We start from the raw sequence: 127,917 nt of genomic DNA, 5'->3' as shown, positions 1-127,917 counted from the left end.
ATCAGTTTCCTGTGATTGCCCTGGACTGGCGATTCCAGAAGGTTTTCTCTGGGGAGTGTCCTGTGGAGCGCTCTACTGAACCACTATGTCTGTAAGGCAAAGAAGAGATGAGGGGGACCACCCAGACCATGGAGTTTTGCCCTCCAGTTTCTTCATCCAGTTCATTGCCAAACTACCTCGTTCGAACACAGCTACCTGGTACCACAAGAGGAAAGGGGTCTATTTCCCTTTCTCTGAGCCCTCTCCCTTGAGAGGGGGAAAAAAGAAATCTTCCTGATTGATCATGTCTGAAGGTTAATAACATGCACGAGTGCCGCTCCACACGCCCGGGGAACCAGAGCGTGGAGGTGGCTCCGGGAAGCCAGGACTGCACCCTTTGCCTTGGCCCACTCTCCACGCTTCTTTTCAGTTTCACGGTGTTTAGTGATTCTCTCTTGGCAGTATTTAAGCACCTTACTGAGAGGGGTGAAGTCCCCCACCATAAAAAAGAGGCATCGGAAACATTTCCACCAGAGGGCGCCAAACACACACAGAGACCCTGTGCTGGCTGCCTTTTCCCTGGTGCGCCCCAGACAACACCTGGAGATGCCCACAAGGTTCTGTAACTGTCAGCCTCTTCAAGCCTCCCCGCAGCTACCTCCTGACTTTCCTTTTCTCTCCCTCCGTTTCTTATTCATTGGGGCCAAAACAAACTGGATTTTTGGGTCTGTCTGAGTGATGTGGAGTACTCTCTGATTGCTTTTCTCGTTTTCATAGTGATTCCCCTCATATTGCAGTGCAGCAGACGGATTTATTTATGTGCACCTCTGGGTCTTCGATGGTTTATCCCAGGCCTGTCTCTTTTCTGTGACTATCTTATCGACTTTCATCACCATACAACGGAAACATCAAAAATAAATCGTATAAATCGCCGAAATTTCTGTAAGGGAGCTCAAAGACTCAGGGCTGGGAAGATAAGGTCTGATCAACAAAAGGGATTGAAGTAACCGCGTTGCTCCTTGCTACCAAAGAAAATATTGCTGCTTCTCTCCGGCTCACAAAAAGCCCCCGCACTTTTTAAAAACAAAAGCACCAGAAGAACTCGGAGTTTCTTCCACGCCCCTTTTCCGGCCTTCATTAAAAGATGTAGTGACATCAATCAGGAGTCTGGGTGTCCCTGACTAATCTTAATCACTCAATACTCGCTGGTCAGAAGGGAGGAAGCATAAATCCTCCCGACCCTAAGTACCCACAATTCTGCCTAGGTGCCAGCCTTCCTCTGTCTCCTTAACCTTCCTCCAAGACTCTGTAGAGGGAGGTACCTTCTCTTCACCTGTGGCGCTAGATGAAGAAATTTTCAGCCACGTCTTGCTTTATCAAAAACCACGTGGGAAAGAAAAGAATATTTTACAATAGTAGATATCGCAAATTAAACCAGGATGGATCCATCTTTGAGGTGATCTCTACCCTCCCTCCTTCCTTTCTTCCTTCCCTCCCTCCTTCCTTTCCTCCCACCCTCCCTTCTTCCTCTCCTCTCTCCTTTATGATGAGGAAGAAAAGAATGAGGACTTCTATTTGTCCTTAATTTGGAAGCGTATAAATAGTAGTAACCAATTGAACGGTGTTAGTGACCATTTGCTTTATATTATCTTCGTATTCATGAAGATGACATTCTGGTGAGCCAGGAGAAAAGTAGACTGAGGGACTCATGACTGAATTAATCTCTGATTATCTGCTGTTCCAACTCAAGACTCTTGGACTCAGCGGGATATTAAAAACCGAGGGCCTAGAAATCTACTCAGTTCCGGTACATCGAGTTTTGCGGCAAGGAGAAGATATCAGCACCGAGGACAGCGTCCGTCGTTAGGGGCTTTCCAAGGTTTTCACGGTTGGTGCCGGGCCAATCACCTGCCCCGCCCCGGGCTGGGCCTCACCTTCCTTTCCTTTTGCGTTATGTGCTGTTTATATTGCCTGATGTCCCCATCATTGTGGGGTGGAGCGTCCGTCTCGCCCACTTCTTTCTTCCCCTCCTAACTGTCTTTGTAATTCGGATCGTTGGCTTTTGGCTCTTCAGAAACAGTATTTGGAACCTATATTTTTATTTGGGGTTTTCTTTTTATCTTTATGCTCCCGGCGGGGTCGTGCTTAGGAGAATGGGGGTGGAAAAAAAAGACATCCTCTCCAGGGACTCGAACCGGTGGTGAGGGGTGGCCCGGAAAGGTGTGGTGTCCGGCCAGCTGTTTCGTTCGTATTTTGATCTAAGAATTAACGCTTTGAAGACATGGGAAAACAACGCTCTAAGGCACAAAAGGGCGGAGAAATACCCACGGCTGCGTTCTTTCTCTCTCTTCCGGGTGTTGGGGGTGGCCGGCAGCCTGCTCACTTATTCTGTCTACCAAGGACAAAGTTACCTAGGTCAAAAGTGGCAGACACGGACAAACATACTCAGTCCACTGTGCCCTTTCCCTGGGACATTTCAAGATACTCAGAACGTGTGTGTGTGTGTGTGGGGGGGGGGGGGCTGGCTTTTTAGAAAAAGAAAAAAAAAATCGGGTAGGAGGAGCGTTAGGAGTGGAAGAGATGCCCCAAACCGCTTCTGGGATTTCCCCCCCACCCTTTTTGCGTAAAATATTGTCGGACAAGGTGAATAGATAAGAACGTCAACTGATTTTTGGACGCACTTCGCCTAATTAGCTTCCAGGAACAGTAATTTAGGGCGGTGAATTTTAGTTCATTTTAGCTGGGTCATAAAGGTCTATTTAAAGTATTTACATTTTGATTTTTTCTAAAGACTAAGAAAGGACAAGGAAAAATGGCAGTGCTTGCCTTTAAGTGGTTCTTTCAGAAAGAGGACTAGGGAAGCATTTCTTAAGTTAGACTGCAGGTACCTTCGCTGTGTATTCATACTTTAAAGATAGATCTCCGGCTTTTTTTTTTTTTTTTTTTTTTTTTTTTAGGGCCCTAATACACACCCCCATCCTAACAGAGAGCAGGATGGAAAGGGTTAAAAGGGTGTCGGGTAAGCAGAGCTCTAGAGAGGATTCTGAAAATTGCAATAATTTCTTGTGCAGATCTGTTCTCTTCAAATCAGTGTCATTGGCCGTTTCATTTTGATATTCCGAAGCTGAAATCAAACATAAATCGAGCAAGCAAGCAGTACTGGAGGATTTTTATTATTTGTGTAAATCTAGAAACGCCCAGTTCTCGCCACCTCAAGCAGGCAAACAGTGACCAGCAGGGGGCGATAGATTACAATTCCCGAGAACAACAGCTCCAAACAGCTGGTCTTCAAGGAAGGCTGCTAGGTTGTTTCCCATGCATCCATGCCATAAAAAAAAAAAAAAGCAGAACCTCTTTAAAAGCTGGGAAATGCCCCAGATGAGACCTAAAACACCCAGAGTCGTGTGCCCCTTTGATGACAAAGGGCAGGCAGCATGACACCCATTTCTTTTCCTTGCCATTGTATTCTACGGAATCCTTTGGTTGTGAGCTAGAAACAGCTTCACTGTAAAGCAGATAGTGCAGAAATCACAGACCTGAATACTGATGTGAAAGAGGATTTCATTGTAACCTGCGTTAGTGAAAGAGTAAAAGACGGAAGAATAAATAATATTTCATCCATGCCTTTTCCTGATTAAAATACTAGACATAATCCCTATTTTCAGACTCACTGTGTCTGGGACCGTTTGTGAGAAGGTTCTGGAATGTTGTGACTTGGTCATGGAGAATCTTGTTATTTAAACTTGTGGGGTCGGGTGTGGCTCCTTTCTGGGCATTGCCCAGTACTTAGGGGGAGACAGAACCTTAATGGGAGGGTTTGTTCTAACTCCTGAAGTTGTCAGTTCATTTCATGTAAAGGACTTACATTTAACAGCTCACTGGACTTGCGACGATCATACTGTAGGTTTTCCTAACATAGTAAGGGGGATCCACCATAGTTCCAGTCGGAAGACCAAAGTCCTGTTTTCTTTGACCAGGTTAGCCAGATCCATTTAAACTGAAATTTTTAGGAGCTCACAAATATGAGGATTAAATACAAATCATCATCATCCTACTGGGGTTATAGGCTTGTTTTGACTCTACAGCTAGGAACCAAGCCCTGGAGTGGGAGGAACCTTTAAAGTTCTTCACCTCGCTACTCTTCCCTTGGTGTTGGGTTCAGCCATGTGATTTGCTTTGGACATTGGTATGGAACTGACCTTCAAACTCACGAGTATTGGGGTGCTGTGCCCATCAGTATTATGGTTACAGCTGACAGCTATAGTCTTTTACATCAAGAAGGTTAAGGAGAGGCCAAGGTGGAATTTAGAAAATTTGGCCTGGGTTGAGACAGAAAGAGGATTGAATCTTCCCTGGGGGTGTTTGGCTAGAGGTTAATCATTATTGATGTTTCTTGAAGAAAATGTTAATAACTTCATGGCAAAATCTTTGTTAACACATCTTAATGTTTTTACATTTTAAAATGACTAAAGCTAAGTTGCCCATGTTCCAGTTGTTGGTATTAGGCTCGAACCCAGTGTCCTCTTGGACACTGGGGCCACTTACTTGGTCCTGACAGAGTTTTGGGGACTCACCTCACCTTTGTGTTTTCCTATTGTTGGGGTAGGAGGACAAACTTACCTTCTTCACCAGAGCCCTCCACCCCACTTAGTTGCACTTTTAGGTGTGTACCTCTCACCCATTCCATTTTGGTAGTGCCTATATGTCCTGTCCCCTTTTTGGGAGGGATATTTTAGCTAAGTTGGGAGCCTATATTTCCTTTGCTCCCCCAATTCGCCTAAACCCAAGCTCGCCAGCAGTTCCTCTGCTCCTCCTTCTAGCCAGTCAACCTACTGACACTAACATGTTATTTCCCTTACCAGCTTCTCAAGTGGATCCCCATATTTGGGATGTCCAGAACCCCTCTGTTGCTAACACATCATTCTCCTGTTGTCTCCAGTTACTGGACTCTACCAGGTACATCACCCAAGCTCAATACCCTCTCTCTCTCCAGAGCCTCAGAGGACTTAACTTTATCATTTCTGACCTCTTAAGGAAAAAACTGCTTCACCCTACCTCTTCCCCCTTTAACACCCCTATACTAGCAGTTAAGAAACCTAATGGTACCTATCGACGAAGACCTCAGACGCATTAATTCTGCAGTGGTTCCCCTCCATCCTGTTGTGGCTAACCCCTACACACTTCTTTCTACTATCCCCTCAGGGACTTCTCATTGTTCAGTCCTGGATCTCAAGGATGCATTTTTCTCTATCCTTTTAGATCTCCACTCACAGGACATATTTGCCTTTAACTGGACAGATCCTGACACCCACTTTTCTACCCAACTTACCTGGACTGTTCTACCTCAGGGATTCCGGGACAGCCCACACCTATTTGGCCAGGCCCTGGTTTCTGACTTGCTCTCTTTATCTCTCCCCAGATCTAAGATTGTACTTTATGTAGATGATGTCCTCCTCTGTAGCCTCTCTCTAGAGATTAGCCAAGCTCACACCTCTGCTCTTCTAAATTTCCTTTCCAGTCGAGGGTACAGGGTCTCACTTTCTAAAGTCCAACTGTCCACTCCTCAGGTCACCTATTTGGGACTAACAATTACCTCAACCCACAAGGCTATTACCTTAGAAAGAATCTGATTCAGTCTCTAACTGTTCCTTCTACAAAGGAAGAGATTTTATCATTCCTAGGAATGGCTAGCTTTTTGCGTTCCTGGGTTCCTTCCTTTTCCCTACTTTCATGCCCCTTATATGAAGCAGTATTAGGCCCCACCCACAAACTTCTTCTCAAACCTGTTATTAAGCCCTTTCAAAGGCTCCAACAGGCTCTCCTTAAGGCCCCAGCCTTGCAGCTCCCTAACCTGACTCGTCCTTTTTCACCTCTACAAAACTGAAAAGGAGGGATTTGCCCTTGGAGTCTTAGATCACCAACTGGGACCATCTTTTGCACCTGTATCATACTTGTCAAAAAGACTAGATCTAACCATCCAGAGATGGGCACCTGGTATTCCTACCTTAGCAGCTGCTGAACTCCTTATTCGAGAGTCAAAGAAACTAACCTTGGGATCGCCCATAACTGTTCTCTCTTCTCACAACCTGTCATAGCTCCTAACTTATAAAGGCTTACAGACTCTACCTCCCTCCAGGGTTCTTTCTCTTCAGGTAGCTCTAATAGAAGACTCCACACTCACCATCCAACCATGTTCACCTCTCAATATTTCCAATCTTTTTCCTCAACCTAATACTAACCACTCCCTATCTCACTCCTGCACTGGAACCTTAGAGGAACTATTACCTCATCCTTCACACATACAGGAGGACACATTGCCTCAAGCCATCTATGCCTGGTATACAGATGGAAACTCCTTTCTACATAAAAGGAGCCAGGAAAGCTGGCTATGCTATAGTGTCAGACACCAAGGTGGTGGAGGCACAGGCCCTTCCTGCTCATACCACCAACCAACAGGCTTAACTAATAGCCCTTACCCATGCCTTCCAGCTGGCACAGGGACAATCCTTCAACATCTACACAGATTCCAAATATGCTTTCCATATCCTCCTGTCCCACGCTGTTATCTGAAAAGAGCATGGGTTACTTACCACAAAAGGAGGATCGGTAACTAATGCAAACCAAATTATGGCCATGCTAATGGCCTCCCATCTCCCCACAGCTATTGGGATTGTCCACTCTAGATCCCACCGGACAGATGACTCTATTGTCTCCAAGGGAAACAACCCAGCTGATGAGGCAGCTAGAGCTGTGGCCCTTAGGGGTCTAGACTCACCTCACCCTCCCCAGGGCATTTTTACACTGTAACCCACATCCCACCTATACTCCCTGACACTCGTCAAACTCTGTCCTATCTTCACCAACTCTTTCATCCTAACAGCCAAGCGTTGTCTTATTTTGTTAAGACCCACCTACAGCCTACTCCTGAGGAGTTAAGTTTCTTAAAATCTATCACTGCTTCTTGCAAAATCTGTCAGATGTCAGATCCCAACTCAAGGTATCGCAGCACCCCTTTTCCTACCCATCAGGCTAGAGGCTACCTTCCTGGAACTGACTGGCAACTTGACTCTACCCACATGCCAGCTGTCAAACGTGCCAAGTACCTCCTGGTCTTGGTGGACACCTTCTCAGGCTGGGTAGAGGCTTTTCCCACAACTAACAAAGGGGCTCAGACAGTCTCTGATCTCCTCTGAGAGATCATCTCCTGATTTGGTGTCCCAGCCTCCCTCCAGTCAGACAATGGTCCTGAATTTACTTCCCAGATTTCTCAAATTCTATCTAAGGCCCTAGACATCCCCTGGCATTTTCACATTCCCTACCACTCTCAATCTTCAGGGAAGGTACAAAGAACTAACTGCTCCTTAAAAACCACTCTTGTCAAGCTGTCACAGGAACTTCATCTTGACTGGGTAAAACCTCTGGCTCTTTTCAGGCTACAAGCTCTCCCCAAGCAGCCTCTCCTCATCTCACCCTTTGAACTCATGTATGAATGTCCAGTCCCAACTCCTGGTCTCTCACCTAAATGCTCTCCCCTCCCAGACCATATGCTCACCCCATTACTTTGCCACCTCCGTTCTCTCTTGTGGAACTTTGCTGACCGCCATCTACCTCGACCACACACTGTCTCCTGTCCACTGCCTGTCAACATTGGAGACCAAGTCCTTCTCTCCCCTCCAGATCATCAGCCCTCACCCCTCTTTGCCAAATGGAAGGAGCCTTTTAAGGTAATTCTTGTGACCCCTACAACTGCTAAACTTGAGGGACTCCCTCATGGGTCCACTTGTCTCACCTCAAGCCTTTCCTCCCTCCATTGAAAATCGACCCTTCTTCATACACATCAACCCTAACAGGACCGTGCTCTATTAAGCTCACCCACCTTGTCCTCAATCCTAGAAAATGAGACCCCACTCCGGCAGCTGAGCTCAACCTCACTGGACTAGACATGGGTTTCTCGTCCTCCCCCTGCTGCTTGTTTCCATCCAGGTCAGCCCTTACATCTGGAGGTTCAAGGTTCAAGAGACCCCCACAGATAACAAACAGTCTTCCCAACAGGGTCAGGAAACTGCTCCATAGCCGGATGCCAAGAACCAATCCAAATTGCTATTATCCCTGTATCTGTTATTCCATCTAAATATTATGTTCTCTATACTTGCTTCCTCTTTGACCAGATAGAAGATTATTGTAGAAACTGGCCAGATGATTAGGGGGGCTGCCCATATTGGTCTTGTCAGATACATATGCTAGGATCATGGACCAACCATTTCTTCTACCAACACCACAAGACACTGTTTTCTACATACAAGATTCCGGCTGTGGTGCTTCAGAATTGATGGGGCCAGATGTCCTGACAGCTAAAGAAGATGGTCTTTGCCAGTTCCTCCAAGAAGAATGCCATTTTTAGGGAACGTGAGACCTCCAGTTCTGAGATTTTTAAAAAACCCATATAAAAGCAGATACTCTCTTTTGTAACACCCTTTTCAGTCATCCTCCTGATGTTATTATTTCTAACCAAACTATTAATCAGTTCCTGTTACAGGATTATCAGCCACTGTCCACAGAGGAACCTGATACATGTATTTACTAAGTGGACCCCGATGGTGAAAGCCAGCTACTCCCTACACAGCAGTAAGTAGTTTAAGAGACACTGCGCCCCAACTTCCCTTTCACCATCGGCTTTCCCTCCCATTTTTTCTTCTCTGTATAATAAGAAAAAGGGAGGTATGTTGGTATCAGGCTTGAACCCAGTGACATCACATCTAGGCGACCCCCACATCGTTGCTAAGGCAACCTCCATACATTCACAGGATCCACCTGGCTGCCTCACCTTTACCTGGGAGAGGCTACATCACCCCCCATATAAAACAGGCAGAACCCCCTGACCTCACTCTCTTATTTCATCTTCTTCTTCTACTTCTCTTCCCCCCATCTTTGCCCTATCTCCTGAATAAACTCCCCCGCCCCCGTTGGAACCCTTTGGTTTGGTGTGGTCTGTTCGCAGACATCTAATACCAGTGGCCCCACCCCCAAGAGCATATGGGCAGTACTAAGTGGTTTCAGTGGATTTAAAAGAGTACAGGAAGTTAGGAAGGAAAAGTGGTCCTGGGGGTATTGGAGGAGTTGGAGGGAAGAGAATGGGGAGGGGGACTTAAAATGTATTATATTCATGTATGAAATTCTTAAACTAGAAATTAAAAACTAAACACAGTGGCCGAAGCTGCCAGGCAGGAGTTGTGGGTCTTCCATCTGTCCATCAGAGGGCAGCTGGAACAGAAGCTGTGTCTGGAGAGGTTAGATGGAACTCTCTGTTGACTCCACAGTTCCCAAGCCCAGCAGGGCTGTGAAGGATTTGTCTGCTCTTGGAGAACAGGCCACCAGCAACCCCAGCTTCAGTCTTCTTCACTGTAAGGGGAGGAGCCCCTTGGGAGAGCCTCCAAACTATCAATGGCAGCCCCCATGGATTCACACCTCTGGAGACTGAGCTGAGAAACTGCTGCCCATCCCCCACCCCCATCCCCACATTGGATTTCCAAGAGACTCCCTTTCAGTGGGAAGGCCCAAAGATGTCATGGAAGCTGCTGACCTCTAGGGGCCTTTACTTCACTCACAGCAGATTCAGGTATCCTGAAAGGCTGCCAAGGGGCCTCACTTTCACCACAACAATTTCTGGTGATCCTCCGGCCACTCTACCCACAGTTACAATGGGAGGTCTGTGCAGCTCCTCCATCTAGTCAGGGGGGAGCACCTCGTTCACCCATGACGCCTGCAGTGGGTGGGTCTAGAATTTCTCAGCTCCAGACTATATAGCTAAGCAGAAAGACTGGTTTCTACAAGTTTTATCAGCAGTCCTCTTCTCATTCTTCTCTGAGTAGGTGAAGGGTATGATGCCGTCATCTGGCGCACGGTTCACCTCGTATAGCCTGGGTCCCAATAAACCCGCTTTGGTGTCTACTGTCTATAGTCTTTATATGGGGAGGGGGGTCAGGTTTGAGCTGGTTATTTGGGGACAACATCTTAGACCCCCCCTCCCCCCCAGCACAGCTCCAGGCACCGTAGACTAGACAGGAGCTAAAGCTCTGGGGAGTAAGCTACTGCAGAGACTGTGGAGGGCTGATGCTGGGGAAAGTCAGGACAGCAGATGCTAGAAGGACTACACACGTGTTGAAAAGATGAGAGGGGTGGAGAGCTGCAACTGCAGATGGTACAAGGCTGGCGAACACCAAGGCTACAGACACTACAGTTGAGTTCCAAAAGGCTGGCTGTAAGGAGCTATAGCACTGGGGCAGAGGGTCCCAACACCCTAAGTATAGAGATAGTGTCACACCAGTTGCTGGGTGCTGGGCCATTGCTATTTAAAGCCTAGAGCTGAAGGGTTCTAGATCCCAACAGCGGACACTGAGGAGAGTTGTTCTTTGTTTGTAGCTTCTGTTGAAACAGAGCAAAAGATCCCCCAGCTGATTGGTAATAGAGTCCCAGGATTGTTTTCTGTTAGCCTGATGGTGGTGTGTGTTTAGAGACCTATGTTTCTGTCTCGCTGTCCCTCAGTCTTTTTATCAGTATGACTAAGAAAATTGCAAGAGCCGAGTGGTGGTGGCGCACACCTTTAATCCCAGCACTTGGGAGGCAGAGGCAGGCAGATTTCTGAGTTCAAGGCCAGCCTGGTCTACAGAGTGAGTTCCAGGACAGCCAGGGCTACACAGAGAAACCCTGTCTTGAAAAACAAAACAAAACAAAACAAACAAACAAAAAATTGCAGTCCTCATATTATAGATGATAAGTCTCATGGAGATTGTGTATTAATTTCTTTCAGATTTATTTTTATGAAGTTTTGCCTACATGTATGTATGTGTACTACATGCATGCCTGGGGACCACAGGATTATCTCATTAAACTGGAGTTGCAGGCAGTTGCAAGCCACAGTGTGGGTGCTGGGGACTGAACCTGGGCTTCTGAAGCCACCAGTGATCCTGATTGTGGAGCTAACTCTCTAGCCCCATTTGTATGTTTGTATGTGTGTGATGTGTGTGTGTGTCTGTGTGTTGTGGATTCTCATTTAAATACAATATATTCTCTGCTTTATACATGAGGCAATTTAAAGCCAGAGGGGTTCTAAGTCTTAGCAGCAAACATGCTGGAGAAGTGGGAAGGCAGTTCTCTCCTTTCCTGCACCCCAATGTCCTGTGCTCTGCTCTGTGACACATTCCAGTTCTTTCATGCATAACAATTTGGCCTGGAAAGACCATTCTGTCAAGGGCTCTGTAAGAAGAGGGTTAGGGTATCAGAAGAATACAGACAAGGTTTCATTCATCTGAAATAATGTTATGGTTTTGTATATCTTCTCCCTGGGGAATATTCTCATGTTGTAAATGTTATGGTCTCCAAAACCTGTTGTTGAGGGTCTTAAGGAAACTTCATCTGGAGAGAAAAAAAAAAAAAAGTTTAAATCAACCAGACTTGAATTTAACACTTAGAAAAAAAAAAAAAAACAACTTTTTTGTAGCCTGACTTTTAGCTACTTTGTGGGTTCCTTTTTTTCTCCACCATTTTCTACCTCTCTTCCACCGTTTCAGTCCAACACTCAGAGGGGAAAGAAAGGATAGAAAGGAAGGGGAAGATGACATCTTTAGACTACTTCCTGCTGATTAGGGGCCTCTCGAGTTCCTTGGGGCAAGTTGGATCTTAGTCAGGATTTCTAATTTCTTCTAATCTCTTTGCACTTGTGCATGACTACTTGACAAACTACAGCAAACCATATCCAACCACCATATCCAGCCAAACAGCCCCTTCTATGGGGCTCTAGCATTTATGTATCTGAAAAGTTCAGAATTCCAAATGTCACTCACTAGCCAAAGCTATCTGCAACTGGCAAAATCACTCCCATGCCAGAGCACAAGGCAAATCATAGTCACCTGCTGTGAAGCAGCTCCATATCCCACATCTGGGATTAAAACAAAAACATATTCCCCTAACATTTCTATCTTTTTAGAAAACCAAAACTCTTGATATATTTACTTATATTGTGTTTGTGTGTGTGTGTACCTGTGGATGCACACACATTCAGTACACACATAAAGGTCAGATGACAGAGAACAACTTTTTCTTCCCTTTGAGACAGGGTCTTTCTATACTTGAACTCTCCATGTAAACCAGGCTGACCTTAAACGCAGATATCCTCCTCCCTCTCCCTCCTGAGTTCTAGGATTAAAGGCTAAGAGACCAAGTTTTGATAGTTGGTTCCCTTCTTCATCCATTGTGGGTCCTGTAGATTGAACTCAGGTGTTCAGTCTTGTGGCAAGTATCTTTACCTCTTGAGCAATGGCTCAGAACTAAAAGTTAACTGTAAGCCCCACCCACCAGAGGATCAGATAACTTCTTGGGATGCTGGGAGTTGTAGTTCTTGGACAATAATAAAGCCACATGGGAAAATATGGTGGTCCTATGTGGTTGTCCTTAAAAGTCTCAGCAACACCACTTCTCAGGGCCACTTAGCTGGGAATTCCAGAGAATGGTCCTGACCAAAGCCCATCTTAGTCAGAATTTAATTAAAGCTTGCTCCAAAGTTGGCTCAAAATGGTGGATCTGTTTTTTTTCTCTGGCAAATTTTACACTTAACCCCTCCTCACTGGCCTTTGCCTTTGAATCTTGATTTATGTCAGCTGCCACTTACTTGCTGTACGTTACCTCATCAGTAAACGGGAGGCTAACACCAGCTGTGTGGGCTTCACTCAGCTGGAGTTGGTACCTCCCTTTTGTCAGTTCAGCAAGGCCTGGTTGGTAGCATTCCTTTGGGCTGATTACTGCTCGTCCATCTTTGGTATGGACCATGTGGCGACCGCTGCTGATGCTTGACAAAGTTCCAGATTACAATTTTCCAGCATCCCTTTGTTCTCTATCTTTGATGGTTTTTCACCATGTTTCCTTATGTCTTTTTCCTTTGGGAAACTTCGTATGGGCATTGGTAGATGATGTGAATGTGTGGAATGGCAGTTTCTTTAAACAAAATAATTCCTTGAAAAAAGTCTCCGCCACCATGGAACCCTATAGCATGATAACTCTGCCTATACAAGAATCCCCCCATTGTGCCTCCACTGTTTGCACCAAGAATAGAGAAGTTAAAGATTTATTAATTGAAAGAGGGTGCCAGCATCCCTTGGGCACTTCACACCCAGCCCAAGGATGAAAGAACACAACTGAGACAAACAACGGGCCCGGGGCCCAGATTCTGAGGTCTTGGCAGGTGAGGGAAAGAGTTCAGTTCGTAAATATAGAACAGTGCCCACAATGGATTCCCTGGGTATGAGACTCACAGGATGAATGGCAAGAGCTAATATGCTCCACAAGGAGCAGATTCTGTGAAGAGGTTAGACTGGCTTCATCGCCCTCTGCCATGAACAGAAGCATACACTGACGGAATTAGGATGGTATGGCATATTGGAAAAGAAGCAAGATATGGGCTGGAGAGATGGCTCAGTGGTTAAGAGCACTGGCTGCTCTTCCAGAGGTCCTGAGTTCAATTCCCAGAAACCACATGGTGGCTCACAACCATCTGTAGTGGGATCTGATGCCCTCTTCTGGTGTATCTGACAGCGACAGTATATATATATATATATATATATATATATATATATATATATATATATATATATATATATAATCTTAAAAAATTAAAAGCATTTTAAACATTTAAAAAAAGAAGAAGAAGAAACAAGATGTTAGGACCTTCCCTTTGGGGAGTGTATGAGAACAGACCCATATGGAAAGGCTGAGGTACATCAGAATGCAATTAGCAAACAGTGCAAAGGCCGCATTGTGCTCCTTGAGAAATTGCTCTCACAGTTTTTTTTCCTCAGGACTTGATGTGTGACACCTCCCAAGAGGGAATGTAAACAGGCACTTGGTGGGCTGCTGAGCTCAGAAGACAAGGAGGACTTAGCTGCTTGTTAAGGCCACTGCTTCGGCTTCAAAGAAAATACCGTAGTGAAGCAAATGACCTCTAACATTCTGGAGGTTGAAAACTAGGGCTAAAATGGGTTAAAAACAATCTCAGGGAAGATCACACGTCTCTTGGAATCACCAGGTCTGCTTTCAACATCACCTGTGATTAAGCCACTATGTAAATATAGAGAGTATAAAGGTGGAGCCTTTTTTCAGTAAACGCACAAGCTATCCTGATTCACCCTCCCATCTGTATCCTTCTCTCAATAATTTCAAACCTCCCCGTTGGGACCTGAACCCTGCTGGAGCTGAACTCCACATCTTGGCCAACAGGCACCTCCATCCCCCCCCTGGGTACCCAATCCCAGCCCATTAGCCCACTAAATTTGCTGGCTAAGCTTGTTAGCTTACCCTCTTTTTCAGCAGAGTTGCTGATCATCCAGGGATGGGTCTGGCCTCCTCCTCTTAGTGATGTAAACGTTGTGTGACTCACAGAGATGTAATTCCTGGAGATGACAATGTTCTGATGGGGAATTCAGACTCACGTGGGAGGAGAAGGGAGCTCCTAGGATGAACCAACACTGTGCAGTTCCTACTCTCCTCCTCTCTGTGAGTTCATCTAGTCACGTGACTTTGAATGTCATTCCTATCTATGAGTATTCATATCTTCCCCCAACATTACAGGTCTATATGTTGAGTGGAGCTTTTCCACTTAGATCTTTTAATAACAGGAGCTTGAAAGTATCTCAAATTAAACTCTCAATTCTTCCTCCAAATGTATTTTGATCTTTTCCACCTCAGTAAATGAGAGATACCTCCGTCTTTGTAGCTGGTGCAAGCAAACATCTTGGAGTTGTCCTTTCATTTGTGGTAAATCATTGGATCAACTTTCAAACTGCATCCACATCTCAGGTTCTGCCCCTACTGCCCTCAGTCTCTTCCCCATGGTAACACCAGGATCCAAGATGAATGTCTTCTGTGTGAAGCTCTCTGAGGTCCGTGGCTACAGTTAGGCCCAAGTCTAACCTGCCACCTTACACTCAAAGCACTTCTAGGGTCCCAGTCTTAGAGAAGCCCATGTCTTTGCAGTGCTCCTGTTGTGATGTATCCACCAGAGAAGACCACTTGGACATGGGTTCAAGCCAACAGAAGGTCTTATTAGCTGGCTAGGGACTGCACTGGGTGTTAGGGCCCAAAGTGCAGTCCCAAGCCTTTCTCAGGGTGAGCTTTTAAGCACAAAAACCACATCCTGGGTTGACTTAGCTCAGCTAACAAGAACAGTTAGCCAGAAGTAGAACTACACACAAGTAAAAATGCAAGTAGTACATTTAGGGACTTTTCTAGAACTATGGACTTTGATGGATTAGGTTTTCATTTTCATTTTTGGCAGGTGGTGTTGCCTGTAGGCTAGGTTCCTATGCATGGGTGGTAGGGCGGTTATGGCGTCAGTCTTGCTAAGTCTGGGGCCCTGTTACATTACCACTGCTCAGGCCCCCAGGATCCTGGACTTCAATATGGAAATGGCGTTTCATGCTGCTCTTTTTGCTGTTTTCCTGACTATTCTAGGCATTCTGTCTCGGGGCTTTGCAATTATTACCTGATAGCAGAGTCCACCCTGTTATGCACAAAGTTTGTTCCTTCACTGTATTTAATATTAACGAGGGTTTCTACTCTGCCTTGGATCATTTACTTCCCAGATAAAAGACACAAAACTTTCATATTTATAATAAGCCTTTAAAGCACTAGAGCTGGGAAGATATCAGCCCTCTGTGCTATTTTGTCTACTTCCTTACCAATAACCCCGAGATATAATTTGCCATGTTCCTTCTGGGTCATTCCTACTCCAACTGGCCAGCCCTCATGGCCATGTTTTCATGATTTACTTACCCCATGGCATCTTCTTCTCTTTCTCCTGTCTCTCCTCTCCCTCATAGTTCTGCCTCAGATCCTAAGCCCAGGAGTTGAAACCCCACCTACGTCTCTTTTGCCCAGCAACAAGCCGTAGGCATTTTTATTGACTAATTGGGGATAACTTGGAGGGCAAGGTTACATAGCATCACCTGGTGTACAGTGAGGATCTCTTTGTCTCTGGGGAAACCAGGGCCAATGTTTACATTACAGTACACAGCAACAGACCAAGCCTCAAGCCTTCTAGTCTTTGCTCTCATGTTCATTTCTCAGTGAGAGTTTCTTCCACCTTCTATTTAAATACCATGATTCTCTAAGACACCACGTTCCCCAACACCTTTAACCTCTTAAAAATGTGTTTATTTGTGCTATTTAGTTTTCGTTCTTCTCACGAAGATAAGCTCTGGGGCTGGAGAGTTCGTAAAGTGTCGGCCATGAAATCATAAAGTCATGAATTCAGATCCCTAAACTCCATGTAGAAAGCTGTGGCAGTGTGCACCTGTAATCCTACTACTGACATCTGGATCTCGATGGCCAGACAGTCTAATCAGTTGGCATGCAAGCGCGCGCACGCGCGCGCACACACACACACGCACACACACACGCACACACACACGCACACGCACACGCACACGCACACACACACAGGGTTCTGAGAAACTGAGTATTATTGCCTTGCCATTCTGCCCCAGAACAGAACATTAATCATTGTAACTACTCGATTCATGTTTTGTTTTCTTTTGTACAGTTGAATAGACACATTCCTAAAATCTCCAAGCAGACATTTGTGATTTTGATCAGGGAGGGAAGGCACCTGGTGACTGTAGCATTAAGTGTGGCTGGCTCCTGTTGGGCCATTTATTTATTTATTTCTTCTGGGTTCTGAGGAAAAGGTAGAGGAAGGTGGGGGGCCTGGCAGGAGGGTCAAGGAGTTGCATTCTCCAAAAGAAGAGAGGGGAGTCCTGGGTAGTCGGTGTGAAGCAGTGAGATGCTGCACAGAGTGGGTTGGGAGGAGCAGCAAGTGCTGTGGCTAGGTTGGGGCCACGGGGGGGGGGGGGGGAGGGGGAAAGTGACCAGTGGGCCCAGGCATCTTCCAGTGTTGAAAGCTTTGGGAGGGAGCCCTCTTCCCCGGGAAGGGTTGCAGCTCTTATGTGACAGAAGCTCTCAGATGATCAGTGATGGAGTAATTCTCATGGCTTTTATTCCTTCTGGATAGGATCTTATAAATATTTTGGGGTTGGTTGGGGTCTGACAGCAGATGCTGTCTATTGGCCTGTTCTGAAATGTTACAGATGGCACATCTGCATGTGGAGGGGCTTGGGGTACTGTCCTATGTGACTGATTGTCATGATCCTGTCCATGGGTGCTGTGGTCACATGACAGCCTGGTCGGGAAGCAGGTGAAGCTCCTACTGTCCTCTGGTATGAGGTGCCTGGGCTACCGAACACACTCATCCTTATCAAGTTTCCTGGCACAGTCTACAGTCCCACATATGACCAAAAACAACTTGGGGAGGAAAGGGGTTATTTTGCTTATAAGTCCATACCATCGTTCTTAAGGAAGAAAGTCAGCTGATGCAGAGGCCAAGGAGGAGTGCTGTGTATGTCTTTCTGCTCAGCCTGTAGTACCCAGGAACACTAGCCCAGAGGTGTCTCCACCCACCCACGTCATCTGCCAACAGCCCATATTATGGAGGCAATTTTTCTTTTTTTCTATTTTTTTTAAATGTAGGTTTTTTTTTTTGTTTTGTTTTGTTTTGTTTTTTAAAGAGATTTATTGCCGGGCGGTGGTGGCGCACACCTTGGGAGGCAGAGGCAGGCGGATTTCTGAGTTCAAAGCCAGCCTGATCTACAGAGTGAGTTCCAGGACAGCCAGGACTACACAGAGAAACCCTGTCTTGAAAAACAAACAAACAAAAAAAAAACAAAAAAACAAAAAAACAAAACAAAAAAAAAAAAAAAAGAGAGAGAGAGATTTATTTATTTTATGTATGTGAGTACTCTGTCACTTTCTTCAGACACACCAGAAGAGGGCATCAGATCCCATTACAGATGGTTGTGAGCCACCATGTGGTTGCTGGGAATTGAACTCAGAAGCAATTAGTGCCCTTAACCACTGAGCCATCTCTCTAGCCCAGAGGCTATTTTTCAACTGAGGTTTCATTCCCTTAGATGGCTATAGCTTGTGTCAACTTGACAGAAAATTAGCCAGCATAGATCCCTGGAAACTGGAGCTTACCATGTGGGTGCTTGGTACTGAACCTGTGTCCTCTGGAAGGGCAGTCATTGCTCTTAACTGCAGAGCTATCACTCCAGCCTCCATTTTAAAAATTTAAAATAAAAATATAACTACTAATTACTTCACTTTCTCCCTTTCCAGTTATCCTTACAATCCCTCCCATGTACCGTCTGCTTTTCTCTCTCAAAATCATGAACTATTGTCACACACACACACACACACACACACACACACACACACACACACACAAATGCCTAAATATATAAATACAATCTGCTCAGTCTTTTTAGAGTTACTTGTATGTAGAATTTCAGTACTGACCAGTTAGGGAGATTATCCTAAGGGAAAATCAACCTTCTAATGCTACAGCCCTTTAATACAGTTCCTTATGTTGTGGTGACCCCCAATCATAAAACTTTTTATTGCTACTTCATAATTTTGTTAGTTATGAATCATAAATATCTGATATGCAGGATATCTAATATGTGACTCCTCTGAAAAGGCTGTCCTATTCCTCCAAGTGGTTGTGACCCACAGGTTGAGAACCACTGCATAAGTTGCTTGTACATCTCTATAGGTGACAGGCTGTAAGATCTTCTTCGTCCACCTTAGCGAGCCTTACTGGTGATGGCCTTCTTCAATTCTTGTTTAGGCAGTCTATATTGCTGAGGCATCATGGGAGTTTTCCTTTCATTTCTAGAAGACACAATCTCACAGCTGATTTCTGGGTCTCCTGGGTCTTACAATCTGTCCCCTTTTCCTTAGGTACAAACCATTTAAAATAAAAGTTATTGTGAATAAATTTTCCTAATTTCTGTAACAGCATATTATTAGTATATAAAAAGCTACTTATTTTTGTACATAGATTTTTAATCCTGCTACTTTGCTGAGAGTGCTCATCAGATCTGCTTTCTTGTGGAGTCTAATTTAGAGTTTTTTTTTTAAGTGGGATCATGTCATCTGTAAATTCTGATTTTCTTTTCCATTTACTGCCATGACTAAGAATTTTAAAAATTCTAATCAAATGAGAGTGGGGAGAGTATGAACCCTTGTCTTTTCCTTGATTTAATACCTTCAGTTTCTTCCACATTTGCAAGAGATTTGCACTTACAACTTTATTATGTGGAGGCATGCTCCTTCCAGGGATAGTTAGTATCTTCAGGCACTGGAGATGACGACAAATCTTGTTGAAGTTTTTATCTCTAGCTCTTGGTACAACCATGTGATCATTTTTTTTTGTTCCTGATTCTATTTAAATGCATACTAAATTTATTGATTTGCCTATATTGACTTTTTCTTCCATCATTGGAATGAAATCACAAATGATCTGGCCGTCCTGGAACTTGTTCTGTAGACCAGAGTGACCTTGAACTCAGATCTGCCTGCCTGGGAGATCTGAATGTTCAGATTATGGAAATGTTCTACTATGCTCTGTCTTTGCTGATTTTCAAAAACTGACTTTGAGTTTAGTTTAGTTTAGTTTAGTTTAGTTTAGTTTAGTGTGTGTGTGTGTGTGTGTGTGTAACATGGCATATATGGCATATATGTGTGTATGGGGAGGGGTCATACAGTGACTTTTGGAAGTAGGTTCTTCTACTATATGGATTCTAGGAATCAAACGTAGGTCAGGTTTGCGAGAAAAGTGCCTTTTACAGGGTTCTCCTGTAGGCGTATGCTTTTCAAAGCCTACTTTAATAAGGATTCCTAAATGCTTTAAGCTCCCTTTTAACCCAGCAGCTGAAGGTGGGGGAGGAAACTGGCCTCTAGGACAAAGGGACATGGGCCTGTTTAGAAATAGTTCCTTGGGGCAATTTCAATCTTTATTTTCTGAAGTCCAGTCCGCTAACAAAATACCAAACATGAATCAGCAGTAGTGGCTCCATCCAGAAGAAACCTCGAGGTTCTGCTTATTGGCTCGAGTCCATCAAAGTGGCAAGAAGCAGCTGGAACACCATCAGAAGTTCTTTGGTGTGTTTCTCTCTATGAAGTTATGACAAGCAAAGATCAGAAAAGAAAGCAAGGCAAAGCAATGCAAAAGTGTTGTCAAAGAAGACCAGCAAGACAAAGCAATGCCAGAGTGGCATCCACTGTCTGTTGGGTTATACTTATACTCTTTCCAAAAATCACATATCCTTTCAAGCGTCTGCTCCAGCAAAACATCGTATGTCCTTTCACTTTCACCAGGCAGCTTCCAGAAAACACGACATATCTGTGCTCAGCAAAACATCCTCTCATAAGACAGTTTCCAGGAAAACATCACATGACACAATTAGGTCTCCAACAAACCCAGAAATTTCCACTTCACCCTCCTAACCCCTTGTTGGTATTTTTTGGGCGTTGTCTAGATGAAACTTGAGTATTGAAGTCACCACTATAATTATATTTGAATTAATCTGTCCTCTCAGAGTCTAGCAGTGTTTGCTTTATAAAACTAAGTATATCACTATTTAATGCAGAAGTACTTAAAATGGTGGGGTTTTTTTGGTCTGTTTGTTTTGTTTTTGTTTTTCAAGACAGGGTTTCTGTGTAGCCCTGGCTGTCCTGGAACTCACTCTGTAGACCAGGCTGGCCTCAAACTCAGAAATCCTCCTGCCTCTGCCTCCCAAATGCTGGGATTAAAGGCGTGTGCCACCACTGCCTGGCGAAATGGTGGTATCTTAATAGATTGTTTCCCTTTATTTATAGTAGCCTTAAAAATCTCTTTTGACTCATTTTGGCTTAAAGACTGCTGAGTATAGCTGCTCCTCTTTGACTTTGGTTTCTGTTGCTTGAAATACTCTCCATCCTTTCATTTCTATTGTGTCTTTATTAAGTAAATTTCTCACAGACAGCCGATAGATTTTGTTTTTTAAACCAATCAACCAGTCTGCATCATTTAATTGAAGAATTAAGACCATTTATTTTTAGGGATATTGGGCTAGGGATGTAGCTCAGTTGGTAGAATGCTTGCCTAGCATGTACAAAGCCCTGGGGTTGACAACCAGAACTACATAAAACTGGACATGGTGCTGCATGCCTGTAATTTCAACACTCGAGAAGATCAGAAATTTGAGACAATATTCTGCTATATAGTGTGTGCACTTTGAGGCTAGCCTGGGCAAGAAATATTGTCTTGAAAATATATTTCATAGGTAATACATGTGTGTGTGTGTGTGTGTGTGTGTGTGTGTGTATATATATATATATATATATATATATATATGGTTATAATTTAAAGGTGTGTGTCTTTTCCTATTATTCATTTTATAGGCTTGTTGGTTTATTTAGCTAATAATATTTGGATCTCTAGTTTTCATAATTTATCTACTCTTCCAGTGAGATTCTTTCCTGAGCACTATCTTTTTCTGTGTTGTATTCCCTTGAGTCCCTTTTGGTAAAGCTGCTTTAGTGTGAAGTGTGCATTTCTGTGGGCTGGTGAGTGGCCTAGTGGGTAAAGGCACTGTCAAGCCTGACACTGTAAGTTCCATGTAAAGTTGGAAGGATTGATTTCTGTAAGTTGTCCCCTGACCTCCAAACGTATGTACACTGTGGCAAAATGTGTGTCAGGTGTACACATGCGCACACACACAATCAAGCTTAGTCTTCAGTAGCAATGCTGGAGTATTTTGTGAACCATGCTGTATTTTTGCATATACTGTGACACTGTGATATCTGAAATGAATTTAGGAATGATTTTAAAATTTTTCTTAATTATCTCACAGTCAATTTAAAAGTGGCAGAAATTTCTCAAACAATACTAAATCCCGGGGCTGGAGAGGCGGCTCAGTGGTTAAGAGCTCTGACTGCCCTTCCAGAAGTTCTGAGTTCAATTCCCAGCAACCACATGGTGGCTTAGAACCATCTGTAGTGGGATCTGATGCCCTCTTCTGGTGTGTCTTAAGAGAGTAACAGTGTACTCATATAAACAAAATAACAGAGAGAGAGAGAGAGAGAGAGAGAGAGAGAGAGAGAGAGAGAGAGAGAGAGCGCGCTAGGTGCTGACTCCATGACAAGCTTCAAATTGGTAGTTCAGGGCTGGACAAGTCCAGGCAAGTCCAGGCTTCAGAACCTGCTCTGCTACCTGGCCTGAGGCAAGGACAATGGGTCAGCAGCAGTTCCAGACTTCCTCTGCAACAGTTTCCAGCCCCCAAGCCCCAGTAATGGAATGTCCCTAGAGATGGAGTGTGATAAAGGCCACCTACCCTGGAATCCCCTAATGTGCTTTAAATCAGACCTGTGAGCTCACTTGGTTGTCTATTTTGGCAATGGGACATTCTTAGATTTTTTTTTTTTTTTGACTGAGTCACAAATCCTGTTAGAGACATTCTAAAACTAATTCTCTGATTTTCTGATCATAATCAGAAAGCCAGAAAAAGAATCTAGAAAAGTTGTGTTTGCTCTCCAGACAGCCTTCTCTGGATACCTGCTAGAAAACATTCTAAAAGACCTGTGCCAGCTTCAAAGTAATTCTTGGGAGGTCAGAATTCTTAAAAAAGAAAAACAACAACAACAACAACAACAAAAACCAATTCTACAAGAGCTGTGCTCTCTCTACATTGATTTTTTTTTTTTTTAACTAAAATCAGAAATCCTGATAGAAAAAAATTCTTGAAGAGCTAATTTCAGTCTCCAGAAATTTTCAGATAGCTCAGCTCTCCCCAGAGAGAACTTGTAAAGAACTTCTATCCCTTTCTGCTGGCTCATCTCATGAAGACCAAAAGCCCAGGTTTTTATTTATGTATCAATTCAGTTATTTATTCCAGATTCCCCTTTGATTATCCTATGAATCAGCATCCTGTGACCTTTGATTCTTAGGAGACAGCAAGCTTTCTTTCTTTCTTTTATTCTTTCTTTCTTTTTTATTGCAAAAGAATTCAGAAATCTACCTGCTTCTGTTAAACATGGACAACAAACAAGCTGCATGGGACCCCACCCTAGAATTACCATTCCGACTTTGCCAAGACCTAAATTCACTCTGTCCAGGGCTGACCTTGAACTCAGGAATCTGCTTGCATTTGTATCTGCCTGTCTCTGTATCTTTCTGACAAGCTGACTCATGGTGCAGCTGCCTCTGTTCCTTTAGATCTGTGAAGCTCCTTATACAATTTATATTGCATCCTTATATTTTTGCCTAGTCGAGAAATTATATATTTTTGAACTCATGTTCTTAGAGTTCTTTTTCACATCCTTAAGTGCTGTCCTAAAGATCCCAGTTTTTACCATTTTGTGGAGACATTAGCCACACCTTTGCCTCCAGGACTCATGTTGTCTCTGATTATCATGGACTCATTAACAGGGAGGACACTCCTTGGAGGAATGTGAAAATATGTACATTATTATACAAACAAACCTCAGGTCCACAGTAGTCATCGACACTTGTGGAGGCCCATACCTGCTGGCCCTGTCCTAGGGCAGGAATAGGAACCATGTCATTCTGTCCCTACCAAGCCACCAAGCCAGTTTGCACACGCACACAGACACACAGACACACACACACACACACACACACACGCACGCATGCATGCACAAATACACACACACACACATACACACACACCTTTATTTTCCAGTTACTTCCCAGTTGCTAAGGATATAATCATGAAAGACACCAAAGTCCTGTTTCATGAACTTGGAGGTTATACTCTCTGCCAGGGAGCAGAAGCTGTGTGCTGCAGATATTGACACAAGCTACATGAATAGTGGTTTCCATTTTTTTAAGGTTTGATGTGGTGGTCATTGAAAGAGGATTGAAAGCACAGCTGTGGAGCCATGATATCACAGAGGCAAATCCAGACAGTACAATTAGGGGACACCTGCTGGAGAAAACTATATACCCTCACCACCCCTCTTTGATCACCTGTAAAACAGGGATAGTAACATACTTACTACGTAGGGTTGTAAGGTTATATAAAGTATATGCTCTCCCTACTCTCTCTGTGTTCCTGGCACGTTCTATCTATTCCATGCTTCCCTCTCTTAAGTGGTCAGCCTCAGGCATGGGCAAGGAGCTCAAACTAAGAACTCGGAACACTTAGACTCTGCACCGAAGAAGCCACGGTTAGGCTACACGGTAGCTCTCTACTTTATATTTAGATTTGCATGGTATACACTCTTGAAAATAACTCTCATGGTGGCAGCATCCGCTAGGACCCATCCTCACACTCGTCCGAGCTGTCCTCGCTGCCATCTTCACTGCTGTCCACCTCACTCTCGCTGCTCGAGTCCTCCTCACTGTCCTCTTCATCCTCCTCGTCCTGAGCTTTCTCTGCCACAGAGAGGAGAGAGATGCTAACCATGTACCCCAGGGTCCCTCTTTTCCAGAACTCTTAGAATTGTGACACATAATACTGTAACACATGGGCATGGTGACACTTGGTTCCCTCTACCACTAAATGTGCATTTTGAGGACCGTGAAAACTGAGCTAAACTTGGTGTAAATTAAAATAAAATGAGGAAGTCAGTGTAGTTATGTTGACTAGCAGGTAGATGTTTGTGGACTTGAAATTGTCTTAAAGCACAGGTCTATAAAAATAACCCTTAGCCGGGTGGTGGTGGCACACGCCTTTAATCCCAGCACTTGGGAGGCAGAGGCAGAGGCAGGCAGATTTCTGAGTTTGAGGCCAGCCTGGTCTACAGAGTGAGTTCCAGGACAGCCAGGGCTACACAGAGAAACCCTGTCTCGAAAAACAAAAAAACAAAAACAAAAACAAAAACAAAAAAATAACCCTTACTATTGGCAATGAAATCCTTAAGAAGCCTGGCATGTTGGTACATGTATAATCCTAGAACTCAAGAAACTGAGGCAGGAGGATCATGACTTCAGGGCTAGCTTTGATACTCTGCCTCAACAATAAATTAACCAAACTTTGTAAAAAGGAAAGGAAATTCTGAAATAGAATAAGGGGAATTGGCTTAGGGTGATTTAGAGGGTTCTGGTGTCACTGAAAATTGTGACACATAATACTGTAACACATGGGCATGGTGACACATTCTGCATTTCCATGTTCAAGGGAGCTGGCTTGTATGGGCAGTTCCATCCCATGGAGAGAATGGAGCAGTCACCTTCATAGGAGACAAGCTTATTTTACTTCATCATTTCAAACATGCATTTAGACCAGTGGTTCTTAACTGTGGGTCTTAACGCACCTTTGGGAGTCAAAATGTTCACAGAGATCATCTAAGCCCATCAGAAAATACAGATATTTATATTATGATTCATAATAGTAGCAAAATTAGTCATAAAATAGCATCAAAATAATTTTATGTTTGGGGTCACTGTATTAAGGGGTCGCAACGTCAGGAAGTTTGAGAACCGCTGAGTTAGACATTCCTTAACAGTCCCTGAAGATGTTTTTTCATAATCTCTCATAACATTTTTTAAACACTACTTACAGTTCTATGTGAAAAAAAATCAAAATTTAAAATTACCCTTCAGCAATATCTCCTCAATAAGTGAGAAAAATTCCTTGGCCACAGGATTTTCTGGTTCATAGATTAGGACTGAAAATGGACAACAGAATCCATGTTATTCATACCCAAAGTGTTTCAGCAAACAACTCCTTACAGTGATACTGCCTGAAGCTGTCAATCAGAGCAGGGGAAAGCACAAAGCAAGAACGTCCACAACTGTATCACATGTACGTCTGAGAACAAAGAAAATTCTCCACCTCCTTTTGGAGTTTTACAGGGGAGATGATGCTTTCCTTACCTCCTGCCCCGCTCATGGAACACAGCCTGTCCAATACAGCACCCTTCCCAGGCAGGCCAGGGAAGAAAGCTCTTTGAGAAGCAAATTCTCCAAAGGGCGACAGTGTAGCAAATGTGGGACTTGGGTCTGCTAACCCAGCTCCTGCTCCGGTCTTACCTACCCAGTGCCTACATAAAGGTCCTGTCCATTCCAAAAGAGCAGAGATTTCTCCCACGTACCAACCCTTCCATGACAGAAGTGCCAATGTTTCAAATAGGGACATGATAATTTTTCTCTCTCTTTATTCTGTCGGCTTTTACCCCTAGTCTGTACCCGGCCTATGACTGCTTCCATGTCCTCCCCTCTCCGTGCCCTGCTCCCACTTTTTAAAGTAAACGTCGCTTTTGCTGATTCTTGCTGTAACTGTATTACTTCTGTTGGGCTGCTTTCTGGAGGGCTTGTTGATATGCTACCAATATCCTAGAGGCCACAGTTCCATTTCAGAGTTACCCTATTTTTTCAAAACTCTATAGATCACCCTCTACTTCTTTTCCACAGGCCTTGAGGAATGTGATTGCTAATTCTTTTGACTCACTTCATGCTCATGCAGTGTCTTAGTGGCCCCCCAGGGGGCGCCGAAACACCAAGCGTGCTATTCTTGTGTGTCTGTGTGTATGTGTGTCTGTCTCTGTGTGTGTGTTCGTGTGTGTCTGTGTGTGTTCTGTGTGCCTGTGTGTGTCTGTGTGTGTCTGTGTGTGTTCATGTGTGTGTGTCTGTCTGCGTGTGTTCATGTGTGTCTGTGTTCTGTGTGTCCATATGTGTCGGTGTGTGTGTTCTGTGTGTCTGTCCATGTGTGTTCATGTGTGTCCATGTGAGTTCATGTGTGTGTGTGGTGTAATTGTGGATGGTTCAAGATTTACATGTAGGAGGAACCACGGGAGTTCCTGAACCATTTGAAGATTCAGATCATGGTTTTCCAGATTTAGATGATGACGGACCCTTTTTGGTGGAACATGCTAACAATTCTTTCCTGCCAGAATTAGGATTATCTTCATGGACTCAAATATGAGATCAACTATTCTTGTGCTTCAAAAAATAAGAAAAGGGAAGGTGGACAGAGTAGTTGGAAATACAGCAAATGCCAGCCGAGAGCTGGGAACTTTCCAAATCATTAAACATTGTAAAGTCAGAAAGTAGAATCTCTGAACTTCACTCCCTGGAGTTTTGGCAGCAGACTAGACACAATAATGGAGGTACATAAACCCTAAAACAGGTCAACAGAAAATGCTCAAAATACAACTAAAATGTCAAAATTTACTTATTTTTATTTTATGTGTACCAGTGTTTGGTCTGCATGTATGTCTGTGTGAGGGTGTCTGATCACCTGGACCTGCAGTCACAGACAGTTATGAGCTGCTATGTGGGTGCTGGGAATTGACCCTAGGTCCTCTGGAAGAGCAGCCAGTGCTTTTGACCGCTGAGCCATCTCTCCAGCCCACAGATCTAAAATTTAAAACTCAGGGATGAGTGAAAGGTACATGTTAGGCACCACCACCACCACCACCACCACCATCATCATCATCATCATCATCATCATCACCACCACCACCACCACCACCATCATCACCACCACCACCACCATCATCACCACCACCACCACCACCACCACCATCATCATCATCATCATCATCATCATCATCATCATCATTTTGTCTGTTTACTAGAGCCCCAGGAAAGGGAGAGTGACCAGCTAGGGCAGAAGCGGTATGTGAAAATGTAATGACCAAGAAAAATTTGAACTTGATGAAACTATCAAGTACAGATTTAAGAAAGTCAACAAAGCACTCATATGCTTAAACAACCAAGAAAACCACAACAATTCTGAGTAATTCTAACCACCAAACACCAGCTAGAAAGATAAGGTAGATCCCATCTCTCCTTTGATCAGAAGCTTCCAGTGTTTTCCACCTACCACAGGGCAAACGGTCCTTCAGATGGAGAAAGGTCTGTGATGCCCACTCAGCCTGTGCCCATGCCATGTCTCTGGCTTGCATGCTAGCACCCGCCTCTTGCCCAGTTTGATCTACACTGGTTTGTGGAGCTGCCTCAGGCCCCTCCCCTCTCGGCACAGCCGTGGGTCATCCTGCTCTATGCCTTCTTCCCCCATATAGCCACAGCCTGACTCCCTACATTTCAGTTCTGTGCTCAAGCTCTGACTGAAGCCTTCTAGACCAACCTGTGGAAACTGTTTGGCCTTCTAGTACCTGCTCCTCCTCTTCCTTACTGTGGCTTTCTCCATGGCGCCTACCAGACATGACACACTATTTACTTGTTACTTTATTGTTTGTCAACACTAGACCTGACTGTGGGACTGGTTTCCGCAGACTGCTGATTTTCTAAGGTCTCCCACAATGCCTTCCACACAAGCAGGGCTGAGCGTTTGTGGAATAAGCATGTGTTCAGTTAGTGTAGACTCCCAGGCCACCTGAGTCTTCCCTGAAACTAGCAGCATAAAGCGATTTTATACCTCCTATGTCATGAAGATTCTGTTTTCCAGGACAGCAATCAGTCTGTCTACATCAATTTAATACACACAGAGGTGCTCCAGGAGTCCCAGTGAGTTAGTTCATAGATGAACTGAACTCATTTATTCTAAAGGATCTCTGAGACACTGGTGGAGAATTCACTAGACTGGGATAGTCAAGCCATCTTCACATTATGGGATCTGTTCTAGAAGCAAAGGAATAGCTGGACAAGGTAAGAGTGTTTTGTACTTACTCATCTGACATAATTTTTTTGCCAGCTGGTAGTCTCGTCCCATTTCTGCTCTCAGGAACTGGAAAGCAAATTCTTCAGATAAGTGGTTTCAAAACAAGATTGAAACAAACTCCCTAAAAAAATACTGATTAATGACTAGTTATTCTGCTTTTGTTTTGTTTTGAGGCAGGGTTTCTCTGTGTGGCCCTGGCTGTCCTATAACCCACTCTGTAGATCAGGCTGGCCTCAAACTCTTGGAGATCTGCCTGCCTCTGCCTCCTGAGTGATGGGGATCGCCTTGCCTGGCAGCTACTCTGCTTTGAACATTTACACATTTCTCTATGCGTGAGTCTATAGTCAGTCAACTAACCACAGTTACATATTTTTATATTTATTCGCGTCTGTGTGTGTGTGTATGAATATATGCCATGTGTGTGCAGGTGCCTGCAGAGGTCAGAAGAGAGTGTCAGATTCCCTGGAGCTAGATTTACAGGCAGTTATGAGCTGGAAGAGCAGGAAAAGGTCTTAACCGCTGAGCCATCTCTCCAGCCCAAGTTCGTGTCTGAAGACGTATGATGGAGCTTGGTCTGAGAGCCCAGTCCTGTTGCCTGGTCATAAGGCCTGTGTGTTTCCCTGCAGCCTGGGGCTGAGGAGGCTGACTCAGTCGACACAGCCCTGGTCTCATCCTTCATCTATTTCTTTGGTGCCGGGTCAGTTTTTCTCTAGCAATGTAGACCACAGTTACTAGTTTAAAACAGACTGTGGGCGCTGGAGAGATGATTCAAGCAATGAAGAACACATGTTGCTTTTGAGAAGACCCAGGTTCTGTTCCTACCTCCCAAATGGTGGCCATCCTTTTCTGACCTGAGGACATACACATGTGTGTGGTTCACATGAATACATTAAAGTACTCACAAACAATAAACAAATCTTAAAAAAAAATAAAAAACAGGCAGAACAACTGTGGACTAAAGCTACGCCCACAACTCAGTATGTACTGGTTCTGCTGATGTACCATCATTTTGCTTGAACATCTTATTGCTTTTGCTGGTTAAGAAGTAGTACATGCTTGCAGTATAGGAATTTATAAGCTAAATAAATAATCTTGTCCCTAATTGAAAATGTCTAATTCTATCAACTAGAGATCTAAATTTATATATATCCTTGTATTTTATGTGCATGAGTGTTTTGCCTACATTATTTATGTGTATATATATGTATATATATATATATTATATGCATATAATACACACACACACACTCATGTGTATGCATGTGTGTGTATACCATGTGCATGCCTGGTGCCCACAGAGGTCAGAAGAAGGCATCACCCTAGAACTGGGGTTACAGATGGATTTGAGCAGCCTTGTAGGTGCAGGAAACTAAACCCAGGTCCTCTGCAAGAACAGCCAATGCTTTTAGCCAATCAGCCAACAACTCCTTTCAGGTACTTTTAAAACAAATGAGCACATATACACATATATAACAGTTATGTGCATATGTATTAAGATCATTCAGAAGCTTAAAAAAAATTCTGTGACCACTCTCTGGCACTAAATAGTCTACCTGCTGGGAGTTGGGAGCAGAGGTTGATCCAGGGCCTTGTGTGGACTGAGCATGTGTTCTACCATTCAGCTGGCATCCTGAACAGTCTCTCTTCAAAGTCTTATTTACCTAGGATATAATTTTACTACAACAATATCGTATTGCTAGCTCATTATATTGCTTCTAATAAAACACCCTACTATCTGATGGCAGTCCTTGTTTGTGTGAGGCAGCTTTTGAGGCGTATACAAGCACAGAGATCTAGCTACAAGAGCAAAGTCGCCTGCAGAATGAGGAGACACCTCTCTCTCACTCCCAGACTTGCGAAAAAGAACCATTTGCCAATTTAAGAGGTAGTTCTTTAACATTTTTCTCAGTTTCCACCCTAAGGTTTTTAAACATTTTTTTCCCCCTGGGGCTGGTGATATGGCTACTCAGTTGGTAAAGGAGCCTGTTGCCAAGCGTGATGGTCTGAGTTCAATCCCCAGGACCCACATGTGCACTGTGAAACACACATGCCCACATTCCACTAAGCAAATAAAATAAAAATGTAATTAAATGTTTTTCTTAATGTAAATAAAACTCTCTAAGAAACGTCTCTGTTGATTGTGAATTAGATTCAAGTCCTTCCTTCCTTACATATTAACAAATGCCATCACTGCTTTTAAAAAATCTCTATTCTTGTCCAAGGTTTAGATTTTAATTTAATGTTGCATTTATGTTATGCATGTGTAAGTGCCTGCATGTATGGATAAATATCATGTGTGCATCAGATGTGCACAGAGGCCAGAACTGGGTATCAGAGACTCCAGAAGTTCCAGGCAGTTGTGAGTTTTCAGGTAGGTGTATACATGCAGGAACCAAACTCAGGTCTTCATCAAAAGTAGTAAGTGCTTTTAACTGCACAGCCATCCCTCCAGCCCAATATTTTTATTTTCATTCCTCCTTGTAGCTATACTTTATTTTATAATTTTCTTTCTTTCTTCCTTCCTTCCTTCCTTTTATTTATTTATTTATTTATTTATTTATTTATTTATTTGAGACAAGGTCTCAAGTAGCCCAGGCTGGCCTGGGATAATAGGTGTGTGTTCTACCAGGCTTACAAATTTTCTGCTTTCTTTTTAATTATGATATGCATTGGTTTATCTGTCCATTTTCCAAATATCTACCACTTGGTCTAGTAACTTGTAATTTGAATTTTTAGCTAGCTTCTTCAGTTCTTGTTCATAATTTTTCCAGTTTCTGATGTTAATATTTAATGAAAACTTTTAATTGCCACTGAACCATTTAGAACTAAGTTCTGAGGGTTGGACAGAGGGCTCAGTGGTTCTGAGTGCTAGCTTTACAGTCATATGGACCAGAGTTCTGATCTAAGCACTTGTGAAACAAGCCACAGAATTCTGTCCTGGGACCCTGGCTCTGGGCGTGGGTGAGGCAAGATGGAGACAGAGGGTGTCTGGGGCTTGCTGGCTTCCAGCTAAGCCAAGGAAATGCAAGTAAGCCCCAGGTTTAGAGAAAGATTGTGCCTCAAAACAATAAGACTAATTTTAAAATAAATATGTACTGTTTCATTAACTCTAGCTGATAAGATTGTGTCCTGTTTAACTATTGCCGTATCTGTACTCCTCTTCAGTTAAAACACACGTGCACAGACTTACTTCTGCCATTAGCTCCAGTGGGGCTCGAGTCTCCTTCTTAGAGGGGCCTTCGTCATCTTCGTTGTTGCTGTCCTCTTCGCCGTCACCATCTGTCGAGTCTGACAAGTTCTCTTCAATATCCTCAAGGCAAGAGTCACTATTTTTCTCTTGCTTTGCAAGGACCAAATCCTTGTCTGCTTCACCTTAAACAGAACACACATAACCAACAGATGATGGAAAGTTTAGGTGTTAAATTGAACCAGGTCCTATGAGCATCCATGAGACCAACATATTAATAAAAACAGCACACAAAAACTCATCCCTCCTCCCATCTGTAGGCATATTAGGTCATTTACCTCTATCAACATCCCAAGGAGATGGTTAGTGTTTCTTTTATTTATTTACTTAAAATTTTCAGAGGGAGTTCTTTAAGACAGGGCTCTTTTAAATTTTTTTAAATTTAATTTAATCTTTTGTGCATTGGTGTTTTGTCTGCACCCATATCCATGTAAGGATGTTGGATCCCCTGGAACTGTAGTTACAGTTGTGAGCTGCTATGTGGGTACCAGAAATTGAACCCGGGTCCTCTGCAGGAACAGTGGGAACCAGTGCTCTTCACTGCTGAGCATCTCTCCAGCTGGGTAGTGTTTCTAGTCCCACCCACTGAAGAAGAAACTGGGGCAGAGAAATGAAACCACCCCATATTCAAGACCATAAGGCAACCCCATCAGTCTGGGAGTAAGTTTGGCTGCAGTTGATACTTGTGAAGACATTCTATATTATGCTTTTCTAAAATACACTAAAATGTACAATTAGGGTAATTTCAAAGAATACTTCCTTTGTTTCTTCTAATGTGGGCCTTGGGAAGCAATATGAGACAGTGCCTTTGGCTTTGTGTAGTCTTTCATACTTTCAGACTGAACTCATTAGATCCAGACCCTTCTCAGAAGATTGTCTATAAAGTCTCTTCTTCGATGGGATCATGGCCATGAGGTACTATAAACAAAGTATAAACACTTATATGGAAAAAAAAAAAGAAGACATTCAGGGGAGAGCACCAGAGAAAACAGGCTGGGAAACCAAAAACAAGAAAGAAGGAAGGAAGGAGGGAAGGAAGGAAGGAAGGAAGGATGACAGCAATTCTAAACCAAATACCCAACCTGAACGCTGACGGTGGATCGTTCTTAAGGGTCTGTCTACCTGCTTTTGTCTCGTCCACAGTCTCCATGTAACCACGCCCTCCTGAACCTCCAAAGTACATCCAGTCTGCACACTACCTCACCATATTGATGTCATCAGGGGAAGGGTCATAATAGATGATTAAGAACATCCTGCGACATCACAAGGATGGTCATTCAATGCAGACACTCAGCATTGTGAAGACGTTTCCCGATCTCTGCATCCAAAGTACTCTCTCCTGGGAGCTGTTAACGTCACTATAGTGGCCCTTACAGCATCAGATCATCTTTCACGGGGGTGTTTTGTGTCACTGTTTGAGATTTTTGTTTTTAAAGTGATTGATAACAATTATATGTGTTCTGCAGGGCGGTGGTGGCACAGCGATTTTGAACCCAGCACTTGAGAGGCAGAGGCAGGGAGATCTCTGACTTCAAGGTCAGCCTGGTCTCTAGAGTAGGTTCCTGGACAACCAGAGCTCCACAGAAAGACCCTGTCTTGGAAAAAAGTTGCATGCACTTAAGGACTACCATGTAATGTTTTGATGCATGCATAAACTTTGTAATGTTTAAGGCAGGTTAAATATACCTCATCAAATGTATCACTTCCTCATGGTGAAAACAAACTCCATCAGTCTAATTTTTTCAAACAGTCTATTTTCCTTGTCTCCAGTCATCCTACTGATGTGATAGAACACACCAGACTTCTAGCTGCTATCTCTAACCTGCACTGACCAGTTCTCTTCAGCTTTCCTTTCTCCCTCCTGCCCAGTCTCTGGTTACCACTTCTCCAGTCTTAACTTTTGGTCCCACCACGAGAGCCCTTTGGCATGGTCTTTTTCTGCCTGTCTTGTTTCATGTAATGTAAAGATCTCCAGCTCCGTCTCCAGCTCCGTCCAAGGTTGTAAATGACAGGATTTCATTTATCTTTAACATCCCAACAGTATTTCTTCTTCTTTTTTTAAAATCTATTCTTCAATACTTACTTTGTAAGAACTGGCCAACTATCTCTGTCTAGAAAATGAACTTCCTAAGAGAAAGGTCAGTGTCTGGTTTGACAACTGGATCCAGTTTTTAAGCTGGTACTTAGCATGCTAGCTTGTTAAGTTTTTAGAGTATTTTAATCCATTTTAGTATTTAATACCCTGTAATGTTTATCTTATATAATATATAGCCGCAGACATCCTATCTGGCTGTATATCAAATAATCCAGAATATGAGTTTGAACATGTACTGCTTCCTTTGACCTACCTTAGAGCGACAGCTTTGTCAACTCATGTTCAAAGGTCACGAACAGTGGGCTGGAACCGAAGCCACAATTACTGAGTTCAGTAAGACAAAAGCTATTTGTTACCTTCGCTTTCTTTTAGGAAGGACGATGACCACAGGTCGGACTGGCGGTTTGTTAAGACATCTTTATTTTCAATAGTCCTTGAAGAGGGTCTGTTCTCACTACCTTTAAAAGGGACTTTATCTTCAGTCTTCTTTGAAGAGGCTTCTTTTCTAACAGTTAAAGTAGACAGTGAAACATCTCAGTCACAGGGATCTTCATGTTTTATAAAGGGTCACAAAACACACATTTGCATACTACGTCTCCAAGAAAATCAGAATATGATATACCAAACAAACACAGACTTAAAGAGCATGTTGGCTCTTTGGAAAAGCATAATTTGTATTATTTACTAAAAAAACCATTTCTGCTTGGTACTTATTGTCATGTAACCATTCATAGACTCTTTTTAGAGTTCCAACACACAGCACATAAGAGAATCATTTAGGAAAATATTTATGGTACATCGTGATGTGGTGACAGAAAACCATAAAATTGGCCTTGAATGGCTTTTGAAGTTTGTAAGTAGATGCCTGCTCTTGTCAAGTGCTATATTCATAGTAAGGTTCCAACACTAATATTAACCCCACGCTCATAAAAGCTTAGCTTTTACATTAGAAACTTCATCCCAATAAACAGCACATAGAGAAAAGGCATCCTGGGGACAGCACTCCATCCAGAGAAACCCAGCTACAGCTATGCAATGTCCCAAGCCCCTCTGCAGAGTGGTAAGGATCTTACAGTGTCAACCAGGTGCATATCACACACCTTTAGCCCCTACACTTGGGAGGCAGAGGCAGATGGGTCTCTGTGAGTTCAAGGCCAGCTTGGTCTACAGAGTGAGGTCCAGGGCAGCCAGGGCTATACAGAGAAACCCTGTCTTAACCAACCAACCAACCAACCAGCCAACCAAAATAACAACAACAAAGACAATGTTTTATCATGTCTCTTTCGAAAAAAAAATTCAGTTTCTAGTTTCATGGAAAGATACAAAATGATAAAATTATGGTGGTTTTGTCCTTTCAAAAAAGACTGAAGTCTAAACAATCAGTATCATCAGCTAGCTATCTTGGGTTTTGCTTCTTTTTATATTCCTTTCTTTTGAATGTGTTAGGTGTGTGGTCATGTGTCATGTCATGGACCATGTGACATGGTCAGAGGACAGTAGTTGTAGGAACTGGCTCGCTCCACCAGGTAAGTCTTGGAAATAAAACTCAAGAAATCAGACTGGGTGTCAAGGTTTTTTTTTTTTTTTTTTTTGTTTTGCCTTCTGCTCCTTCTGGCTAGCCGTTGGGTTTTGACTTTACAATGGGTTGACCGGCCTGTTATATTCCTTTGTACTTTGTAGAGCTAATAATAGAGCTTTTATTTCCCTAGGATATTTGACTAAGCTATCCCATTCTTGGTGGTTTACCCAGAAAAGTTTAAGCCAACATATCCCAATAAACAAACCTGACATCCATGTTTGTTTACTACTGGACTATTCTCCATAGCCAGGAAGTAGAACCAGTTCATGGATATGTGATGGTTTGAATAATAGACTCCAAGGTTTGAATGTTTGGCTCCCATTTAGTGAAATTGTTTAAGAAGGATTAGGAGGCGTGGCTTATGAGAGTAGGTATGGCCTTGAAGAGCTGTGTCACTGGAGGTGGGTTTTGAAGTTTTGTTTGTTTGTTTGTTTGTTTTTGTTTCTCGAGACAGGGTTTCTCTGTGTAGCCCTGGCTGTCCTGGAACTCACTCTGTAGACCGGGCTGGCCTTGAACTCACAGAGACCCACCTGCCTCTTCCTCCCAAGTGCTGGGATTAAAGGTGTAAGCTACCACTAGACTGGGTTTTGAAGTTTCAAAAACCTTGTTCTCTCTCTGCCTGAAACTCATAGATCAGATGTGAGCTCTCAGCTCCAGAGCCACGTGGCCTTCCTGCTACCATGCTCCCCACCGTGATGATCATGGACTCACTCTCTGAAACTGTAAGCCAGCCCTTAGTTAAATACTTCTTTCCTAAGTTGCCTTCATCATGATGTCTCTTCACAGCAATAGTGAACCTAAGATGGAAATGTAAAGAAAATACATGGTGCATATACACAATGAGATGTTATACACCATCAAGCTGAATGCAATGTGCACAGCTTTAATCCCAGTGCTCAGGAGGCAGAGGCAGGTGATTCTTTGAGTTGGAGGTCAGCCTGTATAAACCAAGACAGCGCAGTCTACCCAGGAAACCGTCTCAAAGCAAAAAGAAAAAAAAGTTATGCACCATTAAAGAAAAAGGAAATCACATTTTCAAAAAAAAAAAAAAAATGGATGCACTGAAAATCATTGTGTAGGGCTGGAGAGATGGCTCAGTGGCTAAGAGCACTGACTGCTCTTCCAGAGGTCCTGAGTTCGATTCCCAGCAACCACATTGTGGCTCACAACCATCTATAATAGGATCTGATGCCCTCTTATGGTGTGTCTGAATATATATATATTGTGTATGAATATATATATATATATATATATGTGTGTATGAATATATATATATATATTCTTTAAAAGAAAAAAGAAAAGAAAACCATTGTGTGAAGAGAAATAAGTCCAAGACAGTACATGTTTTCTCAGATACTGTTGGGTTTTGAATATGCTTGACCCATGGGAAATGGCACTATTAGGAAGTGTGGCCATGTTGGAGGAAGTGTGTCACTGCAGGGGTGAGCTTTGATGTCTCTAATCAGAATAAAGCCTCCTCCTGGCTGCTTTGGATCAATACAGAACTCTTGGTTCCTCCAGTGACATGTCTGCCTTCATACTGCCATGCTTCCCATCATGACAATAATAGACTAAATCTCTGAAACAGTATGTAAGCCAGCCCCAATTAAATGTTGTTCTTTATAAGAGTTGCATTGGTCATGGTGTGTCTTCAGAGCAATGAAACCCTAACTAAGACAGACACAGAACACAAGTTTAAAATTGTATGTATGTATGCATATGTGTGTGTGCTTATACGTGTGTGTTTATAGATTATGAAACGAGAAGGGGAAGAAAGTATTTCAAGAGTAGTATGAAACAGGGAAATAGAATACATGGAAAAGAAAAGTGGAAAGGGAGGCTGACTGGGGAAAGGGAGGAAGCAAGTTGCAAGGGGTGAGAGGTGGCAGCAGGGGAGGGGACTAAGAACAAAGTATGACATGCGTTTGAAGATGCCATGATGAAACCTCATACTTTGTACACCCACCCCCCTTTTTTAAAGATATAAAAATGACAGCAGGAACCAACCCACATACCCCCTTCTCTGAACATAAAGAAGGCACAGGAAGATGATTTATGTGCTGACCCTTTGGTCTTCTAATTGTATCAGAGAAAGTTGACATTGAGAGTTTGAGTCCTCAATTGCTTGGGATGGCAGAACTATTACTAGGCTGCCACAGAATCACTTTCCAGAACTTACGTATGGTCATATCAACTCTAGCAAAAGGGTTTTCATGCCTTTCTCTTTGCTAAATGACAGTATTCTGTTGACTTTTAGATGTCATTATTATAAGACATTATTGTTTTGTGGACCATATTGCTAAAACTGGCATAACTGAAGTCAATAGGAGACAGCATATACACCTAAGACTCTGTGAACTAGGATGTCTGCAGATCCATTAACTTATATCCCTGAGTTTCAGAGTTAGCCTGCACACTTCTGAGGATTGGAGTAGTTGAAAATGCTCTAATTAATCTTAAACACATGGAGGCAGGTGGTAAGTTCACTGTCCTGTGGTTGCATGGAATGCTAGCTAGATACTGTTGCAAGCTGCAACCAAGAACACCCATGACCAAAACCTACCTGAGGACTGACACAGTCAGTTAACAGTGAAGCACAAAGTTTCTTCTCACTTTCTGTAAAGTCTACAATGTAGGCACTTAAAGAATCACAAGCCATAAATTCAACCTTGTCTCCAACTGAAAACTACGGACTTTAGCAGGATGTGGTGGTGGCTTATGCCTTTAACCCCAGCACTTGGGATGCGGAAGCAGATGGATCTCTATGAGTTAGGGGCCAGCCTGGTTTACAGAGTGAGTTCCTGGACAACCCAAGCTACCTAGTGAGACTCTGTCTCCAGCCCTTCTCCTTTGAAAGCTACGAAGTTGCTCAGATTAGACAGTCTGGCAGAATGTGGCTATGCTGGAGAGTAAATATCCTAAAATTCAGTATTTTCTTTACTTTTAAAGGACTATATCTGGCATATTTAGAAAATGTCCCTCAATTGCTATTCGAATTAGTATTTTCAGAAAACTCAGTTTAAATTTCATCTTAAATGATTTATATTACTCAACTATAGGTCAAAAACCAAAACGATTTAAATCTTACTTTGCTGAGAATGCATTAGCTCCTCCCGGGATCTGTGCTGGAGAAGTACAAAGCCTGTTTGACAATCTTGCTCTGCGTCCAAAGGGGGATTTGCTTAAAAGTGAAGTAGAAACAAGAGAGCAGCTTAGCACTCATTTTAGAAAAGGTTGTATAGGCACACACACCATCATATAACAAAGCCCCAGGATACAGTTTCTTCAACTTTGGTCACAGAATTGTGGATTTGCTTCAGCCGTTTTCCCTGTAGGTGAAACAGGAGTGAAGACTCAAAACAAGGAGAGAGGGGAGGGGGGAGATGAGGGGGAGAGTGAGAAAGAGAGAGACAGAGAGAGGAGGGAGGGAGGCAGGGAGAGACAGAGAGAGGAGCAAGGGAAGGAGGGAGGGAGGGAGGGAGGGAGGGAGGGAGGGAGGGAGAGAGAGAGAGAGAGAGAGAGAGAGAGAGAGAGAGAGAGAGAGAGAGAACATACTACACACTAGTGTTCTTTAACCTAGCACAGGTAGTGTCTTAACCTAACCAAACCTCCAAACCTCCAAACCTCCCAGTCAGTGGGTGGAGCCAACAGTGAGATGAGCTTGTATGCAAAGTTCCACTGAGAAATTCTCTGAGTTCATTCTTCTCTGAAACGGTCCCTACAGTTTTCCATTTTTACTGCAATGACCTATCTTCAAAAACTAACCTCATTTACTTTTGATTTTGGGTCAGGGACCTGGGGTGGTCACGCCACACATCTGCGAGGCTCACTGGCTACATTTACCAGCCTTGCTCTTGTCCTTTTGTGAACACAGGGAAACCTGACCATAGTGTTCTTGCAAAAGGTAGTTTCATAGTCCAGTGCAATCAGTACTGAGCTGAGGAATGACCTGTCCCTCTGCTCCTCCATCCAGGTCCAGGCTGCACTGACCCCCTGGGCTGTGTCTCCCTCGGGATGTGGATCACCTCTGCTTCAAGCCGCACTCCACCCTCCTTGCTTAGTATTGTCTATGAACACTGGCTATGAGAAGTCCCATTACTGTCTACAACCATAGCAGCCCTAAAGTACACAATGTCCTCTGACTGTCAATTTGACAGTGTCTAGATCATCTGGGAGACAGTGCTCTGGGCTCACTTAGGAAGGGGTTTCTAGACTGAGATACCTAAGGAGAAAGAATCTACTAAACATGAGCAACGCCTTTCCATGAGATGGATCTTGTCTTAATGATGAGCAGCTCCCTGCTGCCTGCAGTGTGACTCGCCACCCCTCACTGCTGCCATCATGCCTCCTTCCCGGTGGGGTATTCTAACTATGACCCAGAATAAACCTCCTCACTGAAGTTGCTTCCATCAGGCATTTAGTCACAGCATCGAGAGAAGCAAACAATACAGCTGGGCATACTGACACAACAGTCATTTATTTCCGCCAATGGCCTGTTCATTTCCATTAGTACTGGAAGAGTTACAAGCCATAAATTCAACCTTTTCTCCAACTAAAAACTACTCACTTTAGCAGGATGTGGTAGCTCATGCCTTTAATCCCAGCACTTGGGAGGGTGAAGCCTGAACATTATTAGTACTGGACAGTGTATCTCTTTCTGAGTGTGCTTTCAACTCTGTGTAACAGGATATATAGAAGTATATGTAGATAGATATACTTATATAAGATGGTTTTTTCTGGTGGACTATAACTTGAAACAAATGTAAATCCTCTGACATTGATCTGTTACATATTACTTTCTCTTTGATGCAAAATGCACAGGAGTAGAGGGGCTGGGTGTGTGTGTGTGTGTTGGTAGAGCTGGTAAAGGCAGTTGCTGCTAAGCCTGATGAATTCAGTTTGAGCCCCAAGGCCTCCATGACAGAAGGAAAAAAATCAACAACTAGAAGCTGTCTCCTGACCTTCACATATGTGGCTCATGCCACTCCCCACCTAAATACAAGTTATTTTTGTTGTTGTTGCTTTTTGGTTTTGTTTTTTGTTTTGTTTTGGTTTGGTTTGGTTTTTTGAGACAGGATTTCTCTGTGTAGCTCTGGCTGTCCTGGAACTAGCTCTGTAGACCAGGCTGGCCTTGAATTCAGAGATTTGCCTATCTCTACCTCCCAAGTGCTAGCTAGGATTAAAGGTGTGTGCTCCACTACAAGTTTTTTTAAAAGTATTATATTTATATGATGTATAAAATTTGCAGCAAAAGTGAAGATGAGAAGGGAATCCTCTAAAGTGTACCAGAGACCTGGAAGGTGAGAAACTCTCAGGACTCAAAGGGAGTCCTGATGAAATGCCCTACAGTGGGAGAGGGAACTTGTAGAATACACCTCCAGCAGAAAGACAGGACATCAAGTGGAGGGATGGGGTTGCCATCCTATAGTCAAAAACTCTGAGCCAGAATTGTCCCTGTCTAAAAGAACTGCAGGAAGAAAAATGGAGAAGATATTGAGGGAAAGGAGGTCCAGTGACCAGCCCAACTTGGGATCTATCTCAAGGGAAGGTGCCAAGGCCTGATACTATTACTGATGCTATGGTGTGCTTATAGACAGGAGCCTAGCATGACTGCCCTCTGAAAGAGTCAGATGCAGATACTTACACCCAACCAATGGTCAGAAGCTGCAGACCCCTGTGGTTGAATTAGGGAAAAGCTGGAAGAAGTTGAGGAGGAGGGCAAACCTGTAGGAAGACCAACAGTCTCAACTAACATGGACCCCTGAGGTCTCTCAGATATTGAGCAACCAACCAGGCAGCATATACCAGCTGACACATATACGAGCCCCTGACACATATATCGCAGAAGACTGCCTGGTCTGGCCTTAGTGCAAGAAGAGGTACCTAACCCTGGAGACTTAAGGCCCCAGGGAATGGAGAGGCTTGGTGGGGTGGGACAGGGTGGGTGGTTGGGGACATCCTCTTGGAGACAGGGGAGGAGGAATGGGATGAGGAACTGTCAGAGGCAGATCGGGAGGCGAATAATGACTTGACTGTAAAAAAGATTAAAGATAATTTTTTTAAAAAGTAAATATGTACATTTTAAACTATTACAGTCTGGAGATTTTTATATATGTGTTTCATAGAATAGAATTTTTCTCAGCCAATAGTATTCAAAATGATCCAGGACTTCAGGCATGACAATGTATCTGGAACTCCCAAGAGCTACTCTCTCTATATACATATATTCCTGGAAGTTTTTCTCTCCTTTGACCATGTTGAGTCCTGGGAACTGAACTGAGGTGGCCAGGCCTGTCACAGACACCTTTCCTTTTTTATTTGATGTGCATGTGTGCTTTGCCTGCATGTGTCTGTGCACAATATGTGTGCAATGACCAAAAAAGGCCAGAAGAGGGCATTGCATTTCCTAAAACTGGTGTTAGAGATGGCTGTGAGCCACCATAGATCAAATCTGCCCCCCCCCCCCCCCCGAAAAGTCTCTTCTCTGCTGAGCCATCTCTCCAGCCCTAGGAATTTGTTCTAAGGTCAATATTAAAACTGATTTTCTATAGAATAAATATCATATTTCCCCTCCACCCCAAGGTAGGAGATGCTTTGTATTGTAAAAGACCTTAGCATTGGAACTGAGGCTATCAGTGGAACTAATACCTCGTTGTCAGCAATTCAATTGATCTACACTGTGATTTTTGAATACCAGCCTCTTCAACTATTCAAGGTAATTGTTTTTCTTTATGTAAGACTATGATGCATGTTAAATGATCTGAGAATACTAATTTTATAGTAAGTATTCATTTACAGAGATGTTCTAAAGAAGGAAGCAGCCTCAAAGGGAAATGAGAAAAAGTAGAAAAAAATTAAACAAACAAAAGACAGAGGAGCCAGAGAGCATTGTGTTTAAGCGTTGGAGGCAGGAGTGAGCATCACATATATTTCACTGTTTCACAATTTAATTTTTGTTTTAGACATTCCTCTATTCAAGTAGCAACTGCAGCCCATCCACACAAGGCTACCTTTTCGAGTTTAATTAGGTGATAACTGGTTTGTGTTATCTACTTCTAACTACTTAAAAGGCCAAAGACATTTTCTTACTGTGACTTTTCTTTATTGGTGCCACTCATCAGTTTTTCTGAAAGAGAAAAAAAAGTATTTAGTATTTTTTTCAACAGCTCTATTCCTAACATAAAATTATAATTGAGGTTAAGGTTTTTGTTTTGTTTTGTTTTTTTAGATAGATAATAGAGGATTTAACTGTTAAGTTATACAACGGCATCCAACCATTCCAATATTCAGAGCAAGAGCATGGTAAAACACAATCTAAGTAATAAATCATTTACCCTTCGGATCATACAATAGCAATCTGCCATTCTGTCTGCTTTTTGGTGCCTAAAATAGAAGCAGGAATAAAAACTAGAATTATCATTATTATTTTAGTTTGAAGTATTTGGAAAAAATATATTATGAGCTTTTATGTAAATATTTCTATTGTATAATATATACTAAAGCCAATTATTTCTAAACCTTATAAATGGATGGTAAAGCTGACCCAAAGCATTCTAAAAACAAAAATAAAACAAGAACAAAACCTCCAGCAATACACATTTTATTTACTTTTTATTGAGACAAGGCATATTTATTGATTCATAGCTGGCTTTGATCTTACTATGTAGCTATGGATGACCCTGAACTTCTAATTTTTTTGCTTTCCCCTCCCAAGTGTTAGGACTGAGGTAGAGAAATGGCTTAGCCATTACAAGGGTAGGCTCATAAGCCAAAGTGATCAAGGACAAGGATAACAGGTGTGTGCAACCATGGCAGCTTGTGCAGGCTGGGGGATGACATCAGGGCTTCCCGTGTGCATGCTAGGCAGGCACTGTACCAACTGAGCTACACCCCCGGCTCTGAATCCTTTACCTTTACAATGTCAGTCTTTTCCAGATAGTTGCTGAAAAACAAACAAGATACTTTTACTTCATAAATGTCTAAACACTTAGATAAATGTAAATGCAAATGAAACAAAACCCAGAACTATGAGCAGGCTGTCAAGCATGGGCTAAGAAGTGCCAAAACCTAGAGCAGTGGTTCCCAACCCCTAACCAGGGGAGTGTGACCCCTTTGGGGGTCATATGATCCTTTCATAGGGTTGCTTACAACCACCAGAAAATACAGATATTTAAATTATGATTCTTAACAATAACAAAATTACAGTTGTGAAGTAGCAACAGAAATGATTTTATGGTGGGGGGGGTCAGCATAACATGAGGAACTGTATTAAAGGGTTTCAGTATTAGGTAGGTTCAGAACCACTACTCTAGAGAAGCCAACTTTCTTCTCATCTTACCTTGAGTCCATCTAAACAGAGATGCAGGAATGATTCTGCACGGGGCAGTGGTAATGTGTTGACTAATCCACCAGTTCTGTTATCTTTTCAGTTCATTATCTTGGATTCTAGGTCTAGACTAAAATAAAGTCAACAGCAGGCCCTAGGACACCCTTCCCACTGATTCTGGAAATCATGACTTCTTTTCAGCTAACAGACTTCTCTCTCCAGGGTCAACAAACTAAATATGATAAATAATCTCTGCCACTGTCCAGTTTGCTGGTGCCATCACAGATAACTTGTAGAGGAAATAGGAGCCAAAAGAAGGTGAGGGCTTCCAGATTTAAGATATGGGATTTTAGTAAAATATTGTTTAAATATATAAATGTACAAATTGATCTTTTATTTTATCCAGTGATACATTTTAATTTTTATCTCATAAGTCTTCACATGCATTTACTAATACTTAGAAGTTTAATGTTTTCTCTGAGTTTTTTTGTCGCTTTCTAGGCTATCTAGTTATAGGACTGATTTTCTTCATAATGGAGCCCTTTACATATCTCTATAAGTCATTTAGTTGTATTATTTTTACTTATGGGAAAGGCCACACTTAATTCTAGCATATGTCAACAATTCCCTTGTTCCTCCACTTGGCTCCACATCCCAAGGCAGACTTTTTGGTTTTTTTCTGAGAGAGAGTCTCACTTTGTAGCTTTGTCTGACCTAGAACTCATAACACAGAGCAAACTGGGTTTGAACTCACAAAATCCACCAGCCTCCCAAGGGCTGGAATTACAGATGTGTATCATCATGCCCAGGCCTCAAACCAGACTTTTAAAATGGTTATTACTACATACCTGGGAATTTCAGGAATACAAAACTCAGGGCTAAGACTGTGAACAGCAAAGCAAAGAGGCATTAGTTGGTACTGCTCCCTTTTCAAATGGCTCTTGTTGAGAAATGGTTCTAATGCTTTGTCTTCATTTGGCTCCCAAAAGCCACGCTTCCAGATGCTAAGGGTCCCTGTCCCCAGATGGCTTGACTGGTAATAAAGAATTGCTGTACAGCCAATGGTTGGGCAGGGAGATGGAGGCGTGACTTTTAGATTGTATGGGTAAGGGACCAAGGGGGAGAGAGAGGAGAATCCCCATGACTCAGAAGCAGAGAGATCAGATTTAAGAGCTGTAAGAGTGAAACCATCCAGCAATGTAGTGTAAAGGGAAAGCAGCCCTATCCAGGGGTAGGGGTTGCTGTCCAGCAAAGATAAAATATAGATTTAGACAGTGTTAAGCCAGGAATACTGGAGGGGAGTGTGTGCTAGCCATGGAGAGGTTTGGAAGTGCCCAAACATTAAGCTAGTCAAGGCATATCAAAATTAGCTGGCGTGTGTGTGCGTGTGTGTGTGTGTGTGTGTGTATGTGTGTGTGCGCGCGCGCCTCATTCTCGAATCTAGAGCTCTTGGGCCAGTGCAGAGGAACTGTAGGCCCCACCAGGAGCCTAAAGTGGATTATCTAAAATAAATTGTGTAAGAAAAAAAAACAGGAGATAGCGGAGGAGCAGCATCTAAACAGATAATATTTGTTGAGATTGCTCCAATTGCTTTGAGATATTTTAATTACCAAAATGAAGATTATAAGTTTGGTGGTATTTATGATATTAAAAATTCTCTGGGAGAGGTCAAGCTATTACATTAATTCATTCTATACCTTTAATGATTTCTGGTTACTGGACAAAGGACATGCTATTTTGGGAAAGAGGACCTGTATTTCCGTTGACAGGAAAGGAGAAAGAGCTTTGGACCCCTTCCAGAGCAGTATGTATCAGACAGGATAGGGGAAGACCTCCCGAAGATCTTGGCTACAGAAAAGAAAATTTTGAGAAAATCAAACAAGACAGGTAACTTGATCTGCTGATTCTTTGACATGAGAACAGCTCAATAACTGGCCAAGACATAAAAATGTCTCTAGCCAGAACTTCAGCTAAATTTGCACAATAAATCTTGTGGGTTATGGAATCCTTAAGATTCTTTGTGCTCTACTTCATATGGCATGAACAAAGCTTTATTACAATTGGTTATTGATCAAATTAACTCATAATAGGATAGTTGTCTTTCACCTGCTCATTAACTCATAAAAATAGTTGTCTTTCATCTGCTCAAAGAAGAAACAAAATTCATCCTTAACTGATCTGTGTGCTTTACATAATCCACACAAATGTATTAATAGTACTAAAATTTCAGTTGTAAGATTCATATATTACAGAATATACAGCTTTGGCAAGATTCTTCCTCCGGGATGCTGAAGTGACCTGCTGTTCCACCTCCTGCTTCCTGATGCTGTCCAGGGGCTGTTTCCAGAACAGCTTCAGGAACTGCTGCTGATTCCTGATGGACTTGCTTTATGCAACCTTTCGGAAGGATCCAGTCAGGATTTCAGTCAAGCCCTGAGTCTTTTAAACATGTAAAGACTGGATAACAGATGACAAAGCTAGCTTTCTTAAGTCTAAGCAAATTTTCTAATTTTCCTACACCCCCCCCCATCCCTTTAAAGAATTTCTCATCTTCCCTAGTCAGCAGAAGAAGTTGTGGAGAGTTGTCATCTCAATCCCTTGGGTTTGGGTGTCTTGGTTATGGTTATTTTATAAATTATGATATGTTGTCATTTTAAGAAATAATTTGGAAATGGTCATAATTTTGAACATGAAGGAAATAGATGGGATATATTACTAAATTTATTCCCAAAGTATTGTATAGCCACAATTTTACATTGGTAGAAATCTTTATAATTGATACAAATTAAAGTTATAATTTTTACATTGATATAGAATTTATAAATTGAAACAGATGTAAGGCTTCCATTGGTAGAAATTTCTTATATTGATACAAAAATTGGAATTAATATTGTTACTCTTAGATAAGCATTGTGCCTATGCAACTCGTTTAAGAATACAAGGCTTAACCCCAGTCCTTCTAATAACTGCTATTACAAACAGTTTAGGATCATTAAGTAATGCAAGTTAAGGACCAGATAATAAACTCATGGTTATATTAGATTCTGATCTAATTATATTAAGGTGCTTTCTAGAATATTCAAATAGAAATAGCTAAGAAGGTCAAGGTTTAACAATTTCAATACACTTTATATAAATAGTCTTTCAAACATCAGAAATCTACAGAATATGACATTTACTATTCATTCATTATTAAGGATCATTTAACTAGAGACATGTCTACTCCTGACAGTTCTTCCTTCTTGGTTCAAAGAAGAATTTGAGCATTACTACCTCCATATGGAGTTGCTCCAGTTATGGCAAAATAGCCACTGGGACAAAAATTGCCCTATTCATCTACAGACAAAAAATACTGCCCAGGAAAGGACACTCAGTGCAGGAGAGTCAAAAGTTTAGCTCTGCCAAACAGTAAATTAGTCCTTCACAGTTTCTGCTTCATTTCAAGGTCTGTCAGATGGTTCTGAGCCAGAAGGCCGAAGGCAGATACTCCGATGTTTTGGGTAATAGGGGACTGTCTAGGTAATCAGCTGCCTCTACAATTTAAGTTTTAGAAGCTATGTTTTTGTGCTTCCTACATATTTATGTTAGGATGAGTCATGTCAAGTGGACGTCTCCTCGCAAATGGTAAAAGCTGGACTGAGGACAGTCTGGGTCTCCATGAGCTTTGGCTTGCATTTGACCCTTACTTGGACTGTACCATGAGACATACCAGTCTCTTCCCATTTCAGTGGGGAAAGAAAACTCAGGACAGCCAGAGCTGTACTGTATAGTCTGTCCCCAGATCTTTGGGCAGATCTAGCTGCCCAACTACAAAGGTCATGGTACCGTTCCAAAGCAGACCCACTGTGCTGGCTAGTTTTTATGTCAACTGGACATGACCTAGAATCATCTGAGAGGAGGGAGCCTCAACTGAGAACATGCCTCCATAAGATCTGGCTATAGGCAAGCATGTTGGGTATTTTCTTAATTAACGATGGGGAGGGCACAGCCCATTGTGGTGGTGCCAGTCTTGGACTGGTGGTCCTTGGCATTATAAAAAAGCAGGGTGAGGAAGCCATGAGGAGCAAGCCAGTAAGCAGCACCCTTCCATGCGCTCTGCATCAGCTCCTGTCTCCAGGTTTCTGCCCCATTTGAGTTCCAGCCCTGACTAACCTCAGTGATGGAGTATGAAATGGAAGTGTAGTAAACCCTTTTCCTCCCCAAATTGCTTTGGTCATTGTCTTAGTTAGGGTTTTACTGCTGTGAACAGACACCATGACCAAGGCAACTCTTTTAAGGACAACATTTAATTGGGGCTGGCTTACAGGTTCAGAGATTCAATTCATTATCATTAAGGCAGGAACAAGGCAGCATCCAGGCAGGCATGGTGCAAGAGGAGTTGAGACTTCTACATCTTCATCTAAAGGCTGCTAGCATAATACTGACTTCCAGGTAGCTAGGATGAAGGTCTTAAAGGCCACACCCAGAATGACACACCTCTCCAACAGGGCCACACCTTTGAATAGTGCCACTCCCTGAGCCGAGCATATACAAACCATCACAGTCATGGTGTTTCATCACAGCAATACTGACTCTAACTGGGACACCCACTGTGAGTTCATAAGCTAACAGTGACAGGCCTACCCTTGTGTCTGTGACCCAAGCTTAGCTTGTCACAATCTTTCCCAGAGGCTTTCCAACTAGGACTGTCATAAAGTTAGGATCATGTGAGTCTAGAACTCCAGGATGAGAAATAAGGAGAGGAGAGAGGTTGGTGGAGGGGGAAGGAGAGAAAACAAGAGGGAGCAGAAGGGAGAGAGAGAGAGAGAGAGAGAGATAGAGAGAGAGAGAGAGAGAGAGAGGAGAGAAAATAAATACCAATGTAAGAGGCACACACATACACCTCTAATGCTATCTGAGTCCCTGATCCACCCAATCTCTGTCCCTACCATCAACTGGACAGTTAATTTCTCATTTTTTATTGGAGACAAGTCTGAGTTATGGGGATTTTATTTTTGTTATTTGAAACCAAAAGAAACTTTGACTACTATGGTTCTTTTTTTTTTTTCCTCTCATACCTGATATTCTGTGATAAGAGCTTTGATAACAGAATTAGCATAGCCTCTGGGCATATCAAGTGAGAAGTGTTAAATCTACCTGCCAACCTTGAATACAAGGAAAGAATCCCAACCACAAACTTGTAATAGTATAAGGTTGGATCTTCCCCCATAGGATGCCTCTAAGTCAAGCTTCACTCTAAAGGTGACCCAGTGGGGTCACTCGGGTTCCATGGAGACTGCAAAGTCCAAACAGGCTTTTACCAATTGAGTTGCTAACACTGAAGACTCAGATTCCCATATAGTCTTATTTAAAATTTTCTTCTAATAATGGAAGAGATGGCATTTTTCTTCATTGTATCTATGGAACTATTATTACTCTTTATTCTATTTGGTTTTATAAGCAACCTTATGCTCTGGCTGGCAGAGAATGAATGAATTGACAGATGGGTGTATGTTCTGTCCTTGGCAACTGTGGTGGTGGGGGGCAGGGCATAGCATAACGCAGGCACATTTTACTGTACAGCGTCAAATGCATGTAAAATGATCATTCATCACTGTTGAGGTTTGGTCTGCTGCTATGTACTGTAATGCTAAGTGTGGGCTCTAAGACCTGGTTGCCCCAGAGACAAGAAAGTCTGCAAATAAACCCAAGTGACACTGTGTGACCTTGTCTCCAAGTTATTTCTGATTGGTGAATAAAGATGCCTACAGCCATAGCTGGGCAGAAGAGACATAGGTGGTGCTTGATGTTTCCAGCCTGGGGTTTGGGGGAGACCTCGAAGAGAGGAAGAAGAAAAGAGGAAGAAGGAGGAAGACACCATGGGTTAAGAGTCAAAATAAACATGGCCCCGAGGGCTGGCCAATTGGAGTTAAGAGCAGCCAGTGCAGATAAAAACACAGTAAATAATAACCTGGAGTTATTGATAAAAAATAAGTTATAATAACATAGAGGGTAAATATCTGCTCAGTTCTAGTGCTGATTAAGGCTTATATAAGGCTGTATATGTGTTTTATCTGAAAACTAAATGGGTAAAGGTGGGATAAAAACCCCATATTAAAATTAAAAATTTGTACAACACATTGGTGTCCAAAATGAGTAAAAACTCACTTTGAAAAAAAGTAATTTCAGATTCCCAAATAAAAAACACATGCTGTCCCTTTAAGACTATGGAGACTTGGTTTCTTAACAAAGTTGTTTTTCTCCATGCCATGTGGGGTTCAGAACTAGGGCTAAAATACATGCAAATTTGGCATACATGATTCTAGGGTTTGCACCCCAGACATACACAGTGCACCCCCAAACCAAACCAACACACCAAGCACCTAAACTCCAGCCTGGGGTCTTCCCAGACGCTGTTCTACACTGCCTTGGAGAGGCAACTTAACTGCATGGCCGCTAGAAGACCCTGCTATGCAGCGAAGCTGGCAAGATCCTGCTATCCAGAGAACAAAAGGCAAGGCTGGATGCCTCCACAATTAAAAAAAATTATAAAATATAAATAAATGGATTAAGATGTTACGCTACCTTAAGCAACTGGCTTCCTTCAACGTGGCCTCCAGGGGAATACTGGGACTTCTTGTCCTAGCACATGACACATACATGATGGCTTGAGAATGTGCTTATACAGTAAATAGAAGGTAATTTAAATAAAGTTAAATAAAAGAAGGATATTAAATTAATTTATATAAGAGAAAGGGGGTATAAGTATACTTACCCACAGAGGTATTAATTTCCAAAGGGAGAAAGAAATAAAAATGAAAATGTTTTCAAGTATACATAGATAAATAAATAAATTCAGGCCTTTGATCTCAATACTTGGAAGACAAAGGCAAGGACAGATAGGATCTCTTATGAGTCTGAGGACAAAGGAGACAGAGACAGGCAGATCTCTGAGTTCAAGGCCTGCCTGATCTACAGAGTCAATTCCAGGACAAAAAGAAGAAAAAAGAAAAAAAAAAGCTGTCACACACACACACAAAAAAAAAAAAAAAAAAAAAACCCAAAAAACCCCCAACCATTTTATAGTTATAATCTTACATTAACAAAAATCTTTATATTTTCATAAAAATAAGGTTATATTTTGTTACATTGATACATTTTATATATTAATTAATTTAAGGTTTTCATTGATTAAATCTTTGTATATTAATAAAAAATTTAAGATTAATTTTGTTACTCTTATATAGACATTACCCCTATAAAATTCATTTAAAAATACAATGCTTAATCCCAAAACTTTTAATAACTATTATTACAAATTGTTTAAAATAGTTAAATACAAGTTAACAGTCAATCAATCAAGCTCATAGTTATATTAGATGCTACTCCAAATTATCGCAAAAATACACATCCTGTGTTATACATATAATAAATAGCTAAAAACAACTGTGTTTACTTGTTCAAATAGGCTATAAATAGATAAATGGTCTTCAAAAATGTCAAAGATCCATAAAATATAATATTTAAAATCATTTCATTATTAAAAAATCTTTTGAGTATGAGACAAATTTGCTCCTAAGAGTAATTCCATTTCACTTCAAAAAAAGATAATAAACAAATAACCTACATGGAAAGTTGCTTCAATTGTGGCAGGCTAACCACTGGACAAAAAAAAAAAAAAAGACAGACACAAAACAATCAACTACTAAACCCTGCCAAGACAGTGTAAGCTAGTCCTTCATAATTCCTGCTTCACTTTAAATCTGTCAAATGTTCTGGATCAAAAGGCTAAAGACAGATGCTCCAACATTATAAAATATACTGTAGACTGTCTAAGCGATAAGCTATCTCTATCATTTTTATAATTTTTAAAAGCTGCAACCCTGCACTCCTGCACACTCAAATAATATTTATCCTTTCTCAATTCTCTGATGAGGTTAAAGACTAAATAAATGTAACCTCACAACGTAAGTTGTTTAAAATAAAAAAAAGTTCTAGGTCTAAAAAATAATACAGGTTAAAATAATAAATAATTTACACATAATATTCTAACTCACCAAGATAGATGAATGATAAAATGCTTTATCTAAATTGCCAAATATAATGACTGAATGTTATAAATATATATCAGACATAATTTTCATAATCATTATAATTATATTCAATTCACATTTTTTAAAAGCCCTTTTAATTAGTAAAACAATTGTTGAGGTTTGGTCTGTTAGTATGTACTGTAATGCTAAGTGTGGGTTTCCAAGATCTGGTTGCCCCAGAGACAAGAAAGTCTGCAAATAAACCCAAGTGACACCATGTGAATTTGTTTCCGAGTTATTTCTCATTGGTGAATAAAGATGCCTACAGCCATAGCTGGGCAGAAGAGACATAGGTGGTGCTTGATGTTTCCAGCCTGGGGTTTGGGGGAGACCTCGAAGAGAGGGAGAAGAAGAGAGAAAGAAGGAGAAAGACACCATGGGTTAAGAGTCAAAATAAGCATGGCCCTGAGGGCTGGCCAATTGGAGTTAAGAGCAGCCAGTGCAGATAAAAACACAGTAAGTAATAACCTGGGGTTATTGATAAAAATAAGTTTTAATAACATAGAGAGTAGATTTCTGCCCAGCTCTAGTGCTGATTAGGCTTATTATAAATATAAAGGCTGGGTACATGTTTTGTCTGAAAACTAAAAGGTTAACGGCAGGATAAAACCACAGGTTAAAATTAAAAATTTCTACCACACATCACTTATACCCAGAAGTACTTAAAATACAAACTGTGTCTTTGCTCTTTGACAAGACAGTAGAGCTTGCTGGAGGCAGCCTGCGTTCGAATTTCAACAGATCTCGTAATTTTGAGTCAACCCATCACTTACCCTGTGACTCCTGTACAGAGGAGCAAACATAACAACAGACCTTAACTGGGACTAGAAGTAAACACCTCAACTCCTCCTGATGCTGTCAGTACCCATCGACTGGCCTTGTAAGGAGAGTCCTGAACCGTGTGCTCGGAAAGGAAACCAGTTCTGATTGAACTTGGACTCGGAAGCAGGGAGCACAGCTAAGAGACAAAGCTTGACTGCAGGGCAGGGGTGAGAGACTGGAATTGTGGAGAGGGTGCAGCGGGAATCCCTTCAGTGTTGGGATTTAGCGCTGGAAACTCAACAGAGATCATTTCTGCTGAGGTTGTTTGTTCTCTGGAGATCAAAACAAACCCCCAAACCCTAGTAACATACAAATATTTGAATTTGGGAGCTACTGACTTCGGTTTTTAGGAGAATGAAACAAAGTATTTAAAGTTGTGCCCCCCACTCCCTACCCCCCAGATCTCTAACAGCAAGGTTCTTGGCATAAGAACAAACAGCTTCAGCAAGTATGTCACCTACAGTACTGGTGTCACTACGCTTGATCATTTAAATGCTATTGGGGTGTGGTACAGTAGTTCAAGGAGTCAAAAGTCAAAATCTTGATTTTTGGATATTTCAAGTCATCCAGATTGGATTTAGGGGGCAGTTCCTAGTGCGAGCCTTTCTCCTGGAAGATCCAAGAAGGGCAAAGTTCACACTGCCAAACAAGTTATAGTTAGAGAGGAAGCCTGGGAATGCTTGGATAAACCATTGAGTTGTTTATAAAAGTAAGTAAAAGAACCACGAGCAACGGGGCGGAGCTGGAGTCCCTAGGATGGGACGTGACGGTTTTCATTTTGGCGTCAGGGTGAGATATCCCTACACAGGCAGTCTTTCCCTCCTCTCAGTTGAGCATCCTACCTTCTCGGGCGGTGCTTCGACAGCCGTGGAGCTCCAGAGGCCCAACCTGGAGAGGTAGATACATTTTCAGGATTAGGTGCTGTCCGAGGCGCAGGCTGGGATCCGCCACTCCCGGGGAAGTTACTCACAGTCACCACTGCGCTGCTTACCCTCTGGCCGCCCTGCCAAGGAGTTTCCGCGAAGGGCAGACCAGCAGGAAGGCCAGCCCCGCTCCGCACTTGCGGCGGGTTCCGCGCCGCGAGCTTGGGACGCCGCGTCGCCTTGGAGACAGGACGGGCTGCGGCAGGAGGCCCGGGAACCACGGGAGCTGCCCAGCGACTGGACCGCCCGACGCAGCGGCGGGGCGAGCGGGGCGGAGCGCGGCGGGCCCGGGGCGGGGCGCAGAGCGCGGGGCGGGGGCGGGGCGGGAGCCGGTCCAGCTGTTGGAACCACGCGAAGGGCGGGGCGGGCGGCGCGGGTGGCCCAGCGCCCGGAGGGACTGGGGGTCACGCTGCGGGGCAAGTTGGGGGCGCACACCCTGGGGCAGGCTTGACCACGTACCCTGGTTACTTTGAGAAAGGCCGGAGACAGGGGTACTGGAAGGTCGGTGTCCATACCTGATCCTGACTCTAGGTGGCGGAGGGAAAGGGGCGAGATGGCCTCATTGGGGGTTACAACTTGTGGAAGAAAAGATGCCTTGAGTTGGGGGGGATGGGTGCCTCTGGATATGAATGAACAAAAAGCCCCTGCACCTGAGATCGCCCTGAGAAGATTATGGGTTTCCTGGGGATCTCGACATCAGTTCTCCCAGGGATCCGGTTCAGGTGTTTATAACCAGACTCGCCTTTCCCACCCAGCCCGGGCCAAGTCTGGGTTCCCTTTGGCGCCCGGGCTGCTACTGGAACACCTCAGCCAGTTGGAGGTCTTATGCTTCACTGCTTCGGTCACAAAAGAGGGTGGGAAGACACCCTGTTAGAAAATTTCAATGATCTCTCAAGCTTATCTTCTAGGGGAAAAATGGGTAACCTCTCTCCTTGGACACGGAGAACTTGTTGCTAGGCAACGAGTTTTGAAGGGGGACGTTTGTTAGAATCAAACCTGGATTCGAATTTCACTTAGTGGCCAGAATATGAGAGATATAATCACTACCTTAAGGGCCCTCTGGGGACATGCATTTTACCTGATGGCGAAAATATGTACGTTTTAATGTATAGAAACGGATTCAATTATGACACTATTATAAAAATAGAACCAGCCAAATCATTCTAAACTACAGTAAAAGTACAGAAAGTTTCCATTATTTTTAAGTTCTCTGATTCATCTGTCCAGGCACTCGTTAAATCTCTTTGAATTATGGATGATAGGAAAACATCAAGGGGGGAAAAAGCCCTAGAATTCAAGTTTAAGGAACTCAATGAAATCATTGACAAATGCAGGCCGTATCTGATGAGGGTCCAGCAAGCCCCGACTTCTGCTGTTGCAGGGACAGAAACGCTCTGGTATCATCAGGTGTCTTGTTTTACCCAAGATCTTTCTCTGTAAAAGCAAGGGGAAAGTGTATTTCTTGATTATGTTTGAAAACCTCAGTTTTGTTAAATTTGCTTGGTATTGCTAAATAATTAATGGCGCCTTTGTTGCACACATTATCCCTCTGTAAGGAAGTGTAAGACAGTATCAAGCTGACCTTAATGAACTGTCTCTTTCTGCCCCCTACATCACAAAGGATGAGCCCAAACCAGTTTACATACACTGCAGGGTTTTCAAGGTGTGTATGTGGTTTCTATTTCTCAGAACACACAGAGAAACTCTTTACAGACTAAATGACATCTGAGAGGTGACTCAAGTAATACATTGTGCTGTATTCCGAATCTAAATAAAATAGCCAACTTTCAGGGTAACCGTAAAAATACAGGTCATTCCAGTAGAGTACCTGACCCAATGCCTGTTTTACTCCACAATGGTCATTATATTTCACTTTGATGAAAAAGCGTTAAATTTCATCTTCCTTTGCATAAAATCAGAAATAATTTACCCATCTCTATAACCTCTGTGCAGAAATTGGTTTTTGACACAATGCTCAAATATAAAGCAATGTTTAGCTCTGGCCTGTGCATTTAGACACTGAATAAGTTTACCTAAAGGATCTGCCCAGTGAGGAGGAGTTCTAAAGAAGTGAAAGCTAGATGCTCATGCAAATGCTACAGCAGATACTCACTACAAGCGTGGTGCTTTGGGTTTTGGTGGTCCTAGGGACTGGATCCCGGACTTTGTATACCTTAGGCAAGCAGTCTCTTACTGAGCTATCACCCGAGCCCCATCTCCACGATTTTTAATGGGTATTTTTTTTTTATTACAGATCTGAATGTTAGCAGAGCATGATACAAAAACGTGCTTAAATAACATTTGGTGTTTTCTGAGTATAAAACTAACATAGGCATTGGAATGTAGGTGAGTGGTGAAGTACTTACCTAGTACACTGTAGCCCTGGACTTAATGCTGAGCACGGAAAACAAAACAAACAAGCTCTCTCACAAACAAAAACCCAGAGTTACCAATACACTCTCCTGATGGACAATTTACAACACACTGAACCCCACAACCATCAGAATGTAAACTACCCAGGATTCTACTGCTCAGTAGTAACCTTGGTCATTATTATTATTATTTTACTTCTAGCCCTCTTTTGTGCACATATTAACTTTTACTTTGGGGCACATGTTTACTTACTGATGTTTGTATTTGATGGTCTCTGTTGTTGGTACTTTTTGTTGTTTGTTTGTTTGTTTAATATTTTCTCTTGAATGTTTCCCCATGTCTTCAGTCTTCAAAATATTTTAATAACAAATATATGATATGTATTACAACTGAATTAATTTGCTCAGAAAGGCCCTGATTTGGAAATTTCTAACTCTTCTTCTGCTAATTCATTGTTTCTGAACATCTTTGTTGGGAGCTGAGAATAAGGCTGTGTTCTGGGCATGAGATGCAAGAACTGAACAGTAACTGTAAGAAATAAGGTTCTGGGCCGTGTTGGTGCACTCCTTTAGACCCAGCAGAGGCAGGCAGATCTCTGTGAGTTCAAGGGCAGCCTGGTCTACATAGTGAGTTCCAGGACAGCCAGGGCTACACAGAGAAACCCTGTCTCAAACCACATCCTTGTCTCTGGAGAAAGAAGAAAAAAAAAAAAAAAAAAAGGAAGAAAGAAACGTTTTGACGACCATCTTTGTAAATAAATCTTTGATGACATCTTTCATTCTCAGACCAGATTCCTAGGTCTATGAAAACATAACTTCAAAAAGGCATTCTTTGAGCTTCAAAGGCCGTCTTAAACTAAAATTCCGAACTGTAAAATATTAACTTTTTGGAAGAGTACCAACAACGGACTTAATATTTATTTTGTGCAAAGTGTGAACCAGCAGAAGATGCTTTCTTGCTAGTTGCTGGGAAACACCGAGGGGGTTTGAAGTGTATTGACTTTGGCTTTTCGCTCTAATTCTTTCCAGGATTTGCTGGTTTGCTCAATAGTTGTGAGATTGTTTGAAGTCTATGCAAATTACCCCACTTCCTCTTCTCACAGCTAAAGCGCTAAGGATGCTGTTTAATTTCCAGCTTCCGTCCTGTAAACACAGAGCTGCCTTCACTTACCTTCTCATGTGAGACATTTTGTACCTTTACCTAACCTGAGGCATACTTCTCAACAAAATCATCATTACACACTCCTGTATGGCACTTCACTTAACACATCCGTGGTTAGTTTTAGTTAAGAAACATGTAAATTGATTATTGCAGTTAGAGAGTCTCATTATAGAGAGTTTTTACTGATGGCAATAACCACCGTTGACAACACTCTTGTATATGCCTGTGATTCAAACAACACCGTGCTCTCTTCGACAATTAAAGAAATTAAGTCAAACCACATGCATTTGTCATTTGTGAATTAAGAATTGGTTAAATAGTGGCAATTGAATATAGTTCTACCTATACAGGTACTTTGCAAATCAGTTTATATTTTCACGTTTCTTCACATGTTAAACTTCCTGCTTCTTCTACTAAGGATATTCTTTGTTACTGAACAAGCTTGTTTGCCTTGGCTTTCATATGTAGTTGAGTCTAGTCAGGAGGATGCCCGTGAATTGTTTATTTATTATTTTGGAGTCAGTAGAGGGAGCTTGGAGCCAAAAGATTATTATTGCAGACATACAAACCGTGATTGCATTCCCATTCTTGATGTGTGGATGAGTTTAAACACTGGTACATACGTAAAACAGCAATGATTTTAAAGTCAATTTGCTTATATAATCTCTTCCTAAAAGACCAGAAGTGACTGGCTGCTAGTGCAAGCTGGGCATCTTAACCTTCTCAGTGAGACCATCCAGAATTCCATTGTTCCTGACACTCTTCAGTGATCCCAGTGCTAACATCCCACTGGGGTCAATTGTGTGCAGCCCTTTCTCCTTTTTCAGAGCACAGTGGGGGTTACCTTCCATTTCTGTGGGCAAACTGTCAAGACTCTCAGCTTTGTCAGAGCTTTAAAATAAGTCACCATTTCTGATTCAGTGTCTTCATGTTGGTGTCTCAACTACGTTACCCTGCCGCGTAGTTGACTGTTCCCCCAGACACGCAGGGAAGCTCTGTCATCCCACAGAATTCAAGACAGACACCTAATACATTATACCACACCTTTTACAGACTAGGGATTTTCTTTAATGTTAAAGATGCCTCCTGACCATACCACAGCTTGATGGATAACACTTGTGTACATTTGTTCTTTGCTGAAGACTTTCCTCAGTCCGAGGCAGCGGCTGCTTCTCACTTGTGACATGTCTGTATGTCACACACAAAGGGAAGACCATCCCTCTGTGCTACCTCATGTGTGCCTACATGTGTGGGTGTGAGTGTGCTATGGTGCTATGTGGAGATTGTACGTAATAAGTTATTTGCTTCCATCATGCCTTTTCCAGGGATTGAACTCAGGTCATTGAGCTTGACAGCAAGAATCTTGAGCAGTCTTTCTGGCTTCTTAGTTTGTATTTGTTTAGTAGTGCCCTAGGCTGGGCAGTGGTGGCACATGCCTTTAATCCCAGCACTCAGGAGGCAGAGGCAGTCAGATCTCTGAGTTCAAGACTAGCCTGGTCTACAAATGAGTTCCAGGACAGCCAGGGCTACTCAGAGAAACTTTGTCTTGAGGGGGGAAAAAGCAGTTCCCTAGAGCTTATGACAAATAGCAACAACTCTCCTATACTCACCTTTTATGGCATCTTGTAGTCTGAACAGCACTTTCTCAGCTCATTGCCTGAGGAGACGCACAGCTTGCACGTTTCCAGCTCTATCAGTCTTCTAGCCCGTCGATGTGGTCACCTCTGAGGCTTACCTCTGAGGATCCTATCGAGGCCCCCATAGTTCATCTTATTTCTTACTTGTCACATGCCATCAGCCCCCACCCATCCCCCTTCACCCCCATTCTTGATCTCCTTTACCTTTCTGCGCCTGGTAAGGAACTCATCAGGAGTTATGATAACCCTTCCCCAAGAGTGTGAGTCAGGAGCTGCAGACTGTGTGAGGCTGGGTTACAGGACGCTGTCGCAGTGACTACATTTCTGTTCCTGTCCAGCTTCTCCCCATGGTCCATACCCGCTCCGCACTATTCCTGCTCAGCTGCTCAGCTGCGTTCACTCCTGCCCTGGTGTCCAAAGAATACGCCTTTCAAGAAGAAAATCGATTCCTGTAACGGGCTCCCGAGCCTCCACATCTGTATGGATTCTTAGCCACACCCCCCACCTAACACTGTGCCAGTATTCACAGTGCGCATGTTCTTTTCTCACCGTGCATTGAGGTGACCATCTCCAATCACAGACGTGGCCCCAGGGTTAAACGCCTCCTGGGATAGCCAAAACACTTCATCAAGACAACCTGAGCATTCGTACTTCCTGTTTCGAAGTATACTCTTATAAATATTCCCTTAAAGTGACACCATTTCACTGTGAGGCGTTCTTGGTCCTCATGCATGGTAGAATGCAAAGACAGGAGACATGACATTTTTTTGTTGTTGAGAGATTTAGTTTCTTCCATCTTTAATTTTTTGTTAAGAACAACATTTTTCTTGGAGAGTCCAGGAGAACGAAGAAAAGATTAATTGAGGAATATCGGTGAGTGCTGATGGGCAATACAGTGAATATTGATGACAAAAGGGGCTGTGTGGGTGTACTTAAACAGCAGGTAATTTTAGTTATTCTCAGGACTCATCATTAAAGCTATGTCTGTAGCTAGAATGAAACAAATACTGGACAGAAAGTCAGTTTAAGTTAATGGCACTTAGTAAAATTTCTTTTACATTTATTTTGTTTATAAATGTTTTGCCTTTGTGTGTGTGTGTGTGTGTGTGTGTGTGTGTGTGCGCACGTGCACACACCATGTGTGTGCCTGGTGCCCATAGATGTCAGAAGAGGGCACTAGATGCCCTAGAACTGGAGTTGAGTGGTTCTATTATGTGGTTGCTGGGGATCAAACCCAGGTCTTCTGGAAGAGCAGCCAGTGCTCTTAACTACTGAACAATCTCTCCAGCCAAGACACTGATTCTTTCATGTGCTTGGAATTTCCAGGATTGCTTGTTTTTAATAAGTTACTGAAAAAACTTCTGTGTGATTCTTTCAGGTTAGACATATGTTATTAGCTGATATAATCAGTACCTTTTTTATTGTTACCATAAACTATGGATTTCAGCAAATCAATCCTTGTTTTAGAGAATATTAAATATTGTCACCTCTTATTAAAAAGTGGCTCCTAGCTTCAAATTAATGTGGTTTTTTTGTTTTTTTGTTTGTTTGTTTTTTGAGACAGGGTTTTCTCTGTGTAGCCCTGGCTGTCCTGGAACTGACTCTGTAGACCAGGCTGGCCTCGAACTCAGAAATCCACCTGCCTCTGCCTCCCAAGTGCTGGGATTAAAGGCGTGTGCCACCAACACCCAGCCAAATTAATGGTTTTAACTGGCTATTAATTTTTCTCTGTGACTTCTCCCTCTCTGCTGGCTATTTCCATTTTCCCTTCCTAACATTGCGTATCAAAATATTGTGTGGACAGTAGTTGATGTGAAAGGGCAGTATAGCTCTGCCTATGCTGGCATGTTATTCAGTTTCCAGACAGCCTTCCTAGGACCCAGCTGTACAGCAGAAGTTATACATGCCATTTTAAAATTTTTTGGTTGTTTTAAGAGAAGGTTTCTCTACATAGCTCTTGCTGTCCTAGAACTTATTGTGTAGACCAGGCTTCTCAAACTCACAGAGATCAATCTGCCTCTGCCTCCTAAGTGCTGGGATTTGAAGAAAGGGATAATCCAGTAGGTTTTTAAGGAAATCAGGATATGAGCATCAGGGCACCTGTCCACAACGAGACTCCAGAGGTTATCAGTCACTAGGGCTTCCAAGGAATTGCATTCGGAAACTCTGGAAACTCACTCCAGTTAGAGATGTGTAAACTGATCTCAGAAAATGTTTTTGTTTTTTAGCATGGTCGTTTGCCTTAGTGGAGCTCAGAAACAAAATCTACAAGAATCAAGAGCAAGTACAGTTCTCCGTGCAGAAGTCTTATCTATGGTAACTGAATGCTAAGCTCATTACTATTCACAGTGCATTTTCCCATCACAAATTTAGACTATGCAGATAGCAACAATAAAATGCAGTGCTGAGATCACATTTAAAGGATGTTCAATGGAGCACACACGTCTTCCCAGGAATGCTGACTTAAATGGCTAGAAAGAGGAAGGAATCTACACAATGTTGAACTCTGCCGAGAAAAAGAAAACAATGTTTCGAAGGAGTGCTGCAGGAATTCTGCTTTTAAAGTCAGGGGGAAATTGTTTGCCTCTATACAAAAGTTGACAAGTATCGTGTCGAGTCCAGCTGGGGAACTGAAAATATGAATAATGATGAACTATTTGTTTTAAAGCTAGGACTATAGTCTGGTTTTTGAGTGTTCTTTTTAGTTCTTTATATTTAAGGCAGAGAAATGATTTAACTAAACACACAGATGGAAAACACAAATGTAAAATTATCTAAGGTAAAGGGCTGATTCATTTCAACCACAATTCTTAGCCACTTTGAGATTATTGATTCTTTTAGAATTTCATTATTAGTTTACCTTCTTTAAAAATGTTCACATTAGGGGTCAAAGAGATGGCTCAGCAGTTAAGAGCACTGACTGTTCTTCCAGAGGTTCTGAGTTCAGTTCCTAGGAACCACATGGTGGCTCACAACTATCTGTAATGGGATCTGATTCCCTCTGATTATATATATATATATATATATATATATATATATATATATATATATATATATATATATATATTTATATATGTTTATATATGTTTATATATATATATATTTGTGTGATCTTTTTTAAAAATTTCACATTAATTTTTTTTTCATATATCCTAGTAATTCTGAACTGTTCTAGACAGAAATGTCCGCACAGTTCTGGAGGGTTAGTGGGTGGCACCTTTTGGAGGGCAGTTCAGATGCAAGGAGATCTGAGCCAAATACTTCTTTTGCCTTGTCACTTTCATGTCCCGACGGGTGGGTACATTTACCCTGTTATTGCTGTGGCCCCTGCCCACTACATCAGGTCACTGATATCAGAACTCAGCTTCTTCAGCTTTCCAAGTGAACTGAGGCTCAGTAGCTCTCCAGGAATCCACTGGTCTGGTCAGCATTAGACTGAACTAGCTGAAGCATCCGGCCTTGTGGACTGAGGAGCTACCAGGCTCTCCCTAATCCATTGTGCAGACAGCTGTGGCTGCTGCCCAGCTCAAATAGTGTAAGCCAATTTAACATCCCTGTTTGATACTCGTATTCTTCCTGTAAGTTCTGCTTCTCTGGGGAGCCCTGGCTGCAGGCTCTCATCTGAGAGGACTAATGTCATTTATGAAGATTCTTTGCTCACAATCTTATCATGTTCCCAAATGCCCCACTTGCTATTCCTATAGTGGGTATTACAATTCCAACATGTGACCCAAACATTTTGTTCATAAAAACATACATGGACTCTATGTATGTGAATCTCCAGGTTAAATATGACATAAATTCCAAGTGGACACAGCAGTTAAAAATTGTTTAACTTCATCTATATTTTAAAATGAAAATTAGAGCAGTATTGTTGAAAAGGTTAAAAAATTATACCATTAAATAGTGCTGTACCAATATATTATTTTTAAAAGGAAATAATTATTTTATAAAATAATTGGTTACTATCCTTACCCAATTTTTATTGAGTACTTACTAGATATTACTTTTTACAGTTTGATTTAATTTATGTTCTCTAATTTAATCCTGGCAACATCCCTCCCTATAAGTTGGGTACTATTATTATACCCATTTTGAAAATAAGGAAACTGAGTCTCTAGTAGGTAAGGTGCTTGAAGTCACACAGTGAGGTATAATGCAAAATGAGGCACACACACACACACACACACACACACACACCTACCTACCTAACTGGAACCATATGAGATAAGAATTGATCCTACTTTGTTTTCAGAAGACCTGGGCAGTTTATACAGAACATATATTCTGCTGGTTTGGACTTCCCACTAGGAAGTTGGCATCTGTCAAGGAAAATTCTTGCTGAAAGGCAAGAACACAGGAGAGAGACAGGGCAACAAGGCCAAACACACTTCCTAATAAGCCTTCATTGACAAGAGCAAGCTTGCTTCTGTTATGACATTAATCCTTGTTAGACTAGATTTCTTATTACCTAATAACCTTTCTCTCTCTGTCTAAGGGCGGGTTCTATTAAGTCAGCCAGGCTAGCTTCAGACTCACTATGTGGCTCAGGCTAGCTTTAAACTCACAATTCTCTTGTCTCAGCTTTGCAACTGCGGGGATTAAAGCACACAACACCAAATTATTTTGCCTGGTGACATCTAAGTTACCTGGTGACTTGTTGAAAGTTCCACCTCGTACACTGTGGCTTTGAGGACTAAGTTGTTGATCTTGAAGTCTGGGGGACACGTTGAAACCAAACTGTAGTTCAACCCTGTCTAGCTTCTATAACAGGCTTCCACACACTATAGGAAGTTAAAAAACAAGGAAGTTTGTCGTGCCCCGCTTGTCCAGCAAGGAAGACGCGACAAACCGGATTCTTCTCAACAGCCTTTATTGGAAGCGCTCTTTTAGCTTTCTGGGAGAGACTGACTCGAATGCCCAGAACAGGCTGCTTATATACCCCCAGCCCTGGGCATGGCAAAGCACATGGAGGTGTCCGATTGGTCAATTTGCGATGACTCATTAGCATACTCATTAGCATACCCTGCCCGGGCGGAGGTGATTGGCCAGGTTCGTGGTACCCTAGTTGTACCTCATTTGCATGCCCCGTTTGGGAGGGGCTGGAGTCAAATTCCTAAGTGCACTGTGCGTGCGCAGTGCACTGATAGTTTTACCTGAGCCTGAGTAGCTGCCATCTTGGATTGTGCCTCAGAGTGGCTGACGCGCGAATGTCAGCGTTGTCAGCCGCTTTGAGGCTGGGGCGCTGCTTCTCTCAGCTGGCAGCCGCAGCCGCTTTTCGAAGCAGGCATGGCTGCCACTTTTCAAAGCAGGCAGCCGCTTTTAGTCAGCGGGGCCGTGAGAAAAGACGGGCAGCCGCTTTGAGTCGGAGGCAGCACCACCGCCGCCGCTGCTTTTCAAGCTGACAGACCTTCGGTGCCTTCCAGCCGTCAGGTCTGTCAGGTCAGCTGCTTACAGAGGTTTCTTATGTGTGTGTGGGATGTCCTAATGTTCGGAGTTCTCGATGAGGGGTAAGGAGAATGTTGCTGTCTTTATGGCTCCTGTGTTTATTTGAATCTTATGATAATCATGCTGGCAGAGTGTCTCCACTGCCAGTGTTAACAGGTAACCATCAGCTGTATTTCTTCTGTGCTTTCAGGAGTATCCATGGGATGGATTTTTACTAAAGGCTTGTGAGTGGAAATAACATATCTCCCTCATTTAGAGGCAGTTATATATGACTGTGGGAAGCCATGGCGAGGCCTTACTCTTGGCAAACACTCACCCTTGGCTCTCCTATCTACTATTCTTTCTGCTTACCTTCCATGATTCACTTGTCAGTTCTCAGAACTTCAACAAGGCCTCATAGCAACCCCCCTTAGTTGTCCTTTCTCCTGATCTCTAGACTTAGACAACATCCTGCTAGATAGATGTTTTTCGAACTCCTGGTAACCTAAAGGCTTTGTAAGAGTAACTTAGTTAGATCCTGCAGATGCAGCTAGCTTCCTCCACCTGCAAAGCCCTCTTTCCTTTCCTACCCCTCCCCATATCCTGTTTTTAGAGTATATAACTGGTGTGAACAATAAAAATGTTGCCAGCTTGATCAGACTTCTTGACGTGCTGTGCCATTTTATTTTCTCTCGCATCTCAGTCCTCTCCACAGGGTCTAACAATCCCACTTGATTGTCCAACTGGCCTGGACATATGATACAAGGTGTTTGGAAGACATTTTTTGAGGCTGGCTATCAGGGAGACCCTACAATATTCAGGAATATGAATGACACTTGGTTTGCCCATGAGATCTTGCTGGACACAAAAAAAAAAAACGATGAATGCCAGCTGGTCCTTTTGTATTTTCAGTTCCCTGAAATTATCTTGTTTCTTTGTTTCTTCTTTCCGGCCTTTCCGGTTTCTGCAAGGGTTAGGCTTGTGTCTGTCTCTTCTTCACTGCTGTTTTTCTCATGCCTAACACAGTGAGGACTCACGAGAAGAGCCTTGATATGTGTCATGAGTGAAGAACTGAATGCAATCTCTCTGGCACTATGCTGGCTGGTTTTGTGTGTCAACTTGACACAAGTTAAAGTCATCAGAGAGAAAAGAGCCTCAGTTGAAAAAAAATCCCTCCCAGAGATCCAGCTGTAGGGTTTTCTCAGTGAGTGATCAATGGGGTCCCAGCCCATAGAGGATGGAGATGTCCCTGAGCTGGTGGTTCTGGGTTCAAAAAAAAAAAAAAAAAAAAAAAAAAAAGGCAGGCTGAGCAAGGCATAGGAAGCAAGCCAGCAAGCAGCACTCCTCCATGGCTGCTGCATCAGCTCCTGCCTCCAGGTTCCAACCCTGCTTGAGTTCCTGTCCTGACTTCCTCCAGTGATAAACTATGATATGGAAGTATGAGCTGAATAAAACTTTTCCTCTCCAACTTGCTTCTTTGGTCATGATGTTGTATTTGCAACAATAGAAACCTTAACTAAGGCAGGCACCTAAGCATGAGCAAAGGCTGAAGCAAGGCTGAGTTTTGCACAGCCTTATCCTGAAAGGACATGCTTGTGGGGGAGGGAGATGAGAACTCATGTTAAGGATCCAGCCTAGGACTTGAAAGGAGGTAACAAGTTGTATTAAACCAGCTTCCTGAAAAGGAGTAATTTACAGCTGCCCCAGGAGACTCAGCAGGAGCCCTGCTAACAACTGCCCTAGAAACTCCCTGGGATCTACCAGTTAGGGTGTTTACTGTAACAGACACTGCATAGCAAGGCTTAACAAGACAATCTACCTCTCATTTTTAAAAGTCTAGCTGAGGCTGGGGATGTAGTTGAGTGCTTGCCCATTGGGCATGAAACTTCCTGGAAAGAAGCCGTATCTATGGCTGATTGACTGAGTAGAACTTAACATGCAAACACGGGTTCACTATTTGATGTCCTATGTAATTTATAATAGAAAACTCTTGTAGACAGGGATAGAGGCCAACCTGGTTATAAAGCATCAAGGGTTGTGTGACCAATAAGAATGCAGAGGTGGAAGTTACTCGTGAGCGCATACTTGCAGACCTACACTGACAGTGCCTCTGCTTCCCTAATAAGCACTGGCTGCTTCCTGTCTACAGTGAAGAGGTTTGATTTTGGTGAACTCTGACATCACTTTAATCATAAATCTTGATAACTTCTTGATTTGACTAGTCAGAAAGATTTATGTCCAGAACACGTGTATTTAATCAACCTTCTGGCTCCTTTTTTGAGAATGTATTGGATTTAGGTTGAGCGCTTAGCCACAGAAGTGGCCATTTCGTGTCTTAATTCTTACATTCTGACAAAGAAAGGCTCGTGACTAGACAGCACTGGGCAATAGCATGCTGGTATGAGAGAGCTTCTAGTATCTCCCCCACCCCCCCTTCAGCAGCACCGAGTATTTTATTTTGGGTCTCAGCGCATCAGCTGTGGGCTTTTGCTTTTGCAATTTCATCTGTATGATTATTTGTCTCATGTATATTTGTTTGTGTACCACGTGCGTGTCTGGTGCCCACAGAGGTCGGAAGAGGGTGGAGTTACAGGCAATTGTGAGCCACTGTCTAGGTGGCAGAAATGGGATCTAGTTCCTCTGCAAGAGCAGCAAGCACTCACTATTAGCCGCCGAGCTATTGCTCCAGTCTCCCCCATTTCCCGATGCCCCCTACACACTGTGGTCTTTAAAAAGGAGAAGATTCCATAATGGATGGTTCCCCGAACACCTGCCGCTCTGAGCATATCCCAGAATCTCCTCATCTGGTAGACACCCCCTTCGTAGGTGTTAAAGTCTTTCTTCCAGCTGCCTGTGGTTAGATCACTGAGGACATGGTTATAGTGAAGTTAGCCCTGGCCTCACCCCTGAGTTTCATGAGCAGCTGTAGGATCATAACTCAAGATCTACATTAAATAAATATGACTGACAACTTTCCTTCACATACAAAGCCAGCATCACTGTTCCCAGGCCCTTGGCAGTGTCGGGTCAAAACACTCATGACTTCTTGAGTGTCTCCTGGTCTCTGTCTCCAGGGACCTTGCTCCTTTTTCTTAGCTACTGGGTTTCTATCAGGATGCTTCCTTGTTCTCAGGGCATTGAAGACTGTGGCTGCTTCCCTGGTCCAGCATGCTGTTTTCTGCACTGCATAATGAGAAGGTCTGGTTAACGGTTCTCAAGATCTCCAATCCCAATCTGTTAAATTAATCAACCAGAATGTTGTGTGTATGTATGTGTGTGTGTGTTTATGTGTCTCTGTGTGTGTGAATGATAAGACCTATACAGCCTCAACATCCCTTTTGTCATTTACATGGGTTCTTCTTAAGAACTGGGCTGGAGAGAAGGTATTGACTGCTCTTCCAGAGGTCCTGAGTTCAATTCCCAGCAATCACATGGGAGGCTCACAACCATCTGCAATGGGATCTGATGCCCACTTCTGGTGTGTCTGAAGACATATACATAAAATAAATAAATAATTTGAAGGAGAAGAAGGAGGAGGAAGAGGGGGAGGAGAAAGAGGAAGAGGAGAAGAAGAGGAAGAAGGGGAGGAGAAGGAGAAGAGAAGGAGGAAGAGGAGAAGGAGGAAGCTCTAGTCAATGGTGATTGAGTAATTTAGCCTCAGGGCAGAGAGAGGGACCCATTCACTGGAAACAAACAACAGACAAACAAACAAACAAACAAACAAACAAACTGACCCTGGCAATTTCTTGAGACTTTCTGCTATTTTCAGTGTCATAAATAAGCTTTTTCTCAAAGAACTTTTACTCAGCTGTACATTGATGGAGAAAACAGACCTGAGATAGGTTTGGGGCAAAAAAGATTTCATGGAAAAGAGAGGCTAATGTGGGGCTGGTGAGATGGCTCAGTGGTTAAGAGCACTGACTGCTCTTCCAGAGGTCATGAGTTCAAATCCCAGCAACCACATGGTGGCTCACAACCATCCATAATGAGATCTGATGCCCTCATATGGGTGTCTGAAGACAGTTACAGTGTACTTACACAAAATAAATAAATAAATTCTAAAAAAAAAAAAAAAAAAAAAAGAGAGGCTAATGTGGAATAACAGCAGATGAAGTGAAATGTCTGGGTTTCGCCCAGTATCTACAAGATCACTGCAAGTTTTTGTTTGTATTGCAGAGCCCTGGCCCCCGAGCTCCCTTGGGTGGTTTCTAAAAGGAAACTAGAGACTCCCAGTGGTGCTGATCTTTCTACATGCCACCATAGTTTTGCGGCATGGGACAAGCATGTGGTTTCCACTCTTAGTGGTGGAGCTAATGTGTGCCCTGTGATTCTTAGCTATTAATTATCTGGTGACACTGAGTTAGATGAATGGGCTAAGGATTCCTTTAAAGAAAACAGATGTTGCTACAAAGTCCTATTCCACTTTATGAAGACAGTGCCACTAACAAGTCAAATACATGACTTTATACACATAAAACAAAAGGAAAGAAAAAATAAGACAATACATGAAATACCTGATTTATAACTTAAAATCTAACCTTGATTGGCATTAAATACTACAAAAGGACTGTCTATGTGATTGCATATTGTACTCATAGGAAACATTTTCTGATTAAGACTTTTATTACTGTCTTCTCCATGGCAGCTAATCCCAATTGTTTTAGTTAAGGGGACATTTCAGCCAAGTGGGTTCTTCATTTTCCATTCCCAAAGTAACTTGTGAGAAATGTGTTAGGCTAGTTTCTGGTTACTTTCCATGGACTTTCTGTCTTACACTGGTTGAAATAAGTGATTTCCAAGGCTTAAGCAAATTAGCATGCATGGAGGATTTGCTAAGACACTGGCTGTCAGTAAGTCTTGGGGAGTAGATCTATGGATTTGCCTTTTCATTCTTTTTCTCATCTCTGAGACAAGATTTCATTAGTCCAGGCTATCCTCAAATTTACTATGTAGCAGAGGATGACTTTGAACTTCTGATTTTCCCACCTCCACCCGCTCCAAGTGCTGAAATCACAGACATGCTTCATGCAGCCCTGGGGAGGGAATGGAACCCAGAGACTTGTATATGCTGGGCATGTACCCTACGAAGCTATGTCCCCAGCTCCTGGATTTGCATTTCTAACGTATGATCCCACCGATGTTTTTGCTGGGGCTTGGGAACCAATCAATCTTGAAATATCACCTCTGGGTAATAGTTGAATTATATTCTGAATCCTGAAGGTGTAGCTTGTGGATTGTTCTTCCAAGCACAATACCCATTTGTAGACTAAATCAGCTCATTGCTATTGCCTGAGGCCGGTTCCCTTTCTTTTGTTTTGGTTGAGGAATTTTGTTTGTGTTTGGAGGCTGCTTTTAGCAGACCTTAGTCCTGTATTCTGGTCAGCTGCGCATGCATTTTCTCTCTTGGCACACAGAGTTCTTAAAGGATTTCCTTCACCTTTGAGCCTTCACTGTACCTTATACCCTAATTGTAGACATTATCTCATTGTTTGCTAAATTGCAGACAACATTGTATCATTACTTGCTAAATTGAATTTAGCTATGTTTGTATGTTTTGAGTTTGCTTTAGGCCTGGTTTTCTAAATCTAAACAATTAAAGGCTACAAATACATAATTAAATTAAGCATACAGCTCACATATTGTTAATTGAACATGCTGACTTGCCTGACTTTGAGGGTTTGGGAAAGGATAGTTTCTTTAAACAAGGGCCAGAGTTTTCAAATCTAATTATAGCCACTTATGTTTTATTGAGACATTTATTGAGACAGATTTCTGTACCTCTTTATGGGTTATATTATGGTAATCTGATAACTGTATACAGCGGGTAATAATCATACCAGGGCAATGAGACCTTAAACATTAATCATTTCTATGTGCTGAAAATTTCGTCACTTTGCAACATACTATAAATTCTTTTAACCAGTATTTGTGTTACATGCTATAAAAAGCAAACAAAACAAACAAATAAACAATAAAACCAAACAACAAAAACTAAGCTAATTCTCCCTGTGTTGGCATTACTTAAAGAATTTCTTCCTAGCTCCTTACCCCTTACTCTTCCCAGGCTCTAAGGACTACTGTTTCTTTCTTCTGTGAGATTTACTAGTTTCTAGTGTGTGATATTTGTCCATCCCTGGCTTATTTCACTTAGCACAGTAACCTCCAAATGATGGGATTTAATTCTCTTTATAGCTGAATAACAGTTCATTGTGTGTACACATCATGTTTTCTCTACCCCTTAGTTCACTGCTGAGCATCTAGGTTGAGCCTGTGTTTTAGCTTCCCTGAATGGTGCTGCCATGAAGCTGGGACTACGGTGTTTCCTTGGTGTAATTTCACCTCCTTTGCATAGGTACTTAGTGATAGAATTGCTGATGGGTTGGGTGGTTGTCCTTCCTTCCTTCCTTCCTTCCTTCCTTCCTTCCTTCCTTCCTTCCTTCCCTCCTTCCTTCCTTAGTTTAGAGGTATCCATATTGTTTTCTATATCTCTATGCTAATTCACATTCCCATCAACAGTGAGTTCTTATTTCTCCACATCTTTGCCAATATTTACTGCCTTTTGTCTTTTTGATAATAGCCATTTCATCTGGGGTGGGGTGGTGGTGTAGATGATAGGGTGGGGGCTGTAGATGATATAGTCGACTGTGGGTTTGATTTGCATTTCCTCACCAGTTAGTGACGTTGAGCTTCCCCTATGCCATGTGCCTGTTACCCAGTTGTGTTTTCTTATAAGATGTTTCTACTTTTTTAGACCATTTAAAAAAAATGTTTGTTGAGTGCTCAGCTTTTTGAGTTCTTCATATAGGCTACAGGCTAGGCAATAATTTCTGTCAAATGATTTTATATATAAATATATATAAATATATATTTATATATATTGCATGTATGTCTGAGCACAACTTGTGTACCTAGTACCCAGTGAAGCTGGAAGAGGGTCTTCTAAGACTGGAGAGAGAAAGGGTCTTCTAGGGGGAAGAGAAAGAAAGAACATGTGCAGAGAGAGAAACAAAGAGACATAGAGAGAGACAAAGACAGAGACAGAGAGACAGAGAGAGAATCAAAAATGTCTGGATTATATAGTGAAGAGTCTCTAGGGGAGAGGAAGCCCAGCCCCTGGGCTAGAAAGTTCAGGTAGAGATTTAAGGATGCTGGTAACCTGGAGGCCACTTCTGCTTTGGTATGTTAAAAAAGTACCCCAGCTGCTAGTGTCTCCCATGATTGTTTTGTTTTGTATGTTTATTTGTTTTTGTTCGTTTGGTTGGTTGTTTGTAGTAATTTCATAGCTTAAAGCTTCACATTTATGTCTCTGATTTTGAGGGGTGTGTGTGTGTGTGTATAGAGAACAAGGTAGTGTCACTTTTCTGCATTCAGTTCTGCTTGCTCAATCTCTCTCCCTTGGATGTTTTAGCTCTGGGGCATGTGTTTGGTCTGTGTGGTTCTGGGGTTGCTGGGCTTGCATGTGACTGCCTCCAGGTTCTAGGAGGGAGGCTGTCATTGAGAGGAGAATTGTAGAATCGGTCAGTACAGTATGGGAGCTGAAACACACATATTAGTCAGGGTTTCTATTGCTGCAATGAAACACCATGACCAAGAAGCAAGTTGGGGAGAAACGGGTTTATTCAGCTTACACTTCCACATTGCTGTTCATCACCAAAGGTAGTCAGGACTGGAACTCACACAGGACAGGAACCTCGAGGCAGGAGCTGATGCAGAGGCCATGAAGGGATACTGCTTATTGGCTTGCTTCCCCTGGCTTGCTCAGCCTGCTTTCTTATAGAACCCAGGACTATCAGCCCAGGGATGGCACCACCCACAATGGACTAGGCCCTCTCCCCTTGACTATTACTTGAGAAAATGCACTACAGCTTGATCTCATGGAGGTATTTCCTCAAGGGAGGCTTCTTTCTCTGTGCTAACTCCAGCTTGTGTCAAGTTGACATGCAAAACCAGCCAGTACACACACCTATGAGACCTTCCTCTGTTTCCCAAGTGCAAGCCTATGTGATACCAGCAGATGCAATCTGAAGATTGTGGATTGGGAAGGAGACTGTCCCTAATTCTCCCATGTGAGCGTTGCTGGTGCTGAGGCTAGACCTGCTGATAGCTGCCTTCTTGGAGAGGTATGACACTAACAGGACCTTCTCCAGTTCCCAGGGCAGGGCACAGGAGATGGCAGCACTTTGCATCAGTGGCTACAGCTTACGTTGAGAAGGAAACCTTCCATATTTGTCACCAGGGACATTCAGTCTTGTTAGGCACATTCACAGCTTCCAGTGGACGGGTATAGGTGGGGCTACCATGTTGTGGTAGTAGTCCCAGAACCATTGTTGTGACTGGGATACTCTCTCCAGTTCCTGTGATGTGAGCAAGGGGGGTGTTGGAGCTAAATCCCAGTTCTGGCTCCCAGCCCCATGCTCCCAGAAATGAGACTCAGACTCAAATTATATTTACAAATACCTTGGCCATATATTAGGTTCTACTCTGACTAGATCAAAACTAAAGACACCCATTCATTTTTAACCTATATTTTGCCATGTGACTGGTTGTGGGTATTCTGGTACCATGGATCCATGCTTCCCCTCCCCTCTTTTTGGGCTCCTCTCCTGCCTCCTTCTCTCCCAGAATTCTTTCTCCTCTTGATATCCCACCTCTATTTCCTGCCTAAGCCATAGGCCATGGGCTTTTTAATTGACAGGTGAGGCATCCATACAATACACAGAATGATCTCTCTACAGGAAGGGATTGGGGTTGAAGCTGTGACATTGAAGCTGTAGGCTGCTGAACACCTGCCTTTTACCACATCTCTTTTTCTGACAGCATGAGGCCATCTATCTGGGAAGTCAGTTGAAGTTATAATTTACTTTATTCACTTCTTTAAGTTTGCTGGGTCAGCAGTTAAGAGCATACACTACCTTCCCCAGGATCCAAGTTCAGTTCCCAGCACCTACTGGTGACTCACCACTGCCTGTAACTCCAGCTCCAGGAGATCCCACACCTCAGCCTCCATAGGCACTGGAATTCACTTGGACACACCTTTACAGAGATATAGACACTTATGTATAATTAAATATTAAATAAATCTTTTGAGAAATCAAGGTGTGGACAAACCCTGACTCCAGGCATTCTGCTAATGAGTATTTCTGTTTGGAACCAACCCTTGAAGAATGGAGATCAGCAGAAGCAGCTGGTCAGTCTGGTCAATGTAGCTGGTGATGATATCACACTTCAAAGTCCTTTGAGCTGAGTGTAACTCCCCACACAATGAAACCTGAGTCTGTGAAAGGCAAGCCATGCCCCAAACACCCCCCCCCCCCACTGCCCTGCTACCAACAGATCATGCAGGCAGCTCCGGGTTTAACAGCACCCAGCTTCTTTACCTGTTGGCCACAAAATAAATATTTTCCCCATTTCAAAAATCCCAGTAAGATAATATTGGTTTCTACACATGTTGGGCCATGGACTCTTGTATAGAGAACTCTCCTGTACCTAGTTCTAAGGCAGAACCATGCTTTACTTGCAGACTGCTTATCTGTAATGCAGTCTGGGGTGGACTGCACTGTGCTCTGATTTGATGTAATTTTTTAAAATGCTTTTAAGGGTCTACTTGGGATTTGTTAGTCTGTGTTATGATGACTGACAGTGGCTGTAGCAATAGTCCTGTAGGAAATTAATTTCAATGATGATCTTTTGATCCTATAAAAAAAGAGAGAGACTAATGCTCCCTCTGGCTCCCTCTAGGCACCCCCAAGTGACTAAGTCTTGATGCGAGCATCAAAGAAGACACTTCTCAAGTTGTGAGACAGTTTTACAGGGAACCAGCCAAGAGCACACTCTGCTCCAGTGGTAAAAGGTCTCTAAAATCATCTGGGAGATATGCACTGTGAGTGGTCACCCTACATCTGTGCTACTTCACACCTGTACTACCGCCCCCCCCAGCTGCCCCACACCTGGGCCACCCCACAACTGGGCCACCCCATACCTGGGCCACCCCATACCTGGGCTACCACACACCTGGGCTATCCCATACCTGAGCCACTCTACACCTGTGCTAGTCACCCCACACCTGTGATACCTCACTGCTAAGCTGCCCCACACCTGAGCCCACACCTGGATTTAGGAGTTTTCCAAGTCATATATAATGATTTATCTGCCCTACTAACACCTCTCAGGGAAGGAATCAACTTAACAGCACATGATGGACCTGAAGCATTCCTTACCCACACATGGCAGTCCTTACCCAGAGTGGCAGTCAGGAGACTCCTTGCAGGAGTCAGTTCTTTCTTCCTTCCTCTCTCTCTCTCTCTCTCTCTCTCTCTCTCTCTCTCTCTCTCTCTCTCTAAGATTTATTTTATGTATGTGAGTACACTGTCACTGTCTTCAGATACATCAGAATAGGGCATCAGATCTCATTACAGATGGTTGTGAGTCATCATATGGTTGCTGGGAATTGAACTCAGGACCTCTGGAAGAGCAGCCAGTGCTCTTAACCACTAACCCATGTCTCCAGCCAGTTCTGTCTTCCTAAGGTACAGATTCCCTACTGCCTGCCACCAGGAGAATTCCAGGGACCTCAGGCTTAGCAGAAAATGCCTTTGCCTGCTGAACCATCTTCAACAGGTTCTAAACGATGAGTGTTGCAAAGGAAAACTTATTAGTGGTCAGATTAGCTGAAATTAGAAAGTAATATACATTTTTTTCCTTAGGGAAAAAACCCCCCCAAACCTAAGTCTTTATACACACAACAAAGATTTTATGATTTAAAAACAAAATAAAACAAAACAAAAAAATCCCAAAAATTTCATTAAAATTTAACCTATTCTTAGGAAAGGTGTGAAAGACCTAATGGTCCTGACATAATGCTGTCATTACATTTTTAAAAAACTTTTATGTATATGAGTGTTTTGTCTGCATATGTATGTGTCTGTGCACAGTATGTGTGTGTCTGTGTGTCTGTGCAAAGTGTGTGTGTGTCTGTCTGTGCACAGTGTTGTGTGTGTCTGTGTGTCTGTGCACAGTGTGTGTGTGTGTCTGTGTGTCTGTGCACAGTGTGTGTGTGTGTCTGTGCACAGTGTGTGTGTGTCTGTGTGTCTGCACAGTGTGTGTGTGTCTGTGCACAGTGTGTGTGTGTCTGTGTATCTGTGCACAGTGTGTGTGTGTCTGTGTGTCTGTGCACAGTGTGTGTGTCTGTGTGTGCACAGTGTGTGTGTGTGTCTGTGTGTCTGTGCACAGTGTGTGTGTGTGTGTGTGTGCCTGGTACCCTTGGGAGACAGAAGAGGCCGCTGGATCTCCTAGAACTGGACTTATAGCTGTTTGTTAGCCCCCATGTGGTGTTGAAGAACAAACCAGGGCTTTTTGTTGTTGTTGTTGTTGGTGGTGGTTTTGATTTTTTTTGTTTTGTTTTGAAGAACAACAAGTGCTCTTAATTTCTGAGCCATTAAAATAATGAATTTCTTTCGCCAGTGGCTAGGGTGGACTTTCATCTAAATTTAAACTTGATCCCTATGTCTCAGCTATCAGTTTTGGTTTGTTTCCAATGCAGTTGTAAGCGAATTTATCGGCATTTTCTGACAAAACTAAACCCACTTAGGACAGCAAGATGTTCTTAGCAGGTAAAGGTGCCTGCTATCAAGGCTGACAAACGTGGCTGCCTGCCTGGGAACCACATAGAGGAAGAAAAGAATTTCTCCCATGACTGTTCTCTGGCCTCTGAATAAGTGCTGTGGCACCTGTGCCACCAACTCCTGCCACTTAGTAAGGAAATAGTTTAAAAACTCAGTTAAATGTAAAATAGGTTTTTTTTTCTATCTTTGATAAACATTGGTGGGGCTTTAGAAAATCATGCTTCTCAGTCTGAAACTTTTGCGAAGTGGATTTTTTTCTGCTTTTATTAGTTCTGTTTTATGTTTTCTATGTAAAACTTTGTATTCTGTTGCCTGTCAAAATGTGTACAATTCCTAAGAATGAAAAAATAAATGCTGGTAGTCCAGTACTTCAAGTTGACAGCTTTCCTCTAAAGAAAACATAAAATTGAACTTAACAATGGACTTCAGGTGCTGTGGTGTAATGGCGCACGCCTTTAATCCCAGCACTTGGGAGGCAGAGGCAGGTGGATCTCTGAGTTCCAGGCCAGCCTGGTCTACAGAGCCGGTTCTAGGACAGCCAGGGCTACATAGAGAAACCAAACACACACACACACACACACACACACACCACTAACCAACCCACCAACTAAAACAAAACAACCCCCTAAAACAAAAATAAACAGGCAATTGAACAAACAAACAACACACTGCAAGTGAGCTAAGCTGTGAGACCACTCCTTTCAAATGTGTGCGTTGTCCCAGTGTGGCTGAGAGGGTATGGTGCTGTATTACTTACTTTTCTGTTGCTGTGATTCAACAGCATGACTAAGAGCAACGTAAGAGACAGCTTATGATGGCTTTCAGCTCTAGAGGAGTGCTTCATGGTGGAGAGAAAGCATGGAAACAGTAGGGGACAGTTTGACAGGAACAGGAAGCTGAAAGATCACACCTCACACCAGGCATGAAGCACACAGTGAACTGGAAGCTCCCAAGGCCCGCCCCTATTGACTTACATCTTTCAGCAAGGCCATATCTCCATATAATCTCTCTAAACAGTGTCTCTAGCTGGGGACCAAGTGTTCAATGCCTGAACCTCTGGGAGCTATTTCTCACTCAAACACAAGCAGTGACGGTTCAGGTCTGGTCTGTTGCTATGTATTGTAATGCTAAATTCTGTACCTGAAGGTCTAGGCCTAAGGAGTAAATTCTCAACTTTACTAGCTTTTGTTGTGCCAACCTTGTTTCTTAATTTAAAACCATTGGTTGAATAAAGATGCCAACAGCCTATAGCTGGGCAGAAGAGAGGTAGGTGGGGTTTTGTTTCTGGGGCTTGGGGGTCTAAGAAGACTGTGAGGAAAGAGAAGAGAAAAGATGAAGAAAGGAGAAGATGCCATGGGGTAAGGGGTTATAAGAACTGGCATTGTAGGCTGACCAGTTGGAGTAACAGTGGCCCACGTGGAATCTGGCAAGTCGTATCTCTGGGCTACTGGCAAGAAGGCAGACATAATAGCATAGAAGGTAAATATCTGCCCAGCTCTAGCACTTTAAAGGCATATATATATATATATATATATATATATATATATATGATATATTATATATAAATAATATAATATATTATATATAAGTAAAAGTTGTGTGTCTTTTATCTGGGAACTGAATGATCAAAGGCAGGGTTGAAATCTCTGATTGAGATTAAATCATTACTACTACAAATGATTCCAAATGATCAATGACTTTCCCTCTGTCGTGGAACCAGGTCAGACCTACCACCAGGTCAGGTCCCTCCTGGCAATGAGGTATAGTCAACCACCAGCAATGTCTTCAGAGAACAAGAGCAATGGGTAATGAAATGTGAACACTGTCAGAGTTAAGGTGGAGTCATATGTGTTAACTTGGACAAAAAGTACATAAAAGTTCATAAAGCTGGGAATTATGGAGAAAGAGGTCTTACATATGATCACTTAATAAGATGACTATCACAAGACTCTTCTGGCTCCAAATATTCCCAAGTATTTTCACAGAGAGTAGTCCTACAAGTACTCAGACCCATATCCAACAGTCAACTTTTGACTATTGCCAGTAATTAATAGTAATTGTGGCCAAGTATTATTGCCTCCATATCTGATAGAATCTTTGCTTTATCTTTCAAAACTTTCACCTGCCCATGTATTTTTTTTTTAAATATTATTAGGAGGTGTGGGTGCAGTTTGAATATGCTTGGCCAGAGAGTGGCACTATTAGGAAGTGTGGCCTTGTTGGAGGAACTGTGTCACTGTGGGGTTGGGCAATGAGACCCTCCTTCTAGCTGTCTAGAAGCCAGTCTTCTCCTAGCTGCCTTTGGAACAAGAGGTGGAGCTTTCAGCTCCTCCAGCCCCACTCTGCCTGGATGCTGGCATGCTCCCGCCTTGATGATAATGAACTGAACCACTGGACCTGTAAGCCAGCCCCAATTAAATATTGTCCTGATAAGAGTCGCCTTATAAGGTCTGTTCACAGCAGTAAAACTCTAACTAAGACAGGTGTGGTAGATGTTGGAGTGGGCCAACTCCAAGCCCTGGATGGTAGCCTGGTTGGTAGCTGGGTTGGCCAGCCTGCCAGATCTTCCTCTCTCATGCCTGCAGGGCTGGCTCTCCTGTGCCCATGTTATCAGGAGCACCTCTACTGTGCTGCCCAGGTAAGGTGCAGGGCCTGCTCTCTCTAGTGCTGTATCCTGCAAGGGACAGGGCCAGCTCTCTGACCTGCCACACCTGTGCGCATGTGTGTGGGGGTCATCTCTCCTGTGCCTATGCCACCTCATGGCCAACAAGGGCAGGCCAGCTCTCCCTATCTCATGCTCTTGGGGCTGGCTCACCTGCAAACCCCACAACCAGGGTCAGCACTACTGTACTGCCTGGACTAGATGTAGCCTGCTCTCCCCTGAGTGTTGTAGCCAATGAGGGGCGGGGCCACCTCTTCTGAGCCCTCAGATATCAACACTGCCCCAGGTGGCAGCCTGGACCAGGGATGTCTGCATGGCCTTGGGTGATAACATGGGCTCTGGACATTGACCCAGACACGATCCTCAGCGGCAGCATAGGTTAGGACCTTACCATGGTCTTAGGTGGCAGTGCAGGCTCCTGACGTCAGGCTGTTCCACAGTGCCCTCACATCTCCAGTTCTACCTCTCTTCATTGTGCACACATCATTCTGCGTCTCTTTTTACCTCTTACTTGCTCATCTCAGTGGTGCTGGGACTCTGGGCATCTTTAGCCTGGCTTGTGCTTCGAGGTGGGTAAGGGGGGTATGGGATCCAGTTGCTAAGATTTTAAAGTGAGAAAAATCAGTAACAGGCCCATCCCCTGGCCCCTTGGACTGGCTCCTCTATTCATTTTTAGTTATTTTCAGTTGATCTCTACCAGACTGGGTTAAGCTTTTTATTCTTGGAGTCTGCAATAATTTTTAGTCTAGGCAAAACTTATCTGTTTAGATTGACCAGACAAATAATTGTCTCTCATTAGTGATTATCACCTCATCTTAGAGACTCATCCCTCAACCCAAAACAGATCAACAGGATATAGCTTGTAATCAATTCTTCATGACTTAGGACTAAACAAGGACAAAGAGGGCACTGAAATTGGTTAAGGCTCCAACACAGACATAAATCCCCTACATAAAAGAGTATGAGGAGGTACAACAGTGATGTAGTGCTTGGGAGGCAGAGTCAGGCTAATCTTGAGCCAAGCTATGTGGTGAAGCTCCACACTAAAAGACTTAAGTATGGGGGGGGGGGTGTAGCAAAGTGGTGGGGAGCTTGCCTGGCATGGGCAAGGGCAAGAAGAAAAAACCAGGAGAAAAAAACCCTTAATAACAAAGTCTTTAATTATTGTTCCCAAAAAGCCTTTCTTACAGTTTGAAATTGATAGTTCAAGAATGAAGATAAGTAGAAAAAGTCTGCTTGGCCAATATATCCCAAGTTCAAACACTCATGCAGAATGTAACTCCTACCAACCCCATAAAACAGTGTGTCCTGTCTAAAGGCAATTCACCCAATCAGTATGTGACTTCCCCTTCCCTTTATGAATTACTCTGATAGCAACTGATCTCAGAGACACATTTGACTTTATGGTCCCTGTGGAGAGCTTTTGGGGCTGCTTCTAGGAATTTGGCAGGAATTTGACACTGGGCTGAGACAAGGAAGTAGGGTCAAGATCTTGATCATCTTGATAAGTCCCTGAATACCACGGGACTTTATTTATTGCCTTGTTTGTTCCTTGACTATTTTTGTTTATTGACCTAGAACTGACCTTATTCTTTGCATGTACTTAGAATGGTATAAAAGCAGACTGGAGAACAATAAACCTGCTTCAGCCTCAGCATTGGCTGGGGTCATGTTATAGTGTTGTCTAATTGTCTTTTTCTTTTTAATCCTTTTGATGGCTCCCTTGAGAACCTGTTGACTGACTGAGCTGGCTTGCTCAAGTCCCCAGATCTATTTGTCTGTTGATATGTGATAAAGTTTTCTTCTTTTGCAAAAAAGCCTATTGTCATAGCTTTGGCTCCCAAACACAATGGGCAGTCCGCCTCTGGTCAAAGTGTTCCATTTCCTCTGCTGACTAATGTTCACGTCCTATCCTTCCTCATTCCCAGGCCTCTCCCTCAATCACGGTCTGAAAATGCAACTCTTCCTTTTATATCATTCCATTATATCTTCCTGGTTCGCTGTGGACCTGGGTACCAGGCTCCCATGTTCAGCTATGTTGGCTGCACTCTGCTAATTACTAAGCTTGCTAGAAGGCTGCTGCAGTGGTTTGAAAGAGAATGGCCCCCACAGGCTCTTATATTTGAGAACTTGGTCCTTAGTAGGTGGAACTATTTGAGAAGGATGAGGAGGTGTGGTCTTGTTGGAGAAGGTGTGTCACTGGGGGTGAGCTTTGAGGTTTCAAAAGGTTTTCTTTGTTTCCTACTTGCAGGTCAAAATGTAAGCTCTCAGCTACCACTCAGATGCCTGCTTGCTTGCCTGCTGCTATGCAGCCTGTCACGATGGTCATGGACTGTAATCCTCTCAAACTGTAAGCCCCAAATCTTCTGTCTATAAGTTGTCTTGGTTATAATGTCTCTTCACAGCAATAGAAAAGAAACTAAGACAGACTCCTAAACTTTCCACTTCTCTCCTCTCCCAGTGAAGTATCTATAGAGACTGGCCTTGAGGCGGTATGTAACACTACATCAGTTATAACCATGAACCCACCGGAAGTGCCACTAAACTCTGCCCTCAGCTCTACGAGGCTCAGATTATCATAAAGCACCTTTATCTCCATCTGATGCTTTTAACTATGAAAACAAACCTTTTTCAGTTCACATCCCCATGAAAAGTTTAGCCAAATAAAAGGCTGTGCATATAGATCTAGGTAATCTACCCTCCCCCCATTTTCAGTTTGGAGACAGGATTTTATGTAGCAAGAGCTAGCCTCTAGCAAGCTCTCTATATAGCTGAGGGTGACCTTGAAACCCTAATCCTCCAGCCTTTATGTTCTGAATGCTGGGATGTGTACCGCAACTCCCAGCCTTTTGTGGTTAGTAGACACAGAACACTGAACCCAGTACATGCTGGGCAAGCACGCTGCCAAATTATCTACAGCCCCTACTTTTTTTGTATAATTTTTAATCAGTTAAAAAATTCATCCAGACTGGGATTATCTCAATTCTCTATCATATTTACAACTTTCCTTTCTATTGCTATATGAATATATTCTCACTGGCATCATAAAATCATAAAAACATCAGCAAACACTATACAAATAAAATATGACTTGAAGTAGACCTGTCTATCTGCACCTATTTATAAAACTGATCCCCAGGGATATAAATATTTATTACAAACACAATGAACAGATTTATCTAGGTGTGGTGGCACATGACTGTAAAACTAGCTACTCAGGCAGAGGGTTGAAGGTTCAAGCCCAGGATTAGGGACTACAGATCAGTGGTAGAGCACTTTCTTAATGGATTCAACTCCCAGTACTGCAAACACAAACAAAATACAGCTTAAAATAATTATAGTGTGGAAGCCAGTTGGGTTCTACACTATAGGAAGCTATGTTAAATAGTAGGTGTACTTTAAAGGAGGAGACACATTACATAAAGTTTCAGGACAGAGTTGGACATGGATGTATAGACATTTGCCTTCTTCAACACGCAGAGGAAAAAAAGTAGTACACAGAACATAAGAATAAGAGTCACGTGAATAAGAGAAATAAGCCTTCCCAGTATCTTGTGTGGATTTTTAGGATGCTGTCTCCAAACACATTCAAAATGAGCACACATTTCCCAATCTTAACATAGGCCTGATGTTTTCCTTGGAAATTGGGTAAAATAGAGCTGAAGGCTATATAGATGTTTTCCATTTGAGTTTTAGATCGTACTGACCACACCATTGACCACACCGTGACTAGTTCCTGCATGACAGCACTGTTTAACATTACAGTTAAAGAGCTCACAAGGCTGGAGATTCCTCCCTGCATCTTATACAATTTTAGTGTACTTGCGTCAGAAGTGTGACTAGTAAATAATTTAAATCAAAGTTACATTTCATAGTTTAAGGTCTCCATCATCATAGGGCCGAATTGACTTTCTTAAAGGTGAAAGCCATAGATTTCCCATGTCATATCAAACTAAGAGCTAGATATGATTTCCCTGTTTTGACTTTTGTATTATATAGAAAATCGGCCTGTGCTTTAGGAGATTATATGTTGTATAAAAATTACCGAAGCCCACTTTGTGGACCAAATTATGGGTTAACTATCAACCATCCCATTGAGAACTGTTCTAGAGAACTGCTAAGGACCAGAGAGAAAAGCATACAGCCCAGAAAAAGAATGAAAAGGATAGCAGCAGTGGTCTAGAGAGCTGTGACAGTCTGGAGCTATCCGGTTGCATCTCTGCTGAACTAATGTCACTTACCCAAGACAGTCAGGGACATTATGCAAGTTATCACATAGTGTCTGTAAAGTAAAGAGAAAGACCTCTGTATTGAGTAACAACAGATTCTTTAAAAACAACTGACATCAAGCTACTTATGCAAAAATGTAGACTCTTACTAATACCGGAGAACATGTTAAGTTACCCATATAGTGTAGAGAGAATACCTGATGTATGGATGAATCACCTGTCAATTAAAAACAAAACAAAACAAACAAACAAAAAAAACCTATGGCCTATAGGAAAGGGTAGAAGAGAAGGTGGAACATCTGGGAGGCAGAAAGAATTCTGGGATAGAGCCAGGTGGGGGAGATTCCCTTGGGACAGATTCATGGATCCTGAGCTCAGGTCACCAGCCGTGTGGCAGAATGTAGGTTGCAGTAAATGGGATATTTTAAATTATGATCTAGTCCGAGAAGAGCCTAGCTATATGGACAAGGTATTTGTAAATATATTCTGAGTCCGAGTCTTATTTCTGAGAGCACGGGGCTAGAAGGCAGAACCAGGATCAGCAACTTCTACAATATAGAATGTTACATGAATCAGATTATGACTGTAGTGACGGTCACTTTGGCATATTAATATAAAAACAGCTTATCGTAAACATGCGTACGCCTAGACATTTTCCTTATTTTACCTACTTTATCATACTATGTTAGTACACGTTTCCCTGTTTTGAATATGGTATTGCAACATAGCATGGCCTTGCTTGGCAGTTCATGCTGGCCTCAAACTCACAACATAACCTGTACTGGCCTTGAACAGTAGCCATCATTCTGCTTCACCCTTCTTATTGGATCTAAGGTGTGCAGCCACATTTCAAAGTGCCCCAGGTCTCCAATTCTTTTAAACATCCTCTATCATGTAGACAAGAGAAACATAGTGATAGTGATAGTTAATTGGGGCCAGTAGTGAACTGTAGTTGTTTACCAGACATCAAAGTTTACATCTGACCTCTCACTATAGCCTATTCCTTACCCCAAACTGCCAATTGACTCTATTGTGTAAAACAACAAGCTAAGGTAAGCAAACATGTTTTGCAGCTCTACAGACCCATAGAAACACATGTCATCCTCACCAGTGTTTAAAAGAGTAGGAGTTTGTAGCCGCTTCTATAACAGCATTCTATCACACGCTCAGCAGGACCAAGCTGAAGACATCCGCTGTTAATGGATTACTTCAAAGCCTACAGTATTAGAATAGCACACAGCACACACTGGGGTAAAAACCTGCCTTTTTACAGATGTCATCAAATTAAGGTTTTACTGGGAGCACCCTCAGCAAGATTATTCTTTTAGTGGCAAGTTATGTTTTACTGAATTTAAGTTAAATAATTAAAAGTTATATATAAAGCATATTTTAGCTCTAGTAAATCTAGAAATGTTGAAATTTATGTTAATAAAAGTTGTATTTTCTTTGGCGAATTTAGCAGACCCATTGTGGAACTATCTCCCCAGTGTTCTCTGGTGAAAAGCAGAAAAAACTATATTGTTATATTCAGAAACACAAAATTCTAAATTAGCTAATTTATATATTATTCAATTTCCTCATTTCTAAGTTCTTGGCTCATAAAGTTATTCATTGAATGTACACTTTAAGATGTCACTAATTTGGATTTTAATACATAATCTATTTCTATTCTGCCCAAACCAGTTTGTTATAAAACCTAGTCTAATGTCATGAGACAATCATTATCATTGTAGTCAAAACCATTTCAGTTTTAAAATAATTGTGGACTGAAGTCTTATATAAAACATTGTGAAAAGCTGGCAGATTAAATTCGCTTTTTGGTTTTGGCAAACTCTAATTCAAAATAACGTAGTTCACATTTAGTGTTAATTTACTTCTAAGGTTTTCATTTTAATTCCATTAAATTTTCTGCTATACGTAATATATTTAGTTTTTGCCTAAGTCGCACATATTATTTTTGCATACTAGTGTTCCAAAATAAATTTTAATATCCTTATAATAGTACTCTGGTTGCAGACTTATTAAACAAAATGTAATAACTCAAATCTCCACAGCTTATATACTTGAATGCATTTCTATATCATATTAGCTTATTTTTTTTCAGCATACACACGAAATGCCTTCCTATACTTGGATATTATTATTACTGTGACTTTTGGGTTTCTCCTTAAAGAATGGCATTACTTCTTTTTCTAAGAGCTGCAGCGATGTGGTGAATAGTCAGCAGTTACCATGTTGACGTGAACAGCCAATAGCTACCATGTATCAAATTAAGCCAAAGGCTGCTTTTCGATCTAGCTGGCTCAATCAAACAATTCTAAGAAAGTTAATTTTGTCACCTCGTGGCTTTGTTCTGTCTTTAAAGTTATATAACTTTATATATACACCTTATTTTGGTAAACTCCACATATTTGATTTAGTTGTTCTCTTAAGTACAAAGTTCTGAGAATACTCCTTTACTATCCCTGTTTAATTTTCAATCTCATATATTTTGTTTGTTCTCCATGAAAAAGGTTTATTTTCCCCTTGTCTCTTTGAAAGCTAAAGGATTTTACCTGTCAGTAATCACAGGTGTGTTTTAAAAAAAAAAAAAGAAAAAGAAAAGAATAGAAAGGAAAAGAAAGAAAGTGGCAATTTTGAAACTTTGATTTAAATAAAGAATCAAAACTATTCTTCTTACATGACATTACCACTTTAAATTTCTAGAGTCCAAAGTCCCTATCACCTGCCAAGAAACCTTTCTTGAGTCTGAAGTTGATCTCAGGTCATGGCTTAGGAGAGACTGAAAGCGTCACACAACTTTTCTACATATCCGTATAAAGTATACTAGGTTTAAATCAAGATGGTATTCCTGATTAATTTAGATTAAGAGTGCATGTTTAGGTGTGTACTGACTGCACTGTCTTGCATCACCCTTAGAAATTTAGTTCTGTCTTCTGAAGTTAAGGACCAGGATGGCTGGCATTCAAGTTTATGAAATATTTCAAAATCTCTAAAGAGGGCAAGTGGCTTTTAAGGCATGCTTTGCCAAGAAATCTAATATACATTTGAGGTCTTGTCTCATATTACACAATAAAACTATTTCTTGTGATTATAAAAAGTTATTCTTACTTCAATTATGTTGGTGTTTGTGTTTTATTTATATAACTTTCAAGAACAACCCAAAATAGCTTTAGAAAATTTGGCCTTTAGTTTGACTTCAAGCAAAAATTAATGGCAAGCTTGTAGGCTGTGAAATACCATAAACACATATACACAATTCTATCTTGAAAAGATCATTCACTGCATTTTTTGTTAAAACAGTAACGAAATTTAAGTTCCATTTTGACTTTTGCTGATTCTAAGTGAAAGAGTTATTTATTTGCTTGCTAAATTTAGGGTTTGAAACCCCAAATATTACAATACAAATGAGTTGAAACACTTGGGGAAAAAAAAACAAACTTCAAACTTTAAAAAGTTAGAGAAAAGTCAGAAACCTGTATCTTCAAAACATTTTCCTACATTTTTAGGCTATGAGCAAGCATTTTCCGGTTCTTCCCTGAGAAAATCTGTCTGGCTGGGTGACTCAAAAGAAAATCCACGTTACAAGAAGAATGAAAACTTCCTGGCCCACCTATAGGTCTGTGTGAAAACGGGCTTGTTAAGATGGGCAAACAAGAAGTGGATGGCCAGGCTGGAAAGCGGCAAGGCAAGAGTGACAACTACCTTTTGGTGTTCCTGGCATAGACCACACTATGTGAGAGCCGCCAACTTCTCTATTTAACTCTAAAAATCTCACCTGGGAGAAGGCCCGAAAACCTAGCTCCTCCAACGGGATCCAACTGTAAAACAGCAAGGAATTCGCCTCAGTTTTTGTGCAGTAGGTTATCAAGTTTATAAAGCAAACAGCACGCTAGGTCCTGGAGTTGCACAGAAACCTAAATTGGAAATGGCAAATCTTGCCTTAGCCTCTTTACCAGAAAACCGACTACTCTGTGCTTGCCCATGCATCCAGTACTTGCTTGCCCAAAACTTTTAGAAACCAAAGACGCCTGTGACCCAGGCAGCACACAGGAACCATCAGATCCCTGGTGAAACCTGACCTCCCAGCAAGGACTCCAGGAAGAAGAAAAGATCAGAGGAGACCAGCTCTGCGGGGGTCTTCCCGAGGAGACCCTGGAATGAACGTATTTATTTTCACGCTGCAACTGCTGATCGCTTTACAGAAAGTACCATGCTGTAGCTCTGCGTGGAGCTGAGAACAACAGAAACATTTATTAACGTTATAATTATAATTACTCTTTAACAAAGCTATTATTAAATAACCTGTACAAAGTCCGAATCGGGCCTAGCAAAAACTTAAGCCCTGTTTTTAAATCTCCCAAGGTCTTTCTGTTTTGTTTTGTTTCCCAGCAGCGACTCCCACAAGCAAGGCCAGCCCTGGGTAGAATCCCCTAATGTAAGTCTCCCCGGCAGGCGATGTCTCGGCGATGTCTCGGACTTTGGAATCCTCCTGGGGTAACTCAGGGTTCTCAACCTACTACCCAGTTCCAGCCCTGCCTGCCCTGCCCTTCGCTCTAGGCCCGGGCGGCAGGACTTGGCTTCGGAAAGAGGACAATAAAAAGTTTATTTTTAAAGTTTCCCCTCTGTCAGCTACCTCGATGGCAAGTACCCGGGCGTGCCAGCAAAGGTGCTGGGAAGAATGTCTTGGGCAGGAGTGGCCTCGGAAGTGCCCCCGTGCGCTCATAGGTCCCGGGGGTTCTCCCGCTTCACCCCGGCCTCAGCGACTTTGAGCTTCTTATTTTGGTGCGTCTTCACGTGCTTGGCGAGGTGATCGCTTCGCATGAAGCGTTTGCCACACTCGGGACAGGCGAAGCGCTTCTCGCCGGTGTGAGTCCGCAGGTGCCGCTGCAGCTCGTCGGAGCGCGTGAAGCTCTTGCCGCAGAAGAGCCAGTTGCACACGAAGGGCCGCTCGCCCGTGTGCCAGCGCAGGTGCGCCTTCAGGTGCGACGTCTTGCCGTACACCTTGCCGCAGCCTGGCACGTGGCACACGTGTTGCTTCTTTTTGCCCGGCTCCGCCTCGGGGGCACCGCCAGCCGCCTGGCAGTTGGGGCAGCGGCAGCGGCGGCACCTCCTGGCCGTGGCCGCCAGGGGGGCCTTGGTCTGCAGCAGCGCGGCGATCTGGCTCTGATACTGTGCAAAGTCCGACGGGCCCAACACTAGGCCCCGTTGCAGGGCAGCAGCCGCTGCAGCAGCCGCAGCTGAAGCAGGGAAGCGGGGAGCGTGGGGAGGCCCTGCACAGGCGCTGGAGAGGCTGGTCCCAGGAACCCCGGAACTCCCCGGCCCCGCGCCCGACTGCGGGATGCTCCACCAGGGGAGGTCGTCCGGGGCTGGGGCAGGGGACAACTGACGGCAGGTGGGCGGTGGAGGCGGTGGTGGCGGCGGGGGCAGCAGGTTGGAGTAGCCCGGGGGCAACGCGGCCTGAGCGGCGTAGGGCACGTAGGCGGGCGCGCAGCTGGCAGGCAGAGCCGCCATGCTCGAGGGCAGCATCTTGACGGGCGAGAACTCGTAAGGGTACGACGGATCCGCGGGGGGCGTGAGCGGGAGCTCGTGAGCTGCCCCGAAGGACGGCTGCAGGTGTGTTTTCTGTGGCGTCAGCCCCAGGCTGGGGTGTGGGGGCGGCAGGGCGCCTGGCGAGTGCGCGGGCATGTCGGCAGTCCACGGGTGGAAAAGCCTGGAGGGTGAACCCAGCGCTGGGTCATAGGGCACCTGAAGGAAATCGGGTGCCGCCGCAGCGCCTGGCTGGCCGATCCGGCTACAGGTGGCGGCCAGCAGTGCCAGGGGCGAATGCTTGCCCAGGTCCGGGGAGGCGCTGGGGGTGCGGTCCTGCATGGGCGGCGGCGAGGGAGGGCGGAAGAGACAAAAGGTTAGCGTTTCAAGCGCGGACTCTGGGCAGGGCCGCCACCCCCACTATTATACCCCCGCCCCTCCTCTGCCGGGCTGTCCCTCCCCTAGACCTCACAGCATCCCGCGCGCGCACCCAGCGGTCCCGGGAAACTTTCAGCGCCAGTACTACCTGAACCCGGTGCACTAAACTACTTGGTTCAAAGAGATGCCAAGCATCCTTTAAAGGAGGTGCAAAAGAGGCAGAGGGACCGGACTGGTTAGAAATACCTAGAAACAACCACAGTGGGGCTGTGGGGTCCTCTGCGCTAGTATTTTATGAGCTCTTTTCTTAGTAGCTACTGCGTTCCTCCTTAGCCCGTCCTAGGCTGAAGTCAGCAGGAGAGCCCAGCAATTTCCTGCCATTCTGACATCCACTTACACCCCCCCCTCAGGCAACACACACACACACACACACACACACACACACTCCCCAGATTAGGTATCAAGTTGGCGTGAGTGCACCTAGGTCTGACTCCAGTCGCACCCTTAAGCAGGAGCGTCCTTTTAAAGACTTAAGGTGCTCAAAATACCCACCTAGACCCGACTACGCATTTCCCACCTGCTCCCGCCCGCTCCGGGCCCGGCTCTGACCTGAAGGAAGGCCTGCAGTGAGTCGTTCCGGAGGACGGCCACAGCGGCCATGGCTACTGCTTGAAGACCGCTCGCAGTGGAGCGGGACGCGGCCGCCGCCGAGGCATGGACACCCGAAGGCGAGGACGAATGGCCGCCCAGCGTGCCTCCGAGTCCTCCCCACCCGCGCCCCGCTTGCTCGCCCCGCTCGCGGTCTGAGCGCTTCAGGATCACCTCCAAGAATTTGATAAGGGCTTTGCTGGGCCGCCAGCCAGTCAGAGGAAAGATTTATGGCTTTGAAGTTTGCCGCTACCCAATCATCAAAGAATAGCGGCTCTTTCAGAAGCGAAAGCAAATCCTTTGAATCCACAAAGCTCCTATGGTGTGTTTGTTGGTCTGGATAAAAGAACTGATTATTAGGGGGGATGGGAAGGGAGGAGATAAAGGCGGGACAATTAATGAAGTAATCACTATGTGGGAAATGTATATACACAAATAATTGGATTTTCCTGATCAAAGGGGGCCTTGCCGCCTGGAGACTCGCGCTTGGGTTGCTCGGGACACTCGATCCCCCACCCCCACTTGCAATTAAAGATTTGCACCAAGGCAGCGCGCAAAGTGACAAAGTGTCTTTGTTATCTCTAGAAAAAAAAATCTGCCTTCAGCTTTCAGGCTCAGTACTTTGAGACTGGGATGAGGGTAACTTCCCCGTACTTCTGCACCCTCACACTGCCGACTAAAGCGAGCTCCTGGGGCGGGGCGTGGGACTGACCAAACTCGATCGCCGCGTGTCCCACCCCCGGGCTCGCCCGCGGAGACGCAAGCGGCGCTGTGACCCTGGGCCAGGCTGGGCGGCCTCCCAGGGCGGCAGTGGGTGGCGCACACGCCTCAGGCCCACCCGCTTGACAAGCCTCTTGAAGCTCCCACTGGTGACCTGGAAGTTTTCCTCGGGCTATAACTTTTGCAGAGTGAAAAAAAAAAAAAAAAAAACCCGCACCACGCTTACTGCTTCCTCCCACAACGGAGCTTGGCAGGACGCCAGAACAACCCGGAACATACACTTGGGGCGGTGGGCGCCGGGTGTGTGTTTGTGGGAGGGGGATTGAACTGTACTTTCCAGACAAACAGTTCTGTGTTGAGCAGGACCGGGCAAGCGTCCCACTGATTAGGTTCCGTCAGACTCGCCAGCGATGCTTGTAACTTCTCTTAGTATCATCAAATGTGCGCGATGCCACAAGCTGGACAGCAAGGCTTGGGTGCTTCTTCGCAGTCCTTTCCCTCCCGACACCACCCCCGTGGCTTGAGAAACCGCAGATCTCTGGGAGGAAGTCCCTGGAGGGGAAAGAAAAGTCAAAGCAAACTTGTTCCTGTCCTCCTTGGAAAGAAATTTATCCACTGGCGTGCTTTGTCGCAGGCATTGAAGTCTTCTCCAGGGTGTGCCCACCTCAAAACTTCATTGGCAGTTGTTGGCTGGTCCGGCAGAGTCAATCAGCCTCCTGCGTGCCTTCCGACCAGGACCCTCCCCTAGTAGTTCCAGGAGCCGAAAGTGATAGATCAGAGGCTGTCCGGGGCGACACGGGGGGACCTTCGCCGCCTTGGGGTCCCGGAGTCCAGTTAGCGATCTGGCAGCGGTAGCTCAGGTGAAGCACAGAGAAGTGGTTCACCTGAGGTTGGCTTAGCCTGGTTTTTCTCCGGCGGCCTCTCTGCTTACCGAATTTTCAGTCTCCGAGGTCGCCATTCTCGCTGGAAACCCTGAACCAGCTCAGCTCTGCCGGTTGTTTCTGCACCGTCCAGAGACCACCCTGCGATCAGGACAGATGTTCTAGGACCCGGTGGCCTAACTCCCAAAGTAACAAAGGCTAGAGGAACTCTTAGTACTTCAGACTCTGCACTGCACATTGGTGTCCTTCACAACCCCATCAAGAGCCCTGACACTGCGCGCTATTCAGGAGGCCCATAGTCTCCCAGGTTCCGGATGCGCCTTCGAAATGGAAATGACTAACAGGCCTCACATTACCATCTCCTTTTTCCCAACGAGGTGTCACTCCTGGACCAGTTAACAGCCATTTCACAGCTCAACCCACGGGGTCACATTCTCCTGAACACGGGTTTGAGCGCCGTGGAAGCGGGAAGGGGAGATGACTCTGATGTGCTCTGAGGCCTGGCTGACTAGCTCCTTCTCATGCAAGGACCCAGCCCTGGAGAAACCTGGGACCAGAAGTAGACATTTTAAAACGTGCTCGCCTGAAGGCAGTGAGCTCACCCAGGACAACCTGGAAGGCAGTCTGTTTGATTCCTTTCCCTTTCTGAGCCTTCCCAGCCTGACTTTCTCGAGAGGTAGAACAGCAACTTGGGAGTATCCTCTTTGGCCAAATGTGTTAGCTATTTTATCAGAAAGGCAAGAAGAGTCCATTTGCACCTCCATAGTTATAGGACTTAACTTTTTCCCGCTAAGACAGTCTCTTTAGGCGATTAAGCCGCCACCGGTGTCCAGCAGAGCAGTTAAGGGATCAAACTTTGAAGCTAGGTTCCCAACTCCCCCACCCCCCACCCCCACCTTGTTTCTGAGAATCCTGGTAAGTATGCCTCTGTTTGCCCATCTGTCAAATGTGCTGCCTCGGTAGAATGCTTGCAGGCTTAAAAGAGTGCGTCAGCGCAAAGTCTATAGGACTGTGTTAGGTGCACAGTACAGTAGCTTCACCACCGAATTTATTGAAACAGTTCAGCCCTCCCAGACCCAACCAAGAGTTTGGAGAGAGACTTGGAAGAACTGCGCTCTACCCCCACCCCCACCCCCCATGGAGCTCCAGAAAGAAAGAAAAAAAAAATCTTCCTAATGAAGTAATGTTTGGAGCGTCCATTAAAAATGCAGTGCAGGGAGATCAAAGCACAATATTTATTTCAGAAATTTGTTACAATCACCAAGAGATACAGGTATCAAGGCCAAATGTCAGTTCCGTTACACAAAGCCCCCGCGCGGGGTAAGAGCGCGTGGCTGCTGTGCCATAATGTGAAGAGACTTCAAAGACCAAGCGGGCAGCAAAAGTGCGCAGCCGGGAGGGAGGGAGCGAGCCCGGGAGGGCTAGCGCGCCCCAAACGGCTCCGGGGCTGCGGGGCGGGGGTCAGTTCAAAGAGGTATCCGCGGGGGCGAGTTCACAGGAGGGAAGGTTTAATGGGCTTTCCTTTGTTGATGAGTGTATTTGTGCAGCGCGGACCCGGGAACTCCTACGCGGTCTTGACGCCTAGGGGTGGAGGTGGGGGAGCGGCGAAGTGGGAGCAAACTTTCACCGCGGCGGGGGGCGGGGAGGTTGAATACTAGTCTCTCCAGGCGGGCGGCTGGCGGGGCTGAGCCGAAATCCAAACTGCTCCCGGAGCAGCAGGGTTCCGAGACTGAGAAGTTTGCAGCTCCGTTTCTTCGCAGGCGGGCGGGCAGCAGGAGTCATCCCGGTGCACACTGCTGGGCGAGCAGAGGCGGGAGATGAACCTACACCGGTACTCACGCAAAGGGGCGGGCCTGCTCTCGTGTTGCCTCCACTACAACCCTGGGGTGTGACAGTTATCATCGGGCCTGACCTGATACTTTGCCAGGGCTTTTATTTTCTACTACCTTCAATATAAACCCACTCTTCTCTAGTATTTGATTTTCTACTTTATTGGCAAACATTTTCATAAAATAGATTTTGATTATGTTTTTTTCTCCTCCAATTTTTTCCTGATCCCTCCCCCCACTTCCCTACCCACCTAACTTTATGTTCTGTCTCTTTCCCTCTTTCAAATTAAAAAAAAAAATCATGTACTATAAGGGTCATCTCAACACATTCTTATCTCATTGGGTTTTTATAGCACTCTAGTTTTCCCCTGGGTCTGGCCTGGTCTCTTTAAGGCTCGATCTTCCAGTTGCCTGAGTGGGCTTGGTTAGTTAAGGATCTGGGAGGGAAAGGGGATGGATTTTCCTGTGCTAATGGGCACCGGGTCTCAGAAGGATGCCTGCGCATTGCTTCAGTCATTACAGCCAGGCATTTTCTGAGCGGTCCTTCGGCGGCCTTTTGAAGTCAAGAGACCACAGAAAGCTGCTATTGTTCTCAGAGCTCAACATGGAAGAGATCAAACTTTGCTTCTTCAATTGGAAGTTTGGGTTTTTTGTTTGTTTGTTTGTTTGTTTGTTTGTTTTTTAAATGGTCGTGGTCTGGAGGGGCTGCAGTCAGATACTCTTCTAAATTAATCTTCAGGATTTAGAGCGGTCTTACTGTTTAAGCTGCAGACCAAACCACAGATGCCCTAAAATCTGTGACAAAAAGAGACAGAAGGGCTCTTAGTCCTTAGTGTGGTGAGTTCAGTCACAAGCAGCTGTCATGTTGGGAGCACGGCTTAGGGATCAAACTTTTCCTTTCCCTTGAAGTGTTTACTTGGCTGAAAACTTCGAGTTAACTTGGATTTTAAGTTTCCAAATGGAGTCAGTATGTAACGAGCAGAAAACTAGGGAGTTTTTTTTTTTTTTTTTCCCCTCCTCGAATTGTGTTAGCATTTCTGTGACCTATCACTCAAAGTGTTGTGTGTTCCAGAGATGTTTAATAACTCAGTGTTGTTGGGAGGTGGGCTTGAACTGTGTGGCAAATGTCACATAGAATGCACAAACAGGAGGAGCCCACAGGTAAGGATAAGGGGGGCCTTGGTTTTACTCCAGGGGAATCAGGAAGTCTTAAATTTCTTCTACTCACAACTCCCTTTCTCCCAAGAAACTGCCATGTGATCTGAGGTGTATATGCCTAGAAAACAGGCACGCAAACACAACACTGATAATATATCATGAAGTATTTTAAAGATACTTTCCATTTATTTTTACCATTTACTAAAGATAAAGTCAGAATTGCATGCTAGTGAGGTATATGTGCTTGTCATTTGGTTTTTGTGTTTGTTTTGCAGATGGGGGTCTTACTATGTAATAGCCCAGGCAGTCCTAGAACTCACACAGAGAGATCCCCCTGCCTCTGTCTCTTAAGAACTGGGATTAAAATTGTGTGCCATCATGCCTAGCTTTGCTTTTTATTTTTACATAAGAAATTAAGCCATTGTTATCTATTGATACTTCAGGCAGAGAACATCTTTAATATTTTTCAGAGTTGAATGATATTTTGATTATATAACTGTCAACATTAAGATTGCTATTTCAAATAAATATATAGTATAAAATGAAAGAAATGTGTTAGGGCAATTCCAAAAGTTGTTGAAAATTCCATCTTAACTCTAAGTAAAAATACACACTGACACTCACTAGCAATTCAATGATTTTAAAGATGATACTTTGTAATAAAATAGAAATACATAATGAAGCAAATCAGGTACTTATATGGCAAGGAATGACAATATTAAGATGGCCCCTGTTTTTCCTGATTATGTCATATGTTTCTATAAGATCAGGAAACTTAGTGTAGTAAAAACACTGTAGTTCTTCATATACAATAGTCTCAACTTTGAGCTATGTCTGTCTCAGGCAGCATTCATTGGCATTGCGTGGTGTGAAAACATGTTCAATTCAAAGTGTGCGTGTTGTGTGTGTTCTGTACTAAGATGGCAACTGCAAGCATAGAGGAGCGCATGTCCTCACTCAGATTCATCATACATTTGATATTGAATTAATTTTGAATCACTGCACTAACAAACCTTTTTAGTGTTGCTAAGTTTGTTTGCTCCCCTCACATTCAGTTATGTAACCCCACAAAGAGTTGCAGCTCAGAGTTTAAACTGTGGTGTGACTAGGTGGGGACAGATTAGGGAAGTCAGGGAGAGTTCTTTGTCCTGGCTTAAAAGTTGGAAATTTATTCTGGGCTCCAATGCAGCTCCAGGTCTGAGAGCTTCCTCTTCAGGGGGCCTGGTTAGGTAGAGAGCCCCAAAGGATAGGTGCGGACACCCCTATACCCTAGTTACCTAGGGCTCAGATGAGGAAGGCTTGATGAGAAACTGGTGAAAGTGTGACTCAGTGTTTTAAGAGAAAACCCAAAATATAGGTTAGAATAATAAAAAAAAACCAACCAACCAACCAACCCCCCCCCCCCCCAACCAATCAACCAGCTAAACAACAACCACACAGAGAAATAAAGGACTCCTATTTTGAGCCAAGCGTGGTGGCACATGCCTTTAATCCCAGCACTTGGGAGGCAGAGGCAGGTGGATTTCTGAGTTCGAGGCCAGCCTGGTCTACAAAGTGAGTTCCAGGACAGCCAGGACTACACAGAGAAACCCTGTCTCAGAAAACAAAGACTCCTATTTTGAACCAGTGGTAGTAGGATAATTGTATATCTACATGTAAAGAAGGATTAATGAATAAATTTTAAAAAGTGAATAAATGGGCTAAATAAATTTTTAAAATGTGATATACCCCTAGCATGAAAAAGAATGAGAGACTGACATTTATAGTAACATCAATGAGTTTGTAAAATATTATGTTAAATAGAATTACTTAGGCAAATACATTATGTTCTCATATGTAGAAGTTAAAAGTTGACCTCAGACATGTACAGATAGAATGGTGGTTGCCGGAGGCGAGGAAGGGCTGTGGAAGGGCAATAGAAGCTGGTTAATATACATAAAGTTACAGTCAGAAAGAAGGAATAGGTTCTGGTGTTCTATGGCATAGTGGGGTGACTATAATCAACAATAGTTTATTATGCATTCAAAATAGCTGGAAGAGAAGATTTTGGACATTCATAATACAAGTAAATAATGTTTGAGGCAATGTATATGAAAATTGTTTATATATTTAATCATTATATACTGTGTATATTAAAATATTACACTGTAATCCATATATATGTAAGTAAAGATTATTAAAATGTGAATAAAATATTATTTAAAAGCTAAAAGGTTATATTTAAAGGTTTTATTAAATTCTAAAATTCTTACACAAAGGCATAGCACTACATTTTCTTGACCCAGGTTAGGCAGAGATGTCTTAGATGAATGTGGTATCATATGGACAAGTGACAAAAGAAATAGAATTTCACCAAAATATGAAACCTCTGTGTTTCAAAGGATAACATTAAGAAAGTGAAAGACGGGCTGGAGAGATGGTTCATCAGAAGGTAATGCAACTTTTGCAGAGAACCTGGGTTCAGTTCCCAGGACCCATGCTCCAGCTTGAAACCATCTGTAAATCCAGGTTTTGGAGATCTGACATCATCTTCTAGACTCTGAAGGCACTACATATATGTGGTGCACACACATATGTGCAAGCAAAAACACTCATAGGTATAGATAAAAAGGAATTCTTAAAAAAAAAAAAAAAATCCCTGAAGTGGAAGAGCCAACCCATACAATAGGAGAGAATTGTTTGCAAGTTTTATATCTAATAAGAAATTTGAATTGATACCGTATGAAGAAGAACACTTGCAATTCATAAATAGAGCTGGCGAGATTGCTCATCCAGTGAGGGCGTCTGTTGGGTAAACTTGATGACCTCCACTGGGGTATCATCGGCCATCATTAGCTGTCCCTGAAGTGCACGATAGAAACTTAGTAAATTGACTAGGTTGCAACAAAGGTAAGAAGGTGGACTAGACTGCAACAAAGATAACAAAGTGGTTCACATTCTCTCAATTGAGTAGATTGCAACAAAGATATTAGAGAACCTTGTAAAAGATATGCGCCAGCTGGAGCCCTCCTTCAATAGTGGGAGGATAGAAAATGGTCCTTTGGAAAGTAATTTGGCAGTTCCTCAAAAAGTAAGCATGGAATTAGGGTTGTACTTCTATATATAGCAAAGAGAACTGAAAACATGCATTTGCCTAAACTTGTATGTAGATGTTCACAGACGCACCATTCATAATGTCCCAAATGGAAACAGTGTAAATCTACCATCTGATGAATGACAAAATGTGATCTCTTTATGCAAACGAAGTACTGCTACATGCCACAGCATGGATAAACATTGAAAACATTACACCGAATGAGGAAACTCTTCCAAGATCACGTGCTGTGGGATCTTATTTAAATAAAATACCTAGAATAGAAAAATCCATAGAGGAAGAAGCAAATTAATAATCACTAGGAACTGGCCATGGGAGGATTAGGAGATCATTGATATAGCTTTTGTGGTAGAGAAGAAGATGTTCTCAAGTTGCCTGAATGGGTGATTAACACAAGTCTGTGAATATGCTGAGAAACACCGAATGAAACATATTATAGTTTGAATCTTAACTGTTTTCTAAAAGCTCCCATTAGAGGCTTAGTCCCACTGGGTTCAGAGATAGAAGCTTTGAGGAAATGACTGAATTATGAGGGCTTTGACCTTGTTGATGAGTTAAAAGGGTGTTATAATTTAATACTTTTTTTTTTTTAAAAAAGATTTATTTACTTTATATATGTGAATACACCGTTGCTGTCTTCAGTCACACCAGAAGAGGGCGTCAGATTCCATTACAGATGGTTGTGAGCCACCACGTGGTTGCTGGGAATTGAATTCAGGACCGCTGGAAGAGCAATCAGTGCTCTTAACCACTGAGCCATCTCTCCAGCCCCAATTTAATACTTATAATTATAATTCTTGGAAGCTGGTGCTTAGATGGAGGAGTAGGATGCTAGGAGTCTGCTGTTGCAGGGTCTATCTTATCCTCAGTGTCATAGAAAACTCCCATGTTTTCTGTGCTCTGGTGAGCATTTTTAAGAGCAGTACCACATGTTTCCATATGATACGAAAAGTTCGACATGCCACTGGCCCAGACTCAGTGGCCAACTCACCATGGCTTGAACTGTGAGCTCAAATAAATCTTTTCTCCTTGAAGATCATCTTCTCAGGCATTTTGCCACAGTGACAAAGTGGACAAAGTCCAGTGTGAGTGGGTGAGCTGGAGGACACTTGATGGTGCCCAGCTGGTCCCTCTGGGTTGGATCGTCACCTTGAATCAGAGCCTCTGTGGTCAGCCACAGGAGGCTCTCTCGAAGACTCCTAATATGCTCTTGTGGAGGGATGGGGGGGGGGGAAGGGGGCGGTGCTCACAGAGCTCACAGGCTTTTGTCTTGCCTTCCTTAGAGAAGGCAACTAAGGGGGTGATTCCTGGAATGAATCTGCCCTCAAGTTTCCCAAAGGACTATTCATTGGTGCCACTTTTCATGTCCATGCTTCTGGTAGAATTCTTCAATGGTATAACTGTCCCTAAGTCACCCAGGGGACCTCCCAGTGGGTGGTATAGCTGCTTTTGATTCACCCATGCACCTGTAAGCAATCCCACTAAGCTTATTGGTCCAAAAACCTGATCGTACACAGAAACTTTTCTTTAGTTCTTTGGTGCCTTCACCCTCCAGAAAGAATAGACTTTTTTTTTCACCATCTCCCCAGGAAAATCTATGCAGCTTATACTTGTATCTAATAACGTTGGTTTTTTTGCTTTGTTCCTTTTGTTGTTTTGTTTGTTTGCTTTTGTTCTGTTTTTGAGACAGGGTCTCTCACTGAACCTGGAGCTCATCGACTTGGCTAGACTAGTTGGCCAGGGAAGCTCTAGGATCCTCCAATCTCTGCCGCCTAGTGCTGGGATTATAGGCACACTGATGTACCTGCTTCAGTTTGAGTGCAGAGGATCTGAACTCAGGTTCTTACATCTGTGTATTATGTCAACCCCTCAGCAAAGTCATTTTTAAAACTCAAAATGGCACTGCCTATCAGCAGTAAGAATATCTCAGTTGCTGATGAAGATGGAAGAATAAGAGACAGAGACAGTTTGAAATTAAACACCAAATGCCCCTTTGGCTCTGGAGTCTAAGAAAGTTGGCAAGGAGGGAGGAAAGTGGCATGTGCATGAGTGTGTGTGTGTGTGTGTTTGTGTAAGTGTGTGTGTGTGTGAGAGAGAGAGTGTGTGCCTGCCTATGTTTGTGAGTGTAAGTATGTGTATGCATGTTAGTGTGTGACAGTGTGTGTTCTTGTGTGTACATGTGTGTTTGTGTGTATATGTGTTTGTATGTGTGAGTGTGTGTGCCTGTCTGTGTTTGTGAGTGTAAGTGTGTGCATGCATGTGAGTGTTACTGTGTGAGTGTATATTCTTGTTTGTGCATGCGTGTGCACATGTGTGTGTTAGTGTGTATATGTGTTTGTGTGTGAGAGAGTGTGTGCGTGCCTGTCTGTGTTTGTGAGTGTGTGTGCATGCATGTGTGTGTTTGTGTGTGAGTGTATGTTCTTGTTTGTGAATGTATATGCACATGCCTGTGTTTGTGTGTGGACATGTGTATATACATATGTGTTAGTGTGTATGTGTGCATGTGTGTATGTGCATGTCTGTGAGTGTGTTTGTGTGCGTGCCTGTCTGTGTTTGTGAGTATGAGTGTTCATGCAAATGTGTGTGTTCTTGTGTGTGTGTGCGCATGCGCATGTGTGCGCATGTGTAGGGCCGTGAAAGGACAGCATGGTTTCTGGTTGAGCACTGGTTGGAAATCACCAGAGACCCCCAGGTTTTCCTGTGAAAGACAGCATGCATTTCGCCACGCTTTGAGACTCCAGGCTCCTGACACGAGGCTGAAGACCTCCATCGATCAGTGCCTTTCAGGCATGTAGGACAAAACCTCTATTAACCCCTCCACAGGTAGAGGGCATGACTACAGGCCACAGAGCCTCAAGACAGATCTCCATATTAATGAGGTACCTAAAGGCCAGAGGGCATAGCCAATTAAGCATTCCTCCCTAGACCTTCCTCCTTGCAAAAGGTTAACCTCAGGCCTGCCCTGAAAATACTGGGGTGTAGTTGCATCTATTTTCCACCGTGACAATAAATATCTTAAGACCATAGACTATTTCTCTTCTTTGGGACCTGCCATGGGGAACTGTGGAGAAGGTTTTCAACTACTGAGCTAATTTCCTGCTGACAACCTCTCTGCTTTTCCAGCCACAGAGGCCCAGCAACCAAAGCAAGCAAGCCTAGCCAGATGTGACCCAGCCAATCGAGTTGCCATGACCAGAACTCTCATCCCAGAGAGACACAGCCAGAGCTTCTCCCCCCTCCCTACACACCTCAGACTGTGTTCTTCCACTCCAAGCAGAGTCCTGAGGCTTCACATAGCCCAGTGTCTGCCTGGCGCCAGCATGGAGTGAACACAGTCAAATTCCTGCCCCTCTGCCTCTCTGAGCCATCGCCCTAGCCCTTTGGGGAGGGGGGCAGATTCAAGACCCACAGTTCAACCCAACAATGGACCCATGCACACTACAACCCAGCACACATGCCTGTTTTTGTGTGTGTACGTGTGTGTTAGTGTGTATGTGTGCATGTGTCTGTGTGTGTATGTGTGTGTGTCTGTGTGTGAGTGTGTGTGTGTGTGTGTGTGTGTGTGTGTGCTGAATAGAAAAGGATTTATGAACTTTCACTGAATAGAACTAGCAGAATAACCAAGCTCACAGAAATGAGTTGAGATCCACAGGTAGAAAACCCACAACGGGTTAGAGGAAAAACACAAATAGAAACAGAACAGAGGAGAAGAACAAGAATCAAAGCAGCCCCAGGGGGAAAAGGTACAGAGTATAGACAAGAGAAGGAATCAGACCACTGGGGGTGCTAGGACTGAGAGTAGGCAGGTGTGTGTGTGTGTGTGTGTGTGTGTGTGTATGTGTGTGTGTGTGTGTGTGTGTGTGTGTGTGTGTAAAAGATTGTGAGAAACACAGACTACAGGAGATGCCCAGGGCTTTCTATGGCAGGAATAGATAGATGGCTGTGGATGTGGGGTGGGGTGGGTAGGGGTGTGATGTTAGGGTTTGGGAGGATGGCTTAAACTATAAAGCACTTACTTCGGAAACATGGGTATCTGAGTTCAAGCCTTAGAACCCAAGTTAAAGAGCTGGGTGTGGTGGTATGGACAGATGTAGCCCCAACCTGAGGAGGTGGAAGCTAGGAGCCATGGCAGGCATCAAGGAAGCTCCAAGTGCACTCCATGGCCGGAATCCCACCATAATTTCTAGGCACCAGGAAGCCAGCCGTCACTGGCTGCTGTGCAGGAGTGTCCAAGTGGGCACAGGCACAGCATCAGATGTGGGTAGGATCCAGGGGCAAAGAGTACATGCTTTTCCCTCAGGAAATTTGTAGTCTAGAACTAAGCAGAATGGAAGTTGGAGGAAGCCACAGTTGGGTCCTAGAATCATGAAACAAGAAACTAAAGGTTGGAAGGACACTGGCAATTTCTTCCTAATGAGTGACTGAGAGCACAGAGAAGTGTCATTGCTCCCTGGCTCTGCAGAGAACATTAGGAGGCCTATACCATACTTTTCAAATGATGATGAAGGACACGAACAAGTTCCTTACAAAGGAAAGGTGTTCAGTGTCCTCTTCCTCATTTGTAGGGGCATTTGTTCCCTGAAAAGAGATGAAAGTGTCAAGCCTTTCTTTGAAGCGAAGCAAGGACTTGCACATAAAAGGTTCTTGAAATTTGATTTGGACGTAGTAATAAAATAAAAAACATACATTAATATGCAGGAAAATGACTTTGGATGAGAGTCTAATGAAAATTTAATGAAAAAAAAAAGTCCTCTGTGTCACAAACTGCACAAGCCAAGTCAGGGTCCTACATTTGCAGTCCTTTGAGGCCAGGGCTGCTGGCTGGAGAGGTTGGTCTGGCTAACACAGGAAACAGAAAGCTATGGTGTCAGGTTGTGGTTTTCTGTGGTTCGTGGTATCACCTGCTGGGCAGATTGTGCCCTGTCGGTGCACACAAAGTCTTTTGCATTAAAGGACTTATGTGACATTGCAGCTGGAGGGTCACAGAGCAGTTCCCGGTCACAACCATATGGGACTTTACCAAATCCTTTGACCAGGCTGTCGTGTGGATGGGGAAGTTGTAACACGGAGGAGTGAAAGAATCTGTCCAAGTCCCACGACGACTTGGCCTTGGCATTGGATTTTGGTCATGTTACTCCAGGGGTGGGGCAGCTTTTCACCCACCTCAGCAGAGTGCTTCTTGGGTGAAGGTAAAACTTCATTGATAAGAAAAATGACCACATATTATGTAGCTCTGTGGTAGCATTTTCAATATGAACTCCAGGACCCCATCGTGGCCACACTGAAACTATGTTTCATTTCATGGTCAAAGTGTCATGGAGAACTCTACCTCAAGAATTCTGGTTTGAAGCTAGGACATTTTATTTTTTTTCCTATTCTCCCTCTTTCCCTCCCCTTCCTTCTCTCTCAGGGTGGGAGTCAAGTCAACAAGGGTTCATACATAGCATTGGCCACAGTACTGACCTTGCAAGCTTTAAGATACCAGTTTTTAAACTCCCTGGAGCCTCCAGTCTCTGGAGGGTTAGGTGGATCTTCTCTGAATGAACCCAGACCCGGCAGTCCTCTGCTGTATATGTGTTGGGGGCATCATATCAGCTGGTGTATGCTGCCTGGTTGGTGGTCCAGTGTTTGAGAGATCTCAGGGGTCTAGGTTAATTGAGACTGCTGGTCCTTCTACAGGGTCGCTCTCCTCCTCAGCTTCTTCCAGCCTCTCTCCACTTCAACCACAGGGATGAGCAGCTTCTGTCCATTGGTTGGGTGCAAGTATCTGCAGCTGACTCTTTCCACTGCCTGTTGGGTCTTCTTGAGTGCAGTCATTAAGTTCCTTTTTGTGAGTGCTCCATAGCCTCAGTAATAGTGTCAGGCCTTGGGACCTCCCCTTGAGTTGGATCCCACTTTGAGCCTGTTGCTGGACCTTCTTTTCCTCAGGCTCCTCTCCATTTCCATCCCTGCAGTTCTTCCAGACCAGAACAAATAGGGGTCAGCGTTTTGACTGTGGGATGGCAACCCCCTCCCTCACTTGATGCCTTGTCTTCCTGATAGAGGTGGGCTCTGGAAGTTCCCTCTCCCTACTGTCTGCATTTCATCTAAGGCCCCTCCCTTTGAGTCCCGAGAGTCTCTCACCTCCCAAGGTCTCTGGTGCATTCTGGAGGGTACCCCCAACCTCCTACCTCCCCGAGGTTGCCTGTTTCCATTTTTCCTGCTGGCCTTCAGGGCTTCAGTCCTTTTCCCTCAGCCAATACCAGATCAGGTTCCTATCCTCCCCTGCCCTGCCGCCCCCCCTCCCCACTTTCCCTCCCAGATCCCTCCATCTCTCCCTCCCCACTTGTGATTGCTTTCTTCTCCCTCCCAAGTGGGACTGAGAAGTCCTCACTTGGGCCCTTCAGATTGTTGACCTTTTTTTCCCCCTGTGGACTGTATCTTGGGTATTCTGTACTTTTCTTTCTTTCTTTCTTTTGGCTAATATCCACTAATTAGTGAGTACATACCCATCCTTTGGGGTCTGAGTTACCTCACTCAGGATGATATCTTCTAGTTCCATCCATTTGCCTGCAAAACTCAAGATGTCCCCATTTTTAATAGCTGAGTAGTATTCCATTGTGTAAATGAACCACATTCTCTGTATCCATTCTTCTGTTGTGCGACATCTGGATGTTTTCCAGCTTCTGGCTATCACAAATAAGGCTGTATGAACATAGTGGAACATGTGCTTCTGTGGCATGGTGGGGCATCTTTTTGGTATATTTCCAATAGTGGTATTTCTTGGTCTTCAGGTAGATCTATTTCCAATTTTCTGAGGAACCTCCAGATTGACTTCTAGAATGGTTGTACCAGTTTGCAATCCCACCAGCAATGGAGAAGTATTCCTCTTTCTCCACATCCTCACCAACAGTCTGGCTAGGTGGGGGTTTGGGGGTGGGGATATCCTTGTAGAGACAGGGAGGTGGGGAGGAGGTATGGGATGCGGAACAGTCAGAGGGTGGACCCAGAGTGGGGAATAAAATCTGGAGTGTAAATAAATAAATAAAAGACAAAAAAGGGATACTGGTTTTAAGAATATAGGTAGCTATTGGTTTGATATTTTAAGGGTCAATTTGGGGACAGATTAACACAAACATCAAATCTGTTTTCATTTAAAAGGTCATCACAATCAGGTGTGGTGATCCATGCCTGTCATTCCAGTATTCCAGAGGCTGAGGCAGGAGCATCATGAGTTTGAGGTTCAAGGTTAGTCTGGGCTACATAGTGAGACCTTCTCTCAAATTTTATTTTTTATTTTTTTATGTTTTTGAGACAGTATTTCTCTGTGTAGCCCTGGGACTTGCTTTGTAGACCGGGCTGGCCTGAAACAGAGATCTACCTGCCTCTGCCTCCCAAGTGCTGGGTGGGACTAAACCACTAACCACACCTGGTTCTTTGTCTCAGTTTTTTTTTTTTTAAATATGAACTAATATTGGTCTCTTTTTTTTTTCATATACTTGAAAGCTTCTTACCCATGGGCCTTCTGGTCTTGGGTCCTTTCAATGGTTCCACTATCATGCTAGTTTCTGCCTGGATCTACTCTGTCTACCTTGCACCTTCCTTGGACATGCTCCACTAAGTGTGGGGCATTTCATTATCAGCAATAGGGATCGAGACGACATTCAAAACCACATTGTACCTTCTGATTAGTTTCTTTCCATACTGCCAAGTTATATATATATATATATATATATATATATATATATATATATATATATATATACCTGGCTCAAGTCCTTATGTGCAGAGATGGACAGATAGCTCATCAGGTAAAATTTTTGCTGCAGAAGCTTGAGAACCTGGGTTCAGACCCCCGGTACCCATGTATAAATCTGGACATTTTAGTAACATTTGCCTGGGGGGATGGATGGAGGAGAATCATGGGGTTTGCTTCACATGTAGTCTAGACTATCAGCCAGCTTTAGGTTCAGTGATAGACCTGTCTTTAAAAATGAGGTGGAAAGCAATTGATAAAGACATCTGACCTCCACACACATGTACACCCCATACATGTACACTGCTGCACCCGTGAATACATATACCTACAAACAAATAAAAGAATGAATGAATGAATGAATGAATGAAGTGGATACAATAGAGGAAAAAACCTGACATCTACCTGTGCCTGCTTCCACATGAACTTTCTGCTCACCTTTCTCTTCAAGACATTAGCGTTTTACTTGATCGGGTCAGCACTTCCGGTCTCTACAAACTTTCGTAGCCACTGCTTTGCGTTGTACATTCTCTAAGACTGTCCTAACCAATATGGTAGCCGCTAGCCCAGTAGTCCACTAGCCCAGTAGCCACTATCCATATGCACACGGCTGTTTTTAATTCTTTACAATGAATCTTAGTTCCTGAATTTCACCAGCCATGTTTCAGGGCCCAGTGGGTACTGCCCTGTAGAAGTCCTGTCTTTAGCTTTTTCTTCTCCAAATTAACCTCACCTCTTGTGAAGCTTTAAAATTGTGATGGATCAGAATGACATGCTGAGGATCACATAATCCAGTGCCATAAAAGAGCAGACGCATCTTGGCTTCCTCAACTGTTAGTGTACTGCTTGGTATGTGCTAGGTGGCTCCAGGATAATGGCAAATCTCTCCAGATTAGGACTTGGAATTAAGTGATCAGTTAGGATGTGTTTCCACTAAAATATTCAATAACATGTCTTCCCAGGACAGCTGTTTCTCAGCTGACGAATGATGTGTGTGTGTGTGTGCGCGCACAGTTTTGTCAGCGTATGTACTTTTCTTAAAGGATGGCAAGTGTTGCCAGACTCCCATGCTATCTTTATCTGCCAACTCTGAAAGTCTTCAAGCCAGGTGGGGAGAGTATTCATTTGCACTGTTGCTTTTCACCAAGGAGGACATGAGAACAGCCAGTTAGTGTAGTGAGGTTCAAAAGGTTATTACTGTGTGTGTGTGTGTAGAGGTGGGGAGAGTCAGAAACAGAGGCACACAAAGGTAGAAATGCAGAGATATACAGACAGGAGAGAGAGAGAGAGAGAGAGAGAGAGAGAGAGAGAGAGAGAGAGAGAGAGAGAATAAAGTTAGCCACCTCAATTTCTCAGTTTCTTCCCATGGATGAGCGAGTCTCCCACAAGACCCATAAGAGACTTCACCTCTGCTGATGCTAGCATTGGACACACTACAATCATGTAATGGTGTTTGTCATTTCCCTTCACTCCTGAGACTGGAGAGAAACTCCATCATGCCTGAGGCATCCTGCAGTTAATATTTACTTAGCCTAAACATTCTATTTTAAATATAAAGCTTGGACTCTGGACCAAAGCCCCCTTTCGGTACCCTCATAACTTTACTCTTGTTTGACAGTGAGGAGTGGGGATTTATTTACCTGTTTCTGGGATATATATTGACAAGTAGGATATTTTCCTTTGGTTTTGGATTGAACAGATTTTGAATAACTTTAGGACACATTTCTAACTTAACTGTCTACCCCCCCATTCCCCCCCCCCATTTTTTATTGCTAAGGATTGAACCCATCATCTTCATTGGCTCTGAGCTACATTGCTAGGCTCTGAGCTACATTGCTGGCCCAGTTGTCTCTTGAAAATGGTAACTTTGTTTTATAAAAAACATTTTTGTTTAATTTTTAAAATTTTTACTTCTTTTATTTATGTGAGTGTCTTGCCTTCGTGTATGTACATGCACCATATGTGTGCCTGCAGAAGTCACAAGAGGTCATTAGATCTCTTAGAACTGGAGTTATGGATGGGCATATGACACCATGTGGGTGCTGGGACCAGAACCCAAGATTCACTGCAAGAGTGACAACTGCTGTTAACCACTGAACCATCTCTTCAGCCCTTAAAACCAGTTTTTTATTAGTGTGGGAAGAATTGAGTCTAATTATGGAATTTTTCAAACGACTTTGGAGGACAATTATTTTAGCCACAGTGGTAACCTCTGTTCCTCCTTTGGGTGGGATGGGTTTTTAAGAGGAGAAAGCCTTAATTTTCTTGACATTTTAGTGCTTCTGGATCTCAGCGTTGTGATGAAATGTTTTAGAGAAATGTGTTGAGGGCCTGAGGCAAAGCAAAACTCCAGCCTGGGGGATCTCGTGAGACTCAAGGCAGCTCTGTCACCTTGCTGCTAACTCATTGCCTCCCAAGGGTAAAGGCACTATGGTTGGTTGTAGTCTTCACTTCTAAAAGCCTTTGTTACATGGTTGATGCTCTGGCCTCCCATCCTAGGACCAAGCCAGGCTTTCTATGTCATTTGTCATAGGGACTTCATTAATCTTCAGACTCCAATGATGTAAGAATACAGCAAGGTAGATGTAAATAGAAAAGGAAGAACTATATAAATGTCTGTGTATTTTTGCTTTCTTCCTGCCTAGTTGATAACTGACAAGACTGAATCTCTCTCTTCTCTGTATAACACCATGAGTTAAGGCTGCTTTCTTAAACAGGGTAACTATGGAGTTTCTTCAAAGCATTTTTGGGGGCGGGAGGTGAGTATTGAACCCCAGATCTAGTTCATGACACAGTGCTCACATTCCTAGTTTTAATACAGAATAGCAAGTAGCACAGCCTCCTGTGCAAGCGAAGCTGCGTGGTTGACTGGCTCTGGGGAAGCTCTTCACCTCTCTGGGCCCAATTTTCTTTACCTGCAAAATAAGAAATGCATCTTCTGCCTCTGTTTTTGTTTCTGGATTCTAAGAACACACTAGAGACACATTTTTTTTTTCTTTCAGGAAGATTTTTTTCTTTTTATTATTTTTTTTTTAAGGTCAGTTTTCGAAAAAATGTACAATTAAATTTACCATCTTAACCATTTTAGTTTTTATTTCTCGTCTTGTAAAATGGAAAACTGTCTTCACATTAAATATCTCTACATCTCTCTCTGTCCCCAGCCTATGTCATCCACACTGTTCCACTCTCTGGGTCTGTGGATTTAAATGCTTCATATCCATAGGATGAGAGGAATCATATGTACTTGTCCTTTTGTGTCTGTCTCATTGCTCTTACTATGATGTCCTCAGGCTTCACCCTGTTGTAGCATGAGGAGCAGTAACCTTCCTTTTAAAGGCCAGAGTAATGATCCTCAAACAAGAGAGGAGAGAGAATGAAGAGACATCTTTTGGTGGCAGATCATAAATTTAAAGGGTGAAACAGGCCTTGAAGACCAATCTATTTTTAAATATGGAAGTTGAGGGCCAGAGTAGGTAAGAGGGCCATGACAGGCTACCTCAAAGCTTAGCGAGGCTCTCAGGGGCACACATACTCTATGTACAAACAGAGAGGGTGATGCCTGCAGGGCAGGACTTTTATATGATTCTGGCCATATTGGTTTAAAGAGCACTGGCTAGAAGACAAATAGTTCTGAGCAGTCCCACATACACCTTGAATGTAGGGTAGAAAGCCTAGGAAAGGTGCTAGATCCATGGTGCCTAGCACACTGAGAAGGAGCCTGGTACACGGACACAGGGGGAGGAACCTCATGGAAACTCAAGGATGTGGAAAGCCCCAGCTCAGAAAAGTGCTAGTAAACAAGAGACTCTGCCTGCAGGTTCAAGTGGTTTTGATTGTTTCTAATATCCTCTTCCCAGAGTGAAGTTGTAGTGATTGAATCTCAGCACTTGGGAGGCAGAGACAGGTGGATTTCTGAGTTCGAGGCCAGCCTGGTCTACAGAGTGAGTTCCAGGACAGCCAGGGCTACACAGAAAAACCCTGTCTTGAAAAAAAAACAAAAACAAAAACAAAAACAAAAACAAAAACAAACTCCATCTCTACCTCCCTGTCTCCTAGGCACTGGAAAGAGACAAAGGCTCTGAGAGGGCATTGGGAACTAAAGGCAGGGAGGGCAGCCTCAGATTCGACAAGACAGCCTAAAGTGACAGGGAGATGCCACTCTACCATATTCAAGTACACTCAGCATCCCTGGTTTGGGGCAGGACCTGACCAGCAGAAGTAGGGTGCAGGGGTGACTGAAAAGGGAGGGGTTCATCAGTGGAGGGAAGAAAGGGGAAGCCCAGGGCTCCTTGCCAGCAGGTAGTGTGGGCCTGGGGACTTGGAGGCAGGTCTGCCTTGGCCAGAACCATATGCTAGTGAGTCCAAAGATTCGAATAATTCCTGATGTGACTCTCCCAACCTGGATAATTCCTGAGACAGGGAGGCTTTGTCTTTGATGATTTATCAATAGGGGCATCGGGCAACCCATTCCATAGTTATGTATGTACGATTTTTAGACACCCAGAAAGTAGTCCTACATACCCATGGGATCTCTAATTTGATACTTATTTATTCTGAGAGACTTTGTTTTCTGAGAACTAATTCTTCAAAGCTTTGTAGAGAGCAAAAGCCACCTTTGTGGTGGACACAATTTCCCTTCTCTCCCTTGCTCCAATTCCTGCCTGGCTATAAAGCTATCAGACTCATTTCCATATCAAACAAAAAGAAGGCAGGAAAATACTCCCCTGATCGACATAAAAAGACACATTACTGGAGATTGTCTAAGAACTTGTTTTTATGGCCAAAATTAGCAAATTATTCACAGTAATAGGTGAGTCAGATGACAATGGTGTTTAAGAGAACAAAGCCACTCATCAGGACTCCCGACCTCAAATCCGCCCCAAGGCAGGTCCCCAGCTGCTAGAACATCTCCTTGTAGGGACAGCCAAGAGGCTATTAAAAAAAAAAAAAAAAAAAAAAAAGACAGAAAGCAAAAAAGAAACAGGCAGCCAGGAAGTCCGCCACTTACCCAGCTTCAGCTACAGGAAAATGCATTCCAGGGCTTATCCGTGCCCTCACCTCCCACCCCTAGCTTCCCAGAAGCTCTGTGGGTGGCCCTAGGACACACAAGGCTCTCATCTCACTAGTTTCTCAAGGAAATGGGAAACCTTCAGTCATTCAGCGGCCATTTTCTTCCTTTTGGGGTTTTAGAGACCCAGATTAAACCCAAGCCAACTGCCATGCATAAACTGTTGATTATCGACCTGCTTCTAATCCGTGGCAATTAACAAGCCACTTGAAACATGAATGTGCACTGGGGTGCAAGGTGTTAACACGCTTGGCACCCATCTGGAGGAAACCAGCCAGAATAGTTTGTCACAGGGTGAATCAGCATTGGTCAGCTGGGACGTAGGCACCCTCTGGAAACTGGGCCCTTAGGTAAGGAAACCATCATGGTCCTGGAGTATACCAGTGAGCTAAGGACTCAGAATTCTAGAGGCAACAGTGGCAAGCTGTTCAAGCCAGTAAGCAACTCAAGACTTTTGCATATTGCCCTGCTGGCTACCTCTGGCTTACGCCATCTCTCCCATGACTCTGCTGCTGGACCCATCTCTCCAATTTTAGAGCTGCACAGTATGTGACATGTTGAAATTTTCCACTTCATGTAATGACCCTTGGTGTGTATCAGTTGTTTCTTTTTTACTGCTGTATAGTATTCCACCATGGTTCCATGATAGTACCCTTCATGATTCATTTATTTAGTCCTCAAAGGATATTTTGGTTGTAAAAGTTTTGGGTGATTTAAAATAATTCTGCTGAAAACATTGCGCACAAGTGTGTAAGTATATGGCTTTCACTTCATTTTCGTTCAACAACCTCTGGAATTCCAATGAGAATCTTTGGTCTGTGGGCTGGAGAGATGTTTCGGTGGTTGAATTAACTTTTTGTTCTTGCAGAGAACCTGGTGGCTCACGACCACCCATCATTTTGGTTCTTTTCAGGCTCCATGCATGTGGTGTAGAGACATACATGCAGACAAAACACTTATATGCATTTCCTTCTACAGACAAATTACTGTCCAGAAAAGGACACACTTGCAGAATAGTCGACTGATTATATCTGCCTAGACAGAGTAATCAGCCCTTAATAATTCTGCAGCACTAAGGTCTGTCAGATGATCCTGGGCCAGAAGGCAGAAGAACAGATGCTCCAACGTTTTGAAGTAGAGCGAGTGTCCAGGTGTTCAGAGGTCTCTATAAATTGGCTAAGTTTTAGAAGCTATGCTTTGTGCTTCCCACAATTATAGTCAACTCAGTCATTCTGGATTTCTGATGGGGTTGAAAACTTATAGCTATTTACTTTGAGAGAAAAGATCTGAGTGTATGGTCATCAGCTGACATTCATCCTAAAGCCAAGGAAAAAGCCAGGTTCAGAACTAAGTGTTTTAGTTAGGATAGATGACAGAGGTGCTGGTTAGTCAACAAAAGGATGGACTGGGTATTAGGACTATCTTGTACCTCACTGGTACAAATTGGCATAATTATGCTCTAATTGTATTTTGAGAGAAAAGTTTCCTTTTAACAGGAAGGGTGATGTGTAGGAGGAGCTAAGGTGGGAGGAGTACTGAGAGGAAGAAAAGGAGTAAGAAGAGGAGAAGAAGAAGGAGAGGAGAAGCTAGGTGATGAAAGAGAGATAGAGGGGGGAGACAGGGAAGCAGATGTTCATGTATCTCCACCAGTCAAAGATAGTTGATATATCTAGGTTGGGTAGTGGGTTACACCTCTGATTGAACAATACCAAACTTATAAAGCCTATGATTAACATTTCTTAAAAAAATGTATAAATGCAAAATGAAAAGGGGGCATGGGATAGGGGTTTTCTAAGGGGGGGAATGGGGAAACAGGATGGTATCTGAAGTGTAAATGAAAGATCTAATAAAAAAAAGAAAGAAAAAAAAAAAGGAAACATTTAATGAGAGAAAGTGAAGGAAGAGAGGTTGCTTCTAAAAATCCCGAATGCGCCCTTCTGTTTGACTGGGCTCTGGGAGTGTGCTTGGAGTTGAAGTCCTGGCTTTCTTTGCCACTTGATGGCGAAGCCTCCCCATGCTGCAGGCAGCTCAGCAACACCAGCCCTGCGTGTAACATTATTGCCAGCATGCAGTGCAGATGTGCAGGTGTTGGCTTGAAGGGATAGCTTCCATGCTGATGGGATGGCTCAGCAGGTAAAGGTGCTTGCTGCCAAGTCTGAGACCCAAGTTTGCTCACTAGAATTCACATGGTAGAGAGAACCAGCTTCTACAAGTTGTCCACAGACAGACAGACACACACACACACACACACACACACACACACACACAGAGGCAGACACACAGTGATACCCTACCACACACACATTATTAGGTCCTCTCTTATAGATAGAAGCTAATAAAAATAAATAAATGTAATTTAAAGAACAACCCTATAGCTCTATAAAGTAGTGCCGGCTGTTACACTGCAAATCCAACATCATTCCTTCAGTTTAGTCAACTCCCGACTCCTCAGTGACCATTACAGTGGACACTGGCCCCAGTGAAGGCTCATGACATTAATCCCAGAACTCAGGAGCAAGAGACAAGGCAGGTGGATCTCTGAGTTCAAGGCCAGCCTAGTCTACAAAGCAAATCCTAGGACATCCAGGGATACCCACAGAAACCCTATCTTGAGTGTGGGGAGGGGACAGGACTTTTTGGACCTTGCATGTCAGTCTTAATGAACTCCACATTGATGTCCTGCTGTGGACTAAGGTCTGAGGCTGGGTAGCACTGCTTTCTGAGAACCTTCCCCTGGATTTGACCCTCCAGTGTGCTGTGAGTCTCTCTAGCTTGCTCTTTCCTCATCCACTTTCTGGGTCTCTTGGCCTATGTCTATGTTGGAGTGCGGCCTTCTTAGAGGTAGGGACTGTGGGTCTTGTTTACCACGCATCTCTGGTACCTCACCTCGTGCTTGTCATTAGGTGCTCATTAAATGCATACGAGTCAAGATCCCATTCATGTATGGTAGCAAAAGGTTTACTACCCAGTTAGTTCCCCTAGAAGATCTAGGTCTACTGTATGCAAGGTGATCTAGATCAAGGAAGCCTCTGCTCAAGGGAGATCCCTGTGTCAGACACTGATGGCAGTTTCAAGGCTACCAGCTTCCCTGGGGTGAACACTAGGAGGGAAACACAGCAGGCAGGGAGGAACAGACCAAGGTCGCTTGAGCTTCTCTCTGTAAGAGAGAGCCTAATCAGGACTTCAAGTTAGAAGAGACTAGTAGGAGCTGCAAGTGATTCAGATAGCCTATCAGCCCCCGGGATTGTTTACAATAAGATGTGGAAAACAATACCTGCGTTAGTTGCTGTCCTCCAGCTGTAACACAACACCTGACACAGACAACTGACTTGAGGACTGGTTTCTGTTGGCTCCTGGTTAAGGAGATTAAGTCTGTCATACCAGGACAGACAGAGTGGCTGAAAGCTCTAGCAGTGGGGGCTTTTAGTAGCTGCTTGCTGCGTGGTACCCACCACACAGAGAGCTCAGCTGTCATCAGGTTGGGGCTTTATAACCTGGGACCAACTTTTTCCAGCCACACGATATCTCCTAAAGGTTCTGCAATTATTCAAAGTCTCACCATCAGCCAGGCACCAAGTCAAAGACATGAGCTTGTTCGGGATTTCAGGCATTTTGGGGACCAGATTGAGTCCCAGGTCCTCCACTTATGACTACTCTGTCTGTGACTGTTCACACCTGTCTGTGCTTCATTTCCTCATCCATAAAACGATGAGAGTACTCGCATTTACTCCTTGGGTAAAGAGAATTAAAATAGTTCATAAACACAAGGGGATTAGACTCATGAACATAACGAGATGTCCAGTGTTTAAGCACAGAGACACACAAAGAAATCTGAGAGGGTTCTGTGAGATTCAGATGACAGGAAAGCACAGCTCTGCTGCGTGATTGCTTCACGTAAGGCTTCCTGAAGATTCTGCCTGCTATTTTAAAATCCCACGCTTGGGTAAGTATGCAGAAAACAGCAAAGCTGTAGCAGAGAACTGTGGGATGCCATGAAACCAGGCTCTCAGGAGGGAGCAGAAGTCACCACCATCTGATGTCTGCCTTGTGGCTGCATGAAAGGAAGTTGGGGGTATAAGTCCAGTTCCTGATGGGCAGGTGTTTAAACCCAGAGCCATCCTTAGAGTTGGCACCCTTGGTGAGGACTCCACAGACAGGCGAGGATTAAGTCAAGAGGAGATCAAACTGCCCTTCCACCTGGTGTTGGCACCAGCAGGACTGGGCTGAGGCACGGAGGCAGGGGCTGAGCAGCCAGGGTTCAAACCTCTACTGTTCTCACTCATCCTCAGCTTTGCAGAAAATCTGAAGCTCCGTTCCCCAGAGCAGTCACTCCTCTAGTTTTCAAAGGCACTGTCACTTATACATTACAGGTCCATCTGGCCGCAACTGTTTCAAAGAGTCACACGCAGCTCTTTCATTATCAAAAGAACAATGTAATTACTGCAAATTGTTAGTTCCTGAATTCTGCTGCAGAAGTGAAATAAAAGAGTCAGTGCTATGGGTATGGCCTTTCCTTCAGATTTTATTTTGGTCAAAGAAAAGAGAAGACTAGAATGGAAAGGAGTTTTGAAATATCTTATTCTTGTTTTCTTATTAGTGAAAGTTTAAAATCAATAAATCATTATTAATAGAGATTTTTTTTCAGAAGTCAAGTAAGTGCAGGCAAAAGTAAGAACATAAAAAATATCTCCCTCTGAGATGGAAATATAAGTTGTTATGAAATGATTGTTTTTTAAACTATTGTAAGAAATGGTTTGTAAATAGGACAGTGAGAAGCTAACAGTATAGCTCAATTTCTAGGGTGTTAGCCTAGCATCCAGGAAGCCCTAGGTGCCATTCCCAGTACTGCACTAAACAAATTGTGGTGACACATACTCAAGAGGCAAACACAGTAGAATTCTAAGTTCAAGGTTATCCTCAGCTATATCTCAGGTTCAAGACTGTTCTGGGTCATGTGAGAACCAGTTTGTCTATCTATCTGTCTGTCTGCCTATCTATCTACCTACCTATCTGTCTATCTATCTATCTATCTATCCATCCATCCATCAATCAATCTATTTATTTGTAAATGACTGAAGATACTAATGTAGGGTGGTCGGTATTTTATATATTTCAAAGGTTTATTTTTAATTATGCTTATTTGTGTTGTGTGTATGTACATGAGTGTTGGTGCCTGTGGTTGTGAGCCACACAATGTAGGTGCTGGGAACTGAACCCAGGGCCTCTGCAAGAGCAGCATGCTCTGTTAACCACTGAGCTGTATCTCTAATCCCACCATGCCCTCTTAGCTCCAGGGCCATCTCTGCATTACCAGGAACAGTATTCTCTAGCAGTGTTCTGTCTCCTCGGAGATAACGTGGTTTTGTTTTTGTTTTTTTGTTTTTTTGTTTTTTCGAGACAGGGTTTCTCTGTGTAGACCAGGCTGGCCTCAAACTCAGAAATCCGCCTGCCTCTGCCTCCCAAGTGCTGGGATTAAAGGCGTGCGCCACCACTGCCCGGAGATAACGTTTTAAAAGCAGAGGATTTTGGTTATAGGAGCAAAATGTTTATTCTTTGAATAAAGTATAAACCTTGTGGGAACTTACAATCACGCATCTCCCAGCCCACCCCAACCCTCAGCCCCTGTCCGTGGGCAGGAGGAAGGTGTTGGAATCATGAGAGCATGTCACTGTGCTCTCTTCTTGTGACTCAATGCTGACTTCTGGATCTTGCCTCAGAGACTGACAACTCACTGTGGCTTAGTGGAGCTCGGTGTCATTGTGTAAAGCCTGCTCTAAAGTGACATGTGACGGCTCAGCCAGTGCTCTGGGAACCGTGTCAGTGCCTCTCCCTTATTGGCTTCATCTCCCCACCTCCACCCCAAACAGTCATCAGAGCCCGGAATCTGCTCAGATCATCCTGTGGACAGTACATCCCGTTTCTGCTGTATCCCCTGGCTCCCCTTGCTAGAACTTCTCCTGTTGCACAGGCCCCTGTGAGACTTCAGGTGGGCGACAGTTCAACTCTTGACTTAAAACAAGCCTGGTTGGGTCTCAGTGAGAGAGAAGGAGCTTAGTCCTGCTGGGACTAGACTTCCCAGGTGGTACCCAAGGGGGACATTCCCCTTCTCAGAGAAGGAAAGAGGGTAATGGGGGAGTGGAATTCTAAGGACAGGACTGGAAGAAGAGAGGGAGCTGTGACTGGGATGTAATATGAATAAAAACCAACAAAACAAAACAACACCCAATCTATCAGTTCTCCAGGGCCAGATGCCACCTGATGGACTGATGTCAGAGTCCTTAGGCTTCTAAGGCTGGCTATGTAGCTTTGGTGAGTATGACCTCACTAGAAGTGAACAACCCAGCATGCCCTGGTCTAAATCTTCATTCTTTCTTGCAAAGATCCACTTTTGGGTTTCACACCATTGTCCTCCCCCCCCTTTGTATTTATTGAAAATTCTAATACAAACATTTACAGAAGTAACTTCAGCCTGATTGTCTATCATCTCACCCTGTTCAGCCCACACTTCCAAACTTACTGACTGGAACACCTGTACCTCTAGTCCTCTGGTCTTTTGCTTAATTTTTGGTATAAATGTTCCCCTCTTATGGCTATATAATTTACAGAAGCTTTAATTTCTAAGAGTTTTGCAATAATCCATTTCCAAAGATGTGCCAAAATGAATTTACTACCCAACTGTGCAGTTTATAAGATGTTTTCTTGAAACCACTGAGAACAGAAACTCCTGGGAACAGAAAACAGAAAGCTTGCCGGGTGGTAGTGATGACATACGCCTTTAATCCCAGCACTCAGAGGCAGAGTTCAAAGTCAGCCTGGTCTACAGAGTGAGTTCTAGGACAGCCAGAGGCTACACAGAGAAACCCTGTCTCAATGCCCTGCTGCCTCCCCCTAAAAAAACCTGTTAACCTAGGACTTGATGATTTACAAAGATTACACAGGAAAGCACTTGGGGCTGAATTAACTTATACTTAGGTTGGTCCCAATGTAAACAATATCCGTTTGATAAAAGAAATATAGCCAGCTACTTTGTTTCCTCAATCATTTCTTCTGTAACACTGACTGCTACATGTTTGCTGCAGTAAGACAAGCATTATCAGCCTTTAATACACTTCACCAGTGTGTTGGGAGATTGAAAATAGTAGCCATACCTATATCATAGGATACAGTTCAGTGAATGACTATTGTGAGCAAAATCTGGGGTTTGATTCCTAGTGTGGAGGAAGGTAAGTATATTATTTAAAAAGTATTTTTGTACCAGGCTTTTAAAAACAACAACAACAACAAAAAAACCTGATCCTTTGGATCATTTGAAAGTCTACATATTAATCCACTGTATATCTAGGCCATCGTGCCCTGTGTTTGAGAATCTGGATCAATTCTTGTTTTATTGTTGCTGTTATATACAACACCACAAAGAATGGTATGCTTTTACATAGCCCTGCCCACTCTCCCAGAGAGGATTCCTAACTGTGAACTCACTGGGCAAGGAGGAAAGGGGATTATTTTTTCCCCTTTCTTTTTCTTTTTGTGATAAGGTCTCACCTCTGTGGCCCAGACTGGCCTTGATCTTCCAATCTTTCTACCTCTGCCAATGTCACAGGTGTGTGCTACCCTGCTTGGGGCCATTTTTCCTCTTCTTTCAGTATGGACCATTCACCCATTTGTTCTCCTACTTTTTATAACTGCTTTTCTTTTGTCATGCAGAGCTCTCTTTCATCTATTTAGGACTTTTTAATGATGAAATACTAACTGATACCCTTAGGGAGACCATTCATCCTCCACTCTTCTTCACATTGCTGTGAGTCTTCGGGCAGGGGCTCTGGCTGCCATTGGATATGGAGAGCAGAGAAAGCCTTGCTCCCTTAGGAGCTGAGGAATGCACAATTGTCACCTCAGTCGTACAGTATAGTGATGGTAACACCACAGTTTGGGGCAAACCACAGGAAACCTGTTTCCTGTTAAGAAGGGATGCGTTCCTTAAGCTTGGTCCTCCTCTCCTGTTAATTCCTTCTGTGTGCAGGTTTGAACTTGCTTTGCACATTGTTCTCTGGGAAGAGGGAACAGGAGATAGGTGCAGATACTGATTGATCCCTGGCAATTTCATTACAGTCTCGTCTCTGCTTTGTGGATTTTGTGCTTTTATTATCGTCCATGATGTTAGAAATAACAAATTCAAGAGAGTAGAAAAATGAAGTGGCTTTCAATACACAATTCTGCAGTAAGGGACACCAGCATAGAGAAAAGTCACAAATGACTGCCATGCTGATTTGACCTGGGATTGTTATTAGTAAAGTTTTCCCCTTATGAGATATTCCTGTCTTTTCCTCGTCTCTGTTGGAACTTACCCACTTCCGAAATTCCTCATCTCATTTATTTAGGAAACAAAGCCTTATCTAATGAATAATTTGAGCCCTGGGACTTACCATCTTTTCCTGATCCTAAGTTCATTCATGGAGCAAATAAACACCAACTTTGCAACATTGGGTTCTGTGGCAGGTGAGTGCCGGTCACCAGTGAGCAGAGGGAGAGCCTGGCTCCTTCTCCTCACCTGTAACTCTGCAGAACTCTAAGTGGATCTCATACTAAAACGAGCAATAACAATCGAGTTGCATCCACACAGCAGGTTAACATGGTTGCTTTCGAGTACTTTTCGAGTCCCCCTGCTATGAATTAATTCTTCCGGTGTCATTCACTGAGTCACCCCTTGACCAATTTGAAATGTCATCTCTATCATCAAAAATTAGTGTTTATGTTATAACTTTCTTTCTTGTTCTATTTCCCTTCTGGAGCCAATAAAACCCTTTTTTTTTTTTTTTTCTTTTTTTGTAAATTTTGTAACCTTATATTTCAGCATTCGGCATAGATAACTTCCTTATTTTTTCTTAGTTTTTCTTCTTTACCCATGTCCTGTTGTCTTTAATATTCTTTGTCTGTCACATAGTACATATTCAGTAATATTTTTGGAATGACCTTAATTAAATTATTTTGTGAAATAATTAGCCCCTTTTGAGTGTTTGCAATTATGTGCCTTACTGCAATAAAACTATAGTTACATTTTCTTATATACAGCCAGTTTTTAGCTAATCTGTTAAAACATTTATTTGAATGTTAAGAATTTAACTGTTTACTGATCATCTGGTTTAAGAAAATAGTTTATATTATCAAGAAGTACATAATATAAAGAGGTTTTGCACTCTTTCTTTTATTTCAGTTTCTTTGCTATCTGAAGAACTGAGAAATTAATATTTTCTGACAATCTGAAAAAATTTGTAGTTTTCCTTTTTTTTTTTTTTTTTTTTGACAAAGTTTCTTTGTGTACCTTGGCTGTCCTGGAACTCACTCCATAGACCAGGGTGTCCTGGAACCCACAGAGGTCTGTCTGCCTCTGCCTCTCTAGTGCTGGGATTAAAGGTGTGCACTACTATTGCCCCATTAATTGACCTTAATGGGTTTATGATCTGTAATCCTTTACTCTTGAATAAAATATTACTTTTATTTTTGTTAGGAAGGTTACAGTTCTCTGACATTAAATATGACATTTATTATGAGGGTGTGTTGTATTAATTATTAATGCTACTCAAATTGCCTGGCTGGCATCAGCATGTGTTGCTTGCCACCTGCCAAAATGCTCTGGGTTCTCAAAAGTAAGACACACACACACACACACACACACACACACACACACACACAGAGCCTTCTATTTTAATATGCCTCAAACAGCTCAATGGTTGGGCCACTCTCAAATTGGTAATGCCTCCCCTCCAATACTCCTGAATTATTACTTACTAAAACCTAAATTACATCTTTGCTACCCTAGACCCAAATTAAAAGCAGAGTTGGGGGGTGGTTGGGGCCACTTTTTCCTGGCTCTTGCATGGCTATATACTCTTGCTTCTCTAGCTCTCAGGCCTCATCTTTCTGTTTCCCCATCACGGTGATTGTGAATCTTTCTTCTCTGGGTTCCTTTGCCCCGGGAAATCTAAAGTCCTGCCTCTGTCTCTCTGCCCAGCCATTGGTCACTGGCAACTTTATTTACCAATTAGAGCCAACTTGTATGTCACTAGATGAATCTTAGGGGTCACTGTTTTTTATGTCTTTTTCTATGGGCTACTCTGCTGGTCACTTCCCGGGTGACAGTCACTGATGGTGGTCCATGTGACATTCTAAAGGTGAAGTGGCCATACATGGGGCAGAACGTGCCCTGTGAGTAGGTGTCTATATCTGGGGCTGCACCTCACTGACAGAAAGCCTATATAAGTTTCCCTGAAGACATTAAAGGATTAAAGGGGACAGCTAGTCCTAAACCATGTGCTTTATTTATCTTGGATCACCTGTTTACTCAATGATACTGGGGCCCAGTGGAAATATACACACATATATATTATACACATACACACACACAGACATATGCATATGTGTGCATATAAAATATCTATATATTCAGTTGGGTTTACATGAATCATTTTATTTTTCCTCTTATTTTCAGGATACGTTCTATATTCTGGAAGATCTGACAGAATTGTGTTTTTTTTATTTTGATGTGGTACCTGCCTGCAATAGGCATAAAGGTTTGGAAATTTTGGAGGTAGAGACTGGAAGCAGTTGAGAGTGTGTGCCTTCTAGCCATAAGATAAATATAGCTTGCAGATAGGTTTGATGCATCTTATAAAGTTCTGTTTCTTTTTTTTTTTATTTGAAACTACCCATTCCCTAAACTTAGTATAGTAGTTTGTATTGTGTAAGGAAATGTATATCAGTCATCATATCTTCATCACCATTGAGACTTTGAAACTTGTTTAAGATGCCAACATTACTAACTGTCCAGAAAGAAGGAAGGCAAGCTAGAAGGTAAGCAGAGCATTTACTAGGTACTAGGTGTTAGGTCTCAAAACCCAGGACACATAGCTAACTGAGGTACTTATTAACAAATCACAGCTGACGTTGGCACCAGATTCTCCCAGCATCCTTCACTCCCTGTCTGTTACAGGGTCTTCCTGGTTGGCATACCTCATCCCCTGCCCTAAACTTCTCCACTTCAGGAACTAGGCTAGGCTTTCCCTTTCCTGTTCGCTCAGCTTCTCTGATTCTTATAACCCAGTCATTTTACCTTTTGGCCTCTCTGCCTTCTGGCCACTTGGCTCCTGGCTCTCCCTTCTCCCTCCCCCTCTCCTTACATGGTGGAGCTCTAGGTCATGTTCACTCTGGATGCTCCCAGATGTCCTTACCTCTGCTCTTCCTTCTATCTACAGTCAACTGTTTCCCTCCACCATACACAGGAACAGCCATGTGCTTTTCATCTCTCTCTCTCTCTCTCTCTCTCTCTCTCTCTCTCTCTCTCCCTCTCTCTCTTTCTCCCTCCCTCTTTCCCCCCTTTCATTCACTAGGCTTTTTTTGTTGTTCATTTGTTCTTTAATTTTGATTTTAAAAAGTCTCACTGTACAGCTCTGGCTAGCCTGGAGCTCGCTATGTAGACTATGCTGGCCCCAAACAGAGATTCACCTGTTTCTGCCTCCCAAGTTCTGGGATGAATGGCATACATCACCATATCCTGCCTTTCTAGATACTTTTTAACTTATGAGGATCATACTTTAGTGAGGGTCTTGTTCAACTGTTTGAGACCAGAGACTGTGAAACAAAACGATTACAGGAAAAAGCATCAGGTTCTTCACCAAGTGTCACCTGGATGAACCTGAGATTGCTTATCTCATTCTTAAAAATGGAAATTCCCTTGTCCTAAATTTAATCTCCAAACCAGTCTACGTAATTTCCCAAGTTGCCAGATAAAACAAAGGTTTGTCAAGTGGAAATGGCTGCTGTTCAAACAGGAATCATTGATAACTGAGAGAGAGAGAGAGAGAGAGAGAGAGAGAGAGAGAGAGAGAGAGAGAGAGAAGAGAAGAGAAGAGAAGAGAAGAGAAGAGAAGAGAAGAGAAGAGAAGAGAAGAGAAGAAAAGAAAAGAAAGGGGGGAGGCAGGAATTGAATTTGGAGCCACTGGGGAGAATCTTTGTAACACCCACTATTAAAAATTGCCATTTTATTGGGGAGTGCATGAGAGGGGGAGATGTCAGTTTTTGAAAATATTTAAGGCTCCAAAGCCAAACCTCTTTGGTTGTGTTCTGACAGGAGGTAGAGAAGTCTAAGTCATTTTAGACTAATTATGCTAACGGGGAGGAATTCACCCTTTCATTGGTCAGAACCAAATGCTTACCGTCTGTGTTACTCACAAGAGTGCCTCAGAGCGCTGTGCCTTTGTCAATGAATATTAACTAACCAGTGTCTCTTTCTGAAAGACAAATGAACATCTCAGATAAAAAAAGAATGAGACAAACCCATTTTTCAGCCATTAAGGGAATTTGATTTTGTTGCGGTTTCTAAAAAAAAAAAAAAAAAAAACAAGACAATGATTTGGATGGCTAAGTTTGCTCCTCTAACTTTTTGTGTTTCCAGGCTTTACAGCTTGGCAAAGACAATTTGGGACAGATTTCTTTATTTTCTCCTCTGGCCTAAAACAAAAAAATCCCCCACTCTTCAAACTGTTACCACCGAAGAGTTTATTAAATGGCTGAAAAAGACAGCTGGTCCCACCATCTGTTAAAAATTTTCAGGGGCCAAATAAAACAGGTTACACCTTTTGCCATGCCAAGTCTTGCGATGCCCCCTTCCTCTCACAGCCTGGGGAGGGCTAATCTGAATTTCACGCTCTGATTTTGCCGGTTGCTCACGTCTGGGCTTCTTCTGGGCGCTTCTCCTGGCTACTACTGTAACTTCTCTTTTTGATTCTCATGTTTCAAGCAGATTCATTTGCAACCTATTACTTTACACCTATCATACTTATGCCCTGAGACCTACAGATTATCTAACTAATTTCTGACTTTTTGAACCAAAGGGGAGAGCCAGAAGTAGGTTTCTGTTGTTTTTGCAGCCATTTTTTTTTCTTTTTGGCCTATAAATGCTAATGGAGGTAATTCAGATTTTGGAACAAAGGCTGAGTTCGCCACACACTGCAGGTGTGAAAGGTTTGAAACAAAAGCAATGCTAACCCTAATGGTATTTCTTGTCATTAACAATTCTTTGATGTTCACACAGGAGCCTCCCTTTTATCTTTTAGTTTCGCAGCCATCTTTGTTAACACGCAGCTCAATTGAATCTTTTTTTCCCCTTCCCACCTCCTCCTGGCCTTTAAAGACATCTGCAAAATGTTTATGCTAAGTTAGGTTCCACTCCATCTTTTAGTAGCAAGGCACAGTAGAATGAGATAAAGCTTGCGAGGTTATTATTAAAACATCAGTAAGTTTCTATCATTAAGCTGAAAGGGAAGATCAATAAAAACGGAGCACTTAATGTTACTTTAATAAGGATGAGTTTCCTGTAACAGGATCTGGATCAACGTTAGTATCACCGAAGCGGACTTCACAATAAAGACGTTTCTGTGATCTGAAGAGGTTGACTTTCTTTTAGGCAATTAGACACTTTTCGAATACTTCGAATGTACTTGATCTGTTATTTCCTGTTTTTCTTTTTTCTTTTTTTTTGAAAGTCTTCACAGTGGACATATTTTAAGATTTTCCCCTCCTCTAGCCCTTTCTTCTGAGTGTTGGCTCCTGGCAGGCAGCCAAAGGCTTCTGAAAGCTGCTTTGCCTCCTGCCCACTTCGCACCAGGAGAAGGAGGAGAGATGACAGGGAGTCAGTCTGCAGCTTCAGAAGAGCTGCTTTAACTTGTTTTGATGACAGGGGAATGTAGAGAGCAGTCAACACTCCATAAGTACGGCCAGAGAGACTCAGTAACAGGACAGGGGACCCTGCAGCCTGGCAAAGTAGACTCATATGTTTCACCCCAATACACTCCAGCTGATCTCTTTGCTGGTATTCTTTTCACTGTCTTGAACAAAGCAGAAACCTTGCTTTATTAATTATTTTGTTTCTGGAGGCAGGGTTTTATCATATAGCTCTGGCTTGCCTAGAACTCAGTATGCTGTAATGGCTGGCCTTGAACTCCAAGAAGATGCTCTTGTCTCTGCCTCCCAAGTAGTGGATACTGGGTTTCAGAGATTCTATTCACCGCTTCTGAAATAATGCATCTTCATGCTACCTCTTTTCCCCTTCCTCCCCTCCTCTCCCTTTCCTCCTCCTCTCTTGCTCCCTCTCCTCTCTCCCTCCCATACCTCCCTCTTCCTCCCTCCCTCTCCCCTTCTCCCCCCTCCCCCTTCCTTCTTCCCTCTTCCTGTCCCTCTCTTCTCTTCTCGTCTCGTCTCTTCTCTTCTCTTCTCTCTCTCTCTCTCTCTCTCTCTCTCTCTCTCTCTCTCTCTCTCTCTCTGTTTTTTTTCAGGACAGGGTTTCTCTGTATAGCCCTGACTGTCTTGGAACTTGATGTGTAGATCAGGCTGGCCTTGAACTCAGATATCTGCTTGTCTTTGTCTCCTGAATACTGGGATTAAAAGTGTGTACTACTACCCAGCATGACATATCTTTTCTTTTAACTATTGACTAAAGGTGACTTAAGACTCCAGTAGTTTAATTTTGACTCTCTCTGGATAGCTTTTTTTTTTTTTTTCAAAAGCTCATTTGAGGGAAAGTATTCATTTGGAGCCTGTTGCAATACAGAGTCACAGCTGAAATAGACAAGCCCCCCCACCCACAAGAGTTTATCTACAGTTCGACTCCAAATGTCAGCTGCAATGGAACCGGTGATAAGCACAGATAAAATACAAATTAATGTTAACAATGTATCTATTTCATGATTTTCCTCTCATATTATTTAATAATTCTTAGCATTTATAGGATGCTTTTCATCTTCAAAGCACTTTACAAATGCTAGCTAATTAACAAGGTAATGAGGCCTGGATCATAATGTTGCAGTAGCTTTCTCTAGCTCAGACTAGAAAGCAGAAATAGAGATATATGTATTCATCCATTTTTAAAAATAGCATTAGATGGTGCTTGAGATTTTGTGAATCAGACATCCAGGCAATTCATCTTCTAAGTATAACATGGAATAAGAGTGTGACAATTAAGAGAGAATTTTATGTAAGCCACCTAGAACCTGAAATACTGTCTAATTAGAGAATTCTAACTGAACAGGGATTTTCCTGTTTGTTGAAGACTTTTCTTTTTTGTCTACAAACCCTAACCACAAGGCCTTGATCCTCTAGCCTTCTGAGACTTAGGGGACATGCCTGTATTATTTGGAAAAAGCCAAATAATTATTTGGATGATGAGTAGAAAGAGTGGGCCGTAATGCAGGTGACAGGTGGGCTTCTGCATCTTTTGGGGTCTTTATCTGTAAGTCTTCATCGTCATAACGAATGACCAAAGAACAGTGCCAACCTGATCTACGCACGGTCATCATCTCTACAGCATTTTGGAGACATGGACAGATCTAACATAGAATACCCTGCCACTGTAGGACCAGCTTCCCCATAGAAACAGATTGCACACTCAAGTCGCCATGACATAGCAACTGGAGCTCACAATGCACTGGCCAGGTAGACCTGCTTCTGTTATTATGCCCTTGCCACCAGCCTTTTATCCCTAAGAATACCTTAGCTTATGAGTCACCATGGTAGCTTCAATCTTTTCTGGTCAGGGAAGAGCCAGGAAAGAGAAGAGACAAATCCTGACATAGTTCATGTATCCATTTTGTGTTGCCATTCTTTTTCCTATCTTCTTGTTAAATAAGCCATGCTATCCAAGCTGAAGGCTTCTCCGAACAAACACAAGTCTATTGCCTTGAGAGGAATCACTTCCTGTATGGATGGTACAGACATGGACTGATTTTTCCTGATGGTTTGGCTCCAGGATCAAACTGTCCCTAATACCACTCCTTTAGTCTCAGTGCTCACATCCCAGCCTGATTTGTAGCTGGACATTAGCATGTTCCTTTCACCTCAGCATAGGTATAAAAGCAATAAAAAGATAAGAAAGAGATCGGGGCACAGAAACACATCTGTCCCTCTAACCTGCAGAAGTGAGGGTGGGGTTTGGGCAGAAGCTCCCTTCTTCAGAGAGAGGTATCAGATCAGAAGAGGTTCTTGGACTCTAAACTCAGCTTATAAGAGGTCAGACTAATGACTATTATGCCAGTATTTCTCCAAGTGCCCCCTTGATATACAGAATTGTTTGGCCCCCAGCCCACTCAGAGCACGGGTGTCAGAGTATTAGACGTAGGTGAGTAAAAAACCCAGATTCCACAGATACCCTTGCACAAGATATGAGATCACCTGCTGTAAATCCTCAGGGATGAATTCACACATCTTCAAATCTAAGGGAACTAAAATATCAGTTCAAGCATGTGTGAAAAATACTGACATTCTTTGCATCTGTTGACCAAGGGAGCATAGTAAATTCCAGAGGTTCACGTCGCTGAGAAATTAACCAAGCTAGGGGTTCATCCCAGCCACCCTATAGTCACAACTTGTCTCTGATTCGAGCAGATTGTATGTAGATGCATAAACCTGGTTATACTTTTCAGAGGTGTATTAAAAATGGAGTTAGTTTAGTCCTTCAAAAATATATTAGTTCCCTTTCTGTTGCTGGGCTAAAACACCATGATGAGAAGCAACTGGCAGAAGGAAAAGTTCATTTGAGCTAATAGTCTCAGAGGGGTAAAAAGTTTATCATGGCAGGGAGGCATGGCAACCAGCAGAGAGAGTGAACCAGAAGTGACACAGGCTTTAAACACTCAAACCTGGCCTCTAGCAAAGCCATATTCCTCTGAACATAAGCAAGTAGGGACCAAGAGTTCAAATATCTGAGCCCAATATCTAGGGGACATTGTCATTCAAAACACTAAAGTAAAAATAGTCCAACAGGTTTTAAAACATTAACACAGTGTGAAATGTTTATCTATCCAGTTACTCAACCAATTAGGTTGATCAATAATCAGGTGTTGACATTATTGAACTGTCTTCAATGAATCCAGAGACTTGTTCCTCTGAGTGTGATTGGATTTGGTGCTGTGAGCAAGTCATTATACAAACATGAAAGAACACAGGAGAAAATATTTTCGACATCTCTTTAAAGGTCTTCATTTCCCACAAATCTGACTACTGTACCCTAAGCATTAAAAAATATTGGAGTCCCTAAACATTTACTTTAGCAACAGTCTCCAAACTTTGAAATGTCTATAAAATGGTATAGGCTATATGTCAGCCTCTTTCTATTGGAGGTCATATCGAGTGTCACCAAGGCAATAAACACCTTATAAAATCTCACGTATCAACATTACCATATATTGCCCTGAGCAAGTCACTTTTCAGTAACTAATTATTAAAAAGAGCCCAAAGCCTGACTTTTCAGTTTGCAATGTCATCTCTTTCATAAACATAGAAAAATATTATCTCTCCCATCTCAATCATTAACTTTCTTTTTGATTTCTGATTATTTCCATTCTAAAATTTGGACAGTCATGAAACTGCCTTGGGTTGCTTTTCTTTCTTATATCCTCAAGTTTCTGAAGGGAATAATCTGTTGCCATTGGAATCTGAAATGATCAGTCTAGGCACCCACTTAATATACTGCATAAGAAGATTCCACTCATTTCTTCTGCATCAAGCCATTTTTAGTGCATCCTTCCTGTCTTAGTTCATTGCTGTGAGGAGACCCCATGACCAAAGCAACTCTTATAAGGAAAACATTTAATTGGGCCTGGCTTATAGTTTCAGAGGTTATAGTCTATTATCATCATGGTGGGAAACATGGCAGTGTGCAGGCACACATGGTGCTCGATGAGCCAAGAGTTCTACATCTTGATGCAAAGGCAGTAGAAGGAGACTGGATTCCATATTGGGCAGAGCTTTAGGACAGGAGACCTCAAAGCCCATCCCACAGTGACATGCTTCCTCCAATGACCAAGCCAGCTCAGTCAGTCGAAGGGTTCTTCAGGGACTGAGTGAGGATTAAAAAGAAAAAGACAATTAGACAACACTATAACATGACCCGAGCCAGTTCTGAAGCTGAAGCAAGTTTATTTTTCTCAGTCTGCTTTTATTTCATTCTAAGTACAAGCAAAGAATAAGGTCAGTTCTAGGTCAAGGAACAAATGAGGCAATAAATAATGTCCCGTGGTATTCAGGGACTTATCAAGATGATCAAGATCTTGACCCTACTTCTTTGTCCCAGCCCAGTGTCAAATTCCTGCCTGAGTCTACTTCTGTGTCCTGGCCCAATGTCAAATTCTTGCCAAATTTCTAGAAGCTGCCCCAAGAGCTCTT

General features: G+C 43.1%; 2 protein-coding genes and 1 long non-coding RNA gene across 9 annotated transcripts; 1 reads left to right on the top strand and 2 right to left on the bottom strand.

Annotated features, from left to right (window-relative positions):
- Positions 1 to 19,855: 19,855 nt before the first annotated feature.
- On the bottom strand, positions 19,856 to 54,085 carry Erich2 (glutamate rich 2). Of its 6 annotated transcripts, XM_034493852.2 has the most exons (14): positions 53,626 to 54,085; positions 53,477 to 53,522; positions 50,305 to 50,361; positions 44,589 to 44,624; positions 43,326 to 43,356; positions 42,749 to 42,797; positions 42,504 to 42,540; positions 38,503 to 38,595; positions 34,192 to 34,340; positions 31,684 to 31,865; positions 28,502 to 28,559; positions 25,465 to 25,536; positions 24,197 to 24,301; positions 19,856 to 20,037 (listed from the first exon to the last, which is right to left on the bottom strand). In XM_034493852.2, coding segments are annotated over exons 1-14 (1,362 nt in total). In that variant the 5' UTR covers positions 54,071 to 54,085; the 3' UTR covers positions 19,856 to 20,035. The 6 variants fall into 6 exon arrangements, with proteins under 6 accessions (XP_034349743.1, XP_034349745.1, XP_034349740.1 ...); XM_034493849.2 differs by lacking the exon at positions 19,856 to 20,037 and having other exon boundaries at positions 20,547 to 24,301; positions 53,605 to 54,085; XM_034493850.2 differs by lacking the exon at positions 19,856 to 20,037 and having other exon boundaries at positions 20,547 to 24,301.
- Positions 52,031 to 86,798, top strand: LOC143441327 (uncharacterized). 2 transcript variants are annotated; one of them, XR_013108629.1, is made up of 3 exons: positions 52,031 to 52,268; positions 80,690 to 80,788; positions 86,177 to 86,798. It is a non-coding gene; the product is annotated as an uncharacterized LOC143441327 (long non-coding RNA). The 2 variants fall into 2 exon arrangements; XR_013108631.1 differs by lacking the exon at positions 52,031 to 52,268 and adding an exon at positions 78,268 to 78,414.
- On the bottom strand, positions 86,797 to 89,321 carry Sp5 (Sp5 transcription factor). Its single transcript, XM_034496671.2, has 2 exons — positions 89,184 to 89,321; positions 86,797 to 88,532 (listed from the first exon to the last, which is right to left on the bottom strand). The coding sequence occupies exons 1-2, from the start codon at positions 89,232 to 89,234 to the stop codon at positions 87,390 to 87,392; spliced, it is 1,194 nt and encodes a 397-aa protein (XP_034352562.1). The 5' UTR covers positions 89,235 to 89,321; the 3' UTR covers positions 86,797 to 87,389.
- Positions 89,322 to 127,917: the final 38,596 nt, after the last annotated feature.

The sequence above is a fragment of the Arvicanthis niloticus genome, chromosome 2, assembly GCF_011762505.2.
Source record: "Arvicanthis niloticus isolate mArvNil1 chromosome 2, mArvNil1.pat.X, whole genome shotgun sequence".
NCBI classification, from domain to species: Eukaryota; Metazoa; Chordata; class Mammalia; order Rodentia; family Muridae; genus Arvicanthis; species Arvicanthis niloticus.
This window is presented reverse-complemented; position numbering and strand designations above follow the sequence as displayed.

Bases quoted from the DNA above. Each gene is read 5' to 3' on its own strand.
- Erich2 (XM_034493849.2), bottom strand. From the start codon at position 54,070: ATGGACACCGACCTTCCAGTACCCCTGTCTCCGGCCTTTCTCAAAGTA. The intron at 44,625-50,304 runs GTAGCGTAACAT...TGCTGTTCACAG, and splicing joins AAGGAAGCCAGTTGCTTAAG to TCTTAGCCCTGAGTTTTGTA. The intron at 38,596-42,503 runs GTAAGAAAATGT...TTCACTTTTAAG, and splicing joins ACCAATAAAGAAAAGTCACA to CAAATCCCCCTTTGGACGCA.
- Sp5 (XM_034496671.2), bottom strand. From the start codon at position 89,234: ATGGCCGCTGTGGCCGTCCTCCGGAACGACTCACTGCAGGCCTTCCTT. The intron at 88,533-89,183 runs GTCAGAGCCGGG...CCGCCCATGCAG, and splicing joins CACTGCAGGCCTTCCTTCAG to GACCGCACCCCCAGCGCCTC.